The sequence below is a fragment of the Mesocricetus auratus genome, unplaced genomic scaffold, assembly GCF_017639785.1.
Source record: "Mesocricetus auratus isolate SY011 unplaced genomic scaffold, BCM_Maur_2.0 Super-Scaffold_6731, whole genome shotgun sequence".
In the NCBI taxonomy this organism is placed as follows: Eukaryota; Metazoa; Chordata; class Mammalia; order Rodentia; family Cricetidae; genus Mesocricetus; species Mesocricetus auratus.
Genome location: NW_024429185.1, coordinates 11,344,741 through 11,470,956, shown reverse-complemented (window position 1 = coordinate 11,470,956; position 126,216 = coordinate 11,344,741). Strand labels below are relative to the sequence as shown.

The following is a 126,216-nucleotide window of genomic DNA, read 5'->3' as shown; positions in this document are numbered from 1 at the left end:
GCTGAGTGGAGATTGGGTTGGGGATTGGGACTGTTGGACTGTTGGTGGGTGGCAGGGGAGGAGGAGAGAGAGAGAGGGAGCTGGGATTGACATGTGAAGAAAGCTTGTTTCTTTTGTGTGTGTGTGTGTGTTGAATCTTCTTTCTTTATTTATTTATATTTTAATTTTAAATAGCTTGCTTCACATGTCAATCCCAGTTTCCTCTCCCTCCCCTCCTCCCGCACCCCCCACCATCCCCCAGCCTCCCACCCTATTGCCAATTCCTTCCACATAGGGGATATCTAGAGTCTGACATTTCACTCAGGGTAGGGTCCAGGCACTCCCCCCTAAGAGTCCAGGCTGAGAGAGCAACCCTCTTTGTGTTATGGACACACGATGTCTGTTAGTATTTGAGGGATAAACACTGATCCACTGCTCAGGACCCCATAGGTAGCCCAGGCCTCCTCAGTGACTCTCACATTCAGGAGGTCTGGATCAGTCCCATGCTGGCCTCCCAGCTGTCGGTCTGGGGTCCAAGAGCTCTCCCCTGTTCGGATCAGCTGTCTCTGCTGGTTTTGCCAGCCCATTCTTTGCCAATTTGCTCTTCGCTCCTCTCTCTCTGTCACTGGGTTCCTTGGGTTCTGTTCAGTATTTAACTGTGGGTCAGGAGAGTGCCAGTCTGCACTTCCACTGACAGAGAGTCTGGGAAACAGGAAAGAACCTAAAAGATATGCATGGTACCCAAGAGAAGAGAAAAGAGGCAAGATCCTCTGAACAGATGGGGAACTCAGCGAGGGGTGGGGGGAGGGGGACCTGGAAATAGAGAGGGGGAGAAGTGGAAGAGAGAGTAGGATGTGGAGGGACAGGAAGGTCAACTGGGGGGGGGTAGGATAGGGGGAAGAGGGAATCATAGCTTAGAAGACAGATCAGGCACCATTGTGACCTCTAGTGATCTAAACAGATGACACCAATTGGCAAGCTAAGCAATAGTGTGGAGACCACCTCGAATGCCCATTCCTGATAGTGAACTTGATGTCTATAAGCATACTGGAGCCTTCATCCAGTGACTGATGGAAGCAGAGAAAGCTTGTTTCTAATTTAAATAAAAAGAAAGAAAAGCAAAATAAAAATAAAAAAAAAGCCTAAGTAGTTTACTTAAATCTACTTGTTCATCAGGATGCTTATTTTATTCTTTCTTTTCTTTCTTTTTTTTTTTTTTTTTTTGGTTTTTTGAGACAGGGTTTCTCTGTGTTGTTTTAGAGCCTGTCCTGGAACCCGCTCTGTAGACCAGGCTGGTCTCGAACTCACAGAGATCAGCCTGCCTTTGCCTTCTGAGGAGTGCTGCAATTAAAGGCGTGTGCCACCAATGCCCGGTGCTTATCTTATTCTTAAATAATTTTTGGTTTCATTTCTTACAGTATATCTGAGTTATACAATAAAGCTTTTAGTTCTGAAATTCTAAATACAAAATTACAAGACTTCTCTTGCTTACTTGGAGTTTTCCTTTCCTTTTTAATATTTTTGTTTTTAATTTATAAAAATATTATTAATTTTACATACCAACTGAAGTTACCCCTCCCTCTCCTCCTCCAGCCCCCCTCTTCACCTCTCCCTCACCCCACTCCCAATCACAACTCAGAAATGATAAGGCCTCCCATGGGGAGTCAACAAAACCTGGGACATTCAGTTGAGGCAGGAACCAACTACCCTTTGAGCAAGGCATCCAACCATATGAAATGGACACCAAAACGCCAGCTCTTGCACCAGGGATAGATCCTGGCCCGACGGTCAGGGGGCCCAGAAACAGACCATGCTACACAACTGTCACCCACATGCAGAGGGCCTTGTTGGATCCTATGCAGGTCCCTAACTGTGCCCAGCTGTGTTCATAACAGCCTTATTATTAATAGCCAGAACCCGGAAACAAACTAGATGCCCCTCAACTGAAGAATGGATGAAGAAAATGTGGTACATTGGCACAATGGAGTTTTCTTATAAGCTCTCAGAAAGCCTCACACAGTTTGATTCATGGACTGTGTCCAGCAATTACCAGATAAACTTATGGAGAGGATTATTTGCTATATAGTAAGAATCCAGTATCCCCTAATGCCCCAATTACACAGTGACTACATGGTGGTGGTTGGTGTTTTTTGTTGTTGTTGCTTTTATTTTTGTTTGCAGTTTTTCTGTATTTACTGCTCCATTATTCTCTGTAAAGCTGCTTTGCCTGATTTTATTCCAGTAAAGGACCCTATGAATCAGACTCAGGGCTGCTCTCTCTAACCAGACTTAAGAGGCACTGGCTGGCCAGGTCTCAGGTACAACCCAATAAGTTTGCTTCATGCTTGGCTCACATTGTGGTAGTAGTCTTATTCTTGCTCAGTGGGATAAACATGACCTATGTTTAGGTCCCCAGAACCCAGGTCAAAGCCAGACAAGGTAAGACATGTCTCTTCAGCACCCTTAAAGCAAGATGGGAAGTGGAGAGAGGATAATTCACTGGAAGCCTACAAGCCAACAAAAAGTTTTATTTGTATTTATGTTAATCCCATCTTCCAGAATAAGACCACAAACAAAATTTGAAGAAAGTTTGACTTTTATTGGGGTATACCCAAAAGCTGGCCAGAGACTGCCTCCTAAGTCAGGTTAAAGAGAACACTCCCAAATCCTGCTCTTGAGCCCCTTTTAAGGAATAAAATCTTTAGTTTTACAGAAGGGAGACAATGGGGAGATAAGGAAATAAAAAAAAGTCTTAAAAAGAAATCGTGTGTTGCCCCACCATGTGATTAGGGAGAGTTGGGGGGATCAGGGAGAGTAAGGGTAGTCTCAAAAACAATCAAGGTCATGGTTGGGGGAAGGTCAGGTTCCAGGAAAAAGAGACCAACTCAATTGGCAGCATAAATAGAAAGTTATTTTTAAAAATATAGCATAATGGCTCTTGCCTTCAAAATGGAGTCAGGCAGGCTCCTCATTTACACAATGCAGGTATAACTTAAAAACATCAGCATCATTTTTATGGCTGAAATTTTAACATTTAAAATCGGGTGAATATAGAGGTGTTGGATGTATTGAATGATATACTTTTTTTTCTTCAATGGAGGAGAAGAGTAAATCTACAAAGGCAACCGGATATTTTGAACAGGCTTTGGCACTTATTTGACTTAAAACAGAATTAACAGCTTCTTTTCTTTTTTAGTTAGCTTTTCACCCACCTCACGGATGGACTCGGTGAGGGAACTCCTAACTCTCTCTTAGTGTGGTCACTACCAGACAGCTGCAGAGAGCTGTGGGACCACTTCAGTGAAGGCTCCTACGGAAGTGGCTGGGAAGTATGTGGCTGCCACTCCCCAGGAGACCAGAAAGGAAGAGTGGAACAAAGGAGAGAATCAGCTGTTGGACCAAAAGAGGATTTAGACCCTGACCAAATGGCAGCCATTAGGGACAGTTGCTGAGCCTTGCAGCCAGAAGACTGCCCACCCTGCTGCTCCTTTTAGCACAGCAATTTGATAAAAAAAACTATTTTGGGAAGGAATTTACACAGAACTGAGGCATTTTCAGCTCCCAAGGTTTCCTCTGAATGACTGGTCAACAGGTGTCAAGAGAGCCAGTGACAGAGTGACAGAAATGTTCCAGACATTCTGTCATTGGTCTAATTTTACATGTGCCTTGGTGGCATAGTTTAAAAGCATTGCTTCTTAAGCAAGGAAGCATTTTATTTGTTACTGCAGAAAAAAAGAGGGTGGGGGACAAACAAAGTGTTGCACAATAGTGTAAGTTGAATATTGAAGTGATGATTACTCCATTCGATCCTACACATTTCTTATAGCATAGAGTCTCTCTGGATGAAAAGATGTTAGGATATCTTAATTTGAACCATGCATGGGACTGTCTTGGCTTTCTAATGATTTGGTATAGATGCAGAATTAAATAATACTAATTTTTTTTTATTTTAACAACAGGACATGAAAACTTAGCTCCTGAGATGGCAGTCAGTTTAGAATCAGAAAAAAGCAAATGCAATGCAGGTTATAAAGTATTCAGTGATTATAGACCTAACGAATTCATAGGTGGTTTTCCTCACAGTGTCTATATTTAATAATTTAATTTTCCATTCTCTGAAAGCTGAAGAGAATAATTGCTCTCCTCACTGAATTGCTACCACTTTGATACCATGGACCATGTTATGTCCTTATGCCTAATACTCAATATTCTTAAAATACTTGCTCTGTGTGATTAGATCGTTTGTCAGATGCTGGCATCATGAAACTGGACTACATGGCTTTCAAAACTACAAGAAACTTGCTACTATAGATTGGACTAACACATGATGCTCACTCCTTGCTTAACCATCTCTCTGTTTCAGTTATTTTATCTGTATAGGGAGCCAAGGAAACCATGATTAAATGTCTAAAGAGCAGAGGAGGTCATGAGTGAAGGTGTTGTGTTTACTTTGGCACAAACATATCAAAGACCACTGTCTCAGACCCTTGAGGGTGGCAAAGCACTCACTTGGTCAGACTCAGAGGGATGGCAAAGTCTTCCTCTGGGCTGAGTGTGAATGTTGGCAGCATGTGCAAGTAGTAGTTTAGACAAGCAACTGAGTAGTGAGTACAAAATTCACAACTGCGGTTTCCTCCTCCTCCTCATTGTTTATAGCTCGACACAGCTTACCTACAGAGATCTCCTACCAATCCATGAAGACAAAGTCCTGATAACCCGTGTAACGGACCTAATAAACACGCTGAGCTCTGGGTTGCTGCAGTGTTCTTCTTGCTGTATTGGACTGCACGTAACCCACCCAGCTGCAGCTTTTCTGCACCCGTTTCTGTGTGTCTGTCCTTCCTTTCACTTGCTATCCCTAGTCAGGTCTCCAGAAGCAATCATCGTGGGATGTACTACCTCTGAAGGGACAGAAAACACCTTTAACAGATGCTGGATGCTCAGGCAAAATTACTGTATCCACCCTTATCTAAAAGCACACATATGATATTGCACCAATGACCTCATCCTTTAACAACATTAATTGGAACCACCCATAGAGGCCACTTAAGCATCTACAAATACACTTACAAGAGGCCAATGTTTCACATATGACTTAATTCAGGTTTCTCTTGCTGTGATGAAATGGTATTACCAAAACAACAACTTTGAGAGAAAAGGGTTTATTTCGCTTTTTCTTCTTCTTCCTCCTCCTCCTCCTCCTCCTCCTCCTCCTCCTCCTCCTCCTCCTCCTCCTCCTCCAGCTCCTGGTTACTTTTAAAGACAAGGTTTCTCTGTGTAGCTTTGGAGGCTGTCCTGGAATGTGCTCTGTAGACCAGGCTGGCCTCAAACTCACAGAGATCTGCCTATCTCTGCCTCCTGAATGCTGGTATTAAAGGTATGTACTACCACTGCCTAGTCTATTTCACTTTTTCTTTTTTTATCATAAGAAAATATATTTTAAAACAATTCTTTGCTACACAGATAATCCTAGCATTGATTAGAGACAAAAGCAAATTTGTATACTAATGAGATGGATGTGCTTGTTACTTTTTCTTTTGAATTTTTTTATTTTATTTTCCAGTTTAAATTTAGATAAGAGACGAGGTTAATTCACAAGTCAGTTCCAGGTCCCTCTCCCATTCCCTCCCCTCCTCCCGTGCCCTCCCCCCAACCCCCCCGTTATCCCCTCATTCCCCCAGGGAGGGAGAGGCCCTCCATGGGGGTGTCCATAGTCTGTCATTTCATATAGGGCAGGGCCTAGACTCTTCCCCAAGAGTTCAGGGTGAGAGTGCACCTCACATTGTTCTATGGGAGTCCAAAGTCCGTGTGTATACTTGGGATGGGTACTGATCTGCTGCCCAAGGCTCAATAGATTCCCTAGGCCTCCTCACTGACACCCAGATTCAGGGGGTCTTGATCAGTCCCATGCTGGATTCCCAGGCTGATGCCTGGGATTCAAGAGTTAACCTTTGTCTGGTCAGCTGTTTCTGGGGGTTAAACCAGCCCAGCCTTAATCCCTTTGATCATCAGTCCTCCCTCTCTGTTACTGGCTTTCTTGAGTTCAGCTCAGTACTTAACCAAGGGAGTCTGCCTCTTCTTCGATCAGCCACTAAATGAAGTTTCTGTTTCCCAGACTCTCTGGCCATAGGATTGTAGGCTGGCACTCCCCAGATCTATGTCTAAAATCCATATATGAGAGAGAGCATGCCATGTTTCTCTTTTTGTGACTGGGTTACCTCACTCAGGATGGTTTCTTCTAGTGTTATCCATTTGCCTGCGAATCTCATGATTCCATTATTTTTTTCTGCTGAATAGTACTCCCTTGTGTAGATGTACCACATTTTCTCTATCCACTCTTCGGGTGAGGGACATCTAGGTTGCTTCCAAGTTCTGGCTATTACAAATAAAGCTGCTATGAACATAGTGGAACAGACATCTTTGTTGTATGAATGGGCATCTTTTGGGTATATGCCTAAGAGTGGAGTTGCTGGGTCTTGTGGTAGGTTTATTCCCATTTTTCTGAGGAATCTCCATACTGATTTCCAAAGTGGCTGAACCAGTTGGCACTCCCACCAGCAATGGGGGAGTGCCCCCCTTTCACCACATCCTCTCCAGCATAAATTGTCATTGGTGTTTTTGATTTTAGCCATTCTGACAGGGGTGAGATGGTATCTCAGAGTTGTTTTGATTTGCATTTCCCACATGGCTAAGGATGTTGAGCACTTTCTCAAGTGCCTCTCAGCCATTTTAGACTCCTCTATTGAAAACTCTCTATTTAGTTCTGCAGCCCACTTTTTAATAGGGTCCTTTGGTGTTTTGGAGACTTGCTTCTTGAGTTCTTTGTAAATTTTGGAGATCAACCCTCTGTCAGATGTGGGATTAGTGAATATTTTTTCCCATTCTGTGGGCTGCCTTTTTGTCTTGCTGACTGTGTCCTTTGCCTTACAGAAGCTTCTCAGTTTCAGTAGGTCCCATTTATTAATTGTTGATCTCACTGTCTGTGCTACTGGTGTTATGTTCAGGAAGCTGTCTCCTGTACCAATTCGTTCAAGGGTGCCACCCACTTTCTCTTCTAAGAGGTTAAGTGTGGCTGGATTTATGTTGAGGTCTTTGATCCATTTGGACTTAAGTTTTGTGCATGGCGATAAACATGGATGGATCCGCATTCTTCTACATGCCAGTCTCCAATTATGCCAGCAGCATTTGTTGAAGATGCTTTCTTTATTCCATTGTATATTTTTAGCTTCTTTGTCAAAGATCAGATGTTCATACGTGTGTGGATTAATACCCGGGTTTTCAATTCGATTCCATTGGTCTACCTGTTTATTTTTGTGCCAATACCAAGCTGTTTTCAGGACTATAGCTCTGTAATAGAGCTTGAGGTCAGGGATGGTGATGCCTCCGGACGTTGCCTTGTTGAACAGGGTTGTTTTGGCTATCCTGGGTCTTTTGTTTTTCCATACAAAATTGATTATTTTTCTTTCAAGGTCTGTGAAGAATTGTGCTGGGATTTTAATGGGGATTGCATTGAATCTGTAGATTGCTTTTGGCAGGATTGCCATTTTTACTACATTGATCCTACCTATCCAAGAGCATGGGAGATCTTTCCATTTTCTGAGGGCTTCTTTAATTTCTTTCTTTAAAGATTCAAAGTTCTTACGATACAGGTCTTTTACTTGTTTGGTTAGCGTTACCCCAAGGTATTTTATGTTGTTTGTGGCAATTGTAAAGGGTGATGTTTCTCTGATTTCTTTCTCAGCCCTTTTATCATCTGTATATAGTAGGCCTACTGATTTTCTTGAGTTGATCTTGTAGCCTGCCACTTTGCTGAAGGTGTTAATCAGCTGTAAGAGTTCCCTGGTAGAGTTCTTTGGGTCATTGATGTAAACTATCATATCGTCTGCAAACAGTGAAAGTTTGACCTCTTCCTTCCCAATTTGTATCCCCTTGATCCCCCTTTGTTGTCGTATGGCAATAGCTAGAACTTCAAGTACCATGTTGAAAAGGTATGGAGAGAGTGGACAGCCTTGTTTTGTTCCTGATTTTAGAGGAATTGCGTTGAGTTTCTGTCCATTTAGTTTGATGTTGGCTGTTGGTTTACTGTATATAGCTTTTATTATGTTTAAGTATGTCCCTGTTATCCCAGATCTCTCCAAGACCTTTATCATGAAGGGGTGTTGGATTTTGTCAAAGGCTTTTTCAGCATCTAGTGAGATGATCATGTGATTTTTGTTTTTCAGCTTGTTTATATGGTGCATTACGTTGATGGATTTTCGTATGTTGAACCATCCCTGCATCCCTGGGATGAAACCTACTTGATCGTGGTGAATGATTGTTTTGATGTGTTCTTGGATCCGATTTGCCAGTATTTTATTGAGTATTTTTGCATCAATGTTCATGAGGGATATTGGTCTGAAGTTCTCTTTCTTAGTTGTATCTTTGTGTGGCTTGTGGATCAAGGTTATTGAAGTCTCATAGAAAGAGTTTGGCAAAGACCCTTCTGCTTCTATTGTGTGGAAAACTTTGAGAAGAATTGGTATAAGCTGTTCTTTGAATTTCTGGTAGAATTCTGCACTGAGGCCATCTGGACCTGGCCTTTTTTTGGTTGGGAGACTTTTGATGACAGCTTCTATTTCCATAGGGGTTATAGGACTATTTAAATTGCTTATCTGTTCTTGATTTAGTTTTGGCAAATGATAGCTGTCCAGGAAGTCATCCATTTCCTTTAAATTTTCGAATTTTGTGGAGTACAGGTTTTCAAAGTATGACCTAATGATTCTCTGAATTTCCTCAGAGTCTGTTGTTATGTCCCCCTTTTCATTTCTGATTTTGTTAATTTGCGTGTTCACTCTCTGCTGTTTGGTAAGTTTGGACAAAGGTTTGTCTATCTTGTTGATTTTTTCAAAGAACGAACTCTTCGTTGCATTGATTCTTTGTATTGTTTTCCTGGTTTCTACTTTATTGATTTCAGCCCTCAATTTGATTATTTCCTGGCGTCTACTCCTCCTGGGGGAGTTTGCTTCTTTGTGTTCTAGAGCTTTCAGCTGTGATGTTAATTCTCTGGTATAACTGTTCTCCTGTTTCTTCATGTGAGCACTTAGTGCTATGAACTTCCCCCGTAGCACTGCTTTCAAAGTGTCCCATAGGTTTGGGTATGTTGTGTCTTCATTCTCATTGAATTCGAGGAAGTCTTTAATTTCTTTTTTTTATTTCCTCTTTGACCCAGGGATGGTGCAGTTGAGCATTATTCAAATTCCATGAGTTTGTAGGTTTTCTGCAATTTGTGTTGTTGTTGAATTCTAATTTTAATGCATGGTGGTCTGATAAGATGCATGGAGTTATTCCAATTTTTTTGTAGCTGCTGAGGTTTGATATGTTGCCAAGTATGTGGTCGATTTTTGAGAAGGTTCCATGTGGTGGTGAGAAGAAGGTATATTCTTTTTTATGTGGATGAAATGTTCTATAGATATCTGTTAATCCCAGTTGGGTCATTACTTCTATTAGACCCTTTGCTTCTTTGTTGAGTTTCTGTCTGGTATTCCTGTCTAGTGGTGAGAGTGGTGTGTTGAAATCTCCCACTATAACTGTGTGGGGCTTTAGATGAGATTTAAGTTCTAATAATGTTTCTTTAACGAATGTGGATGCCTTTGTATTTGGGGGATAGATGTTCAGGATAGACACTTCGTCTTGGTGGGTTTCACCTGTGATGAGTATGTAATGACCTCCTTCATCTCTTTTGATTGATTTTATTTTAAAGTCTAGTTTGTTAGATATTAGGATTGCTACCACTGCTTGTTTCTTGGGTCCATTTGATTGAAAAATTTTTTCCCAACCTTTAACTCTCAGGTAATATCTGTCTTTGAGGGTGAGGTTGTTTCTTGTATGCAGCAGAAGGAAGGGTTCTATCTTCGAATCCATTCTGCTAGTCTGTGTCTTTTTATGGGTGAGTTAAGGCCATTAATATTGAGGGATATTAATGACCATTGATTGCTCATCCTTCTTTGATTTGCGATGGTTGTTGTTGGTGGAATTATGTGTGGAATTTCACCCCTTTGTTCTTTTGGCTGTTGGTAGAGAGGGATTCTCTAATGCTTATGTTTTTCTGGTTGTAGTTAGCTTCCTTGGGTTGGAGTTTTCCTTCCAAAATTTTCTGTAGGGCTGGGTTAGTGGACACATATTGCTTGAATCTAGTTTTGTCATGGAATATCTTGTTTTCTCCGTCTATAGTGATTGAGAGCTTTGCCGGGTATAGTAGTCTGGGCTGGCATCCATGGTCTCTTAGTGTAGGTAGAATATCTATCCAGGACCTTCTGGCTTTCAGAGTTTCCATGGAGAAATCAGGTGTAATTCTGATAGGTCTGCCTTTATATGTTACTTGACCTTTTTCCGTAGCTGCTCTTAATATTCTTTCTTTATTCTGTATGTTTGGGGTCTTGATTATTATGTGGCGAGGGGATTTTTTTTGTGGTCCACTCTATTTGGTGTTCTGTAGGCTTCTTGTACCTTCATTGGCATGTCTTTCTTAAGGTTGGGAAAGTTTTCTTCTATGATTTTGTTGAATATGCCTTCTGCCCCTTTGAGCTGGATTTCTTCTCCTTCTTCTATACCTATTATTCTTAGGTTTGGTCTTTTCATGGTGTCCCATATTTCCTGGATGTTTTGTGTTAAGGATTTGTTGGATTTAAGGTTTTCTTTGGTTGATAAATCCATTTCTCCTAGTGTGTCTTCAACACTTGAGATTCTCTCTTCCATCTCTTCTATGCTTGTATTGGTAGTGCCTGACTGTTTGTCCAGCTTTTCTATTTTCTGCCTTTCTTCAGATTGTGTTTTTTTTAATGTCTCTATTTCAGTTTTCAACCCTTGCAGTGTTTGCATTGCTTCTTGCAATTTTCTGTTTATCTTTTCATCCGTTTGTTGCCTTTTATGAATTTTTTGGTTTGTTCTTTCTTCCATTTCTTGCATTTTTTGGTTTGCTTTTTGTTCCATTTCTGGCATTTTGTGCTTTGTTTCTTCTTCCATTTCCTGCCTTTTTTGGTTTGTTTCTTCTTCCAATTCTTGCATTTTTTGCTTTGTTTTCTCTTCCATTTCTTGCAATTTTTGCTTTGTTTCTTCTTCCATTTCCTGCCCTTTTTGGTATGTTTCTTCTTCCAATTCTTGCATTTTTTGCTTTGTTTTCTCTTCCATTTTTTGCATTTTTTTGCTTCATTTCTTCTTCCATTTCCTGCCTTTTTTGGTTTGTTTTTTCTTCCAATTCTCGCATTTTTTGGTTCGTTTTTTCTTCCATTTCTTGCATTTTTTGGTTTGTTTTTTCTTCCATTTCTTTGAGGGATTTTCCTATATACTCTTTTAGGGCCTCTATCATTTTCATGAAAGTGCTTTTAAGGTCGTTCTCTTCTGCTTTGTTCGCATTGGAATGTTGGGGTCTTGCTGGTGTGGAGTCTCTAGAATCTGGCGGTGTCATATTTGCTTTTCTGTTGCTGACTATGTTTTTGTATTGTCTCTTTCCCATCTCTTCTTCTAGTGGGTGCAGAAAGAGCCCCTTACTGGTGGGGACCAGAGTTCCCTTTTGGTGGGTGCTAGCATGTCCAATAATCTGGTGGTTCTTCTATTCCTTGTCCAAATGCTGGTCCCGTGGGTGGAGAAGTACAGGAATCTGGGGTGCTTAGCCTCCTACCTGGTCCCCTGGACCTTATGCTGGGTCCTGTGGTACCTGATCTGGAACAGCTACTCCCCTGGTCTCCCTGCCTCCTCTAGTTTCCTGGTCTCGTTGGTGGGAGAGAAGATCTGGAGTCTGGGGTGCTTGGCTCCTGCCGGGATTGGGAGCTCTGTGCTGTTCCCAGGCGATCTGCAGGCACTGGAATGCAGGCCGGGAAGCTGGCCTGTTTACCTGATGCTGCTGGAGGAAAAGCTGCTTCCCTGGACTCCCAGCCTCCTCTAGTTTCCTGGTCTCATTGGTGGGAGAGAAGATCTGGAATCTGGGGTGCTTGGCTCCTGCCGGGATTGGGAGCTCTGTGCAGTTCCCAGGCGATCTGCAGGCACTGGAACACAGGCCGGGAAGCCGGCCTGTTTACCTGATGCTGCCGCCACTTTTTCTTAAAACAATTTATCATCAAAGGCAGTCAGAGTAGGAACCTGGAGACTGGAACCGATGCAGAAGCCATGAGGGAGTTTTTGCTTACTGGCTTGCTCCTCATGCCTTGCTCAGCCTGCTCTCTTATAAAATCCAGGACTGCCAGCCCCGGGGTGGCACCGCCCACAATGGGATGGGCTGTCCTTCATCCATCATGAATGAAGAACATACCATACCCTGTACATTTGCCTAGAACCAGATCTTTTGGAGGCATTTTCTCATTTGAAGTTCCTTACTCTCAGATTGTGTCAAGTCGATATAAAACTAACAAACACAACATCTGGGTGCTGTCAAACTGGCTGAATTTCTGAGTTATTTACTGAAGAAAAGGCTGTTTCATTTCAGACCTTCTCAAGATCTAACTGCTGTCTGTCTTGGGAGCCACAATGTGAAAGTCAAGCATTGTCTAGTTGTTTGTGGCTTAGAGATATCATGCCCCACATTTCAAGCTTGCCTTATTTCACTGATATGAGTTGTGAATCAGCCTAATTTAATTAAGGGCCCTGTCTAAGCAATATTATGAATACCATCTAAACCGAAACCAGTGAGTGTCTTCAGAGAGTCTGTCACTGTAATGCCATTCACAGCTTCCTTGACGACTCACTGGAATTTACCGGAACTTGGTCATGTATTTCTGATACAAAAGAGGGCCTTCGATAGCCAAGTGGTACACATTCTTGAGGGACACTAATTGCTAACCTACTGGATGTCCCTAGAGAGAGGTTTTGCAGATCACGACTCTGGAACCTTTTGTACCCACTTGCATGTGATATCTATGAACAATTAATTTGATGGAACACAAATCCAGTCATTTTCCTCAATGGTAAGGCATTGAAAACTGACTTATTCAGAGTTTCAAACTGTAGGTAAGTATAGAGAAAAGACACAAGGCACAACCAGTTGAATATGTGATGTAGAGGAAGGTTGGAATGTTAGCTAAGGCAGTTCACCCTGACAAGACAAACACTCAAGAATTCAAAGAGGCTAAAGTACAGGGCATAAAGTAAAGTGGAAATGCAATGTGTGATTATCAACCCCCAGGAGAAAGTACAGGGTGTGGCATTGGAGCAGATAATGGAGGCAGGGAAAACAGAAACTCCAAAGCACCATAACGTAAAATGTAATTGTCAGCCTCTGATATGTTCCCACACTTTAGGGTATGATATGGTTTCAATGTATCACCCAGAATTATGTGCTATAAATACATTCATCAGTGCAATCAAGTGAGGCTGTAGGTCCTCAATGAGAGTGTTTGCTGATATTATAAAGGCACTGCCTTCACAAATGGATTAATAGCAACTAAAGGGTTGTGAGTCTCCTGTCCCCCCCATCATAGGTTCTCAACCATGGGTCAAACAAGTTTCTCACAGGGGTCCCATATCAGACATTCTGCATATCACATGTTTACATTATGATTCATAGAAGTAGCAACATTGCAGTTGTGAAGTAGCTAAGAAAATAATTTCATGATTGGGGGTCACCACAACATGAGGAGCTATATTAAAGGGTCTCAGCACTAGCAGGGTTGAGAACCCTTGCTCTAGATGTCACCCAGGAGGATTTTTTGCCAGATGCTGGCACACTGAAACTGAATTTCAACATTTACAAAAATATGATAAATACAATTTCTATCTTATAAATAACCCAGGGTATGGCATGCTATTATAGTAACACAAAGCAGACTAAGACCAGGAAATTGAGGAGGATGAATCAAAGTTCATTTGAAGTTTTTACCTGGCAAATCTGAAGTCACTAAAAGTCAAAACAACCATAGGTCACCACAATTCTTGCTTACCCCCAAAATACCCACAATAAAAACCTGAAATGATAACATCAGCATGCAAGTTTAATTAAAAAATAAAAATAAAATTACTGGTTTATTAGCTGGAAGAATTTCAGTTCTAGAATGAGAAGCATTTATCGGAGACCATGTGATTGATAATTCTGTAAGCAAACTTTTGATTTACATCAAGTTTTGAATCTTGGCACCATTTATTGCCTCTATATCACTTGAATACTTATTTATCTCATCTATAAAGCAGCACAGTATACCCATCTTTTAAAACTGTGGTAACAATACGATAATAAATTCAAGGTATTCTCATGTCACTGAGCTCATAGTAGCCTCCTGTGTTGAAATAGCATGGTAGTTTTGCTACTAGTAAGTATATCATGGTTTCTACTATATCAGTTTACAGTATTGTATTATGATTTTGTTTTGGCTCCTGTAATGAATTATCACACACTTAGTGGATTAGAGGAAGACAAATTTATTCTTTGACGGTTCTGAAGGTCAGTTTCACCGGGGTCAAATCAAGGTGCTATCAGGAGTGGTTTCCAGAATATCTAAGGAACATGTTTTCTGTAATACTATCCTGACAGACAAGATGTGCCCACTGGGCCAATAGTGAGATTATTGCTATGGAGGTAACCAACCACTTCCTAATTAGGATTTTAGGTGTATGTTACAGGAGGAATTCATGCCTGGTAAGGTAAACTTAGTCCATAGTCTATGACTAGGGAAGTTACAGGCTGTAAGAGGGAATCTACTCCTGTTGTTTTGTTATGTGGATATGATGTCAAACTTCCTCCTAAACATTTGTATATATATTCCTAGATTTATGCTGCTCCCAGATTTGATCAGGGAAGCTTTTGTTTGTAGTGGGTGATAGTTAATGCAAAGACTAGTGAATTAGCGACAGTCGAGTGCTTAGCCTGAAAGGAGACATCTGTATCTTTTCCTCCAAGGCTCAAGGAATATTATGGAAGAAGGTGTAGAAAGGGATATAAGAGCTCAAAATGGGAAAGAGAGCTGTGACATACTGTATTCTGGACCCAACATGGCTGTAATGCCTGTGAACTCACAGCAGCCACAGTGACTACCTGAATAAGGCAAGGCCCATCAATGTTCCATCATGGATGAGAGAGGGGTCCATGAGGTCTCTCTCTTCCTGAGGACCAGTCACATTCCTCACTGATAGCCACACATAATTCTCCCTTGTTCCAGTAAATATCCCCATCCATGCTCACTTCAGAAATCCTAATTAAATGCCATGAGTCAGGAACGACAACAACAAAAAGAAATAATGACAAGATGGGGACTTGCAAAAAAGAAGGCCTCAGTGGAAGGGGGAAGGATTTTAAGAGAAAAATATAATCAAACTAAGTTGCATATAATATTTAATGAGTTTGTGAAATAATAAAGTAAAAAATAATACTGAAAAAGAAAGAATTAAGTCTAGTTGTCTCACCAACTCAGGTTTGTATCTCCTATGTTCTGAACAAAGGGATTTTTGTCTTCCATAAGCCAATTAAAAGAGTCAAATAAACAATGAAAAGCAGAAAAATTAGATTTATACAATATGGCCACAATGGAAAGTTGACAAAAAGATCCAATGAGTGTCTAAGTCCATTTTCAGGGTCTTGATGCAACTTACAAAAATGTCCAGTGTGTGTCAAAGTCCAAGTCTACTTTCAGGGTCCTTATGTGAAGGTAAGATTTAAATAGAAGGCAAGAAAAAGATTCTTAATAAAACAGTTCAGCCACTGTAAGGTTCTCTGGCCCTTCTCATCATTCTCCTGCAAGCTGTCTCTGCTGTAAGACTTTATCTTATAGTGTATAAACTTTCTGAAATCCTGGGGCCAACTCTAATTTCTTAGGGGCTTTCATTACAATGGTCGAATCTCCTCATCTGGCATGAAAATTTTAATGGTTCATACTATCTTCTAAACAGAGGGATACTTCCTTCACTGCTTGGAGATTTAGACACATCCAAAAGGTGACTCCTTGTATGAAGTTTTAAAGATCTAGGGGTCCATTTTTCCCTGTGGTGGGAGGGTGCACTGTAAAATATACTCAGCCTGTGTCTGTAGCCTTTTGACTTAAAAAAATCCTACTCTGGCCAGTTTTCTCTACCAAGAGGTTTTCTGAGGTTTTAATTCATGGTCAGATGGCTAAGTAAAGGCCTCACGATTCGATGATCATAGTTGGCTTACTAAACAGGGTGATTTGTCACCTTCTCCAATAGATTTTTTTCAATTTGCTTCCTTGGTTTGTGATTTTTCCATCATTTCCACAGACTGTTGCTAAATGACTCCGTTTGTTGTCAAATTACCAGCCTGAATTATTGCCTCCATCATGGTAACACTTGGCTCACCTGGGATAACTCCTTTTCCTAATGATCCTTAGTCTGCACAGTGTCTGTTACCAGAGTTACCACAGTCCTAGGGAATTAGGACACTGACCTCTTTGGAAGAAGCAAGAAAGGGCAACATTCAGCTTGTCAGTATTATTGAAGAGTAGGAATCCAGGATCATTTTGAAAAGGTCAGATATTAATTCCAGGTCCCTTCATTTCCTTTCTCACTATTACCGCGAATGATATTCAGTGATTTCCAAATAAACAAACAGCATAAGCACATAATGCTCGATGAATCTAAACAATACCCCTTTCTTTACCATTTCTACCTTCTTATTGAAAGGTTGACTTTCATCTTTCCCTGGGGTACTAGGATTCCCTTTTAGGATTCTGTGTTGTGGGCTTATAGTGGTATTGATAAAGAAATCCTCAAAATACACTGAGAAGAAAGTTCAAGGAATATTTTGTTAGAATTTGAGAGAAAACCAACAACAACAACAACAAAAACAGGATGAGTGAGCTATAAATGCCAGCCACTGCTGGGAAGAGAGATGACAAAGAAAGGATATGCCAGTCTTCTGAGTGAGGATCTGAGTGTTCAACAGCTGCCTGGGCAAGAATCTTGTCACAGAAACTGTGAGAAAGTTCAGAGTTCGATAGCCAGTGCGTTTAGAGTTTTGGTTAGTGTCCAAGTAGATAGAAAGGCCTCTTGAATGAGAACTCAGAAAAACAGACACTTAGAAGCAAAGATCTGTGAACAACTGCAAGAGGATGGGGCTGTTTTCAGGTACAGTATCTTATGGATGGGATGATTATTCCTCCTGTCTCCCTAGAATGTCCTTAGATGAGTTGTCTTTATTGAGAGGTGGTCTTCTAGCCAGGTGGTCTACACACACAATTGCATTAACTCTTTACAAGGAGGCAGTAAAACATACTTTTCCCAATCTTTGGAGCATACCAGAACTTCATGTCTCCACCCAGGGTCAGAGGTAGAAGAACTCAGATCACATTTTCTCAACCAGGACAGAGGCTTCTGTGAGTGGGACTTGTGCCTCTGCCTTTTCATGTGGTATTTTTAATGTTAAGGAGGAACAGAGTTGATGCTCCCTTTTCTAATGCTACTCATGCAACGGGAGGAGGGTCAAAAGCTGACCAAGTGCCCATCCTTAATGGCCTTCAAAGTGGTGAATGTTCACCAAGCTAACAGAGCATGTTTGTGATTTGAAAATTTATTTTTTCACTGCATTTAGTTGCTCTTTGCTCCCCATGGAATAGAGTTCTGCTAGTTCCTTACTGAGCAGACAGCACAGTGGTCAAGATCACCCAAACCCAAGACTTCCCCACTTTCTAGAATTTGCATTTTTAAAATGTTCCTAAAGTTACAGGGGATACTAAGTAAGCAAAGGAGCTATCCAACCCAAATGCAGGAATCTACAGGTTTAAAGAGAGAGCAGGAGAAGAGGGGGAGGGAGGGAGAGGAGGGGGAGGGAGGGAGAGGAGGGGAGGGAGGAAGGATTAAGTAAAGAAAGGAGGGAAGGAAGAAATATAAGAAAAAATCATTAAGGCAGAAACAAAAATAAGTAGTCTCCATTTCAGTGTGTGTAATGTTGCTAATTGGCCAAGGAAAATCCTAAATAGGTTAACCACAGGCGTCAGTAGTAAACGCGTGTATAATCCAATTTCTCCCAACCCCCACTTTGATGTCTTTAGGGTACCTGTGGAAGCAAGGGGCACCACACCTGGTGTTGTGCTTCTATGACCTCTCCACTGTTGCCCTGCTTAGTCCTCAGACTTCTAGGTCACGATTCCCTCTGCGCTTACCTCAAGAATCCCAAAGCCTCCCTTTCCCCTATCTGACAGTTCTGACTTTATGGAAGGTTGCTAAAAGCTCCATTTCCCAAATCAGCTTCTGGGATTGGTGATGAATGAAAATCGAAACTTAACGCTTACGGAAGCAGAAAGGAAACCGAAACTATTCTTCAGCATAAAAGGCAGCCTGGGTGGCTTAGAAACCTCCACTCTGAGGAGGCAGCAGATCCCAAGTCTCCCAGGTGCTTGCCCTCTCCCAGGAGTTATTCTGGGCTCCGGGCTCCCACAGAGCAGTCCTGCCAGTCTCTCTCTCTGCAAACAGCAGGTCCGGGTCCCGGTTTCTGAAGCGCCAGCGTTGAAGGGGTGGGGTATGCTTCTGGGCGCCAGGGGCTTGGAGGGCGTGTCAAGGTCAGAGGTGTCCCAAAGGAGGGGCTGCGGTGGGGCTGACGGCTTGGGAATAGGAGGGGGGCTTCTGTGGGCTGTGGAGCACAGACCCGCCTACCCCAGAAGCCAGAGCTGGGGGAACACAAAAGGAAGGGATATAGATGGTGAGTTGGGAGGGAAGAAGAAGACATCAGGGTCAGGGTCTTGCACGCTCTCCGTTTAAATGGGGATATCGGATAAGCATCAATCAGTAGGGACTTCTGATGTGTGTACAGCCAAAAAAAGTCGGGCTTTGGTTTCAGCAGTCTTTTCCTGGGAGCAGAATCGGGTTCCTACTCTATCCCGGATGAGCTAAAAGCTGAATGTGAACAACAATCTTGATGAATTCTACACGCTCTTAAATTTCAGTGGCTAAAACAATATGTTTTACAGAAGTGGAGGCAGTCGCCCTGAGCAGCCTGCTACTTCCTATGGAGTCCAGGCTAGCCCCGAACTTGGAATAAGCCTCCTCTCCTGTCTCAGTCTCCCTGTTTTAGGTACCTAAGATTTAATGTATTCACGTTTAAGGAACAGGTATTAGTTTTTTGTGTCCGAATAACTCATTAGCACACGCTCTGTGGCTTTAAACAAAGTGAATGTATTATTTACAGCTCCTGTGCAGGTTCAGGCTGGGGTGCTGCACCTGCCTGAACTGAAGGTGTGTGCCAGGGATTCGTTCTTTTGCCAGGTCAGGACGAAGACTGGAGTTCTCTGTTTCCGTGCAAGTTGTTGGATGCGGGTTGCTCAGTGTCTAAAACTTTCCATTTTCACCCCTCACAGGTGGCAGCGCCTTCCAAGCATTATAGGGTAATTTTGCTTTATCTAGCATGATGGTAGCCTAATCTGTAGAGGGACTGTCCTATAAAATAAGGATGGAGGAAACGGAAGGAAGGAAGGAAGGAAGGAAGGAAGGAAGGAAGGAAGGAAGGAAGGAAGTTAACTAGGCTAATGTAAAGTGGCAGAGGCATGGTGACCATCTTAAAATTTGCGCATGGGGGTGAATCCCTTCTTCAGGCCCTTTTATATGAACTCAGTCCTATCAGCAGCGCCGACACTCTGTTCCAGTAGTCGTGCTTTTCTTTACTTTCCTAGATCCCCTCCCCTCCCTTCTCCTTCCCTCCTGTCCCTCCCCTCCTCCTCATCCCCCATTTTCTTTTTATTATTTTATTAAAGTTTTCTCCAGGCATAGTACAAATATAATAGCAATACTGAGTTTTGATCATATGCCTTTTGCGTTTCTTCTAACCCATTCTAAGTGATAGGACCCGAGTTACACGTGTAGTGCCCTATAGACATCTCCCGCTTCTTCTTGTGCCGTCAATATGCCTCTGTTCTCTTCATTTCCTATAATTTAGTCATTATTGCTAGAGTTTTGATCCAGTTCCGGTTTGACTTTTGGGGGAGAAAGGGTGGTTAGGTGGCTCCCATCAGTCTGGGTGCAGGTATTTGTCTCTGTATTTGTTCTGCTGTCGTCAAGATCTGTTCTTGCCCTGGGAATTGTAAAATGCTACTGATTCTTCCCTGTTTATCAGCTTCCAGGAAAGAGACCGTCCCTAAGAGTGCTTAGCAATTTATTCATGTAGTCCTTTTCAGAAAGGCAACTGAACAGCTTGGCTTTGGAAGCTCTTTTTAATACATTATCTTTAGATACTGCCTCTATTTTATAGGGGAGAAGGCACTTAGCCTTCCATCTTTTTCCTCTACTTATCCATTAAGGATCCTCTCAAATCAGTTGCTGTTACTCAAGATCTATCATGTTTTGCAGGATTTTGTGACCATTCTTAGGATTTGTTTCCATAATGAGTCAAAAGTGGGAAACCAGTATATAAATTTTAGATTTATTTTTAATTGTGTGTGTGCACGTGCTTGTGCATGCATGTGTGTGTGTGTGAATGTGTGTGTATGTGCATGTGAGTGTGTATATGTGTGTGCCTGTGTGCACGGGTGTGTGCATGTGCGTGTGAGTGTGTGGTATATATGTGTGCGTGTGAGTGTGTGTGGATGTGCATGTGTGTGCAAATGCACTAGAAGGCCAGAGACGCTGGATTCCCTGGAGCCAAAATTACCGCCAGTTGTGAGCCTCTGGACTGAGTTCTAGGAACAGAACTCGAGACCTGTAAGGCAGCAGTGCACATCATTAATTATCCTGTCACCTGTCATCTTTCCAGCCCCTATATACACATTTCTTAAAGGCACAGTGTGCTTGTGGGGAATCAGAGGACAACTTGCAGGACTCTGCCCTATATCATGTAGATCTCAAGGATTGAGCACAGATCATCAGGCTGGGTGGCATGCACCTTCACCCACTGAGCAGTTTTATTGGCCCAGTTATGGAAATGCTATTCATTGTAGATGCAGTCTTCTTGTTTGGTCCCTCTCTGTTTCCTCTCTCTTGCCCCCACATTCCAGCCTCCACTCCCTACACTCCATCCACCCATATCTAGCCATCATATTTCTCCTTCCAGGGAAGATCCAACTTTCATCCTAGTCCCTTACTCTCTACCTAAGCTCTGTAGTTATATGGATCAATGACTTAACAGCTAACATCCACATTTGAGTGAATACATGTCATATTTTCCTTTTTGGGTCTGAGTTACCTCACTCAGCATGATTTTTTTCCTAGTTCCATCCTATTACCTGTAAATTTCATTTTTTTAATGACTGAGTAATAATCCATTGTGTGAATGGGCCACATTTTTTTATCCATTCATCCACTGATGAACGTATATACTGTTTATTAATAGGTGGCTGTTATGAATAGAAAGCAACGAATGTGGCTGAGCAATTGTCTCTGTGGTAGTGTGAAACATCCTATGAATATATGGCTAAGAGTGGTACGGCTGGATCTTCAGGTAGATTAATTTCCATTTTTCTGGGGAACTGCCGCATTGATTTCCATAGTGGCCATACAAGTTTGCATTCCCACCAGCAGGGTGAGTGTTCCTGCTTCCACACCCTCACCAACATCAGTTGTCACATTTAAAATTGATCTTGAGCATCCTGATTGGTGTAAGATGAAGTCTTAGAAGTATTTTTTAATAAGCACTGCACTGAACATTTCTTTAAGTGCTTCTCAGCCATTTCAGTTTCCTATTTTGTGAATTTCAGTTTCTTATTTTGTGAATTCTGCTTAGATCTGTTCCCATTCTTCACTTTTACTATTTGTTTTCTTGATGGTTAGTTTGTGTGTGTGGTTTTTTTTTTGCCCTTATTTATATTGGATGTTAGCTCTCTAGTGGATGTAGTTGGTAAATACAATATTTTTCCATTCTCTAGGCTGCCACTTTGTTTTAATGGTGCTGTTCATTGCCATACAAAAACTTTTCAGTTTGGGGTTCCATTTATTAATTATTAATTAACTTCTTTGTTATCAGTATTTTTTTCAGAATGTCCTTCTGTGCCAATGAGTTTAAGATTATTCTCCATGTTCTCCTCTATCAGGTTCAACTTATCTGGCCTCATGTTGATGTCTTTGATCCATTTGGAGTTGAGTATCATGTGGGCTAATACCTATCTGCCTTCTTCTACATGCAGCCTTTCAATTTGACCAGCACCATTTGTGGAAGATAAGTGTAGACACGTGTTTACTTGTTTTTGTTTTGATTTCAGCCCTCAGTTTGATGCCATTCTGTGTCTTTTTATTGAGAAATTGAGACCATTTATTTTGAGAATAATCAACGAGTAGTGTTTGTTGATTCCAGTTACTTTTTTTTTGTAGTGGTATGGGTTTTATTTTAATTTTTTTCCTCCTTCTTTCAATCTGATGTCATTTATTCCTTGTATTTTCTTAAGTGCGGTTAGGATTTTCAGGTTTAATTTTTCTTTCTAGAACCTTTTGTAGGGCTGGATTTGTAGATACTACTAAAATTTGGTTTTATCCCAGAATGGTGTTTCTTTCTTTTTTTTTTTTTTTTTTTTTTTTTTTTTGGTTTTTACAAGACAGGGTTTCTCTGTATTGTTTTGGAGGCTATCGGTCCAGCCTGGCCTCGAACTCACAGAGATCCACATGCCTCTGCCTCCCGAATGCTGGGATTAAAGGTGTGCGCCACCAACACCTGGCTTTGGTGTTTCTTTCTTAATGTATTGTGAGTGAATGTTTTAGCTGGGTGACATCTAGGCTGCATCTGTTGGTCTCTTAGAATTTGTAGAATGTTTGTCTAGGCTCTTTTGACTTTGAGAGTCTCCACTGAGACATATTTATACATTATTTGTTTTTTTTCTTTCAGTTTTAATACTCTTTCTTTGTTTTGTATGGTTAGTGTTTTGATTATGTGACATGGGAAACTGCTTTTCTGGTTCAGTCTATTTGGTGTTCTGTATTCTTCCTATACCTTGATAAGGACATCATTCTTTAGGTTGGGGAAGTTTTCTTCTATAGTTTTGTTGAGACTATTTTCTGTAACTTTGACTTGGATTTCTGTTGTTAGACAGCCCTTTTTCTGTGTCACCCGGTCACACTGGATCAGTTTCTCTCCTGCCTGCTGGGACTGGGTCCCCACAACCTCTTATGGAATAACCACTCAGAGACTTAAGTTATATTCATAATTGTTTGACAAATGTCTCTGGCTTATTATTTGCTAGCTCTCTCTTTTATAAACCCATTTCTTACTAATCTGTAATCACCATGTGGCTGTGGCTTACTGGTGATGCCCTGGCATCTTGCTTCCCTGGCAGCTACATGGTGTCTCTTGTCTCTGCCTTCTCATTCTCTCTGTCTCTGTTTTGATTTCCTGTGTGGCTCTACTCTGTTTAGCCATTAGCTGAAACAGCATTATTCACCAATCAATAAAAGCAACACATATTTGCTGCAGACAGAGGACAACCCATATCATATTTCTTCTCCTTCTTGTATTCCTATTCATAGATTTTGACATCTCATAGTGTTCTCGACTCCTGGATGTTTTATGCCTACATTCTTCTAGACTTAGCATTTTCTTTGACCGAGTATCCATTTCTTCTGTCTTGTGTTAAATGATAGATTCTCTTTTCCATCTCTTGTATTATGTTGGTGAGGCTTGCCTCTAAGTTCCTGATTTTTTCTGGTCCAGTTTTTCTCACTTTTGGGTTTTCCTTGTTGTTTTACCTCCACTTGCATGTCTTGGACTATTTTCTCCATTTCCTTTCACTGCCTGTTTGTGTTTTCATAGGTTTCTTTAATCAAGCCATTCATTTCCTCTAACATACTCATAATGCCTATTTTTAAGTCCTTGACTTGTGCTTCAGCTATACTGCATTTCTTAGGACCTACTGTGGTAGGGTTGTTAGACATTAGTGGAGACATAATGTCCTGAATGTTACTGATTGTGCTTTTACACTGGCTTCTAGTCAAGTCTGGTATGATTTAAATTCTAGGTGCTGATATCTGGTCTTGTCTTTGTATTCTGTTGCCCTGTTTGGGTGGTGGCTGTGTTGTTGCCTGGTAAGAAATGCTTCTGAGATCCTGCCTGGTGTGGCCATTGGAGGTTCAAATCAGAGTGTGTTTCTTGGTACTGGGAGCTGACACATAGGCATGAAAATATGATAAGGAATGGGATAATAGGGTCCACAGGATGGAGGAAAGCAGGGTGTGTCATGAAGATCTACTACAAAGCTGAGGATGAGACTGGAGGATTGAATTTGGAGCAGAGGAGTGAGAATGTAGTTATGAAGATTTATTCATTGCTTTCCTGGCCAGCATAGTTATATATATAATATATATATATAATTTTTAATCAATATACTAATGCTTCAGGTCTAGTCTGCCATCACTAGACACAACAACAAGCTTCCTGCCCATCTTGTACTACTGGAAACACTTTTTCTTTGGGCCATAGAACAGTTTGTTGTTTCCTCCAGGTCTTCAGAGTAACAGATACCTTTTGTATCCCAAGCTGCAATTACAGGGCTAATATAAACTTATTTTTGGTTCTCGGTGTGTCTCTCCCACTTCTCCCTTCTTGCCTGTACAAGGTCATCAGTAGCTTTGTTGTCTCAGCTTGCTCTTGCTGGAGTGCAGCCTCGTGCAACTCTTGGACTCATGTGAGACCCAGAGTAATGAAATGTGGAAGAGTCTTAAACCCCAGGAAGCTCTTCACAGGAACAACAGCCTTGAAGTGCGACTGACTATGAGTAGATTGTTTTAATATGTTGCGTTATGTTGTAAGTGAAATGTAGATTCACTTCTACCTTAGTACATTTTATAAATTTGATTGTTATGTTGCTCTTTCTCATGAGGAAGTAAAATAAAAAGTTGTCAGTAAGCAGGAGAGAGAGGATGGAATGTGAGGAGGGTTCATTTTTCATTTAAAAAATAGGTCAAAATTAAGAGGATTTCTTAAAAAAGAAGGATTATGTCACAGAGTAAAATATGATTTTGTCCTGAGTTAAAGACTAGATTATTCCAAGATGGGAGAAGAGAGACTAGGGCAGTATCAGGAGGTTCTCTTGACTTCACAGGAGAACCAAATAAGTTACAAAGGCTTTGTGGAGAATGAATCACAGGATGCATGCGGTGATTATTGGAGGCGATTAATTAGCAGATTGTATTTATAAACTTATATACAGGTATGTGACAATTATAATTAAAGAATAAGTGGCCATGCATTTGAGAGGCAGCAGAAGGGACAGAGGAGGGATTGGAGGAAGGAGACGGAGAGGGAGGTGAAATCAATATAGTACTCATATATGAAATTCCTAAGGTTAAATTTCAGTTCATTCTTATAAAACTCTAATCCAGGCCTCTCTTAAAAATTACCTTAAGTTATTGATATTCTCTGCTAACAACTGGTTTAAAAAAATCAGAGTTTATGGTTAATTAAGATGATTTTTATGTTTTTGTTGTCGGGCATTTTAGGAAAGTGATTTTAAAGAAAAGTTTATTTAAGTATCTATTTTAAAATCTTTTAGATGGAGCCAATGAAATGGATCAGCAGATAAGGACAGTAGCTACCAAGTGTGAGAACTTGAGTTCCTCCTCAGGACTCACTTGGCGGGAGGTAATAGCTGACTCCAGACATTGTCTTCTGACCTCCACATTTATATGTAAACATAGGTGCCCATTCTCAAAGAAATAAAACTCAATAAAAACTTTAAAAAGTCTCTTAAATGCCACTTTTAAAACAACTGTTTGGAGCCGGGCGTTGGTGGTGCACACCTTTAATCCCAGCACTCGGGAGGCAGAGGTAGGTGGATCTCTGTGAGTTTGAGGCCAGCCTGGTCTACAGAGCAAGTTCCTGGACAGCCTCCAAAGCTACACAGGCAAACCTTGCCTCAAAAAACAAACAAACAAACAAACAAACAAACAAACAAACAAACTGTTTGGGTGTGACTCCAGCCAAAGATAACTATATTGCTTTGCTAGTTACTAAACTTCATACAAAACCCTAATGGCTGGTTTAAGTCTTTTGCCAATCACAGTTTTGGTCATTTCTACATATAAACAAATCAATAAGTAACAACTACATATAAGCAAATAAACAAAACTATATGTATAAACAAATAAATATAACTCTAATGAGTATTTCTGTAGGCATTCCAGGAGCCAAGGACTACCACAGTTTGTAGTAAACTTAGCAGCTTACAGCCTTGCCTCAGGGAAAGGCTTCCCAGGGTATAGGCTCTGCTCTGGCAGGACAGGGTCTTGCAGCTGGGGATGTTTACCCAGTGTAGCAGTTTTGCTAGGCAGGAGGTTTCTAGGGCCAAGTTGCTACAGTCCCTGATAGCTGATAGCTGATAGCTGAGAGCAGAGAGCTGAGAGCAGAGAGTGGGGAGCTGAGTGTAACAACTCTGCTCTGCCAAGGGAAGGTTTCCCCGGCTAGTGTTACAGCCCTGCTTGCTCTGCTCTGCTCTGCTCTGCCCAGGGTCGCCTCTGCTCCATTGCTGTTGCAAAGGAAGATCTTCACCCAAAGCTCATTGAAGGGGTTTATTGGGAGGGAAGGATCCAGGAGAGTGGGAACGTGAACAGTCACAAGCTGAACAGACACAGGGTTTATAAAGGGCTCCCAGAGTGGGAATTGGTCAGATTTTAGTGCTGAGCTCAGATTGGCTAGAGCTCTGCTCAGGGATTGGTTAGTTTTCTGCACAGGATTAGGGTCAGATTTGGCTTTGGTTTCAGAGCTAAAATGTGTTTCTTTCTCTGGTCCTTTTTAGCCTTTTGGCCCCAATTTTAGGGCCAGGGTGCATTTCTTTGGCTGACTCTGATTCCAGGGACAAAGGGTGTTCTTTTGGCACTGGTTTCATGGTCAGGGTACATTTCTTTAGCTCTGGTTGCAGGGTCAAAGTGTGTTTCTTTGGCTCTGCTCAGGGTGTGTTTCTTTGACTGGTCCCTTTTCCCTACAATTTCTTTTCCAAACTAGTTTTCACAAAATACTTGACTTTATTGGTTCATTTGTATTCTCCTTTTCAATCTTTGTAATCGCTGTCTGTTGACTTTTTACAGATGTTTGCCCTTATTAAGAGAACTTAGGCTACACTTGGAAGCCGCTAGGTCATCACCCATAGGACAGACAGAATTAAACTTGGGATACCCAGGTGGATAGTGGAAGAGCCATCCTCACCATTTAGCTGTTAAAACTTGGAAAAAGAAAAGGGGTTTCATTAGTACTGACTTCTCAGCATCCATCATCATCTTTCCCAGGCCCCAAAGTGGTATTAGGTCAACAAACCAGGACAGATGTCACTGCTGTATCAGGAACAGCAGGGATGAAATTACCAGATGGTTAATCAGCAATGTCGTCAGGGAAAAATTGTTCAGAGAGAAGGACAGGGACACAGGGATTATCAGAATTGGAATTTTAACAACCATGGCCTTGGTAGGAGAGGAGAAAAAACTTTCCACAGGATAGTCAAAATAGTTCATAATGTTTCTTCTGGTACAAAGAAAAGAGTCTTTTCAATTTCAGTCAGTCTTTCATCCCCTGGGTTCTAATTCTTAAAGCTCCCAGGGAAGCATTCCTGTTATCTGGGAAGCTTTCCTATTGTTATCATCTTTGGGTGTAACTGGATACAGGTGTCATTGCTTACAGTGGAGAATGAAAGGCATTTGTGGATGGATACAGGTGTCATTGCTCACAGTGGAGAAAAAATAAGGCATGCGTCGATGTATATAGGCACTTTCTTCTTCCTGGAGGTACCTTTTAACTCCATATTCCAGAAAGCAATCTATATACACATGTTATTACCAGCTTAGTACGTATGCACTGCTGTCTCTGTCTTGCTTGTCCTGAGTTGACTCCCTTGTTCAGGCAGTGTTTGGAAGAGTGCAGGACTGATACTGAACTCTGACATCCAGAGAACAGTGCAAGAGAAATGGTGTTAACTTGAGAGGCACACACGTCATATGCCTCAGAAGTGTGGTTGATGTCCTAGTCAGAGTGGCAGCTTGAGCTCTGGGATGATCATCTGCCCTAGCCCTTCCTATAAGGCCTGCTGGCTAGACATGAGATGGAAGGCAGGTTTCTTTTAGGATGATCTCCTCAGATCTTTCTCCTCACATCACCACCTCTCTTAACGGACCCTAACTTACATATGCAACTTTTTTGCTCAGTAGTGTTTGTGGTAACAGACAACCTGAGTGTGGTATCCAGATTAACAACTGGACATTAAAGCAGGCTCATTTTATTGCTTGGTATTTTCTACTTATGGTATCGAGGATTGAACCCAAGATATCACACATGGCAGGCAAGTGCTCTACCAATGAGCTACATCCTGAACCTTGAAAAAAACTTTAATGAGAACTATGGTCTTGCTGTTTTTCTTCAGATTGGTTGAGTAACTTTATTGAGAACTACAGTGTTGCTGTTTTTCTTCAGATTGGTTGAGTAATTGTGTGTGTGTGTGTGGGGGCGTGTATATGTGATGCATGCTTTTGCATTAGCAACACCGCACATTCCTTTGGAGGACCAAGGAGACTACTGAGGGTTTTCTACTGTTGCTCTTCTCTTTTATTGCCTTGAGAAAGGGTCTACCACTAAACTAGGGACTTGCTATTTTGTCTAGACTCACTAGTCAGTGGGCTCCTGGTGGCTACCAGGGCTGCCTGTCTCCATTCCCTAATGCTAGTTACGGAAATATGCAGCAGCCATGTCTGCGTTTTTACCTGGGTGCCGGAGATTTGAACTCGTTTTTTCCAGCATTCATAGCAAGCACTCTTACATATGTAATCTCTCTCATGCCTGAATTAGAATCTTCAGAGTCTCCTTTCACAGCTCACTCTTTTGCTCTTCTCTACTCATATTGAATTTGTTGCCAAAAGGTGTAATACGTACCTTTTAACATCCATCAAATAAACTTACGCATTTGCAGACTTACTGTGCAGAACTCCCATTAAACTGTGATTTCATCAAGCTGCCATCATTTCTTTGCTCAGCAACAGCTTTCTCTCTGTTTGCTGACAGAACTTTGCTCCCACCACTGTACTTTGCTAGAGTAATCTTTTCAAAATGCAAAGCCATCATGTCCTTAAAATCCTTAGCAGCTAACTATGACACATGCTATGCTTCTCAAACCCTCTACCGAACATCAGACACTTTCCCCCACTCTCTGCTCCAGCCTCCTGGCTTCCTTTGGGAACCTGGTTCCATCTTCCTTTCTACATGCCACAGGCCATTACTTGTTATATGCGATGATGTTCTGCTCTTCTCTGTCTGGACCCTTATATACTCTTTTAACTTTTGAATCCTTTAGACCTTTTCTTGGGCATTGCTTCTTTAGGGAATGGCTTATCTCTTTGACTTGGTCACATTTGTGATTTTCTGTTGTCTATAAAGTTATATGATTAATGGTTGTTTTCCTGATTTTTGTTTCTTGAGAACAGCCTACACATTGATTGTGCTCATTCTTGTATTGCTGCAACCAATGCTTTGTTGGAAAGATAGTCATTCAGGACATTTTTGCTGATAGGAAGGTTGATCAGTTTTTCTTTTTCTTTGCAGATTTGCCATCTCATTAATAATGATCATTTAGAGGAAACGGAGTGAAGGATACTTACATTTTTAATATTTCCCAATTCAGGATGGAGGCACAGATGGCATCGAGAACGGGTAATTTTCAATTCAAGATAATATTTATAACATTATAAAATATATGCTTCATACATTAAACAGTTAAAGCAACTGTATTACGGTTTCTTATTTCTCAAATAATAACCTTGAGCTCCCTTAAAAATACTAACTTAAAAAAAAACCTCTTCTTTCCTGTTTTAATAGAACATCACACAGTAGTTTTAGAGAAAATATCCAAATTAATCCTGGAAAACATGCCAAAGGCTGAGTAAGTATTTTTGTAGTAATTAAGAGTTTTGAAATCATGTGTAATATTCCCTTTTTCCTGTAGAGCTATTTGACCTTATTTGGGAATGTTGATCTGTACCTGCATCTGTCTCAGTGTGTGTGTGTGTGTGTGTGTGTGTGTGTGTGTGTGCATACAATACATACATGATATAAGTATATATAGTTATGAGCAACTATGTGTTCAGCATTTAGGTTATTAATGACAATGAAATATAACAACACTACTGTTTTTATGTCATCTATATGAGTTTTAATTATTTCTGTTTTTTTGTAGTTATTCCAGTTTATTCAATGATTTTGTTGAATCTGAGTTTTTCCTGATCGACGGAGACTCCTTGCTTGTCACATGTGTATGTGAGAAGTCACTTAAGCCAGGACAGAGTCTCCATTTCTTCTACTTGGTTGAGCGCTACCTGTTGGATGTTATTAGCAAAGGAGGGCAATTCGCCATAGTTTTCTTCAAGGTAACGCAGACCCGCCTGAGCTTTTCATTCTCTGAAGACTAAAACCAGAATTCATTTTAATAATTTGAGACAAGGACTCCTGTAGTTGAAACAGGACTTTGGATTCATGATTCTCTTGCTTCTGCCTTCCAAATGAAAGGATTTCAGGCGTGTGCTACCACACCTTGCTATAACTAAAGTTGTTTTTATAAAATTTTAGAAACATTTTCACCATTGATTGAAAAGCAAAATACATTTTTAAAAGTTCATAAGATGAGACTGAGGCTAAGGATGGAAGTTTGGAGCCCACCTGAGCCTCACACAGTGAGTTGATGAGTAGTCTGACCAACCTGGAAAGACCTCCTTAAAAGAAAAAAAATCTAGAAATGCAACTTGGTGGTAGAAGACTAGCCTAGTGAGTACAAGGCTGTGTGTTCAATCTTCAGTGCAGAAAATAAACAGAACAAAAAAGCATGAAACAATTGAAAAAGTCATAAAATTTGAAGGGAAGAAGAGAAAAAAACAAGTACCTAGCACTGCAGTGTTTAGGAATAAACACAATTAGATTATTTTGTGATGAGTAACCATGGGGAACTTTACTGGACAGAGTCACAAGAGTTGGTGCAAGTTTTAACAGTGGCTCCACTGATCTTAATTCTAGTCCTCCAACTCAGAAAACTCTGCCTTCAAAACTCAGCAGGCAACTTATTTGAGTCCATTGTTAGTGTGTCTGAGTCCACATGAACTCACTAATCCCAATTTGCTGTTGTGTGCTCTGTTATAAATACCAAAGAAAGAATATCATATTAGATATAATTAACAAAACTTTGGCAGTTTCAAATACTGGTGTATGCACCTGCTGCCATATCTTCCTGTTCTAATCTCAAGGCAGCTAATACTGTACTCAGGTACTCTGGAGTGGAATCTTCCAATCAGTTTGCAGCTCATGCTACTGTATGTTTCAGAGCATTACTGGCCAGCAGAATTTTGTTCAAGGAGCCATGGTTCTGCCTTATGTTTATAATTAGTTGCAAAGATTTTGGCCCACTGAGAAAAACTCATGCTGTTTATGAAATATTGCTACAGTCTGGAATTATTCTCTAGAATAGCCTGTTCCACTTTCAGCTCCCAATTCCAGAAAATTTCTAATTGAAAATTAGTATTTTCATAGTTTTTTTTCTGTTCCTTGTCTTCTTCAAGTGAGGTTGGACAGGAGAATGATTAGAAAACAGGAAGGCAAAGTGTAATGAACTCTGGGTACCATGGGCTTGCTTACTTTTAAGTCCAAAGTGTGATTAACTCTGAGTGCTATGGGCTTGCTTACTCTTAGGTCCAAAGTGTGATTTATAGTACACATTTGTGATACAGCAAACTTCCAGGGTCAATTTACTGAGTCTAGGACAGAAACAAACAAACAAACCCTGCTGTATCATATTCCTCAAGTGACCTTAATGATATGTGTTAACCCCCTGAACTAGTAAAATGCTAAATGATACTTTTCAAACAATGTACTTCATCTTCTGCTCTATAGGATGCTGAATATGCATACTTCAAAGTCCCTGAACTTCTTACACTGAGAACTGCTTTAATTCTACACCTTCAGAAGAATACCTCCATTGACGTTCGGACTGAATTTTCCGGATGCTTGTCCAAAGAGTGGAGCATTTTCTTGGATGAGAGTTGCCCCTATTTCTTGATTCTTGCCGATGAAGGCCTGAACAACCAGCAGACACACCTTTTCAACTTTGTAGTCATTCAGTCTTGGGCAGCGAAGGTCAACATCGTTCTCTTCTCGGGGCAAACATCTGACATCCTCCGTCTTTACGCATATTTTATGCAAAGCTCATATTCAGAGCAGATCTTTTTCAACCAGGTAATGCATATCTAAAGGACAATGTTCTAGAATTTTATAAACATTCCTAAATTAATTCAGGAGATAAGGCTCAGTAGTTAAGAGTGCTTACTACGCTTGTACCCATGTTGGGTAGTTCGTTACTGCCTGTAACTCCAGCTCCAAAGGAATTTGACAGCTTTGAACTCTGTGTATACTGCACTTACATGCACATACATACATACGTACATACATACATACATACATATATGTAGACAGACACACATACATACATACACAAAAAACTAAAAACGGAATAAATCTTTAAAAGAATCACTATCTTGATTCAATAGTGACTCTACCTGCTTTATAGAAACTATTATAGTTTTAATAGGATGATATATAGATTAATAATAATGATGATGAATTAATAGTGATAACATGGTAATTTGCTAAGCACATTTTATTGTATAAGAGTTCTTAACACTTACAAATTATTTATATTTAATATTCACAAAAGTCTCATGAGGCAGGCATAAGAACTGCCTATATTTGAAGATGGTGAAATAGATGATTGACTATGTAGCCTGTTTAAAAACAGTACTATAAATCAGGAGTATAATAGGATATAGAATTTATGAGAAGCAGTGTTACACTGTTCCCTATGTCCTCAAACACTGTGTGTCGTGTGAAATCAAAGTTAATGAAGGTTAGAAATACATGACCTCAGAGACAAAGGTATGTCTCTGTTGCTGAGATCCACTAGTGAAATGACAGATTAGGGGTTGCCTTTATGAGAACTCACCAGAGTAGGTTAAAAGAAGAAAAGAATGTGGTGGATCCATATCTTCATAAATAACCAGCCAATAAATCATTGACCTTTCAAAGAATAAGAATTCAAATTCCATGATGATATTATTTTATCTATATTTGAGAACTAATTTGTTGAGATTTCAGAGTAAAGCATGTGTACTAACTTTATAAACAGTGTGCCTATTTTTCACTAGTTAAGGTGAACTCTGTAAATGAATATCATTTTAGCTTATCAAAGTATATTTAGAACCAGTTAATGTGTACATCTCTGAGAATTGTATCATGCTCATCATTGCTCATTTGCATACACATAAGTAGTTGTTATGACATGACAGGGCAGTTTATTTTGCTTTCATTAGGATTCTTCTCATTAAAGTATTCCTAAATCTGACTTCCAACTGTGAGCAGAAACAGGCCTGGACTTTATTTTTATACCTAGGGCAAATATTAAATATTGTGTAGACCGGGTCTCACTGTGTAGTTCAGGCTGGCCTGGAACTCACAAAGCTACACTTTCCTCTGCACCTCTGGATGGTGGAATTAAAGGCATGTGCCACTATACCTAGTCTGAGTTTGTTGTATTCTGTTGATAGCAGTTTCTGGATCTGAGTTCTGAGAAATCTTGCAAACATTCTGCCTAGAATAAACTTTAATGGAGAATTTTATTTATAAAATAACTTATGTCCTAATTCATTAAAATTTACCTTAAAGAAGCTTTTTATTTTTACATTAACTGATGATCTGAGGACTACTTAGAATTTAAAATACAATGAAATACATCTTATGACTCCATTTGTAGACTAGTGGAAATGCCATTGAAACTGGTGGCAATGACTGTTTCTAGTACTGTAGATGCCCATGGGGAGGAGATTCTAGTCTCCTCTTTAGGGTGCTTGGTAAAAAAGTGTCATAGTGAAACATACTGAATTTGTATTATGTGTAACTTTGTGAAACTGCTAAAATATGGCACTGCGTTTCCAGATGAGATAAACGAGTATTGCCTGGAAGGGTTTCTAAACATTGCTGACCAACCTCAATTACATTAGTGGAGATTTTAGACTGAGAACTGCACTCTAATATGATTGTTTCTTAAATATCTGAGCTTTTTAGTTGGTAACTATTTTATTTGTAACAACTTATCACACTTTGTTTTTTAGAATATGAGGGAGATTGTGATTGCTTACAAAAGCCTGATTCGGCAGTTGGAAAAATATAGAGACGTGAATTTAACAACTCTGTTTGGAGATTTAAAGTTCAACACTATGATGGAAAAGGTAATAGAACTTGAAAAAACTACTTTTTAGTTGAACTATGTTTTTAAAAGTGTGTGTGTGTGTGTGTGTGTGTGTGTGTGTGTCTATAACCTTGTATGTCACTCCTAGTGTTTTACCTTGTTTGAGATCATCAAGCTTCTAGGATTTCTCTGGTTTAATGGATATACTAACAGAACTCTTGTAGCAGTGGTGAGTAGGAGAGATCCTAGACGTCTTTCCCCTTTTCCTGGTCTGAGCAGGCATGTCTCTATTTGCCCCTGTCAAGTAGGACTAAGATACAGATGTGTCTAGACTCTGATGTAAAGAAGATGACCCTGAATTTCTCCAATTGTTTATATCATGAACACAGTGGTGTAAATATACCTCAGTGCTATTGTTTTCCCCTCAGTTTCATTGTCATATAGCATTGACACATTTTCTGGTAAAAATATACTTCAGCATGATGTATTGTTTTGTTACTAAGGTCTTGGGTTCTGTTTGCTGTATATCCTGTTGAATTTCTGCGTTGGTTGGTATCTGTGATATATCAAACTTGGTAGAATTCTCTGGTTGAAGCTTTGTGTCTAAAGTCAGGATGGTGTCTTAGTCATTTTACCAGCATCATTGATACTGCTGTACTTATGCCTACTATACTAAAACAATCAATTATGCAATTTGTTCTGGGAAATTAGAAATTTGACTTTTTCAAGATTGTTTCCACAAAAGTTTCTTAAATAGACCTTTAAAAACCTTTGAAGTGGTTTTCTATCTCAGTGTCACACTCTTCTTTATTTTTAATGCATTTGTGACTTCTCTTATTAGGTTAATTATGTTTGTCCAATTTCAGCTTAATTAATTAGATATACAGAATTTTATTCTCTTAAGCTATGATTTCATCTTTTATTTTCTTGTTTCTTTTTATCTATTTTTTGATAAGAGCATTTAATCTACTTTCTCAATTTTGGTATTAAATGTTTAGTGTGATTCTTTTTTCTGAACATTGCTTTCATGGCATGAAATAGATTTTGATATAGAGACAGCTATTTTCAATTTAGTCCATAGATTATCATATGATTTTATTATGATTTTAAAAGTATATAACTTCAATCTGCATTTCTTTTTTCACATGAATGATTTAATAGGAAATTGAATGTTTTAGACAGGAATGATGGGATGGTCATTAAGAGCAGTAGCTGCTCTCACAGAGTCTGAACTTGAATCCCAGAGTCACAAGGTGGTCCATAACCATCCATAACTCCAATTGTAGGGAATCCCATGCCCTTTTTTGACATCTGTGGGCACCAAGCACATATGAGCTACAACTGTATGCGCAGGCAATAAACTCACACCTTAAAGTAAAATGAATAAATTGAAAAAAATAAAGAAAAATTCAGATTGAAAGATTACTTTTAAAAATGGCATTTGTATATCTCTGCAGATTAGGTATTTCTTATGATTGTTCTAATTGACTCTTTAATAATAGCAACTCATAAGGTTGTAGAATCTCTCTTTGGTCCCTACAAAGTCTTGAGGTGTCACGAGAATGATGGGAAACTTGACATATTCTTCAGAAGGGGTATGTCCTTTCTCCCTTGCACATTTCATCATTGTTATTTCCTGGTACTACTATTTTCTTTTTTAACTGATGTAGAAGAGGAGATTTTGTGCAAAATACCTACAAAAGCACCCAATTCATTTAGGAAATTGATTTCTATGATATATGTTGCTTCTAGATTATCCATACAATTATATGTGCATGTAATTTAAGAATATACAAGATAGGTGGCTGGAGAGTTGACTCAGTGACTAAGAATTCTTACTCTCATATGTATATGAATATATATGCATATATTCAGGCAAAACATTCATGACCATAAAATAATAAAAATTAAAGTCTAAAGAGCATAAAAATTCTTGTGAGTAATCTTGTGTCTTGGTCCACATGGGAATAAGTTTCATCAATAGAATATATGGTATTAAGATTCAAGAATGTGATGGTCTTATTATTCTAAATATGTTTCCTTATTGTTATATATGGCTTGCTTATAATACCAGCACTTAGAGGCAGGACTCACCCATTTTGAATACATTCTTTAAGTGACACCATGTATTTTACAGTATTGACGGTATGGTAGATTATATACCCTTTCATTACTTTTCTAAATTGTTATATACGTATTTGATAATTTTATTAAAATTCTTAAGAGTAATATTTTATAGACATATGCTATTTCTTGAATGCTGAACATTTAAATTGTTTGAGGATTTGCTTTTACAAATAAATATGTGATGAACATCTTGGTCCACTCATCTTTGAGCAGACTTCGGATTGTTCTTCTAGGTTAGATCTACAGAATTTGAATGAAAAGTATCAATATATTGAATGGTAGTTAAATGTATTGTCATATGCTTTGCCTGTTTATAACTTAATTATCAGAGTGTTAGGGGTGACATAATATGATTTCTGGTGCTGTCTGTTATTGAAGTAGTAAAAGACGAAAAAATTCCTTTTGATACCACGAAAATAAAACAGTGAAAATATTTATATTACCAAGTGGCATAAACATTTTTCTATTTTCACATTATTTAAGTTTCATTAGAGAATTAATATTTAAAGTGTCATGAATTTCTGTGTTGACTTACAGGGTTTTTTTGTGCGTATATTTGTGAACAGTTTCTTCAAATTTTTTTGAAATAATTTTACCACTAAAAATTTTGTTCAGAATTTTTTTAGTGGGAATAGGTACAGTTTCCATGTGGTCATACCCACCCTTTCATTACTATATAATCACTTAGGAATAAATACAGTTTCTAATTGTCATGACATGTTATAATTTTCTACTGTGACAGGCTTGTGAGACTATATCTCTGCTCACACAACTTTGGCCAGAAGGATCTGACATCCGACGAGTCCTTTGTGTCACTTCTTGCTCCCTCTCCTTGGAAATGTACCATTCTTTTTTAGAAAATGAAGAAGAGAAAGCATCCAAGCAGACATGTGAAGTCAAACAGGTGTGGTTGTTACACTGGGATGTACCCTGGCTTTTCTGTTTTATTATTTTCACCTACTATTTCCCCCTCGTGGCACAGATGTTTTCTCTTGTTTATGTGCACCTTGGAAGTAGGAAAAGTCCCTACAATTCATGTTATAAAGAAGTATGTGTGTCATGATTTAGTGTGTTTCTGACAGGTGTTTCACATAAGAATACTTAGCCCCCAAAACCCATAGGTAGGTAAAAGGAGAAACAACCTACTATTGTTATTGTGCTTTGGGCTTTTCTTGTGCACGGTGCATGGAATACTCAGGAAAGTCTTGCAAGACAGGCATTGTTATTTCTATTACACATATCATAGCACAGACTTTCAGCTTTGGAGAGTTAACAGTCCTCCAACCCAAGATGCTAAATAGCAATGTAGATTGAATTCAGGTTTATCTTGTGCAAATTTCTCAGTGTCTTTGAAAGGTACTCTCACACTGTGGTGTTTTGGTACCCTACTGGCTGGGGACAGACTACCGTTCTTAGGTTTCTTTATTGCAGAAGATGACAAGAATCTGGTGACCAGTTGAGATTTAGTTATGGCTAAACATTCATCTCTGGGTATATGTGCTCATGGATACAAAGCTATACACATGTACACTTACCATTTTATATGTAAACTGAGTACTATGGAATCTCAGCTAGTTAATCCTACTAACTTTTCCCATTTCAGAAATGGACATGGACAAGTTTTTAATATTTTGCTTTGCAGTGTCTCCTTAAATACAATTTTAAATGAAACCATTCTACATGATTAGACATCCAATTTTAAACCATCCCTAAATCATGATAGTAAGTTAACTTTTCTCCCTAGAACATCTAATCATTTAGACCCTCTTTGTCATCCTAGGAGTGTCCCAGTGAAGTCTTCTTGCTCCCCAATAAGCCAAAATAGCAATGATGTCCTTTACCTATGATGCTAAATATATATATATATATATTTATCTCTGTTGTCATTGTGCAGTTACACCTTTGCTACTGTGTTGTCCTCATGATAGTTCATATTGCCTTCACAGTTGATTGATTAGAAAGAAGAGAGTACTTAGCATGTAATCCCACCCACCCAAGATCGTGTGAAACCTCCCCTTCATAACCTAGTTTATTACCTTAAACCTGGAGTCCCTGAAAATACGCAATCAGGCTATACACCAGCTTCTGCAAAGCTAGAAATTTCCTTTTCCCCTTTACCTCAAACATGTTTAAGCACAGCCTAGTTTCTGGGTAAGTATTGTCTCAGAAATGGAGAATGTGAAAATGTGGGATTCCCACAGAGAGAGTGGCTACCAAGTCTGCCCTTCCACAAATTGAGTGTGTAGTCTCCCAGCCTGCTGCCCTCTGCTCACATTCTTCATTTTCTTCAGGAGAAAGGCAATTATTTAACCCTGAAGGACATGGAAGATTTCTGCAAGCTGCATTGCCTCAGTGTGGTTTTTCAACTCCATCTACCTCTGGCTCAGAGAGCACGATCAAGATTCATCACTTCTGGTTGGATTCAGGACCTCAAGACTGTCTTTAAAATGGTAAATGCACTCTCCATCCTCTTCTACTTTTGTTTTAACTACTTGATACATAAAAAACCACAGTAACCTTCAAAACAAATTTACACAGGGTAGTGTTAATAATTGGCATTTGCAAAGGTCGACTTGCTTACATCAGTCACCTGACTAGTCTTAACAACTATATTAAGTTGTAATAACAAACATCATGGCTTGTATCCAACCCAAGGAGGAGCCTCTCAAAATTTTCCTCCTTAAAATTCTTTTCAGCATTAGGATTGTATGTCGTTAATGAGGAAGTTCCCAGTAACCACCATATTCTGCATTGGAAAAGAACTGGGAAATGAATACAAGGCTTTATTACTTTTTTCCATTATAGATTATGCATAGAGAGACTTTGGAGACCTTAGGAAAACAGAAAGCAAATATTTCTTTACAGTCTTCCAAGCAAATCAGTGCTAGGATCTGTTCAGTTTATTCTCTTCATTCCAAATGAGCAGATTTTTCTGTTGTTTCTTGCATAGAAAGTATTCCTATTCATTTTTTTCTTTTCACGTTTTCCTATTTTCTTTCTAACATTGTGTGATGCCATTTTAATGGCTACTAGTTACATCTTTACATATAATATATGCATAAACATACATATGTATATATTAGCCACGTATACTTTCTATTAGGATTCTGAGGTTAATAATAAAAAATATGTCCTGTGCCCAATGGAATTAGAAATATGCTCTTCCAACCTGGAAACAGAGTGAGACAAACACTCCTTGTTGCCTTACCTGAACTCTTTTAGATGGCTACATTTTATAGAGAAGACACATATTGAATTTTAACAATTACTGTGAAGGAAGAGCTAGAGTACTTTAGATTATTATAATAAAAAGATCTAGTCAAGTTTGCCAGAGTTTCTCTAAGAAGTTACATGACCAAAGTCCTGAAGAATGGGTAAGAGTTAGATGGATGGAGAGAATGGAAACCAGATTCTGGAAGAAGAAGCATTATGTGTGATTTCCCTAAAGATAGCATGACTGAGGAACTAGGGTCCATCCAGTGTATGAAGGACAAAAAGACTATAGGGTTAGTGATGAAGCTGGTGTAGTAGGTGAGAGGCAAGTCATGTAGCATCCCTGTAGATCAGGGTAGATAAATTCATCATAAGTTCATTGGGTGCCTGCTAAACAGTTTTAAGTAGGCTATTGGAACTTCTATATTTTAAAAAGTGTTTTTAATTGCAATGTAGATGACACACTGTAGATAAAAAACTGGATTTGGGGGCATTAGGGGACTATTTATCCATATACCTGTTGATGGTGTTAGAGACTAAAGAAGTAACTTCTCTGCACTCTACACATAAGGGTCTTAGTATGCTTCTGTAGCATTCTGACGAGTGACCTAAACATAACTGGCAGCAGCTCAGCTGCATGGAGAGTGTCTCTTCCTTACTCAATGAGAAATAGCACTTGCATAAATGTTAATGTCCAGCTTGAGAGATGCGGAGCCAATTCATGAGTGTATTAATTTGACTGTGACTAAAGTGGTGAGGAAGTTACATTGATTTCACTTGATAGTGCTTGCATTGCATTTACTACATCAGCACAACATGATCTGGGGTTGGAAGCTTAAGGTCAGGTACAAGACACAAGAGTGATGATTCAATTGGTAAAATACATGCCTTGGAAGCCTGAGAGTGTAACTTTGATCTACAATGTAGAACCGTGTACCAAATCAGGTGCAATGATACTCACGTTAATCTCAAGACTAGGTAGATGGAAAGATCTCTTGTTGGCCATCTAGCCTACTTGGTCAAGTTCCAGGCCATACATAAAGTGGAATATACGAGGAGAATGACTCCCGAGGTCAATTTGTGGCCCCCACATACCTGCACACACCCATGGCACATCCATGTTCATACAAAAGAGTATCAGGGTGCATTGATTTTCTGCATTAGTGAACATAGCTGTTGTAATGGAATTTTTAAAGAGTTCTGTGCTGTAGTAAATATGAGGCATGGTGAAGATGTCTCTAAGTAGGTTCTACTGATTCTTGAGAGAAAATTCTGTATCCTAAACCCCATGTGTGGGCATTCCTCCAGTTGCTCTGTTAGTCCTTCAGGGGTAGCAGACTCTGAGTCATTAATGAAAGGCAGGAAGACTTCTGGATGGGTCATTTCAGGCTAAAATATCAAACCTGCTCACGTCTGCAATTAAAATAAACATGTGGCACCAGTAATGTGCTTTGGCTTTTGTTATGATTTTTTTCTCAGTTGTATTAAATTACTTTGTCACCTTTATGTAGTTCAAGTCTGGAGCACAAATGGGAGCTGGTGTGAATGCAGTAGGTGTGATACAGACTTGAATGGATGCCTTCTATGTACAACTGTTATTAGTGAAAACTTTTTGACATTATGTTAAAAGACATTATTTAAAAAATCTTTAAGCATTTGACAACGTTCTAAGATGGACAGGCAGGAAGTACCTGAAAACGTTATCTGATCAAGAACAGTAGCTTCATTTTCCTCCTTTCCTTGGGAAGCATTAAGTTTTAATACTAAGGGAGAGTGGATGAGGAAATCTTACTCGGGAGATTCTCACTTTAACTCTAAACCATACTGTTGTTTGCTCAAGCGTTGTCAGCGGTGAGAAAGAGACCACAGAACTCAACAGAAGCCACTTGGAATTTATTAGGGAGGAGCAGCGAGGGGAGGGGTTGGCATCAGCAAACAGGAGTGAACGTGAAGGGAGCCTTGGTTAGAATGGAAAGCTTGCGCATGCGTACAGAGTCCTAAAGCAGCCATCGCATGCCGGCCCTTTGAACTGTCCAGGTATCTGCCTCAGTGCCAGTGTGAGTGTACCCTACCAGTTAACAGGGGGCAGGGTGTGCATAAAGCCAGGATAAAAGCTGGCGTGCTGGTAACCAGTTGTTTCATTGCTGTCCGAGCTCCGTGGAACTTCTCTGTGATGTCCTGGTATTTTGCTGACCCTGCCCCCTATGAGGTCAGCATAATGTCAGGATATCAACACATACCACTGAAGAAGACTCATGACTGCTGTGGCCAGAATTAAGTACTGTTTGTAAAGACATTCTGCCAGTGTTTCCCTAGAACATCACTGAGCAACCTTAAGTGAGCATAGGAGGTTGGAAAGCATTTTGTTCTTTCTAGAAGCCTTAACAGCCCAACATTTGACAACCCAAAAGTAAACAAGGAAACCTCAGCAAAGAACAGAGGCACATTAAAAAGCTGAAGAAATACGTAGCTTTTGAGATTTTGGATCACAATGGGAGGAAACAGTCAATAGTAATTACATATATTTCTTAACTCATGATAAAAACAAGGTCCCACTGTGTAGCCCAGGTTGGTCTGAGATGGACTGTGTGACACAGACTGACCTCACACTTGCAGCCATCCTCCTGCCTTAGCCTCCCAAGTTCTAGTATTACATTCAGTTTAAATTCGTTTTTGAGCCAGTTTTTGTTTTATGTGATGCTTCAAGTTTTGAGGGACAACATATTCCTTATTCAGCCTAGATAGCTTTATATGCTAATGCATATTGGGGCAGTCATGCCATTTGCCATTCATTTAGATTACAGATGTGTATGGGGTCATTCTACATGTTACTGTGGACATGAAAGCTGTCAATAACTTCTTTTTTGATTTTCAGAAAAAGTGGTGCGAGTATTTCATCTTAAGTAATGTGCACACATTTGAATTGTGGAGTCTGAATTCACTTCACCTTTCTGATTTAAGTGATGAGCCTTTGCTGAAGAATATTGCATTTTACTATGAACATGAAAACCCAGAAGGTATCAACTTACTGTATAAGACAATCACCTTCCTTTAGAGAGAAATATCGTGAAAAATTTCAAGTTTCAAAATCATTTCTTAAATGTCCATTGCATAACTAGTAATTATTTTTCAGTTTCAGTCTTTTTTATACTTTATATTTGCGCCAATCAGAATGAATATAGCAATCCAAAATATTTTTCAAGTTAATATTAATCTGTGAGTATTTGTTTAAAAGCATGTGTTTGTGTTTGACATTTAGCATGTAATGTTTATTTATAAAATTGCTCTTATGAGTATAAATATTTCACTATTATTAGTGATTTAAGAATTTAAAGTTTTTCCAAGAGGGCATCTCTATAATTTCTTTGTGGAATTTTGGTTTTTGTTACAATAATTTTTCTTGTGTTTTTATAGTCAAAGAAAAAGTAAACACATTTTGAGAGAATAGTACTTGAGTGAGTAGCACTGAAATGTCTTTGAAATCAAGATGTGGTCCCTTCATATTGTAGGCATCGGACTAACTTAGCTACTTATAAAATAATCACTCTCTGCTCATTTTTATATTGACTTTATTCAATTTTATTGGTTTCAAAGCTATATGTGGTATAATATTTTATTACCATAAAATAATTGAATTTCAACTGTTATAATTAGTTAAGACATTAATTTTTAATATTGAGATGTCAAACAGGAAAGCAAGATCATTTTAAGATGTGTCACAGTGTTGTCTGCAGCCATAATAGTTTTCTCTTAGATTCAGTGAGAAGCCCACTGAAAATTACCATTTGCCCTGTATTTCAGAGCCTGGTGGCTTTAGTGAAGTTGCATGCTTTTATGCATGCATCAGTGCTCCTTAATACAGTGTATTTTTAATTGTGATCCAGGCCTGGATTTGAATGTAGGAGATATCATCATGAAGGAGTATGTACATCTCTGGGACACTGTGTCAAAGTTGGTCAGAAAGTTTGATGTAGGAAAACCATTTCCTGTGCGAACAACAAAATGTCATTTTCTTAAAAAGACCCCATCACCAATCAAAGGTAACTTATTCCTAACTTAAATTAAGAAAAAATACCTCTTGAAAACTCAAAGTAAAAATCATTTTCTAGCATTTGTGTGTTTAAAAAATTGCTATGTCCATGTGCTTTGACTCATATTGCAAATTTATTTACTTGTAATGTTACCACTTAAAAAAAATCAAAACCAAATGCGAGTGAATTCTATTTCTACCAGTGTGACCTCTGTCAATTAAAAATTTCAATACTGTATTACATTATGATGGCTCCTCTCCAAATACTTGAATTGGGGAAGACCTCAAGGTAACTGGGGGAGCTGAAACCCTGCTAAGCCAGAGTAGAGACTGTTGTGGTACTGCATTCAGCAGCTGTGTTGTATAGTAACACAACGAACAATAGCCATGTGCTAGGAAGAGTATGAGATGCAAAAAAAAAAAAATAAGGATCCAGCATCCTCCTTAGGAAGTCCTTGCCCAAATCACTGCATTTGCCTTCTCCATGCTACTGAGGTATGTCTTTCGTGACATACATAGGAGATGAGGCCAGATCCAGAAGGTGGTAGAACAGACAGTCTTTAGAAAGCCCAGTTCCATGGGACCAACCTACAAAGGATAGCATCCCCTAGACCTGCCTTCCAAGGAATAGAAGCAACAAAGAGTCACACTGGGTGTGAAGCATAATGAATTACTATTGTGATTTTTGAACTTAAACTGTGAGGCCGCAAGACCACACTAATCCAGTAAATGAAAGTAACTGGAGAGATCTGGCAAATTATTATGAGGAACAAATCATAAACATTTGTTTCATAGGATTATGTGTCAACAATTTATGCTGACAGAATTTATGAAAGAGCTGAGGAATAAATAAGAACCCAACTGTGGACTTAGAAATAATAATAACTATTATATGCTATCTGAGTATAATTTGAAAACATTTAAGAGAGATTAAATATAAAATTAGAAGTGAGAAAAATAATAAAACTCTTAAGTAATATTCATTTCCATAACAAACAAGTAGAAATCAAAATACTGGGTGGGTTTAAAAGTTGATGGGATATTAATAACGGGAGAGTTTGGACACCATAAATAAATAAAGAGTCACACTTAAGGTTGGAGACATCCTTCACTGGTAGTGTATCCTAGAATGTATGAGGCCATAGGCTCAGTGTAAAATGGAATCTCAAAGTTGTGATTTGCATTTCCCTGATGAATAAGAATGGTGAACATTTCCTTAAGTGCCTTTCAGTCATTTGAGAATGTTCTGTTGAGAATTCTCTGTTTAGATCTGTACCCCATTTTTTAATTGGATTTTTTGGTAGTTGGATGTCTAGTTTATTGAGTTCTTTGTATGTTTTGGAGATCAACCTCTGTCAGATGTGTGGTTGGTGAAGATCTTTTCCCATTCTGTAGGGAATCATTTTGCCTTGACAGTGTTCTTTGCTCAGTTTCAGGAGGTCCCATTTATTAATTGTTGCTCTCAGTGTCCATGCTGCTGGTGTTCTATTTAGGAAGTGGTTTCCTGTGCCTATATGTTCAAGTGTACTTCCCACTTTCTCTTCTATGAGGTTAAGTGTGGATTGGATTTATATAGAGGTCTTTGATCCATTTCAATTTGAGTTTTGTACATGGCTATAGATATGGATCTATTGGCATTACTCTACAGGTTGACAAACAGATATACCAGCACTATTTGTTGAATACACTTTCTTTTTTCCAGTTTAAACTTTTAGCTTCTTTGTCAAAAATTAGGTATTCCTAGGTGTGTAGGTTGATATCAGGCTTTTGATTTGATTCCATTGGTCCACCTTTCTGTTTTTATGGTAATACCAAGCTGTTTTCATTACTACAGTTCCAGGTACCTCCTTAGCACAGTAGACAGTGTGTCTGTCTCATTACTACAGTTCTATAGTAGAGCTTGAAATCAGGGATGGTGATGCTTCCAGATGATCCCTTATTTTACAGGAATGTTTGGCTATCCTGGGTTTCTTGTCTTTCCATGTAAAGTTGTATATTGTTCTTTCAAGGTCTGTGAAGAATTGTGCTTGGATTTTGATGGGTGATTGAATTGAATCTGTAGATTACTTTTGGTAAGATTGCCATTTTTACTATATTGATCCTGTCTATCCAAGAATGTGGGAGATCTTTTCACTTTTCGATATTTTTAGTTCCTTTCTTTAAAGATTTGAAGTTATTGTCATACAGGCCTTTCACTCGTTTACTTAAAATTACCCCAAGATATTTTATGGTATTTGTGGCAATTGTGAAGGGTGATGTTTCTCTGATTTCTTTCTTAGACTGTTTAACATCTGTATATAGAAAAGCTACTGCTTTTTTTGTTTATCTTGTATCCTGATATATTCCTGAAAGTATTTATCAGTTGTAGGAGTTCTCTGGTAGAATTTTTGGGGTCATTTATGTAAACTGTCACATCATCAGCAAATAGTGAGAGTTTGACTTCTTCTTTTCCAAATTGTATCCCCTTGATCTCCTTTTGTTGCCTTTTTTCTCTAGCTAGAACTTCAAGTACAATATTGAGTAGGTATGGAGACAGTGGACAGCCTTTTCTTGTTCCTGATTTCAGTGGGATTGCTTTGAATTTCTCTCCATTTAGTTTGATGTTGACTGTTGGGTTACTGCATATTGCTTTATTATGTTTATGTATGTTCTTTGTACTTCTATTCTCCCCAAGATCTTTATGAGGAAAGGGTGTTGGATTTTGTCAAAGACTTTTTCATCATCTAATGAAATGATCATGTGATTTTTTTCTTTCAGTTTGTTTATATGGTGGGTAACATTGACATATTTTCATATATTGAACCATCCCTGTATCTATGGATTTGGTTTGCCAGTATTTTATTGAGTATTTTTGCATCAATGTTCATGAGGAAAATTGGTCTATATTCTCTTTTTTAGTTGTATCGTTGTATGACTTGGGCATCGGGGTAACTGTAGCCAAAAAAGGGTTTGGCAATGTTCCTTATGTTTCTATTGTGTGGAATAATTTGAGGAGTATTAGTACTATTTCTTCTTTGAACATCTGCTAGAGTTTGTGCTGAAACCATCTGAGCCTGGGCTTTTTTTTTGGGTTGGGAGACTATTGGTATCTGTTTCCTTAGGGTTTATAGGTGTATTTAAGTTGATTTAATTTTGGTATGTGGCATTTATTTAGAAAATTGTCCATCTCCTTAAAGTTTTCCAATTTTGTGGATTAGATTTCCTCAGTGTCTGCTATGTCCCCATTTTAATTTCTGATTTTGTTAATTTTGATAATCTCTCTCTGCCTTTTGGTTAGTTTGGATAAAGGGTTGTCTATTTTTTGAACTTCTCAAAGGACCTACTCTGTCTCATTGATTATTTGTATTGTTATCTTTGTTTCTATTTTATTGATTTCAGTCCTCCATTTGACTATTTCTTGCCCTCTACTCTTTCTGGGTGAGTTTGCTTCTTTTTGTTCTAGTGCTTTCAGTTGTTGTGTTCATTTACTAGAGAGGGCCTTTTCCAGGTTCTTTATGTAGGCATTTAGTGCTTTGAACTTTCTTCTTAGCACTGCTTTCATTGTGTCATGTAAGTTTGGGTATGCTGTGTGTTCATTTCATTAAATTTTAGGAAATCTTTAATTTCTTTATTTCTTTCTGGTGGTTTAGTTGATCATTGTTTAATTTTATGTGTTTGTGAGCTTTTGGAAATTAATGTTGCTATTGAATTCTAACCTTAAGCTGTGGTGATTTGATAGGGTACAGGGGTTTATTCCGATTTTTTGTGTGTCTTTGGAGGTTTACTTTGTTAGTGAATATGTGGTCTGTTTTTTAGAAGGTTCCATGAGGTGCTGGAAAGAAAGTATTTTCTTTTGTGTTTAGATAGACTGTTCTATAGATGTCTGTTAAGTTCATTGTTCACCCAGATTTTCCATTTTCAGAATTACCTTGATTTGTGTTTTCTTTATTGCCTCTATTTCAGATTTCAAGTCTTGACACATTTCCTTCACTTGGTTAATTGCCTTTTCTTGGTTTTCTTTAAGGGATTTGTTAGTATCTTCCAATTTTTTTTGTCTTTTCCTCTATTTCTTTAAGTGAATTTTTCATTTCCTTTTTAAGGGCCTCAATCATCCTTATAAAGTTATTTTTCAGGTAATGTGATGCTCAGGACTTGGTGTTGTAGCACCACTAGTTTCTAGTAGTGCCATATTGGTCTTTATACTGTTGAATGTGTTCTTACTCTTGTTGTCTACACATCTCTTCCTGTAATAGGTATAGGTGGAGCTTCTGCTTCAGCAGGTCTCTCTCTCCCATTGGTATAGTTGGGGGCGTGGCTCCATTGACTGCTCCTTCCTGCACAAACAGAGCAGAGCCTCTGGTGAATGCTTCTCCTGGTAGAAGAAGCTGGGCTTTTGAGTGAAGCTGCTCCAGACCAGAGGTTCAATCCTCTCTCTGCCACTGCTTCCAGGCTGGGGTTCAGGCCTCACACTTGCAGGAGCATAGTAAACCAGACGAAAACATTCCTTAGACACACAAAGTGAAATTGTAACATGAAAAATACAGACCCTCTCATAGGATTCAGAATTAACTCTAAAGGAAGAGTTAACTCTGACTCTTAAGAATTAGTCAAGTGGCAGATTTTTCAATACTGATAAAATGGAATTCACAGTGTAGCAGGATTATATGTAATTATTAAATTATCTAAGTGTTGAGGGTAGTGTGCATATTTACAGAAATCCAAAAATTGGTTTAGTCATAATAGCTTCCTCAATATTATAATGAATTTCAGGAAATATCATTTAGAGAGTGCATCAAAAGGAATGGTTACTAGGAACTTAGGATACATATATACATACATACGTACGTACATACATACATACATACATACATACGTGTGTGTGTGTGTGTGTGTGTGTGTGTGTGAGAGAGAGAGAGAGAGAGAGAGAGAGTATGTATTCTTGTCTCCTATGGCAATAAATTCCACTAGATAAAAGATCCCTGGTGCAAGGAGCTTACTGTTGAAATTTGATTAGGGCAGAAATGGAAAACACTATCCAGAACCTGTTTCTTAGCAGGTTTCTACTTAGGGAGACATGAGGTAAACTGGGAACCTTGGGATGGGGTTCACAATATCTTGGAAACGTATCTTGTGATGCATAAGATAGCTGGGTTATTTATTCTCCAGTTCCTGTTTTGATGTTGACTGAGATTTATTCTCAGTGCTTCTGACTTGATCCCTGTGGCTATAGGGAGAATAATAATAATACTTAAATTGTTACAGCAGGTATCCTGGGCAAACACAGGAATAAAGAGCATCAGGAGAACTATGAACAATATATTAAATAAAAAGTGTTCTTTAGCCAATTATCACAGTTATAAGATATATCTGATCTATTTACCCTCTATCATCTATCTATTTTCTATCATCTATTAACCATCTATATTATATTAACCTATTTACTAACCATCTATCTATCATCTGTGTATCTGTCAGTTATATCATCTATATCTACCTGCGTTTACATAGCTTTTATATAAAGCAAAAGGAAGTTCAAAGGGGGTATTGTAGTAATATCAATATCATCATCTTTGCTTTTTGTTATTTTTAATTTCATTTTGACACAATGTATATGATCTCTCAGATTGCTGTCTTTATAATCTTGATCACTTATTAGACAAAAATAAAAGGCTTACACATTCGAACATAAGCACCATAGGAATTATGATCTATCGCTTATTATTTATCTCTCTACCATCTATCAATAATCTGTAATCTTCACCATCAAAATGCATCTGTCTTGCCATGTATCTATCAATTCATCTACCTACCCACCAAACCACCTACTTATTTATCTATATACCTATTTTCTTAGTTATTATTTATTTATTTTATACTATGTTCCAAAAGGCAATGTGGGAAATAACTTTATGAGAAGGATTAGAATTAAAATGTAAATGAAGTGAATATAAAATGTTTTTAAATGTGAAATTTTGGAAAGCAATGTTTTATCTTCCTTTCTGAAAAATGTCACTTGATCATAAACTTTTGTTGTTTATAGAAAGTTCCCAGGAGAAGATACCAAATTTGGGTTTTATTCCTATGTCATGTAGTTTGGTTGATGAATTTACTGGAGACATTTTGAAAGACTTGCCTTTCCTAAAGAGGTAAGTCCTCCATACGTTTTAATAACTACTTGTTTGAAATGGGTAGCAGTTATTTATTAAATATTCTTTGAGAAAGCCTTGTCTGAATAAAACACTTAAGATAGTAAATTACATGCAATGCATATTTGCAACATATTGCCCATTAACCATCTTTATGACAGCTGTATGATTTCAATTGTAAAACAAAGTACTCCACCACTATTTTTAAATTAATGGAAAAAGGGATGTTTGAGAGTGTCAGAGCCATGGAGTGGTCCTGGTTTCTGAAGCTTCTAATAAAATGCCCTTTGCATTCTACCACACATGTTGTATCCCAGAGAGATGAGAAGGACTGCAGTTTTAAAAGTAACAACATGTGTTGGATTTGGAGGCATGGAATTTGAAATATGCTTGCATTTTTTTTGTCTCACAGTGATGATCCCATTGTTACCTCACTGGCTAAGCACAAGGAATTTGATGAGCTTGTGCACTGGCATTCCCACAGACCCCTCAGTGATGATTATGACAGGACCAAGACCAATTTTGATGGTGAGCTTGCTGATTCTGCTCAAATAATTCAAATCTACTTCACTTTTTTTTTTATGAAAGACACATCATGAAAACAAATCAAAAGTTCTGAGGAAGAACAGACAACACAACATTGAGATGGATAGCAGCAAGGATGATAACAGAGAATTCTCCCTTTGTTTCCTGGTGGTTGCTCATTGGCAGGTTGTAGGTGTCTTAGGCAGAGGCAACATTAGGCGACATTAGGGAAAGATGGTTTGTGATTTAAGAGATCTGTAAGGAAATAGGGGGGAGAATTGGGGTAGGTGCATTACATCTATTGTCAAAGGACACATTTTTAGTATCTGCTTCTGGAAACAGGCAGTGAAAACTTGTTTTAAAAGGATATGAGATGCTGGGAGTTGGTGGCCAGTGGTAGAACCCTTGACCTGAATGCGTGAAATCCTATGTTTAACCCTACAGGCAACATATGTATCTATGTACACACAGACACACACACACATAATTGAAAAATTGCCACTTTTGTAGATATGTTAAAAGTTATACTATGGATGAGATAGCTCAGTTTAAGATACCTCCTTTTGCCAAACTGATCAAACAAAATTGCTATTCTCTACTAGAAAGAATCGTGCCTGTATATGGGATGGTGTGAAAAGTTAGAGATGCTGTTGAGAAATATTAATCATTTTACATTTTAAGTTTTTTCTTTTTCAGAGCATTCAAGAGACCCCCGTCAACTTAGGAGTTTGCAGAAATACCATGTTTTTCAACGATTTTATGGGAGCTCGTTAGAATCAGTCTCCTCCAAGATCATCACAACTCAAGATACTAAGACGAAGAAGGATTGTAGTAAGTCCAGGAGCACAAAGACGCATGTAAGTTTCTGTAAATTCTATCATCATAAACAGCTCTTGCTGCAGGGGATCAGTGTTTATCACTAGTGCATGGACTTTGGGAGCCCATTCCCTATGGAGGGATACTTTCTCAGCCCAGATACACGGGGGGAGGGCCTAGGCCCAGCCCCAAATTATGTGACAGGCTGTTATTATCTCCAATGAGGGGGGCCTCATCCTCCCTGTGGAGTGGACAGGGAAGGAGGTGGGATGGGGGGTTGGTGGGGAGTATGGGAGGGCAGGAAGGAGAAGGAACTGAGATTGGTATGTAAAATAAGATTGTTTTTAATTTAAATATAAAGCAATTCTTGCTGCAATTCTTTATTGAATTTGTGTTTGCTCATCCCATTGGTGGCTTCTTTCCATGAGATACCTTCCTTTTTCGTACAGGTGTAGGGAATGAAATAACAGTCTTAGGTGTTTGAATGTGTGGCTCCCAGCTCGCTGCACTGTGTGGACAGGCTTGGGAGGTGGGCCTTGTTGGAGAAAGTATGTCACTGACATCTAACTGTGAGAGTTTAAAGCCTTGCCATTTTGAGTCTACTCTCTGTTTCCTGGTTGCAGTGTAAGATACAAACTTTCAGGGAAAGCTCCAGGTGCCATGCTTCTGCACTGCCATCATGGACTCTTACCCATCTGGAATCTTAAGCTTAGATAAGCTCTTTCTTGTATAAATTGTCTTGATCATGGTGTTTTATTACAGCACAGAAAAGTAACAAACATAAAAAAACAACCACATTTGTTATGATACCTGATAAGAAAGTCTAACACGCATATAAATTGTTACCTATGATCCTCTCTGTGCAATAGCATATACCTATTTAGAGAAGCAAATACAGCACTAAGTGACTAAAGGCTTGACTCCAAATTTTGCAATAATATGAAAATGTATGTTATTAGCTAATAACAATCAGAATGTTTTTCCTAAATGAAACAAAAATAAACATAAAACACATGGGTTTCTTTGCTTGATTTATACAGATTTTCTACACTTTTCTCAAAGTATTGAAATAATTAATGCATTCACTGTTTTTATTTTCAGATACAAAGTTAAAGCTATTCATTTCCTTTTTTCTGCCCAAATTACTTCCCCTTAATTTTACTATTTATCCCACTGATATTATTTTTTATTACTTCCCATCCAAAGGCCATAATTAATGATAAAATACAGGAGATGAAGAGTAAAGTATTACTATCACTATGTGAGAATTGCATGTTTCTATTTCTGATATTACCCTGTAAATATAGATTATATTTTAAAACTGGACTTATTAATTTTACAAAGGTGAAGGTCATACTTTGAACATTTGGCAATTCATGAGCATTTATGGGCTCCAGAGCTAAGGATCTGAAGAAGGCTCTTATTTCTTGCGAATGTATATATGTTTCTCTTATTGGTGATGAATAAAACACTGTGGCCAATAGAAGCAGGGACATAGGTGGGACAAGGAGACCAGGAGAATTTTGGGAAAAGTAGGCAGATAAGGCCTGACAGAAAGAGACGACTGAAGGAGTAAAAGGTCTAGACCCTTCTCCGGTAAGATAAGACCACGTGGAAATACTTAGATTAATAGAAATGAGTTAATAATTAAGACAGAGCTAACCGATAAGAAGCCCTAGCCATTGGCCAACAGTCTTATAACTAGTATACTGTCTGTGTGCTTATTTGGAGCAAGGCGGTTTTGGGGCCAGACAGAACAAAAAAACTGACAGCAACAGTTTAGCACACCCAACTGACAGGGATTATGATAGGTTGGCATTGTCAAATAGAGTTAGCATGACAAAATCTATGAATATCTCACGCATACAAAACACAGCAAGATTTTTTTTTGAGACAAGGTTTCTCTGTGTAACTTTGGAGACTATCCTGGCACTCACTCTGTAGCTCACAGAGATCTTCTTGCCTCTGCCTCTCAAGTGATGGGATTAAAAGTGTGCTCTACCAATGTCCAGCCACAATAAGATTCTTAAACTCTCTTTTCTGGATACTGATGTTTAGGAAATGTTTAGCAAGACTAAAAAAAATAAAACTAAGTGCTATTTCTTTGCCAGGTATCTAACTAATTAATAAACAGTTCTCTCATATAATGGTTAAGATAGCACAAAACTTCACAGAGTACCTGATGTTCATGCTAGTGTGAGTTTTCCCCCCTTGACCTTTCTCACAGGTTTGCTGAGGAATGGTGACTAGCTCTGCTTTTGCTTGACTCATCAAGAGAGAGCTCCTAAGCTCCTGCTTGCCATCATTGTCCCTTTCTTAGGCAGTCAGTACCTTTTCAATTTTACACCCAAATTGATGAAACTTTTCCTGTTCATTTAGGAACATCAAGAGGAGGAGGAAGAGGGGGAGGAGAAAGAGGAAGAGGAGAAGAATAAGGAGTAAAAGAGGAGGAGTCCCTTTCTGCCTCCTCTTCCTCTTCCTTCCCCTCCTCCTCCTATTCCTCCCTCTGGCTGTCTCTGCTACAAAATAACAAACTGGAAAAATTTCTCAACACAAGTAGATGGAAAGAAGTATAAGCTTCAACATTTCCAGTCTTCAAAATTAAAACTACTCGTTAAAGAAATTCAACACTATTACTATTTGATAAATGTACTCTATGACCAACAGTGTAATAAGTCTTCACATTTGAGACAAAGGGAGCAGTGCACTTGATAGAAGTCTCAGGCTCCCTATTGTCCTGTAGAAAAGAACTATGGCAAATGGACCAATAGGGAACACCTACTTGAAAGTTTAAATGATCACAAACCTCAAATGTTACTGATTGGCATTAGTTTGAGAATGTGACCTTTAAGGTTAACTTTTAGATATGAATTCCACAACTAACCTGAAAAATGGCATTTTTGTCAGAATTCTTTTGCTAATGTAATTCTTTAATTTGTCCATTTAAAATTATTTATTGTTTCTGTGTGTTTGTATGATGAGTATATGTGGCAAGTGTCATGGTGTGTATGGGGAGGTAAGTGTGTGCGTGGGGTAAGCAATGGCATGTATGTGGATGTCAGTGCGGGGATGTCATAGTATGTATGTGAAGATCAATGCAGGGAAACATAGTATGTTTGTGAAGGTCAATGAGGGATGTCACAGCATGTATGTTGAGGTCAGTGGGGGATGTCATAGAATGTATGTTGAAGTCAATGGGGTTGGTATAGCATGTATGTTAAGGTCAATGCAGAGTGCCATAGTATATATGTGGAGGTGAATGGGAGTGTCACATATGTATGTGAAGGTCAATGGATGTGTTACATATGTATGTGACGGTCAATGGGTGTGTTACATATGTATGTGGAGGTCAATGGGCATGTCATAATATGTATGTGAGGGTCAGAAGAAAGCTTTGTGGAATCTTCTCCTTGTATTTTTACATGACTTCTCAGGATTGAACTCGAGCATCAGTTATTAGCTATATAATTTGATCATGTAAAACCACAGTAAAAGTGGGCCTGTATTATATTTAAATCATTTCAAAACATTTCCTTAGGAAAGGCAAATCATTTGTATATATGATGATTCCTATCCACTCCTTGCTTTCAGACCCTTTTTCTTATTTACTCATTAAACATGGTGAATTAAATGTCTTTAGTTTGGAGAATCCTGGCAACTTAAGTGCAAATTTATCTCAAGTCTCTCAATCTAGGGAGGAAGAATGGTGCTTATCGGTACAGCATGAGTACCAGGACAGGTGCTTGCCTGAGGAATTAGACATTATAATTAGGCATGAGATTCAGAGAGGGATTGTGATAGAAACATCATGATCACCTAAGAAGTAGGATGGTGGCTTGGTTGGAAAGGTAGCAGAAATGCAGTTCCAGACAGAGTAGTAGGTACCACTGCATGGAGACAAGAAAGAATCTTTGCAAACTCTCTTTTATTTTAGTTACTCTTACCTTTTCAATTTAACACTACATTGAAATTTAGGAAATCATCTACAGAAAATCTTTACATTCACTGAGTTGAATTATTATGTTTTCAATCAACAGAGTTTTAATTAGAAAAAAAAACATATTTTTATAACTACTCATTATGGGATGGAATGATGGTCAAAATCATTAGTGCCTACTTAAAATAGCATTTCACTCATGAAATGTCAATCTGGAGTAGTTCTATCTTGTCATAAGTTGTGTTTCTCTCCATTTGGGCAGGAGACCAAGGCTGACATAATTGCTAGAGAGAATAAGAAGAGGTTAATTGCCAAGGAAGAACAAAAAGAAGAGCAAAAATGGAATGCCCTGTCATCTTCTATTGAGAAGGAGATGAAAAGGAATTTGAACTCTGGAATGAAGAATCTGGAAGAGTTTTTGAAATCTTGTAAAAGTAACTCAGTAAAAGTTCAGGCTGAAAAAGTAGGGTTAACGGCTTGCTTGACAGCATGGAGGGAGCACTGCCAAGCTGAAGGTGCGTGGCTTGTAATTTTGTTGGCTTCCCTTGATGAAATGGACAGTTCAAAGTGATGTAATGACAGTGGCTTGTTACCTGCTAGAAATTTGTATAGAAAGACTCATGAAGGATTTTTTCTATGTTTCTATCAATGAGCAATGACATCCCAGAGAGGTGCCCAATGGCAAAAATGTATCACATTCATAAACACAATTAAAGATAGATTTTGAACTAACTGCTGAGAAGGCAAAGAGCATTGTTAGTGTTAGTAGAACCAATAGCATGCAGAGCAGGGATGTGTCATTCACTTTTGAGTACTGAAATACAACATTGTCCTTCTGGATAATTTCTGTTCATGCTTGCCTGTTAACTTAGTTTTCCCCTTGGTTGCTGTAATAAAAAAACAAACAAACAAAAACCTTTGAAAAAAGCAACTTAACAGAGAAAGGGTTTATGCTGTCCAGCAGCTCAAGGGTACAGTTCATTGTTGGGGAGCACAGAACATATATCAAAGTATCAGGAGTTTGAAACAGCTGGTCACATCATATTCACAAATAGGAAGGCACAGAGTGATGGATGGATGAAGGCATGCTTAGATCAGTGTGTCTTTTATGTAAACCAACATTTCTGTAGAGGACTTGGTTCCACTCACAATTAAGATGGACTTTCTTGCATCGATTAGCCTAATAAAGATAATCCTTTACAAGCATGTTCAGAGGCCTGTCCTCCAGGTGATTCTAGATCCTGTAACATTTACACTCAACACCAACCACACAGACTTCAACACTGGTCCCCCCCTAACATACAAACTTCTTCCAAAGTCAGTGAGGTAATTCCACGTACCCTCCTTTACATTTCTATGGAGGGAAACAGGATGAAACATGGAAAGAGGATGGTAAGAATGAAGTAGGTCTGAATAGGTAGAGATATGTAAACTGGTTAGAGATGTATGATTTACCTTAGCATACATTAATTGTTCTTTCCAGCAACAACACTGAATCAGAATTTGCAGCTGGATGCTACTGACAGAGATCAGAATTTAGATTGGCTTAAAAAATATAGTGCTTTATTTCATTTAGAGATTGCTTGTAGGCACTGTAGACTGTCTGCAGAGTCCTTGCTGGGATTTCCAGGTTCTTCTGTCCAGCGACAAGAAATTGGACAGGTTCCATTTTTTAGTGGTAGAAGTGGAGACAGACTCTTAAGAAACAAAATACTTCTAGGAAAGTTCAGAAGTTCAATGTCGTTGTGCCTATGACTAGAGTTGTGACCTTTTATAAGTCATTCACATGGATCTGGCTTAAACCCTATTTGTCATTTGTACATTGAAGTGTTTTCAGATTTATGTGTGTGTGTGTGTGTGTGTGTGTGTGTGTGCGTGTGCGTGCATGTCTGTGTGTGGTGTCCACAGATACAGAAGAAGGCATCATATTACCTGAAGTTGAAGTTTCAGGTGGTTGTGAGACATCTGACATTGTTGCTGGAATCTACCTCTATAAGAGTGGTGACTACTCTCACCACTGAGCCATCCTCAGACATCCTTAGAACTTAGTCACAGGCGATTTCCCACGAAGAGGACCAGGAAATGCATACTTTTACCTAAGTATGTGGAATTCCCAATACCACAGAGACATAAATAAGGAATCTTTGTAACTACATGGTGGATAGAAAAATTAAGAATAGTAACTGCCACAGATTCCCTTGTCCTAAATTTTCACACAACCAGATTTTATTTGTCCTCTTTATCCATGTGGAGGATGGATATATTCTTCATATATTCCTACATGAAATATCCTTCCATAGAATCTTGCTTAGGTATTAGACTCACACAAAGCCTGTGGTTTCTAATGCTCAGTGTGGACCAATCGTGTATCATATACAGAATACTCCGAAGTGAAAGGCCTCTGTTTTGTTTACTTAGTATCCTTTCGTATAACAGCTTTCAGTATGGAATTGGCAGTACCTGTCTAATAGGTGAGAAAGGGCACCAACTAAAACCAAAACAGATGTGAGAATGAGTAGGCTAGCAGAGGGGGGAAATAAACAGTGGGACAGTACTAGAGAAGTGGAGAGGTTGTGGGAGTCTGGATCTGATAGCTGGAAGAGATGGATCGCACTGCATGAACAGACTCACGAGGGCTTACATCCAGTATTTCTCCATGGACAATAGAGCTAACGGATGTTGCTAAGGTTATAGTCTTATGTTTAAAATCATGCAATTATTTTCTTTTAACAGAGGAGACATTGCAATAAGAGATAGAGAAAAGCTTTATAATTCACCATACAATTCTACAGACTTCAATTTTAATAATATTTTAATGGTGAACTGTCAGATTTTTATCTAGTCCTTTCTATTCTCAAACATCCATTACAGGCGAGTAAGATAGTGAGTTTTACTAAGCATAGTGAAGATTGACAGGCTAGATGATTGATCTTTGTAATAAAAATTTGTTATTTTGATGGCTTTTATAGCAATTTCATTATTTATATTTTGTACCAAGGTGAAACCACAAAGGACTTGAACATAGCCATTGATATGATGAAGAGAATTCACTCCTTGTTGGACAAACACTCTGAACTTCTGCAAGAAGCAGACCGGAAACTCATAGCTAGATGTCTTACATATTTAGGGTTTGATGAGCTAGCAAATTCTTTGTATCCAACTCAGGTAACATATTGTGTTAGCTTCATTGTAACTCAGCTTCTATTTGTTATACATAAAGTGTCCTTCATATACTGTTATCTTTTTATGTTTATTTTTAATAAAATGTCAACTTAATTAATCCAACTGCCAAAAGTTGAATTAATCAAGAATAATAATTTTCTACACAGCTTAACTATAACATTAAATTTCAGATGATTTCTATAGACTTTCAAAACTAAGCCAATACTAAATTCTAACAAAACAGCTCAAATCTACAGTAGTGTTGGCTTATTTTAATATGTCATCCACTGATTTATTTGTATTTCACAAAAGTGAAAATGTCTTCATGATGTTTAAAGGGTGATTAAATTTGTTTTTATATAGAAGAGATTCAATCGTAAACATTTCAATTATTTATATGCTGATATAACTTCAATTGTTTTCAAAACAATCTTTTAAAACAATACAGGAAGCAGCAGATGACATAAAAAAGACAAAAAAGAACAAATATTCTGTTGGAATTGGGCCAGCTCGGTTTCAACTAGAATATATGGGACACCATTTGATACGAGAAGAAAGAAAAGACCCAGACCCTAGGGTCCAAGATTTTATTCCTGATACATGGCAGGTAAAAATAGGAATAGAAATAGTTCACATATTTTGTAGTCATGTATGCATCATGGAGTTTCTTACTATTAAAGCTCTCTTTCTATGTATATATGTTTATATTCATATTTGTATTTGTCATGGACTTCAAAATATTGAGATATTTCATTTAAAAGTCATTTCACTTAAAATTCATCATTATTTAACATGTCTCATTTGGACTAAGTTTTTCCATTCCAATTAAAATTTTCATTTACTATGTAGGCCATTTCCTCCATGAGGTATTGAATGAATTTGCAAACATAGATTCAAATGATAAAGTTGTCTGTGCTATATAGCTATTATCATTCTGTATCCAGCTTCAAGTTTTCTCTCTGTCAATAGAATTTTCTATGTAAACAATATAAGTACTCATGAAGAAATTCAGGTAGTTTAAACAGTGGGAAAGTTGTTTATGTATTTACAGTCTGTACACGCTGCCATTCTAGCTATATTTCTGTAAACACATATAAGGTAAATGTTGATGGCTACAGAATTTGGAAATAATCACTTCTGCACACATTGAAATATATGTACACACACACACACACACCTATCACAAGTTGAACAATTTTGTAGGTTCAGTCTGACTGGCTGTCCCACTCAGCCACTTGTCAGTAATGTAATGAAAAACTTGAGGCAGCTTAGCTTTAATGTAAAGATGCTTATTTGCCTTCCATTTCTGCAGTTTCAACACCAGAGATCGGATGGCTCCATTGGTGTGGCTTCCAGTGCCAGCTTGACAATAGAATAGCTTCACGTTGTGGTGGGGCAGCTTGTGTAAGAAAGAATAACACTGAATGCAGGAATCAGGGAAAACTAGTTGGGCCTAGGACTTGCATAGCAAATGTTTTACTTAGCAAGGCTGTGACTCATCGTGACCTATAGAACTCTGAGTATACTCCACTTATTAAACTTTTCAATTCCTGCAAGTATCTTCAACTCGGAGACAAGATTCTAGGATTCCCAGGGGACATGAAGCCATATGCAAACTGGAGCATGGAACTTTCCTTATGCTGTTAATGGTGGGGTTCCTTTACAAAATGCTGATTTTCCATGAGCAAAGGACAAGTTACTTATTTCAATGTTGGTTACAGGGCAGTCAAGTCTACTCCTACTTTCCATACACCTCCTAATTCTTTCATGCCCTTTTCATTCTGGAGTGTGGCATGTAGGGAGGACTAGATTCACTGGGTGTGCAGGTTGGGATTTTAGCGAACTTTCTGTTTTCTGTACTTCACATAGGTTTCCATTCTTTTGACTACAAATTATGTTGGTGAATAAAATCATAGGATGCAAAGATGATGCTCCCAAATAGTGGCCCATCGAGGGTAAGCGGCAAAATGGAGAATCTTTGCTTCAACCACTGGCTTACTGCCATAAAAATATGGGTTGGCTGGCTCCAGTTCCGACAATTGGATTTCTCAAAGATACTCTGTACTCCTATTAAAAACAACCTTCATAATAGCATAGTAACACAATTTTGAGTCATTTTTCTTTTTATTATTATATATATATATATTCATTGCACAAAATAACATGTTGCTTTGTGGTCTTTTCCTCCACATATGTTGTGTGTTGGGATCACAGTTCCATCAATATGCGCCCTCCTCATTGGCTCCTTCTTTTTCCTGAATAGTGTCCCTTTTCTGTGCAGTTCAACTTAGTCTTTTGGCTCCATTGTCATGTGTACGATTCATCTCGCAGCCGCTCATAAGCAAACATCACATCATTTGCGGGAATGAGTCGTCTATCGGGGTTTCCTTTTTCATTTTTCTGTGAGTCTGCGGCTTTCCATCACTGAGGTTCAGAAAAATCATAACCGAGAAAGACTGATCTGTTTGGGTAGCATGTGGCTGGTTTGATTGACACAAATCATGATCTGACTCCTGCAGCGAGAGCTCCTTGATGTGGTGGATAACTATGAGTCTGCAGTGATTGTTGCCCCCACATCCTCTGGCAAAACCTATGCTTCCTACTACTGCATGGAGAAGGTGCTCAAGGAGAGTAATGAAGGCGTGGTTGTGTATGTTGCACCAACAAAGGTAGGGAATCCAGTGAATGTTGTAGTTTTCTTCATTCCAGAACTTACTCAGAAATATTAGACATGGTTGTGTGGTAGATCTAGTTCCCTTTATTTTTGTTTTCACCTGTAAAAATTAACAGATAAAGTAACGGGCTTCGTAATAGAACTTTGTAGATAGCTTTTGGGGTTTTTTGACCTTTCTTCACCATTTCCCTCCCCTATGATGTAATACCCCTACACTGCTCCACTTTATTTTCATATAACTCCCATTCCACGTTCAAGTCACATATATTCTATTATCTTATTTCCTTCCCCCCTTATTTTCCCTCCCATGATTCCCCTTCTAGTTTCATGACCTTTATATACCCACTCTCACCCACATTATACATATAACTAAAAACTAAATTTTATGATCCGTATATAAGAGAAAATGTGATATTTGTCTTTCTGAGTTTGTGATATTTTTGCTTAATATAACATTTCCGAGCTCCATCAATTTCACTGTGAACAACATTGTTTTGTTTATTTATATTTGTATACTTTCTTTTTCTATTAATTTGTTGATGGACATCAAGGCTGCATCTATTTCCTAGCTACTGGAATAGAGGAAATAGAAACTTGGATGTGCATATATCTCTGTAGTAAGATAGAAGACCTTGGGTATATACACAGGAAGGGGTGATATAGCTAGGCCATGCGGTAGTTTTATTTTTAGTGCTTTTGCTTTGGGAAAGCTCAAGAATGATTTTTATTTTGGGTATACCAGTTTAAACTCTTAGCTTTCCACTATTCCCTCCCCAACTGTTAGCATTTTTCTTCTTGATTTGCCCATTCTAATTGCTGTGAGATGGAACCCCAAATCTTTCTTGAGATTCCTTTTGTTATTGAGTGAGCTTTTGCTACAATCAGAGGTAGAAGTTTTAGATGTGCATTTTTATATTTGCATATTAGATGTACATTTCTTTTACTAGTGATTTGGGTGATATTATTATGCATGACATCTGGTCCTTGGTACTTCTTTATTCACGATGCATTTGAGGATACATTTGCCTACTTTTTTATAATGGAGGAGTTGGTCTTTTTGCTAATTCATCAACTTTTGTGTAATACATGATACATCTTTTTTTTGAACCACAGTGAAATACATGTTCATGGATCAGGCTATTACCTTAGCTTATTTCAGTTATTCATTCCAATGACGGTATTAAAATCTTCGTGTAATCAAAACTATCTGCATTTTCATTTGAGGCTGTCTTCATTAATGTTCCTATTGCTGTGATAAATAACCATGACCAAAGAAACTTGGGAGGAAAAGGTTTATTTCAGCTTATGCTTTCACAGTATGGTCCATTACTGAGAGAATCAGGGTATGAGCCCAAACTTCGTAGGAACTTGGATGCAGGAATTGATGCAGAGGCCATCGAGGTGTGCTGGGTTGTATCTCCCTCATGGTCTGTGCATCCTGCTTCGTTATAGCAGCCAGGACCACTAGCTTAGAGTGACACTGTCCACAGTGTACTGGGCCCTCCCACATCAATTATTAATCAAAAAAGTTAGCCACTGGCCAATCTGGTGGGATCAGATCTTTCCTAGTCCCAAGTGACTAAAGTTTGGGTCAAGTTGAGATAAAACCAGCCAGCACAAAGGGGTTGTGTGTTCAGATACATTAAAATAACTGGAGTATCAGCACTTCACCTAATTGGCATGTACTTTTGGGAGTATCAAGCATTTAACGGGTGTTTGAAGTTTTATAGATTCCACTGGCCATGCTACCTGCCTTATCCTGAGTGAGACTATGCAGATTCCTGTTTGAAGTCAAGCTTCTGACATCTGGGGGAGGTTCTGAAATAGGAAATAGAAATCTGTTTGAGCTTCTACCTGTGATAGACTCAGATTATAAGTGGTGGTTATTCAATTGTTGTGCTATATGTGTCATTTTTCTGCTATAAAGGATATACTTGCCATTTCACACAAATGCTTTCTTTTTCTGTTTTACTGTACATTGTTGTTAATCAAAGAAGTTCAGACTTTTAGTCCAACTGCTCAAAGGGAGAACTTTTTAGTGTAGACTGGATAGAGGAAAGGGTTTGTTATGTTTTTCTGCATTCATAGCAGATCATGTTTTGGATATCTCTGTCATTCTATTAAGTTTTGCTGATCTATGCTTTATTATGTAACTAATACATCTGTTTTCCTGTCAACCAGGCACTTGTTAATCAAGTGGCAGCAACTGTTCAAAATCGTTACACCAAAATTCTGCCCGCTGGTGGAGCTCTGTGTGGTGTTTTTACTAGGGACTATCGTCATGATGCCTTGAACTGCCAGGTTTGACACACTATTTAATAAATGTGATATCAGATTATACCACAATGTTACATCTTTTCAACTAGGAATCTAACATCTTCACAAGGCTTGTGAAAATAATATCCTTGAATTTGTGAAGGTCAAAACTGCTTCAGAGAAAATATAAATTGGCTACATTCCAAAAAATGTGAAAAATAGAACTCATTTCTCTAAAGATGCTTTTGCTTGATTTAAACTTTTAGTTTATAGGTCATTTATCATGTTGCTTTACAGTGGGATTCAAAATGATCCAAAGATCTTTACAAGCTATGAAAACATTGGACAGCAATGTATTATCATAATTACTTTCTCTTGTTAAAGATACTTATTTTAGCCAAAAAATGTTGTGTTATAGTTAATGATGTGTTGTTAATGAAGTTATAGTTTTCTTTCTTACTGTCAGTAATTATGATAAACTGAAAAACTAGACATGCTTGTGGAGCATTATGTAGTATACTTAGCAGTATGCTGCCTGGATTGCCTTTCAAAGAAATGTCATCCAACACAAATTCCCTGTTAGTGTTAGATTTGAAAGCACCTACCCCATTTTTCCCATCCCTTTACGCCCTGCAACCCCTCTCTGTGGGGGTGTGGCCTTGTGAGCCGCTTCCTCATCCTCCCTTGATCAGTTTGATTGGCTTGATTTTTTTCTGCAGGTCTTGAACTACTGCGAGTTCATGAGTGGAACTGTCACAAGATGGCAGCTCGCAATACTCTGCCTGTTCCCCTGGCTCTCTCATTCTTTCCATCTCCTTCACTGATCCTTGGGTTGGGAAAGAGGTCAATGCGGTGTCCCACGTAGGGCTGGACACAGTTTAGAGCTCATAAACAAGAATCAGCACTCAGATTAGATATTTTACTATTTTGTCCCAGGAAAATTGAGTTTTCATGTGGGTCAAAGTAATATCACAAGTGTAACTTAGAAGTTGCATCAGATCCTAATTATGAGAAGACACATTCAGGACTCACAAGCTTTGCTTCTTGTAGTTTGATGCCTGTGCACATGTGTTTCTTCACACAATGCTGTGTTTTTAGGTGCTTGTTACAGTGCCTGCCTGCTTTGAAATCCTGCTACTGGCTCCTCATCGCCAGAGCTGGGTGAAGAGGATCAGATACGTTATATTTGATGAGGTAGGTTTGATTTCACTTCTCTGGCTCTCTTCCCAGTGTTCATAACTACTGCAAGTCTTTGATGCTTTGAGGCATGTGCCCCTTGGATGGGGCTCAGGTTTGGAGGTGATTTTCTTCTGACCATTTTTCCCAGCTGAATTACCCTTCTGGCTCAATTCTGTTGTGACTCAATGGTGTAGAGTGGTGAGAGAGTTCTGCATGTGTGAGGAACTGGTCTTCATTGGGGATGCTGTTGTGGAGGGAACAGAATTAAAGCGATGACACAAGTGTACATTGATAGAAATTCAAAATCCAGTCTGGTCTCCAAAGCAGAGGTTTCCACACACCAGCAATTGATGCCAAAGACCCAAACAATTCTGTCCATCATGACTCTGAAGGAAAATTAACAGCCTATTCAAAATACTATTTTTTCTTTTTCTTTTTAAATTTAAATTTAAATTAGAAACAAGGTTGTTTCACATGCCAATCCCAGGTCCCTCTCCCTTTCTCTCCCCTCCTCCCACAACCTCCCACCAACCCCCCAAACTCCCTCCTTTCCCCAGGAAGGGTGAGGCCATCTATGGGGGTGTCCATAGTCTGTCATTTCATCCATGGCAGGGTCTAGGCCCTTCCCCAAGAATCTAGGGTGAGAGAGCATCTCTTATTGTGGCATGGGCACCCAAAGTCCATTTGTGTACCAGGGATAAATACTGCTCTACTACCCAAGGCCCCATAGATTGCCTAGGCCTCCTCACTGGCACCCATAATCAGGGGGTCTTGATTAGTCCCATGCTAGATTCCCAGCCATCAGTCTGGGATTCAAGAGCTACCCCTTGTTCAGATCAGCTGTTTCTAGGGATTAAACCAGCCTAGTCTTGACCCTTATGCTTATCATTCCTCCCTCTCTGTCCCTGGTTCCTTGAGTTCAGCTCAGTGTTTAGTTGTGGGTGATCGCCTCTGCTTCCATCAGTCATTGGTTGAAGGTTCTGTTTCCCAGACTCTCTGGCATTGGGATTGTAGGCTGGCACTCACCTGATCCATGTCTAAAATCCATATGAGTGAACACATACCATGTTTCTCTTTTTGTAACTGGGTTACCTCACTCAGGATGGTTTCTTCTAGTGCCTCCAAATTTCAAGATTCCATTGCTTTTTTTTCTGCTGAGTAGTACTTCATTGTGTAAATGTACCACATTTTCTGTATCCACTCTTCAGTTGAGGGGCATCTAGGTTGCTTCTATTACAAATAATGCTGCTATGAACATAGTGGAACAAATGTCCTTGTTGTATGAATGTGCATCTTTTGGATATATGCCTAAGAGTGGAATTTCTGGGTCTTGTGGTAGGCTGATTCCCATTTTTCTGAGGAATCTCCATAGTGATTTCCAAAGTGGCTGTAGGAGTTGTCACTCCCACCAGCAGTGGAGGAGTGTTCCCCTTTCTCCACATCCCCTCCAGCATAAACTGTCATTGGTGTTTTTTATTTTAGCCATTCTGAAAGGAGCAAAATGGTATCTCAGAGTTGTTTTGATTTGCATTTCCCTGATGGCTAGGGACTAAGACACTTCTTAAGTGTCTCTCAGCCATTTTAGACACTTATTGAGAATTCTCTATTTAGTTCTGTTGCTCACTTGCTTGTTGAGTTCTTTAAAATTTTAGATATCAGCCCTCTGTCAGATGTGGGGTTAGCTAATATCTTTTCCCATTCTGTGGGCTGCCTTTTTGTCTTTCTGACTGTGTCCTCTGCCTTACAGAAGCTTCTTAGTTTCAGGAGGTCCCATATATTAATTGTTGACCTCAGTGTCTGTGCTACTGGTGTTATATTCAGGAAGCAGCCTGGTCTCCTGTACCAATTCGTTCAAGGGTACCACCCACTTTCTCTTCTAAGAGGTTCAGTGTGGCTGGATTTATGTTGAGGTCTTTGATCCATTTGGACTTAAGTTTTGTGCATGGCTATAGACATGAATCTATCCGCATTCTTCTGCATGCAAGCACCATTTGTTGAAGATGCTTTCTTTATTCCATTGTATATTTTTAGCTTCTTTGTCGAAGATCAGATGTTCACACATGTATGGGTTAATATCAAGGTGTTCAGTTCTATTCCATCAAAATATGGTTTTAGTAGTCTGTTTTTAAAAAGAGATTTGTGAATAAATCCTGAGTGAACTTGCTGTTAGACCAAAAGGGACAAGGGAAGGAAGTATTTGCTTTTGGTTCCAAAGGAGATTTTGATGGAATGGGCTATGTTTCAAGCAGTGTACCTTAGCTGAGGAGCACAGAAGCTTCAGGAAACCTGGGAGAGGACCAACAGAACGCAGACCTCAGCTTGCTCCCTCATCTTCTCAGACCTCAGCTTGCTCCCTCATCTTCTCAGACCTCAGCTTGCTCCCTCATCTTCTCAGACCTCAGCTTGCTCCCTCATCTTCTGACCTGTATCTCAAAGCTAGAGACCCAGAGGACACGGGAGGCCCTCTGAAGTTTGAAAGCAAAATAAAATAAAATAAAAAGGAATTATGGGTGGATTGGTTAAAAATATTAAGAAAAATTCAAATGCCAAGATGTCCTATATATTTATTTTTCTAATAATTCTTTAAACTTGGCAGAGTTCATTAAAGGTGGTGGGAAATACCTTCAATCAACTTAAGATTTCATATATTATTTAATTTGCCATTCTTAAAACTATCCTGTCAATTGAAAACATTCTTTTCTTTTATAGGTTCATTGTCTTGGTGGAGAAATTGGAGCAGAAATCTGGGAGCATCTCCTTGTCATGATTCGATGTCCCTTTTTGGCACTTTCAGCTACCATAAGCAACCCGAAGCATCTTACTGAGTATGGATTAGAGTCCATTTTGGACAGAATATTTATCTGTTCTGAAAGTTTGGATTTCATAGTCCTTTATGGACTTTAGAGTAACCTCAATTTCTGGTTAACTCATAGCACTCTATTAATTTTCAAGCTATTGTCTATTTAGTTCTTTCTGACAAGTCTTGGCTACTCTTTACAAAGAAATATCCAGCACCCTTAGAGTTATATTTGCAGTTGAATAGTAAGTAATATGTCAAAGCTCAAAAATAAAATGATAGCTGTATATTCCTCCTCTTTTTCCAACCCCTCTTTACTAGGAAGCAAAAATCAAGGTGATAGAATGATATATTTAGCTATAGATTCCGAGATCATCCATTTTGTAGATGTATTGTCTAGAAAGGAAGCAAAGCTTTTTATTAGTTGAAAGCCACACATTTTGTCATTGGTCTTGAATATTAACTACTGATAACAACATATCCTATAGCATCTCCCATGTGTCCTATTCCTTCCTAAGTACTTTATATACAGAAATTTCTTAAATATCAATGTTTGATGTGCTACTATTTCCATTATTGTTAGATAATAGTATTTTTCTATTCTATTGATTTTTAAACATGAAAGGCAAGCACAGAAATGGTTCATGCAGGATTCAGAGTTAATAGTAAGGAAGCTAGAATTTTATTTCAGTTTATATGGCTCTATATCTAATTCCCTTCTGTGACAATTTTAAGACACATGAAGATTTTTGTATTTATTTAATTCCATTTAATTTATTTTTCTGCTCAAATAATACATGAGTTACATTTGTGTTGATGTGACCAAAAATACCTTCTGAGAGTTAAGTTATAGCTTTATTTAGACTCATGGTTTTAGAAACTAGTCAGCCCATCACAGTAGGAAAGGCAAGGAGGGAGGCTTCATCCATGGAAGTGGGAGCGTGAGGTAGCAGCTTGTTCACATGGCAACAGACAGGAAGCAGAGAGAACTAGATAAGAACCAGTGGCTAGCATAACCTTTGTGGCAGCCAGTGTTGATTGTCAATTACTCTTCCAAGTCTCACTGCTGGTTACCGAGTTCTGTTATGCTATTTCCACCTTCTAGTGGCTCCATAGATTTCAAAATAATACCAAAGACTGGGAACCAAGCATTTGAAACATGAACGACTGAGCACATTACTGACTGAAATTTTAAGTAATATGTCTATTTTTTAAAGGTGGCTCCAGTCAGTAAAGAGGTACTGGAAACAAGTAGACAGTGAAATGGGAAAAACAACTGTTACCAAGAGAAATACTGGCTCCCGTGGCAGCCATCCAGTGCAACCCAGACAGTCATACAAAGTTAGACTGGGTATGTATGCTCTTGTTTTCATTTGCTTTGGCTATTTTGCCTTAAAATTATTCCACTGATCACATTTTTGATCAAATGGAAAATATCTCTTTGCCCTTTCAGTGCTGTATGGAGAGAGATACAATGATCTGGAGAAGCATTTATGTTCTGTGAGACAGGGTGACGTTTGCTTTGATCATTTCCACCCGTGTGCTGCACTAACCACAGATCATGTGAGTAACAACCTTTGCCACAGCTGTTCCATGTAATAGCACTACCTGGGTTCGAACTGAAAATATAATACTTTGCAGAATACAGTGTAAATACTACGACTTTGATTTATAAATGAACAGCAGTGTTCTACTTTCCAAAGTTTGTAATGCAAAAAATAAAAGACACAGAGACAGATACAGTGGTTCAAGCTTTCGATCTGAAGATCCGAGAAGCAAAGCAGTCAAGCCAGTAGATCTTACCTCTACCAAGATGCAAATGCAATCCTGTCCCCACGAATCCTCAGAGGCAAAAAGCTCTGAGTTTCTGTCTCTTATTCTTATATTCTTTTCTCTGCCCAGCCATAACCTCCTGTCTCTACCTTCCCAGTGTGGTATGACAGCTGTGTGATCCAAGTGTTGGAATCAAAGGTGTGAGCTATGCTGCTCTTTATTCTTATGTAGGCTGTGGTGGCCCTGAACTCAAGTAGATCCGTCTGCCTGTCTCCCGAGTCCTGGGTTTGGGTGTATGCCACCATTGCCTGGCTATATGGCTTGCTAGTGTGACTTCTGGGATTAAAGGTGTGTATTACCATTGTCTGACCTCTATGCCTTGTGGCTAGCTTCTGTACCCTCAGGAAGTGTTAATAAATCATAAACAAACCAGGTGTTGGTGGTGCACGCCTTTAGTCCCAGCACTCGGGAGACAGAGGCAGGCAGATCTCTGTGAGTTCGAGGCCAGCCTGGTCTACAAAGTGAGTTACAGGATAGACTCCAAAACAATACAGAGAAACCCTGTCTTGAAAAAAAATCATAAACAATATATCACCAATAGTTTCTCAATATTCTGATGCTATTGGGATCCTCAAAGTTCAAAAACTACTACACACTTTAGCTCGATGGTTTTGTTAGTTTGGGGAAATTATTTCTGCTTGTCTCTCTTCACTAACTCATACTACTCACTTAGGAAATGTCGAGGATAGGGCTTAACCTCTCCTCTCAGTGCATCTATAGCCTTGTGCAGGCAAAGCCTCACACATGCAAGCATCACAGTTGTGTATGATCTGAATCCAGGATCACATGCTTCCCATTGCCCTAGCGATCAAGTTGTGACTCTTTGTTAATGAGTCAGCAAAGCAAAGACCTTGAAACAATGCCAGTGGGCTATTGAACGGTTAGTAGGGGATAGATAGTTCCTTAAATATTTCCTGCATATACCTGTTTTCCTTTCTCCTTCCTCTTCCTTGGAAGGATCATTTAAACTTGCATTAGCCCTTAAAATGATAGTCATACCTTCACTTTCCTCCCGAGACCTGGAAAATGAAGTATATTTTACATTCTGATACTATATTATGGCTCCATAATTATAATTCTATTCTTTAAACAGCTTTTCTGGACTTCTTCAGAAAGGGCTAAGCACACATCCCTTGACAGCTAATGTCTTTCAGGGGCTCTTCCTACTCTTCATTTATGGAATATCTTTTTGCTTCGAGGCCTTCATGCTATACCCTGTTCATCCCAAATGCCAAATGCTAGTGTCTGGATCTTGATTTTTATTTTGAAGCTCTTAAAATGTGGAGTCTTCTTAAGAACCTTGCGGTGGCTTCCTCAGCTGGCTGGTAAACTCCACAACACTTTGTGTTTATGCGCTAGCCAAGTCAGATGACCACTGAACATTCACCACTTGTCTTTTAGTGTTCTGAAATAACTGCTACAGGATGAATTTCATGTATGTCCAGTGACTAACACATTGTTGTGTGAACCCTGGCTGGTTTTAAAGGGTAGCTGATTGACATTATGCTTTTCAAATATTCACACATTTCGCCTGCTTTAACCATTACAATTGTATGATGGAGTTCCTACTACAGTTTTTATTTTACAAATAATAGAAGTAAGACCTAGACATCTATGTCACTACTATAGCACTAAAATATGGTACAGACCACCTATAATCTAAGACCCATTGATTAACTCCAAATTTATATGAAAGCTTTGTCTATCATATATAGTAATGCACCATATATATTATATATACATGCTCAAGTATATAATATGCTCACGTATATCATATATTCATAAATATACTCATGTATATTATATGCTCATGAATGTTATATGCTCATGTATATGCTCATGTATATCATATGAGCACCACTCTAGGAACAACACACTGTATTGTGTGTTCCTGCTGGACTGGTTTCCCTACCAGTCGTCAGTCTCCAAAGTCACTTACAAAATAATGACTCAGAGGCTAATATTAAACGTAATTGCTTGGCTGATGGCTCAGGTTTATTAATAGCTAGCTCTCTCTTATAAATTAACCCATTTCTACTAATGTGTATTGTCGCGTGGCCATGGAGATACCTCTGTTCTGGCATGTTTCTCCTTAGGCTGTTGCTGACAACTCATATTTCTCTTGACCCTGCCTTCTTCTCCTGTATATCTGTTTTGGATTTACTGTCTAGCTATATTATGCCTTGCCATAGGCCCTAACCCTAAACCCAACAGAAGGAAGGGATCACCGGTGAGGAATGGCCCTCAGCCATACGTGTCTAGTTTCTGGCAAACTGAGCCTTGTTTGACCTTTTCCATCAGTTGCCATGCCATCCACGCACAGCTGCTGCTGCCTGGAGAGCTGTCGGTCCCAGGAATCACTTGAAAGGACTGCCGTCTCTTGCTCAGTATGGACTGAATGTTAAGATTACCCAGGCACTAGGAACACTTGCATGTACAAACTAGTCAAAGGACCACTGTTTAGTGATTTAATGTCACTTCTCTTTGTTCTCTGCCTAAATTGGTTCAGGTTTTGCCTCTTCTCCAGTTTGCCAGTTTGTAGTGGGAAACAACTAGATTGAATTCTAGCTTGGAACATAGAATTGCTAAATTCCTTAAAACTTAGGAAGTACGAACTTATGCATTAATAAAACAGTGGTGGATGATGCAGCAACTGTGTGTCAGATATATCTATTACCTAGTTTATTTTTAATTTATTCCTAAAATGAATTTTAATTAACATGGTAAAACAAATGATGGATTAATACATGAAAACATCTGACTTTCTGAAGCCTGTCAAAAATATTTGAAGTTTTTCTTCAGTTTTCTTCAGATATATTTAATAATCTCTATGGTTTCAACCTGTTCATTTAAAGTATCTAAAATGAACAAGGAAATTCACATACACATTATGATTGCCTTTCACTATAGAAGGTAGAAACAGAAGCAATTTGAATTTTCCTATACTACTTTTCATTTGAAAATAATAGGGATGTAAATATGATGACATTTTTTGAATTTTTAAAATAATTTATATAGTCTTTTAAATTTCATTTTACATTCCAACCACAGTTCTCCCTCCCACCCTTCATCCCACCCCTCCTCACCTCTCCCCCAAGGTCACCCCCAGTTCACTCCTCCTCTTGAGGAGTCAACAAAGCCTGGCACAAGAGCTTGGGGCAGGACCAAGACCCTCTCCCATGCATCAAGGCTGAGCATGACATTCCAACACAGGGCATGGGCTCATGTAGTTAGCTCATGTACCAGGTTTGTATCATGGTTCAACTACCCAGGGCCCTTCAAACAGTCCAAGCTTCACAACTGCCTCCCACATGTGGAGGGCCTAGTTTGGCACCCTGGAGTCTCCACAGCGGTCAGTTTAGAGGTCATGAGTTTTCACGAGCTTAGTTCTGCTGTCCCTGTAGATTTCTCCATTTTGATCTTAACCTCCCTTACTTATGTATTCTCTCCTCCCTCTCTTCATCTAGATTCTCAGAGCTCAGTCTGGTGCTTGGTTGTGAATCTCTGTATTTGGTTTTATCAGTTACTGGATGAGAGCTCTATGATGATAGCTAGGGTACTCACCGATAAGATTACAGGGCAAGGCCAGTTCAGGCATCCTCTCCACTATCGCTAGGAGTATTAGCTGGGGTCATCTTTGTGGATTCTTGGGAATTTCCTTACACCAGTTTTCTCCATAACCACATAGTGGCTCTCTCTATTAAGACACCCCTTTCACTGCTCTTCCAATATTTCCATCCCATTCCCTCATGTTCTCATCCCTCCTCCTCTCCACCTTTCACCCCCATTTGGCCAGTAGATCTGATCTAATTTCCTTTCCAAGGGTGTTTCTCTGTTAGAGTCTTCCTTGTTACCTAGCTTCTTTGGTTGTCCATTGCTTTACATCTAATATCCACTTATGAGTGAACAGAAACCTTATTTTGTGTTTCTGAGTCTGAGTTACTTCACCCAGCATATATATTTTTTCTAGTTCAATTCATTTGTCTGAAAATTTCATGAGGTCATCATGTTTTTTACAGGTGAGTAGTCCTCCATTGTGTAAATATACCACATTTTTCTTATCCATTCTTTGGTTGAATGACATCTATGTTGTTTCCAGTTTCTGGCTATTGTGAATAATGCAGCTATGAACATTGTTAAGTAAACAGAGTGGTATGATTGAGTGTCCTTTTGGTACAAGCCCAAGAGTGGTATCACTGTGTCTTAAGGTAGATTGATTCCCAATTTTCTTAGAAGCTGCCATACTGATTTCCCAAGTGGTTGTACAAGTTTGCAGTCCCTCCAGCAGTGGAGGGGTGTTCACCTGACTCTACATTCTCTCCAACATAATCTGTCCTCCGTATTTTTGATCTTAGCTATTCTGACAGGTATAAGATGTCACTTTGATTTGTATTTCCCTGATGATGAAGGATGTTGATCAATTCCTTGAATGTTTTTTGGCCATTTGCATTTCTTCTGGTCAGATTATGTTTAGCTTTGTACCCCATTTTTCAACTGGGTTTTACGTTTTGATACCTACTTTCTTGAATTCTGTATATATTTTGGAAATCAGCCCTTTGTCCGATGTGTGGTTGGTGAAGATTTTTCCCATTCTGTAGGCTGTCATTTTGTCTTATTGACACTACCTTATAGAAGATTTTCAGTTTCATGAGGTCCCATTTATTGATTGTTGCTCTCAGCATCTGTGCTACTGGTGTTATATAATTAAGAAATGGTCTCCTGTGCCAAGGCATTCAAGGCTACTTCCCACTTTCTCTCCTATCAGGTTCAATATAGCTGGATTTATGTTGAGATCTTTGATCCACTTGGCTTTGAATTTTGTGCATGGGGATAGATATGGATCTATTTCCAATTTTCTACATGTTGACACCCAGTTATTCCAGCACCACTTGTTAAATATGTTTCCTTTTTTCCGTTGTACCATTTTGGCTTCTTTGTCAAAATCGAATGTGTGTGGATTAATGGCAGAGTCTTCAGTTTGATTCTGTTGCTTCACCTGCCTGTTCTTATGCTAACACCAAGCTATTTTTATTACTATAGCTCTATAGTAGACTTTGAAGTCAGAGATGGTGACTCATCCAGAATTTCCTTTACTGTATAGCTATTCTGGGTTTTTTGTTTTTCCATATGAACTTGAGTGTTGTTCTTTCAATGTCTGTGAAGATTTGTGTTGGGATTTTGAAGAAAATTGCACTAAATTTGTAGATTGCTTTGGTAAGATTGCCATTTTTATTATATTGATCCTTCCTATCCAAGAGCATGGGAGAACTTTCCATTTTCTGATATACTCTTCAGTTTCTTTCTCTAAGACTTTGACGTTCTTGTCATACAGATATTGCTCTTGTTTGGTAGAGTTACCCCAAGATATTTTATATTTGTGCCTATTATGAAGAGTGATGTTTCTCTGAATTCTTTCTCAGTCCATTTATCATCTTTATATTGCAGGGCTCCTTGTTTTTTGTTGTTTATTTATTTGTTTTGTTTTTGACTTAGTCTTGTATTCTGACACATTACTGAAGGTGCTCATCAGCTGTAGAAGTTCCCAGATAGAGTTTTTTTGGTCACTTATGTATGCTCTCATATTATCTGTAAATAGTGATAGTTTTTCTTCTTTTCCAGTTTGTATTACCTTGATCTCCAGTTGTTGCCTTTTTGCTCTAGCTAGAAATTCATATAGATATGGAGATAGTGGACAGCCTTTTCTTGATATTGATTTTAGTGTAATTATTTTGAGTTTCTGTTTAATCTCATGTTTTCTGTTGGCTTGCTGTAAATTACTTTTGTTATATTCAGATATGCTCCCTGTATCTGTGGTATCTTTAAGACCTTTATAATGAAGAGGTGTTGTATTTTGTTGAAGGCCTTTTCAGCATCTAATGAAATGATCATGTTTTTTTCTTTAAGTTTGTTTATATGGTGCATATGTTGATCCAACCCTGCATCTATGGGATGAAACCTATTTTGTCATGTTGAATGCTTTTTTTTCTGATACATTCTTGGATTTTGTTTGCCAATATTTTATTGAGTATTTTTGCATCAATGTTCATGAGGGACATTAGTCTGTAATTCTCTTTCTTAGTTGTGGCTTTGTGTGGTTTGGGTATCAGTGCTTCTGTAGCCTTATAAAACGAGTGTGGCAATGTTCCTTCTGTTTCTATTTTGTGGAACAATTTGAGGAATATTGGAGTTTGCTCTTCTTAAAATGTTGGTAGAATTCCGCACTGAGGCTATCTGGTTCTGGGCTTTTGTTGGTTAGACAGCTTCTAATGATTGCTTCTATTTCCTTAGGGGTCTTTTCCCAACACTTTACTTGGAGGTAATGTCTGTCTTTGAAGTTGTGGGTTTCCTTTATGCAGCAGAAGGATGGATCCTGTTTTCATAGCCATTCTGTTAGCCTGTGTCTTTTTATAGGCTAGTTGAGTTCAATGATATTAAGGGCTATCAATGACCAGTTACTGTTGATTCCTGTTATTTTTTTGGTGATGGTGGTGTGTATGTTTTCCTCTTTTAGGATTTACTGGTATGGGATTATCTATTGCCTATGCTTTCCTGGGTACCTCAAAACTCCTTGGGTTTTCCTTCTAGTGCTTTCTGCAGGGCTGGATTTGTGAATAGGCAAAATATGGTTTTGTCATGGACTATCTTGTTTTCTCCATCTATGGTGATTGCAAGTTTTGCTGGGCATAGTAGTATGGGTTGACATTCATGGTGTCTTTTTTTTTTTTTTTTTTTTTGGTTTTACAAGACAGGGTTTCTCTGTATTGTTTTGGAGGCTGTTGGTCCAGCCTGGCCTCGAACTCACAGAAATCTGCCTGCCTCTGCCTCCCGAGTGCTGGGATTAAAGGCATGCGCCAACACTGCCATGCTGACATTCATGGTGTCTTAGAGTCTGCATAATGTCTATCCAAGACCTGGCTTTGAGAGTCTACATTGAGAAGTCTGGTGTTATTCTGATGTTACTTAATCTTTTTTCTTTGCAGCTCTTTCTTTCTTTCCTTTTTTTCTTCCTTCCTTCCTTCCTTCCTTCCTTCCTTTCTTTCTTTCTTTCTTTCTTTCTGGTCTAGTCTATTTGGTCTTCTTGTGTCTTCATAGGCATTTCCTTCTTTAGGTTAGGTTGGGAAAGTCTTCTTCTATGATTTTGTTGAATATATTTCTGTGGCTTTTAGCTGGTATTCTCCTCCGATTTCTACCCCTATTATTCTTAGGTTTGATCTTTTCATGGTATCCCAGAATTCCTGGACATTTTTTTGTTATAACTGCATTTGCTTTAATATTTTCTTTGACCAATGATTCTACTACCTTTATCACATCCTCAACACCTGAGATTCTTTCCTCCATCTCTTGTATTCTGTTGGTTATGCTCGCATCTGTAATTCTTGTTTGTTTACCCAGATTTTTCATTTCCAAAATTCCCTCATTTTGTTGCCTCTTTTTCAATTTTCAAATCTTAGACTTGTTTGCTTGTTTTTTCTTAGTTTCCCTGGATTTCTTTAGGAAGTTTACTGGTGTCTTCCAATTTTTGTTGGTGTTTTCCTGTGTTTGTTTAAGGTAATTTCTTTTATTTCCTCTTGAAGGATCTCTATCATCTTTGCAAAGTTACTTTTAAGGTTGTTTTCTTCTGGCTCTTCTGCACTGGGGTGTTCAGGTCTTCCTCTAGTAGGACCACTAGGTTCTGGTGTTAACCTATTGCTCTTTAGGTTCCTGAATGCTTCTTCCATTGGCCTGTACCCATCTCTTTCTCTAGTCAGATGTAGTCAGTGTTTTTGCCTCTTGATCTAATCCTTGCAGACAGTGTCTTTCAGGGATCCACAGTTGGACTGATCGCTGTGGTCATTTTCTGTGTCTCAGGGAGCCACCCTTGGTCAGCTTTCTTAGTCCTCTCTGAAACAGTGATTGTCTGTATATCAGAGAAACACTGAGGTCATGGGGGACGGGTAGGTTTGGAGGCAGAGTGGGACTTGTAGGTTACAGGGTCCAGTGTGGGGGGATGTTGGTGTAACCTGCCCGCAGGAACTTTTCCTGCTGACTTGCAAATGCAGCTGAGATGGGGGGGTAAGAGGCCCGGGGTTTTGCCCCATACTTAGGGACTAGAGGCTGTGTGGTCCAGATGGGAGGCTGGTCACTTACATGTTTGTGCTTTTATTACCTAGTTTATTTCTCACAACAAATTGGTGACACAGACAGAACTAATGTTTTATTTTAGAAACAAGAATTAAAGCCTATGTGAAATGGTAAGAAACTGAGAAACCTCAAGCCCACTATCCAACCAAAGATTTGTATTTCAAATTTATGAGGATTCTTACATTTATTCTTGTTTCATTTTAGTTTGACTGAAAAAGTAACCACTCTCTAGTGATAATTAAAAAGAGAACACAAGGCTAACCTTGGGGAGGGGTCGGATGAATATCTCTGCAGTTAAGAGGCCCCTGCAAAAGACCTGAGTTCTGGGTGATTCAAGGCAGCCTATGACCATAACTCCAGGGGATCTGTCACCCTCTTATGGCCTGGGGGAAGGGGGCAAAACATCCTCCACATACACATAATTATTAAAAATTATTTTGTAAAGGCAAGAGTCTCAATACTCATAGCAAACCTTCCTTGTAAATGTTCACATCTTGTGGGTAAAATAAAATATTAATAAGTTTGATTTTTTTAAATCATAGATTGAAAAGTATGGATTCCCTTCTGACCTTGCTTTTTCACCTCGAGAAAGCATCCAGCTATATGACACTATGCTTCAGGTCTGGAAGAGCTGGCCCCAGGCCCAGGTAAAGAGTCTTCATGGAATACATGCTACTGTGGTAGAGCCCACCATTGCTGTTCAGAAGCACACAACCACTGTTTCTGATACTTGCATTCGGTGATTTAAAATGATTAGCAGACCTTTCCCCAGAGGAACTGGCACCCTCATCCTTCTCAGTTAAATGGGATAGTAATGGTGTTTTCTGTCAGTTTCTGAAAATGTACCTCCTTTTTCTTCCCAGACACTGTGGTATCTGGGTCTCCTTTCCCACTCTGGGTTTCTAGTCTTCAGATACTTTCCATCCCACATTGTTCTCTGTGTCCTGAGTGCTGTTTGCTTTCTCTGGAGACCTGTTTACTCTGTGTTCTTGCCTTTGAAGAGTTCATACGTAGTTCTGTGTACTAGAAGGTACAGGGAGGTAAGAGAATTCCAATTGCTTCAGATCCAAGAGATTGTAAAACTGTAAATGAAAAATATAACTGAGAAACATCTTTATGTTTTCTGGCATTGTTTTCATGGAATTTTATGGTCTTCTTTTCCTAGAACCTGTGTCCAGAGAACTTCACTCATTTTAAGAACAAAATAGTCATTAAAAAGTCGGATGCTAGAGAATATGAGGCGAGTTTAAAGGAAGAATTCACAAGTTGGATTAAAAATGGGAACGAGGAACAGGTGATTTCAACGTTTTGGGCAAAGCACTCCATTTTGTTTTCTTGTATCTTTCAACCAATAACATCATTTCCTCCTTTGTAGTTTTCAATTTGTATTTTAAATTTTAAGTTTGACTTGATGTGTAGTGATCTCAAGATAGAGATAAAAGAGAAAGGAAGTTGTTTTATCTCTTCTCCAGTGTCCCCTCAAACTTGACAAGAGACCATAGTTTCCTCATGCATTTGATGGCATACAAGACAGAGCACAGGTTTTTGCTTGGAATAACTGATGCTTTCAGCAGCACAGAAGTGGGACTCAAGTAGCTGTAACACATTTTTACTTTTCTTCCTTTTGCAATTTTGGTGTTTTATTCTCTTTAAACATTATTGAGAATTTCTTGTATATGTGTATAATGTTTTCAAGTCGATTCCCAATCGTCTCATATCCCTCCTGTCTGTTCCCCTTTCAACCTCATGTTTTCTTTTTAAAACGCACTGAGTCCACTCAGTGCTGCCAGTCTGTGCATGGGTGTGGGGCCACCCTTTTTCAGTAGCTCTTCAGCTAGAGGTGAGACTCTGTGAGCCCCCTCCTCATTCCTGTGGAAATTGTTTCCATTTGATCAGATGAGCTCCTTTGCAGGTGTCAACAGCTGCCATGAAATATGTTCATATGTTCAATGTCCCTGTCATATACGTAGACACTGGTTTGCAGCTGTCCTTTGGGTTTTATTCTTCATGAATTTTATTTTAAATTGTAACAACTATTTAAGAACTAAAGCCTTATGTCTTACCCTGGAACTATATGCTTACTAATTTATTTTGGTTAAGTTTATAGTCTTATTTTATCATCAAAAATTGATATTTCTGATATTTTTTTAGGAAGAGCATTCATGATATATTTTTTTCATGTGATCCTCTCCCCACCCCTACTGCCAGATTTGTGTTCTCTCGAACAATTGCAGGTGTGTGTGTCCAGTACACCAGAGGCTTGTTATTAAGTCTGTGGTTTGCATGTGTCCTTGCTATGGCTTACCACAGTCCTGTGGTATAGTCTTACAGGATAATTTTGAAGAACAACAAAAGCAAAGATATAACAACCATGGAAAGAGTTTAGTCAGAATGGCCATTCATTTCTTTCCTATGCAGATTTCCCTTTTTTAATTTTTAACAGAAAAAAGCTTGTTTTACATGTCAATCCCAGTTCTCTCTTCCTCCTCTGCTCCCCTGCACCCCACTAACCACCTATTCCATTCCCTTTCTGCTCCCCAGGGAGGGTGAGGCCTTCCATGGGTGATCTTCAAAGTCTGTCATATCATTTGGAGCAAGGCCTAGACCCTCCCCTGTGTGTCTAGGCGGAGAGAGTATGTGGAGTGGGCTCCCAAAATCCATTCGTACACTAGGGATAAATATTGATTCAGTACCAGAGGCCCCAGAGGCCTCCTAACTGACATCCATGTTTAGTGGGTCTGGGTTGGTCCTATGCTGGTTTCCCAACTATCAGTCTGGGTTCCATGAGTTCCCCCTTGTTCAAATCAGCTGTTTCTGTGGGCTTCTCCAGCCTGGTCTTGACCCCCTTTGCTCATCACTCCTCCCTCTCTGAAACTGGATTCCAGGAGTTTGACTCAGTGTTTAGCTGTGAGTGTCTGCTTCTGCTCCCATCAATCACTGGATGAAGGCTCTAGGATGGCATATAATATAGTAGTCAATCTTATTATCAGGGAAGGGGATTTAAGGTAGCCTCTGCACTAGTACTTAAATTGTTAGTTAAGTCTACCAGAAGATCCAGCAATTCTACCCTTAGGCATATATCTATGCACATTTTCATAGAAGCGCTTTCCATTCACTCTTACAGGCCAGAATGGTGCTGGAGAAATTCCGTCCTAATTTCTGTGACTACTCAGGCCAGATGCTGAAATTCTTTCCAAATCTTGTTGAGAAGCTCAGGGAAATGGAAAAGTTGCCTGCACTGTTCTTTTTGTAAGTTATTTAATATTATGAAATAATTTGTATTAGTCCCCTTCCTTTAAGGTACAGGAAATTATATCCACATTACCACTATGGTCTAGTATTTATTATTACTTTGGGTGTTTATTTGTCAAAATAATATGACTTACTTAAAGTCATAAAATTGTGTAGTTCCACATTTTTTTTTTGTTCTGGTTCTGTTTGTACGTTTGAGACAGGGTCTTGATATGTTATCTGATGTAGCAATGAGAATTGACTATCGACTGTCATTTCTTAATCCTTACTTTATCAGTGTAGCTCCCTCCATCTCTGTGGATTTTTTTCTTTTTAATTTACCTTTGTGACACTGACTGGAAACAGATCCCAGGGCCTCTCACACTAGAAAACCATTCTGCCACTGAGCAATACCCTCAGGCATTTTTTTCTTTTTCTTTTCTAAGATGTCACCAAGGTACTCATGCTGGTTTTAGACCCATTCTGTATATTAGGCTGACCTTCATTTTATGATCCTCCTGTCTCAGCCTTCTTACTAACTAGGATTATAGACAGTACTGTGACAACAGGCCCAGTTCCACAAATTTTAAAATACTTGTTTTTTTTAATTTTTATTTTTAAATTTAAATTAGAAACAAGGTTGCTTCACATATCAATTCCAGGTCCCTCTCCCTATCCCTCCCCTTCTCCCATGTTCTCCCACCAACCCATCCAATATCCCCTCATTTCCCAGGGAAGGTGAAGACCTCCATGGGGATGTTGATAGTCTGTCATTTCATCCAGGGCAGGGCCTAGACCCTCCCCCAAGAGTCCAGGGTGAGAGTGCATCTTTCATTGTTGGAGGGGCGCCCAAAGCCCATTTGTATACATGGGATAAATACTGATCTACTTCCAAATGCCCAATAGATTACCTAGGCCTCCTCACTGACACCCATGATCAGGGAGTCTTGATCAGTCCCATGATGGAATCTCAGCCATCAGTTGGGGAATCAAGAAATAACCCTTGTCAGGTCAGTTGTTTCTGGGGGTTTAACCAGCCCAGTCTTAACCCCTTTGCTCATCAGTCCTCCCTCTCTGTCACTGAATTCATTGAGTTCAGCTCAGTGTTTAGCTGTGGGAGTCTGCCTCTGCTTTCATCAGCCATTGAATGAAGGTTCTGTTTCCCAGACTCTCTGGCCATGGGATTGTAGGCTGGCACTCCCCAGATCTATGTCTAAAATCCACATATGAGAGAGTACATGTCATATTTCTCTTTTTGTGACTGGGTTACCTCACTCAGGATGGTTTCTTCTAGTGCCATCCATTTGCCTGCAAATTTCAGGATTCCATTGTTTTTTTCTGCTGAATAGAATTCCATTGTGTAAATGTACCACATTTTCTCTATCCACTCTTCGGTTGAGGGGCATCTAGTTTGCTTCTATTTTCTGGCTATTAAAAATAATGCTGCTATGAACATAGTGGAACAGATGTCCTTGTTGTATGAATGAAAATCTTTTGGCTATATGCTTAAGAGTGGAGTTTCTGGGTCTTGTGATAGGCTGATTCCCATTTTTCTGAGGAATCTCCACCCTGATTTCCAAAGTGGCTGTACTAGTTGGCACACCCACCAGCAGTGGAGGAGTGTTCCCCTTTCACCACAACCTCTCCAGCATAAATTGTCATTGGTGTTTTTGATTTTACCCGTTCTGACAGGAGTAAGATGGTATCTCAGAGTTGTTTTGATTTGCATTTCCTTAATGGCTAAGGATGTTGAACACTTTCTCAAGTGTGTCTCAGCCATTTTAGACTCCTCTATTGAGAATTCCATATTTAGTTCTGTAAACCACTTTTTAATTGAATCCTTTGGTTTTTTGGAGATTTGCTTCTTGAGTTCTTTGTAAATTTTAGAGATCAGCTCTCTGTCAGATGTGGGGTTAGTGAATATCTTTTCCCATTCTGTGGGCTGCCTTTTTGTCTTGTTGATTGTGTCCTTTGCCTTCAGAAGCTTCTCAGTTTGAGGAGGTCCCATTTATTAATTGATGACCTTACTGTCTGTGCTACTGGTGTTATGTTAAAGAAGCTGTCTCCCATAACAATTCATTCATGGGTACCACCCACATTCTCTTCTAAGAGATTCAGTGTGGCTGGATTTATGTTGAGGTCTTTGATCCATTTGGATTTAAGTTTTTTTACATGGTGATAGACATGGATCTATCCACATTCTTCTACATGCAAGCATCCAGTTATGCCAGCACCATTTGCTAAAGATGCTTTCTTTTTTCCATTGTATAATTTTAGCTTCTTTGTCGAAGATCAGATGTTCATACATGTATGGGTTATATCAGGGTGTTCAATTCGATTCCATTGGTCTACCTGTCTATTTTTGTGCCAATACCAAGCTGTTTTCAAGAATATAGCTCTATAATAGAGTTTGAGGTCAGGGATGGTGATGCCTCCAGATGTTGTTGAGTAAGGTTGTTTTTCTATACAGAGTGGATTATTGTTCTTTCAAGGTCTGTGAAGAAGTGTGCTGGGATTTTAATGGGGATTGCATTGAATCTGTAGATTGCTTTTGGCAGGATTGGCATTTTTACTATATTGATCCTACCTATCCAAGAACATGGAAGATCTTTCCATTTTCTGAGGGCTTCTTTAAATTCTTTCTTTGAAGACTCAAAGTTCTTGTGATACAGGTCTTTCACTTGTTTGGTTAGCATTACCCCAAGGTGTTTTATGTTGTTTGTGGCAATTGTAAAGGGTGATGTTTCTCTGATTTCTTTCTCAGCCCTTTTATCAACTGTATATAGTAAGGCTACTGATTTTCTTGAGTTGATCTTATAGCCTACCACTTTGCTGAAGGTGTTAATCACCTGTAAGAATTCCCTGGAAGAGTTCTTTGGGTCATTTATGTAAACTATCATATCATCTGCAAATAGTGAAAGTTTGACATCTTCCTTTCCAATTTGTATCCCCTTTATCTCCTTTTGTTGTTGTATGGCTCTAGCTAAAACTTCAAGTATAATATTGAATAGGTATGGAGAGAATTGACAGCCTTGTATTGTTCCTGATTTTAGCGGAATCATGTTGAGTTTCTGTCCATTTAGTTTGATGCTGGCTGTTGGTTGCTGTATATAGCTTTTATTATGTTTTGGTATGTTCCTGTTATCCCAGATCACTCCAAGACCTTTATCATGAAGGGGTGTTGAATTTTGTCAAAGGCTTTTTCAGCATCTAGCGAGATGATCATGTGATTTTTGATTTTCAGCTTGTTTATATGGTCGATTACATTGATGGGTTTTCGTATGTTGAACCATCCCTGCATCCCTGGGATGAAACCTACTTGGTCGTGGTGAATGATTGTTTTGATGTGTTTTTGGATCCAATTTGCTAGTATTTTATTGAGTATTTTTGCATCAATGTTCATAAGGGATATTGGTCAGAAGTTCTCTTTCTTAGTTGTGTCTTTGTGTGGCTTGGGAATCAAGGTTATTGAAACCTCGTAGAAAGAGTTTTGCAAAGACCCTTCTGCTTCTATTGCATGGAATACTTTGAGAAGAATTGGTATAAGCTGTTCTTTGAATTTCTGGTAGAATTTTGCACTGAGGCCATCTGGACCTGGGCTTTTTTTGGTTGGGAGACTTTTGATGACTGCTTCTATTTCCATAGGGGTTATAGGTCTATTTAAATTGCTTATCTGTTCTTATTTTAATTTTGGCAAGAGATACCTATCCAGAAAATTGTCCATTTCCTTTAAATTTTTGAAATTTGTGGAGTACAGGTTTTCAAAGTTTGACCTGGTGATTCTCTGAATTTTCTCCGAGTCCGTTGTTATGTCCCCCTTTTCGTTTCTGATTTTGTTAATTTGTATGTTCACACTCTGCTGTTAGGTGAGTTTGGACAAAGGTTTGTCTATCTTGTTGGTTTTCTCAAAGAACCAACTGTTCGTTGCATTGATTCTTTGTATTGTTTTTCTAGTTTCTACTTTATTGATTTCAGCCCTCAATTTGATTATTTCCTGGCATCTACTCCTCCTGGGGGAGTTTGCTTCTTTTTGTTCTAGAGCTTTCAGCTGTGCTGTTAATTCTCTAGTATAACTATTCTCCAGTTTCTTCATGTGGGCCCTTAGTGCTATGAACTTCCCCCATAGCACTGCTTTCAAAGTGTCCCATAGGTTTTGGTATGTTGTGTCTTCATTCTCATCGAATTCTATGAAGTCTCTAATTTCTTTTTTTATTTCTTCTTTGATCCAGGAATGGTGCAGTTGTGCATTTTTCAATTTCCATGAGTTTGTAGGTTTTCTGCAGTTTGTGTTGTTGTTGAATTCTAATTTTAAAGCATGGTGGTCTGATAAGATGCATGGAGTTATTCCAATTTTTTTGTAGCTGCTGAGGTTTGATATGTTGCCAAGTATGTGGTCGATTTCTGAGAAGGTTCTATGTGGTGGTGAGAAGAAGGTATATTCTTTTTATGTGGATGAAATATTCTATAGATGTCTGTTAATCCCAGTTGGGTCATTACTTCTATTAGACCCTTTGCTTCTTTGTTGAGTTTCTGTCTGGTATTCCTGTCTAGTGTTGAGATTGGTGTGTTGAAATCTCCCACTACAAGTGTATGGGGCTTTATATGTGATTTAAGTTTTAGTAATGTTTCTTTTACTAATGTAGATGCCTTTGTATTTGGGGCATAGATGTTCAGGATAGACACTTCATCTTGGTGGATTTCACCTGTGATGGGTATGTAATGACCCCCTTTATCTCTTTTGATTGATTTTATTTTAAAGTCTAATTTGTTAGATATTAGGATTGCTACTCCTGCTTGTTTCTTGGGTCCATTTGATTGGAAAATTATTTCCCGACCTTTAACTCTCAGGTAATATCTGTCTTTGAGGCTGAGGTGTGTTTCTTGTATGCATCAGATGGATGGGTTCTGTCTTCGAATCCATTCTGCTAGCCTGTGCCTTTTTATGGGTGAGTTAAGGTCATTAATGTTGAACGATATTAATGACCATTGATTGCTCATTCTTCTTTGATTTGGAATGGTTGTTGGTGGTGGAATTATGTGTGGAATTTCACCCCTTTGTTCTTTTGGCTGTTGATAGACAGGGATTCTATAATGCCTATGTTTTTGTGGTTGTAGTTAACTTCCTTGGGTTGGAGTTTTCCTTCCAAAACTTTCTGTAGGGCTGGGTTAGTGGATACGTATTGCTTAAATCTAGTTTTGTCACGGAATATCTTGTTTTCTCCATCTATAGTGATTGAGAGCTTTGCCGGGTATAGTAGTCTGGGCTGGCATCCATGGTCTCTTAGTGTTGGTAGAATATCTATCCAGGACCTTCTGGCTTTCAGAGTTTCCATGGAGAAGTCAGGTGTAATTCTGATAGGTTTGCCTTTATATGTTACTTGACCTTTTTCCTTAGCTTCTCTTAATATTCTTTCTTTATTCTGTATATTTAGGGTCGATTATTATGTGGCAATGGGACTTTTTTTGTGATCCACTCTATTTGGTGTTCTGTAAGCTTTTTGTACCTGCATTGGCATGTCTTTCTTTAGGTTGGGAAAGTTTTCTTCTATGATTTTGTTGAATATGTTTTCTGCCCCTTTGAGGTGGTTTTCTTCACCTTCTTCTATACCTATTATTATTAAGTTTGGTTTTTTCATGGTGTCCCATAATTCCTGGATGGTTTGTTTTAGGGATTTGTTGGACTTAAGATTTTCTTTGGTTGATGAATCAATTTCTCCTAGTGTATCTTCAAAACCTGAGATTCTCTCTTCCATCTCTTTTATTCTGTTGGTTATGCTTACATCTGTAGTACCTGACCATTTGCCCAGCTTTTCTATTTCTAGCCTTACTTCTGATTGTGTTTTTTTCTCTATTTCCATTTTCAATCCTTGCACTGTTTGAATTGTTTCTTGCAATTTTTGCTTTTTCTTTTTGTCCATTTGTTAAATTTTATGAATTTTTTTGTTTGTTTTTTCTTCCATTTCTTGCATTTTGTTGGTTTGCTTTTTCTTCCATTTTTTGCATTTTTTGGTTTACTTTTTCTTCCATTTCTTGCATTTTTTGGTTTGCTTTTTCTTCCATTTCTTCCATTTTTTGGTTTACTTTTTCTTCCATTTCTTGCATTTTTTGGTTTGCTTTTTCTTCTGTTTCTTTGAGGAATTTTCCTATATCCTCTTTTAGGGCCTCTATCATTTTCATGAAGTTGTTTTTAAGGTCATTCTCTTCTGCTTCATTTGCATTGGAATGTTGGAGTCTTGCTGGTGTGGAGTCTCTAGAATCTGGTGGTGTCATATTTGTTTTTCTGTTACTGAGTGTGCTTTTGTTTTGTCCCTTTCCCAATTCTTCTTCTAGTGGGTGCAGAAAGAGCCCCCTACTGGTCTGGTGATTAGAGGACCAGAGTTCCCTTGCGGTGGGTCCAAGCAAGTTTAATACTCTGGTAGTTCTTCTATTCCTGGTCCTAGTCCTGGTCCTATGGGTGGAGAAGAAGCTCAGGAATCTGGGGTGTGTAGTGTCCTACCTGGTCCCCTGGTCCCGTTGGTGGAGTAGAAGACCTGGGATCTGGGGTGCCTGGCTCTTGCCAGAATGGGGAAGCACTGTAATACTTGGTTTGTGATGTCTCACATTTTTAAGAAAAAATTTTTCCTCACACTTTAAGCTTAAACTTTATTATGCAGTTCAGACTTGTTATTTGCCCAGTGGCTACTACAATTCTGGCATGTGGCTCCTAGGCATAGTGGTTAAATGAAAATGAAATGTTTCTCTCCCACCCCCAGCCTGCTTTTTATCAGAAAGTCTACATTCCAAACATTGTGAAATTCATGTGATGCAAATGAGGTTGCTTGCTTTTAATTTTTTTGGAAAGAGAATTCAACTAGCACTATTTATTGCTCAAATCTGAGAAGTCTAAATCTAGATCTAGACTAGGTTCACAGGGTAAATTCCATGGTCCCAAGAAGTCTGAACCTTTATAATCCTAGGCATTTACATTTTCAAGGGTATAAATGCCATGTCCAGGAGACCTTCTGAATTGTAAAAGCTATGATCTCCAGGACATCCTACCTTCTAGGAAGAAGTGATCATAAGTGAGAAATTATGCCTCTTTCTACCTTGCAAAAACATTATGTTTTTGGTTGACTAAAAGCCTTTGTTGTCTTTCAGTAGGCTATTTTGAATGTGGGGGTGATTTTCTCTTTTTTTTCTGATAACAAATCACTGCTTTGCTCTTGCCTGGGCATGTCTGTCCTATGGAGAGTTTCCATGACCTCATTCTGCAGTGTCACAGGAATATGGTATTGGGAAAACTTAACTTTCATTTCTCAGTTCCTATTTAGGAGTATGTGTACCTAGAGCACCCAGAATTCAAAGTAAAATTCATAAAGACCAGCTTCAAAATTCTAGTGGGTATATGATAATCTCATGGTTTGCATGTGAAGTGCTTTCCATTGGTGTGTGTTTGGATAGCTAGTGCTGTTTTGGAAGGTTATAGAAAGGTAGGAGATGCTACCTTACCAATGAACGTTGTCTGGGATGTCATCCTTTATACTTGTCAGATCAATCAGAGCTACAAATTAAACAACAGGATGATGTAACGTGCATTCTTCCCACCAGCCTGGGTCCTGTTGCCACTTTAACCCCCAAATAACACATGAGAAACTATATTAATTATGAAGCTGTTGGTCTTTTGCTATGGTTTCTCATTGGCTAGCTCTGATTTAATTATTGACCCATAATTACTAATATGTATTTTTATAAGGACTTATATTTCTGAGGACGCCCTCCTGACCGTGTCCTTTCCTCCAGGGTGATCACATGGTGACTCTGTTTACAAGATTTCCCAGAATCCCCCTAGACTCCTAGTCCCACCCATCTTGCTTCCCTATTGACCAACAGTACTTTATTTATGCCAATCAGACAAACAAATACACGGAAGGGCTTCCCTCATCATCTCCTCTTTTCAGTCTAAATAAAAAGAAAGGTTATATATAAAAGAACAGTTATCAAGCAAGAACTATAGTTACAATATTTTGTTCATTAACATTTATTAAGATTTAAAGAAAATATTTTATTATCTATCCTATCTAGGTGAGTCTAAAGTCTTATATGTAGCTTATCTTTTATCATAACTAAGGAAAACTATAATTGTAACTATCTGTCTTCAACTCCATCAAAGACCACAGAAGTACATATATATATATATATATATATATATACATACATACATACATGCATACATACATACATACATACATACATATATAAAACAATAGAATTGAAAGAGACATTTCGTTGTGTTACATATGGCACCCACCCAGATTTGGGGCATGAGCTCCCACTTAAGAACCTAACAAAAACTTAAAAATGGGATTTTAGAAACAAAAGAACAGAGACAAGCACGGCTTCTTGGTAGCAGCATTTTCTCAGATGGGGGTCTGTTTTGCTAGAGCCAAGCAAAGACTTGCGCAGCCAGTGTTGGCGGTAAACTTATGCCCGCCATTTTGGAAAAACAGCAGTTAAAACAGTCGAACAGTCGCAGTTTTGATTTTAGCAATGTTGTTTAGCAAATAACAGACACATGGCCAGAAAAGCATAAAGATTTACAGTAAAGTCAGATTCAGATGAAGTAAACCTCTAGAAGGTTTACAGTGTGTTTAAAAATATATGTATGTGAGAGAAAAAGAAACCAAATAAAGTGACTTAAAAAATAGAGTGGATGGGCAGTGGTGGCACACATGCCTTTAATCCCAGCACTCCAGAGGCAGAGGCAGAGGCAGGAAGATTTCCACAGAGAAACCCTGTCTCAGAGAATAAATAAATAAATAAAAGTAAAAGATATACAGTAATATAAGCCATGTAAAATTGTAAAATACACAGAAGGACGTCCCCCATCAGGATGCAGATTAAAATTGTGCAAATGTATAAGCCTCCCTGGGTACCTTAATTACGTTTCTGTTGCTGTGAAGAGAAACGATGGCCAAAACAACTTGTAGAAGAAAGAATTTACTGGGACTCACAGTTCTAGAGAGTTATAGACCATGACCATTATGGCAGGTGGATGAGACAACAGGCAGGTAGGCATGGTGTTGGAGAAGTAGCTGAAAGAGTATATAATTATCAGAAAGTAGTGTTCAGAGAGAGAGAGATAACTGGAAATGGAATGGACTTTTGATACTCCAAAGCCTGATCCCAGTCGTACACCTCTTCCAATGCTCTGCCTTCTAATCCTTCCCAGTTTCATGAATTACAGACTTGGTATTAAAATACATGAGCCTATAGTGACCTGATGGGGGATGTCTTTCTGTATGCTGTGAATATATGCTTCTCTTATTGTTTGATAATTAAATGATGATGGTACAGTGGCCAGGCAGGAAGGATAGGTGGGGCTACCAGACTAGAAATACTCTGGGAAGAGGAATACAGAGGGAGAGTCAAGTGGTAGATTCTATGTAGCCACCAAAGGATTTGCATGTGGCAACATTACAGGTAAGCCACAACTTTGTGGCAATACTTAGTTTAGTAGAAATGGTTTAATAATTAAGAGAGATAGCCAGTAAGAAGCCTAAGTCATCAGTCAAACAGTTTATAAGTAATATAAGCCTCAGTGTGTTTATTTGGGATTAAATGACTGCAGGATCAGGTGGGACAGAAACTTCATCTTCAGTGACCATTCTCAGTCAAACCACTCTACTGAGCCACAGAGGTCAATCATTGAAGTCTTACAGACAGCCCTACTTTCTGCTTGTGCTCTGCTTCATGACTATAGACACAATGTGACTAACCATCTCTAACTTTTGTTGCCATGCTTACCCTGATCCCAGTAGAAGGAGCTGTGTTCTTTCAAACTGTAAAATAGCTCATATCCTTCCATAATTGCTTATGTCATCCATTTGCTCATGCGCATGAGAAATGTAACACACAACCAGAAAGGATGGAGTGACAAGAGATTATGATAATATAGTATTTTAAATACACATTCTTTTGCTTCCAGATTTAGATTAGGTTCTGTAGAAGAATGTGCTGAGGCTGCTTGCCAATTCCTGGAGGAGAAACAAGAGGAGAAAAGACCTCCTAATGCTGATAGAGAAGCTCATGTCATGGCTAACAAACTTCGAAAAGTTAAGAAGTCTTTGGAGAAATCACAAAACATAAGGTATGTATTTCACTAAGCAAATTGTCCACATAAGGGTTTGTTGAACCCAAATGTCAGACTAGGAAGCATGCATTGAGAATGCTCTATAATGAAGTTCTAATTACTGCTTGGACTGTTTTTGTTCTTAAGCTTCAGAGAAGGGCTGTCCATGTGTGTAAATGCCTTAGTGAATGGGTGGGTATATAAGGAAATCATTAGAATAATAGGAGGAAAGCAAAGTTAATAGGATGTGGCTTCTGCTAGAATACAGTCTGGACATGACACCTGCTTGCTGTGTCCACCACAAGGAGAATATTCTGAATTGGCAAGCAGAGAGAGGAGAAGACATACCTCCAACCTGAGTGTGTGAAAGACTGAAAGAGACTAAATGAGCATTATATTGGCAAGATAAGGCAAGGTCACCCAGGTTGATAAGTATGACTTATACTTTGGGCTTTCTGTAGAGATAAGATGTAAATACCAATTTCTTGAAACTTTATTCTTTAAAGAGATGAAAAAACCCAGAAGCTTTCCAGAAGATTGGACCAGATCATCATGAATGAAGCTGAACACAATTGCCTCCTGGAGAGTCTCAAGAAGAATCTAGAGATTCCTGAGGACTGCACGTATGCTGATCAGAAAGCAATAGATGATCAGGTCAGCATCTAGAAGGGAGCAGTACTCCCAGAGAAAATCCTCTTTCATGCAGTGTTGGCCTTACCATATGTAATTGCTACCATAAGGGAAGTCATTCTGATCTAGAGATGTAGGAGACAGAAACTTTTCCTGCACACAACATTCAACAACCTTGTAATCCGCATTTAGGATAGGTTTAAAATTTGCACACTGGTGCTTTTCTTGCTGACAAATTATCCTAGTGCCTGTTCTTGAATTGTATCTTCTATAAAAGTCTATATATTATAGTCAGAATTTGGACCCCTACAAACTAATATATTTAGATACTGATAGCATTTCTTAAAATTAGAGTCTTTCTATATTGCAGCTAAAAAATTTCGCCAAAGAGTCATTGGAGTATCTAAAATTGGTTTAGTCCATAATCTTCAAACTTTTTGTCCTTCAAACTATTCCTGTTTTTAGTCAACATACTTAACAATACAAGTTTCAATAAAAGTAACGTCATCACACACACACACACACACACACTCTCTCTCTCTCTCACATAAACATTTCTGTGTTTTCATTGTGTCATAAGTCTTCTTTTCTCAGCTTCATGATATGTCTAGTTTTCATGACCATTTATGTATATCATTGTCTTAATTGACCCTTCACACTCTGTCTTATACAAAGCTATACAATTAAAGTAACTATGAACTATCCTTTTATGTTTGGAGACTTAAACTTTCTCCAAGTGTTGATCTTTTTTTTATTATAACAGTGGACATAACAGATTTCCTTCTTAGGACATGGATATTCTTGAGGCTGTTAGTATGTCACTTACAGTGGGAAGTAGGTATTTCTTGACCTCATGGTATAAAGGGTTTGCCTTACTTTCTAGGGAGAACTTTAGAATAGATCTCACAGTCACTTATTCGATGATCTTGTTCAGGTGGGAGTGGGCCACAGTCTTTTATTTCCTTTGGGCTATCTACTAGGCAGGCAAAGTTTTCTACCTCAGAACTGAGATGAGATTCCCAAGGACTGAGAAGGCTTTTCCTGAGGTGACTGTTGTTTCCAATAAAATGTTCTTTTGTTGTTGTTGATTACAATGTGTAGATCAAAGGCCAAACAGTGACATTGTTTGTCCAAATTATCATGTAATATGTATATTATTTTCATTGAACACTTGATTTTGATTGAGAATGAGATAAGCAATACCCTAAATCTCTTGTTTTTTAGTCATTGCAGATGGTGTTTGATCGAGTGAAATTCAGTAGAAAAGGCAACACACTGAAGAAATTGGCAAGAAGAGGCATTGGCTATCATCACAGCTCCATGAGTAACAAAGAAAAGCAGTTAGTCGAAATTCTTTTTAGGAAAGGATTTATTAGGGTGGGTTGATTTTTCATTGTAAAATTTGAAAATGTGACTATGAATATATGAAGCAGAATGTTCACGAAATGAGGAAACATAATCACCCCTTCAATTTTTTCTGTCACGTAGCTATTCCTCTTGGGCTGTAGACTTCGTTTACTGACTATGCCATCTTTGCATATGCTCCATGTCATATAATTTGGGAAGAAAATTTGACTGCTGTCACTTACTTCATACCTTTACGCAAGAAATGAAGTATCTCTATTCTGACCTCAGTACTGCTACACTTGTTATTATATGCAGGTTTTGTTGATGTGGTTTTGCTACAAATATTTTCTCTAAGATTTAGATGGTACTTATATTTGAGTTTGGGGCAGATCATAGCTGAAATCGGAGCACAAATATCTGCCTCAGCTTATCTCAGCAAAGCTTGTAGATATGTTGGTTATGAATGTTATTTCTCCTGTTACTGATGAGGTACAGGAGAAATATTGCCATAAATATCTTTCAGGTAACATCCTTATCATGTTTTCTTTAGTACATCCTGGGAAGGCCCATGGCAGCAATCCAGACAAGCATACAGAGGGCCCTTAGATTATTACCAAGCAAATATGAATCTTGAATAATATATAAAAAATTGATCCAGATTACTAAAAATTATCAACCTTACATTTTGTTTGGCATGGGCTAAAAGGAATAGAGGGTGGAAGGAAGACAGAGAAAAAAGTGAAATAGATGTTGTTAAAACACTATCTGACAGTAATTTCTTAGTCACTAATACAGTGATGAATGACTGGGCTGATACAGACCAGCAACTAGGGAAATAGTGACAGCTTCATCAGAAAATACATCTTATGAAGGTAATTGATCTATTCATTTTCTAAACATAAAGCTCCTACTCTTTTAATGTTTGTGCATGCTAAGGCGATTTGGATGAAAAGCACTTCATAAGCAGCAAGTTTCATCTTGACAGAGGCATAAGCTTCGAACACAGAACAACTAGAAAACATTGCTTCACCTTAAACATCATCACAAAACAGAGCACCAACAGCCACCAATCTAAAGAGTCAGTGTAGATGGACTTTTCTTCAGCCTGCCAGGTCACAAAAAATGACACAGGAGACTTGCTATTAATTATGGAAGCTTGACCTATATATTAGGCTTGCCTCAATTAGCTCTTATAACTTAAATTAATCCATTTAAATATTTTTATTTTTCTGACCCATTTATATTAATCTGTATTCTGCCACGAGGTGTCACCTTTCTTTCATCTTACACCTCCTGTTTCCTCTCCATGCCTAGCTAGCAACTCCTACTTTTTTTCCCCCAGAGTCCTCTCTGTCATGGAAATTCCCACCTAAGTTCTTCCTGTCTAGCTATTGATCATTCAGCTCTTTATTAAACCAATCAGAAGGTGTCTTGTTAGAGACACATCTTCATGGTGTACAAAGAGGTGATTCTACATCAACACAGGACAAGTAAACATATATGAACTACATCAAGAAAATGAACAAGATGGTGGCTCACGCCTTTAATCCCAGCACTCGGGAGGCAGAGGCAGGCAGATCTCTGTGAGGTCCAGGCCAGTCTGGTTTACAGAGAGAGTTCCAGGACAGCCTCCAAAACAATACAGAGAAACTCTGTCTCAAAAAATCAGAAAAAAAAAAAAGAAAACGAACAAGAAGTTAGAGTGTATGAATAAACTCTTCAGTCTTTTCTGATTCTGATTAGTGATCATGCAAATTCATGACAGAAAAAATACACTTTATTCTTATATCATTTCTCATTGACATTTAGTAGATCAGATAATTACCAGGAAGTAGTCTTGTAAAATATTTATTGCCCTGTCACAGAGAAATTCCTCTTCTAATATTTTACTTTAATATTTACTGTAACACTTATCCCATGCCAGATTCTACCTGACTCTGGAGTTAGACAAGATTGAATGCTGCTTGGACTTCGGTATTTGAAGAGTAAACAAAATTACAATGACATTAAAGGGCATTAAGGGAATAATGCGAGGAGCAGAGAGGTAGATGGTGATGAGAGAAGATAATTATTTTAGATGTGGCCCTCAAGTTCCTCTGTGACATTTGTACAGCACAATTAATGTTAAAGTATATAATCTTTGCAAAGCAACCAGTATTATAACAGATTCCTTTAGAGAATGTGTGTCCATGTTTGCAAAACAAGAAGAAACTTTATGTGTCTTATCTCCTTAGTTTGCCCATTGCAATTTTATTGGGATTTTAATTACATGGAAATACTTGTATTTTACCAAAATGTCAGTGTGTGGAATCATTGTTTTGTTCCTTTTTAGGTGGTGACAGCTACTGGAACACTAGCTTTAGGAATCAACATGCCCTGTAAATCCGTGGTTTTTGTTCAAAACTCAGTCTATCTGGATGCTTTAAATTTCAGACAGGTATTAAAATAAACATTAACTTTATTAATATTATGTAGCCATGAAATAGTAAAAAAATAGTTTAACTACTAATTTACTAACATGTTCCAGTTCATGACAGATCGCTGTAGGTGACTGGTACTGACTAAGAAACAGGACTAAGAGATTATATGAGCACTGCCAATGATGCATATGATCTTAGATAAGACATTAGTCTCCTCTCCTATTTGCAGAATCTAGGTGACCATTCCTACCTCATGACTTTCACATAAACTAAAGTGATTTGCAAAAAGGTCTATGATATAATATTGTGTTATAATATATATCATATATAATATTATATATCATAGATAGAATACTTTATCACATGAGTAACTGCCAGGAAGTTACAATTATATATCACACAACAGTGCTATATTCATAATATTAGATACATGATTTTATAAATTAGGTATAGTTCTGTACAGCATTATACAAATACTTAGTATGATTAATGATGCACGAGAATGACAGATATATTATTATAAATAATATGCTTCAAATACGATGAATGCTTTAGATTTTAAATAGAAGGCTATTCATTTTAGTTAACTCCAAGCACAGCATACTTGCTCAAAAAAGCAATGGTAAAAGCTTAGTTCTTTGCATCCTCTTAGGAAGAACACCCAGGCAATTCTCACAGCATGATTCTCCTCTGTTTCCAGATGTCTGGTCGAGCTGGAAGACGAGGACAAGACCTGCTGGGTGATGTCTACTTCTTTAATATTCCACTGCCCAAAATAGAAAAACTCATAAAATCCAAAGTTCCTGAGCTGAGAGGACAGTTTCCTCTCAGAATCTCACTCATTCTAAGACTCCTGCTGCTGGCCTCCAAGGCAGATGACCCAGAGGATGGCAAAGCAAAGGTACTGTGTGTCTCTGCTGGGGCCTCTGCCTGAAATGCTGGCCTGGCTGACATCAGCCCCATTGTGCTTATATCAGGCTTCAATGCTTCTCAGTGTTCTCTAGACTGGCTGGAGGAAGCTGGGGAAGGAATTATAACTTTTGTCTGTTTTTGTTGTTGGACAGAATTTGTGACTGGGTGGGCACTAAGGTGTTCCCACGATCACTGTCTCCTGGTAAAATAGACAGCATTGTCTTTTACTAAATGTGCCACCTATCATCTGTTTCTGCCATTCAGAAGCAAAAAGAATATTTTTTTTACCACTGTAAAGTAACAGTTTAGTTTTCATAAGACAAAATCCAAGTTCATTAAAAATGATTAGAAAATTTAGAAAATTGGAAAACAAGCCAAAAAAAGGACATATGCCTAGTTCTACCAAGACAATTATATTACTATTTTTTGTTTTTCAGACTTTTTTCCCCAATGTATGATTACACACTTTGGAGAGGTGTAAGTAAGCAAGCATCAAAACATAATCTGAGCATTGTCTCGATGCTTTAGCATCTGATAAAACTGAGTCTGAGACCATGGATTTGAAACTCACAATTAGACGATCTAGTTTCCATTCTTGTGACAATACACTGTTGAAAGGACTGATGTTTACTTTCTGTTGGCTGTAACGTAATACCACGGGTGGAGTGAAGTATAAGAAAAGTGGTTCGTTTTGGCTCATGATTCTGGAGGCTTAATGCTGAAGGGTGGCATCTAGTGAAAGACTTTCTTTTTTTTTGGTTTTTACGAGACAGGGTTTCTCTGTATTGTTTTGGAGGCTGTCGGTCCAGCCCGGCCTCGAACTCACAGAGATCTGTCTGCCTCTGCCTCCCGAGTGCTGGGATTAAAGGCGTGTACCACCATTGCCCGGCATGAAAGACTTTCTTGAAGTGTCCCAAGTCACAGAAAATCACATGGTAAACATGAAGCCTGCCTGCCTGTCTGGCCTTTCCCTTTTGTTCCTCTTGTAAAATCAATGAGGATGCCAACATGGGAGCCTTCTTTTCTTAGGACTTTCTGTGGTTCTTATCATTTTCCTAAGTCCCAGCTCTCAATCAGGTAGCCTGCATAGAGATTAGATCTTAGCATGATTTATGGACTGCATTCAGAACACAATAGGACCTATTCTTCCCTAATTCTGTGTATTAATTTTTATAGTCGGTTAGTTCAGATGCTGCTTACCAATACACAAATTCCGAGATTTTTCCTAATGGGGTTTCTGGCTTTACAAAGCATTGTTTCAGAGCAAAGTTTCTATATTTTTGAGTTCTTTTAAAAGTTCCCTCCCTCCCTCCCTCCCTCCCTCCCTCCCTCCCTCCCTCCCTCCCTCCATTCTTGCATTTCTTTATTCCTCTGATTTCAGCACACAGAGGAAAATAGGGTGTAGTAAGGCCCATTTTAGTTCCCTCCATAACCCACTGTAAAGGAGATGGTGCATTCACCTCTTTTATTTTCCCTTCTGTCCCACTGTTAAGTATATTGGACTTAAATACAGTAGTAGCTGGAGAGGTGACTCAGGTATTAAGAGCATGTAAGTTTGTTGCAGAGAACCTGAGTTCAGTTCCCAGTACCCATGCTGGGTGTCTCACCTTCCTATAACTCCAGGAGGTCTGATGCTCTCTTCCAGATTCCATGAATACATGCTTGTACTGCCTCTCCTGGTCCCCGCCATCATGAATACTCACAATGAAAGACAAAATAATTCTTTCTGGTTTTGTTATTTTTTAAAGGACAGTGGAGCTTTTTTTTTCCTGCACTCTGTAAACTCCCTAACTTAAAGTCAAAGAGGTTGATGTCCACTGCTAAGTTTGCTTTTATTGTGAGTTCATAGATATTTTAGAGAGAAGTTGAGTTCTCCACATACAACAGTACTTTTGACTCTGAAAATTAAGAATTTTCACTTCTTTGGTTTCGGCTAACCTCCTAATCTTTTAACAATATTATCATAAATATAGAGTAGTATATGTGTTGCAAGCTCTGAAATTGATAAAGTCTTCTTATGCTCAGACTATTTGGAGGCAATTTTGTTCCTTCCAATTTGCCTTTCTGTGCTTATCTTAGTCACTTTTTTATTAACGTGACAAGACCATGACCAAGGTGCTTACTCAAGGAAGGGTCTGCTGACCATCATGACAGGAGCAGGGCAGCTGGGAAGCAGTCAAGGCAGTGGAGTAGGGGCTGAGGCTGTGCATCTTGAGGCAGTACCACAAAGTAGGGATGGAGAGCTAACTGGGAATGGCATGGGCTTGCAGTCCTTACCAAACAATTCCATAAACCGGGCAGCGAGCATCCAAACACATGAGCCTATAAGGAGATTCTCATTCAAACTGCCACAGTGCTCTTTTGTGTATTAAAGGACACGCATGATATGTTAGGTGACGTGCTAGATGATGGAAGAAATTGTATTGTATTAAATATAATTGAATTTTGTCCGATGATGCTGTGCTTTTTAGTATTATTCATACTCTAAACAGTGGGTAGCTGAGGGCACTCAAAGGAGCCCTTAAGAGCATCCCCTTTTCTTTGTGTGCTGTAGTCAGGGGAGAAAGTGTTTGGAAAAGCATAAAGTAATAAAAAGGGGAACCCACAACGGTTCACTGCACTTTAGAGGTACAAGTATTGTAATTATATATTGTAAGATATGTGATACATATGTGTATGTGTGTGTTATATGTAATTTAGCCTGTGTACTTCCATCAAAGACATTTCATTCACTTAATGTTGCTGAATCAAATGCTTTCCTTTGTAGGCACTGTCAGTGCTGAAGCACTCTCTGTTATCCTTCAAACATCCCCGAGCCACAGACATGTTGAAGCTTTACTTCTTATATTCTTTGCAGCTCCTGGTGAAAGAGGTACGCACAAACTCCACCTCCCCCCCCATCTCTGTGTGTGTGTGTCTCTCTCTTTCTGCTGACTCTCTCTGTGGTGTGTGTGTGTGTGTGTGTGTGTGTAATAGATTTGCAGCTGTCTAGAATTTTTAAAGTAACAGACTTGATTGTTTTAATTAAAACTATTATCTGCATATGTGTGATGTGTGTGTAGCTGTCGTGTGTGTAGGTGCCTGTGGAGACAAGAAGAGGGCATGAGAGGCCTGGAAGTGGAGTTGTAGCCACTGTGAGGCACTCAGTGTGGATTCTGGGAAACAGCCTAGGACCTCTGGAAGAGCAGCAAGTGCTCCCGACAGAGCCATCTCTCCAGCCCTAGGTTTTTGTTTTTAAGCACACTGCAATCATTAGAAAACAATAACCAATAGTTACTGCTACTTGTAATTCATGTAATTGTTAAACTTGGGCCAGGTAACAGTTACCATCTTATTGGCATGCAATATTTTAAACTGATAATGAATAATCTACTTGTTGCTAAATATGTGAGTGGAGCCAAACTAACAAATTACTTCTGTTCTTTAGGGACATATAGATCAGGAAGGTAATCCCACAGGGTTTGCTGGCCTTGTAACACATTTACATTACCATGAACCATCTAATCTTGTTTTTGTGAATTTTCTTGTAAGAGGACTTTTCCATAATCTTTGTCAGCCAACTCACAAAGGTAAGTTTGAGAGCTGTGTTGTCTGTGTATTATCAAAATAATACTGTCATATCATACAGTATATAAATAATATGTCATTATTAGTATGTGGGTACATATCAAATAATATATGATATGTGATAAATATTATATCTAAAGTCATATGTGTAACTGTAAAATCTTCCCATGGTGGGAAAAAAACTGATAGACTTATAGGAAACTAGAACTTCAGGGATACATTTGCTCAATAATCACTTGAGAGAGCATCAGTTAATTGTATAAAAATCTTATTATTGTTCATTTTAACAAAAAGGTTAATAAAAAATAGAGATTGAAAATTATATAGCCAAATTATAAGTTTCTAAATAAGATACAGTTAAACAAGTACTAATAGAGATTCCATTTTGTAGCAACAATTTTAAAATATTCAATACTGAAAGTTGGAACTTGAAAAGTGTGTTGCCACTATGATTCTGAACATACTGAGTTATACAATATTCATCAAACATTTCCTTGTAATTAAATATATGGTGAATTTTGAACAACCACACAGGAAAGCATTGTTAAAATATGAAATCTAAAATTCTACCCACGGATATAATCAACATTAATATCTGTGAATATTATCTGCAACACTATTTTCTTTGAATGTTACTATCCATAAGTAACTGATATTGCATTTACTATGTGTCTGCGGTCAATTATACATATTAAATTTTGCCCATGGTTATTGGGCAAAGTCTTTAAAATAAATCCCATATAGCTTTTATGGGAGAAATAAAAAACCTTTGTGTTCTCCATTTCAAAGCAAATTCTTTGCACAATGTCTCTGCAGTAAGCAGTGCTGTCTCATGGCATCTGTGCTTATTGTTGTGGTACTTCCCTGTGCACGGTGGCCTCCATGCCTCATGCTTTGTCCTCTGTCGCCATCTTTGCTTTGCGCAACACCTGCCGTCTTTACGCTTTAAAAAATGTTTCAGTTTGTGGCTACTCAGAAAGTGTTCTTCCTCCAGTGAAAATCATTTCATGCAAGAGGAAGTGTGGCTGTATTTATTGTTCTTGACAGAGGTGGCCAAAATTGATAACTTTATAAAGGATACATAGAGAAGTTAAATAAACTGACGTGCACCTAACCTTTTAAGAAGTCAGAGCTGGTACTCAAACATAACTAGCCTGATGCTAGACCCCAAGTTATTAATTATCATAACTTTTTCAGTATTTCTACCATTTATGTGCTATTGGAAGGCAGTGATTCAGATGGACTGTGTCTCTGTCTGAGGTGAGGAAGGCTATCTGTATGTTCAGTTTTGGATATTTTGTTGTTAGGCATGGCGATGTCATAAGAGATTGTTGACTTGGTGAGAGACAGTAGCATGGTTTGCATGAGCATGATTTCCATAGGGTTAATACTTGGTCCCCAGGGAGGGGCTCTACTTGAAAGGATAAGGAGATGTAGTGTTGAAGGCAATCTAGACTTTCTTTTCTACTGCCAGTGCCAAATAATGACACAGAGACTTGTGGTTAATTATGAAAGTTTGACCTTAGCTTAGGCCTATCCCTCTAGTTCTTATAACGTAAAGTAACCCATTTATATTAATCTGTGACCTGGAATGTGGTGTTGCCTCTCTTTCATCTTACCCCTCCTGTATCATTTCCGTGTGTGACTGGTGACTGGTGACTCCACATTTCTCTCTCCCAGGGTCCTCTCTGTCCACAGAAATCCTGCTTATAAATCCTGCCTAGCTTGACCATTCAGCTTTTATTACACCAATCACAGTAGATATATCTTCACACAGTGCACAAATAACCCAAAACAAAACTGTGTCACTTGGGGGGGTGGGTTTTGAGGTTTCAAAAGCCACCCAAGTCCAGAGTCTCTCTCTCTTCCTGGTGCCTGCAGATCCAGATGTAGAACTCTCAGACACTTCTTCAGAATGACATCTGCCTGTGTGCCCCTCATAATGGTAATAGGCTAAACCTCTGAAACTGTAAGCAAGCCCCAATCAAATGCTTCCTTTTACAGCAGTTGTCATGGTCATGCTGTCTCTTCACAGCAGTACAACACTAACCAAGACAGAAGTTGGTATCAAAAGTTTCGTATTGCTGTGGCAGGTCTGACTGCGCTGCTGTGGGCAGAAGGTGGAAATTGGGACTTTGGATTAGGAAAGCAGTTAAACATTTTAAGAGGGGCTTAATGAAGCATACCAGTATGAAGAGGGAAGACAGTGATGGTGAGAACAGTGCAGATTATGATGGCTCAGCTCAAGAGATTGCAGAGGAGAAAAAAATCAGTAAGTGGCCTAGAGACTCTCCTTGTGATATGCTGGTGGAGAGTTTTCGGCTTTTATCCAAAAATTATGCCAGAGGCTAAATTGAAGACTTCTGAATTAATGACCCTGGCATTCTTACTCAGATCTGTAATGAAAAGGAGCAAGTTGGACTAAGAAATTCAAACTGTATAGTTTTAGGAGAAAAGGAGCACCAAGCACTCTAATGGAGCTAAGTCCTGCACTTCAAGAGAGTACAAGTTTAAAGAAACGCTTGATGTAATATGGGATAAAGGGAGTGGTGACCTTAGAGCAAGACTCCACCCATCTAAGCTTTCAACTTGTGAAAAGGAATTAAGCTTAAGCAGTGAAGGAACGCATCAATAGCAGAAACCTGATGCAGATGTAATTTAAAGAGAAGGACAAAGCCTAAGCAAGCAGTAGAACATCGAGGCTTCAGTCACATAATTCTGGCTTGAGAGTCCAGAAGACAAGGAAAGCGTTATGGAGTCTCCCTCTGTGCCTAACAACTGTACTGAGGCCAGCTGTGTGTCATTGGTGTCCCTGTGTGGAGACTCAGAGAGGCCACTGTACAAATCTGTGCAAGTGAAGCCTGGAGTATGGTAGAGACTCCAAGAGCTGTGGGTTAGCAGCCAAGGAGAGCTGCAGACCATGTGTGGAACAAGCCCAAGAGAGAAAAGGGTTTTGCAGTGAACAAAGATGAAAGAAGTTGGAGGTCTGAAGATTGACATCAGACATGGAGATGCAGAATGTGGAGCTTGCCCAAAAGGTTTTCAGTCTTGCTTTGGTCCAGTTTTTCCTCATTATGCTCCCCTTGCTCCCTTTGGAATGGTAGTGTATATTCTGTGCCATTATATATTGGAAACATGTAACCTGCTTTTTAAAAAAAATTTAAAAATTTAGTTTTTTATTTTGTATTTAAATTAGAAACATGCATGCTTCAAATGTCAATCCCAGCTCCCCGACCATGTTCCTCCACCAGCCCTGCCCCCTCACCCCCAGCACAATCCCCACATCATTCCCCAGGGAGAGTGAGGCCTTCCTTGGGGGGATCTCCAGAGTCTGTCATTTCACCCAGGGCAGGACTTAGGACCTTCCCCATGTGTCCAGGCTGAGAGAGCATCCCTCAATGTGGAATAGGCTCCCAAAGTTCATTCGTATGCCATGGCAACACTGATCTACTACTCAAGGCCCCAGAGATTTCTGAGGCTTCCTCACTGACACTACACCCATGGAGTATGGATCAGTTCCCTGTTGGCCTCTTAGCCATCATCAGTCTGGGATTCAAGAGCTCCCCTTTGTCCCATCAGCTGTCTTTGTGGGTTTCACCAGCACGGTCTTGATCCCTTTGCTCATCACTCCTCCATCTCTGTTACTGGGTTCCAGGAAGTCAGTTCAGTGTTTAGCTGTGAGTGTCTGTCTCTGCTTCCATCAGTCACTGGATGAAGGTTCTAGAATGTCATATAAGGTAGTCATCAACCTTATCATCAGGTAGGGGCCATCAATGTAGTCTCTCCACTATTACTTAGTTTTCCAGTTGGTGTTATCCTTGTAGATCTCTAGAAATCTCACTAGTGTTAGCTCTCTCCTCAAAGCTATAATGACTCCAACTATTATGGTAGCTCACATCCTGATCTCCTCTATTCTTACCCTGACTCAACCATCCTGATCCCCCATGTCTTCTTCTACCCTTCTCTTATCCCCCTCTCTTTTTCCTGGTTCCCTCTCCCCTCTCCCCATGTTCCCAATCTGCTCAGGAGATCTTGCCTCTTTCCACTTCTCTGGGGTATAATGCATATATCCCTGCTTCCCAGACTCACTGACCCTGCGATTGTAGGCTGACACTGCCCTGATTCATGTCTAAAATCCATATATGAGTGAGTCCATACCATGTTTGTCTTTTTGTGACTGAGTTACCTCACTCAGGATGGTTTCTTCTAATTGCGTCCATTTGCCTGCAAATTTCAAGATTCCATTTTTTTTCTGCTGAGTAGTACTCCATTGTATAAATGTAGCACATTTTCTGTATCCACTCTTCAATTGTGGTGCATCTAGGTTGCTTCCAGGATCTAGCTATTACAAATAATGATGCTATGAACATAGTGGAACAGATGTCCTTGTTGTAAGAATGTGCATCTTTGGGGTATATGCCTAAGAATGGGATTGCTGGGTCTTGTGGTAGAGTGAGTCCCATTTTCCTGAGGAATCTCCATACTGATATCCAAAGTGGCTGTACAAATTTACACTCCCACCAGCAATGGACAAGTGTTCCCCTTTCTCCACATCCTCTCCAGCATAATCTGTCATTGGTGTTTTTGATTTTAGCTATTCTAACAGGAGTAAGATGATATCTCAGGGTTGTATTGATTTGCATTTCCCTAATGGCTAAGGATGTTGAGCACTTTCTTGAGTATCTCTTAGCCATTTTAAACTCCTCTGTTGAGAATTCTCTATTTAGTTCAGTCCCCCACTTTTTAATTGAGTCCTGTGGTGTTCTGGAGAGTAGCTTCTTGAGTTCTTTGTAAATTTTGGAGATCAGCCCTCTGTCAGATGTGAGATTAGTGAATATCTTTTCACAATCTGTGGGTTGCCTTTTTGTCTTGCTGACTGTGTCCTTTGCCTTACAGAAGTTACTCAGTTTCAGGAGGTCCTATTTATTAATTGTCGATCTCAGTGTTTGTGCTACTGGTATTATGTTCAGGATGCAGTCTCCTGTACCAATTTGTTCAAGGATACCTCCCTCTTTCTCTTCTAGCAGGCTCAGTGTGGCTGGATTTATGTTGAGGCCTTTGATCCATTTGTACTTAAGTTTTGTGCATGGCGATAGACATGGGTCTATCTGCAGTCTTCTACATGCCAATATCCAGTTATGCCAGCACTATTTGTTGAAGATGATATCTTTTTTCCATTGTATAGTTTTAGGTTCTTTGTCGAAAATCAGCTGTTCATAGATGTGTGGATTAATCTCAGAGTGTTCAATTCGATTCCATTGGTCTACCTCTCTATTTTTGTGCTAATACAAAGGTTTTTCAGGACTATAGTTCTATAATAGAGCTTGAAGTTGAGGATGGTGATGCCTCCAGATGTTAGTTTTTTGAGCAGGGTTGTCTTGGCTATTCTGGGTATTTTGTTTTTCCATATAAAGTTGAGAATTGTTCTTTCAAGGTCTGTGAAGAATTGTGCTGGAATTTTGATGGGGATTGTATCGAGTCTATAGATTGCTTTTTGGCAGGATTGCCATTTTTACTACATTGGTCCTACCTATCCAAGAGCATGGGATATATTTCCATTTTCTGGTGTCTTCTTTAATTTCATTCTTTAAAGACTCAAAGTTCTTGTGATAGAGGTCTTTCACTTATTTGGTTAGCATTACCCCAAGGCATTTTATGTTGTGTGTAGCAACTGCAAAGGGTGATATTTCTCTGATTTATTTCTAAGCCCTCTTATTGTCTGTATATAGTAGGGCTACTGATTTTCTTGAGTTGATCTTATAGCCTGACACTTTGCTGAAGGTGTTTATCAGCTGTAGAAGTTCCCTGGAAGAGTTCTTTGGGTCATTTATGTAAACTATCATATCATCTGAAAATAGTGAATGTTTGACCTCTTCCTTTCCAATTTGTAGCTCCTTGATATCCTTTTGTTGTCTTATTGCTCTAGCTAGAACTTTGAGTACACTATTGAAGAGGTATGGAGAGAGGGGGCAGCCTTGCCTTGTTCCTGATTTTAGCGGAATTGCCTTGTCTATTTAGTTTGATGTTGGCTGTTGGTTTGCTGTATAAAGCTTTTATTATGTTTTGGTATGTTCCTGTTATCCCAGATCTCTCCAAGACCTGTATCATAAAGGTGTGTTGGATTTTGTCAAAGGCTTTTTCAGCATCTAGTGAGATGATCATGTGATTTTTGTTTCTCCGCTTGTTTATATGGTGAATTACATTGATGGATTTTCATATGTTGAACCATCCCTGCATCCCTGGAATGAAGCCTACTTGATCATGGTGGATAAGTTTTCTGATGTGTTTTTGGATCAGATTTGCCAGTATTTAATGAGTATTTTTGCATCAATGTTCATGAGGGAAATTGGTCTGAAGTTCTTTTTCTTAGTTGTGTCTTTGTGAGGCTTGAGTATCAATGTTATTGAAGCCTCGTAAAAAGAGTTTGGCAAAGACCCTTCTGCGTCTATTGCATGGAATACTTTGAGGAGAATTGGTATAAGCTGTTCTTTGAATTTCTGGTAGAATTCTGCACGGAAGCCATCTATTCCTGGGCTTTCTTTGGTTTGGAGACTTTTGATGACTGATTCTATTTCCATAGGGGTTATAGGTCTATTTAAATTGCTTATATGTTCTTGATTTAATTTTGGCAGTTGATATCTATCCAGGAAGTTGGCCATTTCCTTTTCAAAGTATGACCTGATGATTCTCTGGATTTCCTCAATGTCCGTTGTTATGTATCCCTTTTCATATCTGATTTTGTTAATTTGCATGTTCACATTCTGCTGTTTGGTGAGTTTGGATAAAGATTTGTCTATCTTGTTGATTTTCTAAAAGAACAAACACTTTGTTACATTGATTCTTTGTATTGCTTTCCTAGTTTCTACTTTATTGATTTCAGCACTCAATTTGATTATTTCCTGGCTCTACTCCTCCTGGGGGAGTTTGCTTCTTTGTGTTCTAGAGCTTTCAGCTGTGCTGTTAGTTCTCTGGTGTAACTATTCTCCAGTTTCTTTGTGTGGGCACTTAGTGCTATGAACGTTCCTCTTAGCACAGTTTTCAAAGTGTCCCATAAGTTTGGATATGTTGTGTCTTCATTCTCATTGAATTCTAGGAAGTCTTTAATTTCTTTTTTATTTCTTCTTTGATCCAGGAGTGGTACAATTGCACATTATTCAATTTCCATGAGTTTGTAGGGTTTCTGCAATTTTTGGTGTTGTTGAACTCTAAAGCATGGTGGTCTGATAAGATACATGGAGTTATTACAATTTTTTGTACGTGTTGTGGTTTGCTATGTTGCCAAGAATGTGGTCAAATTTTGAGCAGGTTTCATGTGGTGCTGAGAAGAAGATATATTCTTTTGTGTTTGGATGGAATGTTCTATAGATGTCTTTGAAACCCAATTGAGTCATAACTTCTATTAGTTCCTTTGCTTCTTTGTTTAGTTTCTGTCTGGCATTCCTGTCTAGTGTTGACAGTGGGGTGTTGAAGTCTCCCCCTATAAGTGTATGGGGCTTTATGTGTGGTTTGAGTTTTAGTAATGTTTCTTTTACAAATATGGATACCTTTGTTTTTGGGGCATAGATGTTCAGAACAGAGATTTCATCTTGGTGGATTTTTCCTCTGATGAATATGAAATGACCTCCTTCATCTCTTTTGATTGCTTTCAGTTTAAAGTCTAGCTTGTTAGATATTAGGATTGCTACTCCTTTTTGTTTCTTGGGACAATTTGATTGGAAAATCTTTTCCCAACCCTTAACTCTGAGGTAATGTCTGTCTTTGAGGCTGAGGTGTGTTTCTTGTATGCAACAGAAGGATGGGTTCTGTCTTCGAATCTATTCTGTTAGCCTGTGCCTTTTTATGGGCAAGTTAAGACCTTAATATTGAGGGATATTAGTGACCTTTGATTGTTTGTTCTCATTTGTTTTGGAATGGCTGTTCTTGGTGGAATTGTGTGTGGATTTCCACACCTTTTCTCTTTTGGGTGTTGGTAAAGTGGGATTATCTATTTCATAAGTTTTTCTCATTGCAGTTAACTTCCTTGGATTGGAGTTTTCCTTCCAGGACTTTCTGTAGGGCTGGGTTAGTGGATATATATAAATCTGGTTTTGTCATGGATATCTTGTTTTCTCCATCTATAGTGATTGAAAGCTTTGCTGCGTATAGTAGTCTGGACTGGCATGCGTGGTCTCTTATTGTTGGTAGAATATCTGTCCAGGACCTTCTGGCTTTCAGGGTTTCCATGGAGAAGTTTGCCTTCATATGTTATTTGACCTATTCTTTCTTTATTCAGTATGCTTGGGGTCTTGATTATTATGTGGCAATGAGACTTTTTTTGGTGGTCCACTCTTTTTGGTATTCTGTAAGCTTCTTGTACATTCATTGGCATGTCTTTTTTTAGGTTGGGAAAGTTTTTTCTATGATTTTGTTGAATATGTTTTCTGTCCCTCTGAGTTGAGTTTCTTCTCCTTCTTCTATACCTATTTTTCTTAGGTTTGGTCTTTTCACAGTGTCCCATATTTCCTGGATATTTTGACTTAGGGACTTGTTGGACTTAAGATTTTCTTTGATTGATGAATCTATTTCTCCTAGCGTGTCTTCAACCTGAGACTCTCTTTTCCATCTCTTGTTTCCTGTTGGTTATGCTTGCATCTGTAGTACCTGACCACTTCCCCAGTTTTTCTATTCCCAGCATTCCTTCAGACTGTGTTTTTTTATTGTCTCTATTTCAGCTTTCAACCCTTGCACTGTTTGAATTGTTTCCTGTAATTTTTGCTTTGCGTTTTTCTCCCTTTCTTGTATTTGTTGGGATTTTTGGTTTGTTTTTTCTTTTATTTCTTGCATTTTGGGTTTGTTTTTTTTCTTCCATTTCTTTAAGGGATTTTCTCACATCCTCTTTGAGGGCCTCTATCATTTTCATGAAGGTGTTTTTAATGTCATTCCCTTCTGCTTCAGCTGCATTGGGGGGTTCAGTTCTTACTGGTGTAGAATCTCTAGACTCTGGCGGTGTCCTATTTGTTTTTCTGTTGCTGAGTGTGTTTTTATATTGCCTTTTCCCCATCACTTCTTCCAGTGTCTGTAGAAAGAGTCTCTTCCTCTCCTGGTGGGTAAGGGACCAGGGTTCCCTTTCAGTGGATGCAAGCAAATGCAATACTCTCTGGCCTCTGCTCTGTTTCCTCTGCCCTCTGCCCTGAGTGTGGGTGGAAGTGGACCAGCTCTCTCTCAGGCTCCTGGTCGCTTGGCTGTCCTTGGGGGGGATCCGACCTGGTTGCAGTCCCTAATCCAGGGGATTTGAGAGAGGGCAAGCTGGAGGAATTTGTGTCTAAGATGGGGACCCAGTGGGTGCTCACCTCTGCCCTCTGCCATGGGTGTCATGACCAGATTTTTTATTTTAATTTTATAGGGAGTTACAGCTTAGAGATTCCCTTGAGTTTCATACGAGACACTGACATTTGAAATTTTAAACAGTGTTGAGACTGTGATAAACTACAGGGGCCTTTGAACTTGGACTGAATGCATTTAACATTATGATATGGCTACAAATCTGTTATAGGCAGTGAGAAGTGGAATGTGGTAGTCTGAATGAATACAGACCCCATAGACTCATAGATTTGAATACTTGGTCAGAAGGGAGTGGCACTGTTTGAAAGGGTTAGGAAAGGCCGTCTTTTTAGAGGAAGTATGTCACTACTTTCAAAAGCCCCTGCCAAGTCCAGAAAATCACTAATAAATTGAATCTTAAGAAATGTATAGGCATCAGGGAATAAGAAAAAAGAAAGGGGAATATTATAAAACAAGTGGGTAAGAGGAATTACGTAGTTCTTCATTTCCATAGTTCCAACTCAGCTTCCTTTGTGTATCAACCTGATTATCAACAAAGGAATTTTAAATTACTTGGGATGGTTGAGTATATAATAGGGATATGATCCTATTGACCTTTTTACCTTTTTTTCTTTTTACATCAATGCTTGACTTAAATCCAATAGGAAAGCAGGTTTATTTATATCATAAAATAAATGAAAAAAATGTGACACTATTGAAAAAAGTTAAAAACATTCATATTAGAGAATTTATTTCAAAATGATTTCCAAAAGTTCAAAAATTATTTAAAACATTGTGTATTTTGATTAAATTTAGAATAACTTTGGAAGTTAATGTGAAGTTCTCTTTACTGGAACAGTGGTAAGGATTTTAAATTATTACTAAAGAATTGTAGGAATTTAACCCACCTATATCTACAGGTGTATGGGGAAAGCCATTTCAGTGATGAGCAGGTAGTAATGCTGCTTATGGATCCAATGTAGCTCCTCATAAACTTGGCAACTTGTAGCAATCTCAGGCTACAACACTTCTCAAGGATTCTGGCAAGGGGCTGGGGATTAAAATGAAGAAAAAAGACAGCATGTCTTATTCTTTCAAGGAGAATGACATTTATTGTAACAAGAGGGGAGCATTATATACTAGTCAGCAGGCACGGTGGAAAACTACCAAGGTCAGAAGCTCACATTCCCAGTACCCTCCGGCAATAAGGATGGGCAGATAACAGGAATTTTAATTCAGACAATAAGGATGGGCAGAAAACAGGAACTTGCATACAGGCCTAATTGGAAGGAGGGGAACAGGATTATCTTGCTCCTAGGCGCAAGCTGGACAGCAGTCCCTATAGGGGAAGGGTCCAACAGCAACTAGCAGTTACAGTTGCAGGATCTCGGTGGTGGTTTGAGTAGTAATGGCCCCCACAGGATCATATGTTTGAATGCATGGTCTTTTGGGAATGGCACTATTTGAGAGGGATAAGGAGATATGGCCTTGTTGGAGTAAGTGTGGCCTTGTTGGACAAAATATGTCATTGTGGGTGAGCTTCGGGGTTTTGAATGCTTAAGCCAGGACCAGTGGCTCTTGCTGTCTTCTCATTCCTGGTGATGTAGCCATAGACCTCTCAACTCCTTCTCCAACACCATGTTGGCCTGTGCGTTACCATGTTCTTTGCCGTGACGACACTGCACAAAACCTTTGAAACTGTAAGGAAGCCCAACTCCATGCTTTCTTTGGTAAGAGTTGCCATGGTCATTGTGTCTCTTTACAACCACAGAACACTGGCAAAGACAAGGAGCATTGTCATAAATTTAGTCATCCACTGGGAGACAGGTTGAAGCAAGGAAACTGTGGATGAGAACGTAGGATGATTTGTATTAGGAAACATAAAGATGTTAATTGAGGTAAAAGCAGGAATAAAAAGGCTCATGCGAGAAGTGTCTGCAGCTGAAGATGTCCTACAGCTGCTATGAAATAAACATTACAATTGTTTTAAAGACGAAAAATATCAGCCGGGCGGTGGTGGCGCACGCCTTTAATCCCAGCACTCGGGAGGCAGAGGCAGGCAGATCTCTACGAGTTTGAGGCCGGGCTGGTCTGACAGCCTCCAAAACAATACAGGGAAACCCTGTCTCGTAAAACCAAAAAAAAAAAAAAAAGAAAAAAAAAAGAAATCCATGTAACCATTATCACATATACAACATGGAACTTTTGTTTTATGCAGGCTCAAAACGTTTTTCTGAAGATGTAATGGAAAAGCTGGTTTTAGTATTGGCAAATCTGTTTGGAAGAACACATATTCCGGCAAAGTTCCAAGATGCTAACATAAAGTTTTATCAATCAAAGGTAAAAATCTTCTGATAAAATTAATTAATAATAGCATACAGATTATGTCAGAAATGACTCAGCAGAAATAGGATTTTATGAATATGGGATAATTAATGTATTTTACATACTAGTGTTTTCCTTTTGCAAATAGTGTGACGTTTATCTGTAACTCAGAGTTGCTCTGTTCAAAGATTATCTGCCTTGAGGAGAAATAGGATGAAAGTATATTCTTGTTTTTAATTGATTACATCTAAATATAGCATTAATGAAAAGGTGTACAGGGCCTGGGAAGATGACTTGATACAGTGCTTGCCGTGCAAGCAAAAGGATTGGAGTGTGGATTCCCAGGCCCATATGAAAAGATGTACATGGTAACACTCCTTGTACTCCCAGTGCTAAAAAGGCAGAGAAATGTAAAACCCTGGGGTTGGCTGGTGCAGCCTAGCCTAATTGCAGAACTCTAGATATGGTGAGATACCTTGTTTCAAAAAGTAAAGTGGAGAGCATCCACACACATATTCATGAGCATATACATGGAAAATGCATGTGATTATACATTTAAGTCCCAAAGCCATTCTCATTGTTGAATGTGTGTCTTGGGATATGTCATAGTATCATCTCTGAGAAAGTATTGCAAAATTATCTGGGAAATTGTCCTTTAACTCCTAGAGTCAAAATCTTAGAAACAGTTTTCCAATTTGAATATTTTTATCTTGCTTGAACATTTTTGAAAAGGTGCATCTGTCCATTTAGTTAAAACAGTTGTATTTATTTCCATGAGATAACTTGTGGCATCCTTTCTGCTCCTTATGGTGCGTTGAGTTGATTCTCTCAGGAATATTCATGTAACTTCCTTGTGCAGCTCTAATGGTATGAATGACAAAGGCAGAATTCTTTTCTTCACAGTTCTTCAGGTCAGAAGTTGTAAATGAAGATGTTTTGTGTGGGCATTCTTTCTACGTTGTAGTTTGCTATCACAAAACTACAAAAAAAAAAAAAGAAAATTCGAAACACAGCACTTTCATGCATACAAGTTGAAAAATAATTAACAGTGTTAGCACAGTGAGAGTTTCAAAACCTTTCAACCAGGTGCAGCTGATTCCAGGCCTGAAAATATGGTTTATCTTCCTTGCTTTATGGTTTATCATCCTTGCTCTAGAAACGTGTCCCTAGATCCTCTGAAATTATTCCATGGGTCTGGTGGCAGGTGAGGACATGCTTCTACTTTTACAAAAGTTATTTTGATCAAGTAGCATCAGAGTAAATGTTATGAGTATTTTTTTTTACAAGTCCAAGTAAGAACAAAAAGTATTAACCTCAGTTCAACCAAAAAAGGGAGAAAATGTGGCTTTACTGAAAACAATAGAATTATCCATGTAGTCTTTTACCTTCATTGCTCCAAATACTCAGCTTTTACAGAAGGTATTCTCCTCTCTTTGGCTTTTAGGTGTTCCTTGATGACCTCCCAGAGGACTTCAGTGAGGCCCTGCTTGAATACAACATGCAAGTGACCAAGGACTTTGCTGCTTTTCTGCTAATTGTGTCTCGATTGGCTGATATGAAGCAGGAATATCAACTCCCCTTGTCAAAAATTGGTAAGGGTGTTTTAGTTCCACTGTGGAGCAGTTGAGTAATATTGTTGCCCAAGATAGGTGATATGGGTGTTAGGGATGCATGTCAGTGGTGGAGCTCCAGCTCTACCATTTTTATTTCTGAAGGTTGCCAATCTAGAAAGTCAGCTTGCCTTAGAAATATTGGGTTATTTCAGCTTAAAAAAAAGGAAGTTGGTTGGTGATTGACAGTTAAAAGGGCAGTGGAGAATGAAACTAAAACCAAGTAGAATCATCTATAAACTGTTTTGATTGAGGGCTGACTTTGGGTCAATCCTAGAAAGAGGAGCAGGGATTTCTCTGAGCTAAGAGAAAGAAGATGAATTCTGTGAGGACTTCTGAGGAGAGGCTTGATGGTGACCATCATCTGCTAATTCTTACTGCTGAAATTCAGGCAAGTGATGCCAAATAATGTCCTTGCTTTTTCAATGGACACTTGAAATAGAGAATGGTATTTTTTAGTATTATTGAGATTCAAATGACTATTTTTAAATGATTAGGGCATATAAATACCTTGAAGTAGGGCTTAGTATATGGGGAAATTGTTCTATTTTGTTGTTCTTGTTTATAACCAATAGACAGAAGTCTTCTAAGAGACCATAAATAGTAAAGGGTGACAGAGATACAAAACTTTGACTGGGGAAAAATATTGGAGGTTCACTATAGCTTAACATCTCCAGTTGGGGAAATCAATGAAGTAGAGTGTGTACCCTCTTAGACTATAAATGTAGGGGCATCATGAACAAGAACAGATATCAATAAGCATGCCCAATCTTGTCAGATCTGGAAAGCTAAGAAAAATTAGGCATGTTTGTACCCAGAGAGAACACTGTCTGAAAAAGTTCGAAGGCCACGTCTGAATTCAGTGGGGGAAAGTTTCTAAAGGTAAGAGTTTAGTTAGAAAACTTTCTAGTTTAATTCACTTTTGACTGATCAAAAGTGTAGTATGTATTTTTTTCAATAGTGATGTCAACTCTAAAGGCTAACATTAAATGGAAATATCCCCTCTCAAAATGGCTTGGGCATTCAGTATGTGTTATAGCAATTTTTCTTCATTGTGATATGGTCTCTGTTAGGTCCAATGGCTTCCTTTCGTAGCTTGGTTTAGCTCCCATGCAAGGAAATTATGGTGTTGCCGACCTTTAAATTCAGGACTCAGAGGCAAGGGGATCTCTGGAGGACAGGGAGATGTCAATGATCAGTCTGGCTTACACAGAGAGTTCTAGGCCAGCTGAAGATACATAATAATAAGACCTTGTCTCAAACAAGCAAGCAAGCAAACAAACAAACAAAAACAAAAAGAACAGCAGCAACAAGGAACAACAAGGAATCATTTCAACTTACTCTGATCAGAATTCACAGGTCAAGAATGTGAAGATTCGCCACTCGTATCTCACTTGATGAACTGCAGGGAAGGAAGGGTGGCAGTTTCCCCATTTGTTTGTCTGTCTGGAAACTTTGATGTGGATTTGCTTCACCCAGGAGTTTCAAATAATGTAAGTCAAGAGTAACGTTTATTAGTTAGTCTCTGTGGGGCTTTTGTTCCAGTCTGAATGGTATATTGTAACAGACTGCTGTCGAAGCTGTGGAACACTAACACATAGGCTTTACAAAAATATACTTTCCATTGTAAGAAAAAGATTTCTATTAATTATCTAATTTTCCCAGCTGGATCACAGAACCTAGGTTCATCTCCCTCCCTCCCTTTTTCCCTCCCTCCCTCCCTCCCTCCTCTCCTCTCCTTCCAGTCCCTCCTCCAATCTCCCCCTTTACCCACCGGTCACCCACTCCTTCACCTTTGTTTTCAGAAAAATGCAGGCCTCCCATGTAAATCAGCCAACCATGGCACATCAAGAAAAACATTCCAATAAATTTTAGGAGCTTTGATATCTTTATTTTGTATGGATAACTATAAAGCTCTAGTTGGATAGGTAAGAGATTCACAGTTAAGTATATTGACAAAAGCAATAATAATTTTTAACTATTATAATTTTCTTTCCCAAGATGGATGTAATGGCTCATGCCCATAATTCCAACACGGGAAATGCTGAGACAGGAGGACTGCTACAAATTTGACCGTTACATAATGAGTTTCAGACAGTGGTTAGAAGGCGTTCCTGTTTCAAGATGAGAAGGGGATGGAGGAAGAAGAGGAGGGAGAGGAGGATGGCAAAATAATTCCCCTTTCCACTTATTATGTAATTAACTCGATTTATGAAATGCAACCATCACTTTTACTTTCTTTTTAGATGAGTTTCCGTGGCAATTCAGGGCAGTACTGATACAATGAGAATAAACTAGAAAGTCTGTGTCTCATTGCTGTAATAATATCAGCATCAATCAGAAGGCACATAGGTGTATGCATGAACTCATTCTCACTTACCCTTGCTGCCCATGGAGTTCCAGAAAATAGTGTCTGCTTTTCTTTCTTTCATGTGACATAGGTATTTAGACTCATGTTACTTGATCATAGCTTGCTATTTTGATTGACCCAAATCACTTCATATAGATTTATTTTATTAGGGACTATGGTAATCTCTTGAAATTTCACTTACTTGTGTTGCTGGGTCCTAACATCTCCTTGGAGCAGGGGGTGAGAAGGTATAGGGTCAACAGCACAGACACTAGGAGTCAGGTAAAAGCCAAGCAACAGACCCCTTTACTTAGTAATGGGGAGAACCTTATATACCCTCCCAGCACCCAGGCATTCCTATCCTTTGACATCTCATGCCTGCCGCTCATTGGCTAGACACAATCAGGATTTCTGACAGCACTGGGCAAACTCCAGGTTGGCTCACCCTCTCAGCCTGGTAGGCCTTAAGTTTCTGCGTACCCACCCATTTTTATTTTTTACATGGGCACTCCTCCCAGTCAGAGTTCTCTGCTCAGGCCTGGTTGACCCCAAATCGGGAGGGCTCAGTGTCTGTGCCTGTCTTGGCTTTGCCTGCCCAACAAGCTCTTACCTGCCATTGACTACCAGCCTTTGAAGTGCATTCATTTTCAGAGAGCTGCCTGGGTGGGGGTGGTGGGCTAGGTGGTAGCCTTTTGAGGTTCAAATAAACAGGCAAGCATAACCTCCTGCAGAGGACTTGAAGAGGGATACCTAAGAGCCATTAACACCTGAAGAGTTGCCTTAGTGCTGCCCACTGCTGTTGAATATGCTGCAGGAGACATTTAAAGAGAATAAGCATTAGCAATACCACTGGCCAATTAGCCAATTAAGGCATGTGTAAGCATCTGGGAGGGATCAAATAGCCTTTTTATATTATGCCAAACTTAAAAAAAAAAGATGAAGAGTAAAAGGCCATAACCTCTGGCCTTAATAAATCAATCTTTGGGGGGCAGGAGGGGGGGTCAATGAAAGCAAGAAAGAGAAGTATATACATTACTCATCCTGGGTTATTTCCTCCTTGGTGGAAGCAGGTTGATCCCAGGCTGGCACACATCTCTTACCTGGACCCATACTGGCAGTCAGAGGAAAAACACAAGCGCACCCTCACCCACGGGTTAGCAGGGGTGCTGGCGGCTGCCACTGGAGGGAGATAGGATCTCTCCATCTCACTAGGGTCAGGGGTGTGTTCCTTAGTAGAGATGCCCAATGCTTGTAGGCCAGGCTGAGCCTCTTGTCCTCTTACTGGTGGAGCTAAGGAGCACCACGCCTGGAGTTTAAAGGGGCAGGTGCTTTGGCAGGCCAGATCTACAATCCTTTGATCAATGAAATCTCTTGTTCCATCTGGAATATGGGGACCTAGGTTTTCCCCCGGGGGCAGTCACACCCCAGATGGCCTGTTTTGCCACATCTCTAGAAGGACCTATCTATTTGGGGGCCCTTGGGTGTATCATTGGCTCTCTGCCTGTCATCAAGGAGCATCCCAGGAAGCAGTGAGGGCAACAATGGGTCTGTTACTGGGTAAAGATCTCTTGCGGCCAGTATGGACTTGTGAACGTTTCCATTGCAGACTGCCGTGACCGCATTGCATGTTGGGCATTAAACACTTCCCAAACCAATTGTTTTATTAACATTTCCCTAGTGGGTCTTGGTTCTACTCTCTGCTCCACTACCTCATTGACATGTGTGAGAAAATAAATAAAAGTTCCCCTGGCTATTGAATAAGATTTCAGAAGTAAGCTGAAGGGTCCCCAGGGGTGCATGCCTTAGGAGCCTTGAAGGCCAGTTCAGAAACCTATTTATAATAGGCTTGATGGTTAATCTGTGTCTGATAGACAGGATGGAAATGTTACCTCATCCCGTGAGCGCATCAAGGGTTAAAAGCATTTTGTCATAGGTTGAACAGAAAGATTTCTGCCAGCCTTTGAGGCCTGAGGTGGGAGACTACAGTGCCTGGGAGCCATACCACAGTGAAAGGGGATTTCTGCCTTCAGGGACTGGTGGACACTGTGACACTTTACTCCCAGGGTATTGCAGCAGAAGTGTAGTCTCAAGTGGCTGGGGTGCCTCTCCTTTATTTCATTTCCTCTGCTTCCAAATTCTTCTAAAAAGATTTCCTTTTAAAAACGACTATTATTTTATACTAATGTTTATTTTTAAAAAGTGAAGGGATGGTTAATTGTATTCTCCTGAGAGTATCTTTTCCTGCGTTAATTTTGTGTCTGTAAGATTCATACATGTTTTGACATGAAGCTCTGATCTATTTTCCACACACCATAATACTTCATAATATAACACTTTGCATTACTCTGCCTTCTGTCGATGTTTGGTCTGTTTTTAGTTCTCCGTTGCTGCAAATAGGGTTGGTATTAATGTCTGATGAATGTGTTCAACTCTCTCTTGGGCATAAATTTTCTGGGTCGTATGATAATACAAATATTAAAATGTGAATGTATACTACCCATAACTCCCAAACACACTGTAGTGCTGTGTAGTATTGTTAAAGATGTGTTACATTTGTTTATGTGGTAGAACGTTTGCTTAATGATGCAAAGATGTATTACATTCTTTTATGCTGCATGTGTTTAACTCTGTGAAGCTATGTTATTTTGCCTGTCTAAAACACCTGATTGGACTAATAAAGAGCTGAATGACCAATAGTGAGTCAGGAGAAAGGATAGGAGGGGCTGGCAGGCAGAGAGAATAATTAGGAGGATAAATCTGATGAGAGCAATCGAGGATCAGAATAAGGAGGAAGACTCCAGGGGACAGCAACCCAGCTACACAGCAAGCCATGGAGTAAGAAGTAAAGAAAGGTATACAGAAACAGAGAAAGGTAAACTCCCAGAGGTAAAAAATTAGATAGGATAATTGAAGTTAAGGAAAGCTGGCTAGAAATGGGTCAAGCTAAGACTGGACATTCATAACTAAGAATAAGCCTCTGTGTATTTATTTGGGAGCTGGGTGGCAGGCCCCTAAAGAGCAAAGAGTAAAGAGTAAATGTATTCTCTGGATTGTTAAGGAGACTTTAAAATCCTTCAATTAGCTTTACTTTCCTAGTCAGTCTTGCTCTATCCCTGCAAGACTGGTAGGTTTTCCATCCCCATGCAATTGGGGCAGTCCTCTTCACAGGTAAAGTTAAGCCATAGCCTTGGATGCACCATCTCGGTGTGTGCAGCAGCACCCACTCTTCTACAGACAGAGTGTTCTTGAGAAGCATTGCTGAGGATAAAATGACTGCACATTCTAAGCCACAGGCCTTCTGTCCATGTGAGCAACCATTCAAAAATTCTATTTTTTAGGTCATTCTGCACACAATTGGTATCAACCACACTCAAGCTCCAGTGCTGTGGCCACACAGATTGGATAATACAGGAAGAAAAATGCCGCTTAATGCATATGCCCTTGACTTCTACAAGCATGGGTCCCTTGTGGGATTAGAACAGGACAATGGGTATGTTCTCTCCTGATAATTCCAAGAAATCATTAGCCCTGCCAAGCGTCTTAGCTTTTCACTTTCAGACTGATGGAAAAGATGATGACATATTCTATAGTATTTTTATTTCTAGTTTGTTAGCAAAAATTTGGCATTTAGGCCAATTCACTTGACCTAAGTATATGCTCTAAATGAATCTTTGTGAATATTTGGATATATCTTTATATTACAGTTCTAATTAGGTATTACTCGGTATTTTAATGACTAATATCAACCTGACATTGCTTAATGTCTGAGAGAATATAATGTATCTAATTTACATATCTGATTCTGAGACAATTATTTTAGTTTGTTGCCAGGGAAGCCATTTCTATAAGTATAAGCAGGACCAAGAATTGTTTAGGCCACTCTGCATACAATTGCTGTAGACACAGTGGTTTGGCCCCAAAAGTTGGACAGCCATTGAACAAAACTGCCACTTAAAACATATGCACTGGACTTCTGTAAGGATGAATCCCTTGTGAGGTTTGACTATGTCAACTGGTATCTTCTCCCTTGATAATTTCAAGAAACAATTAGTCATGCCAAGCATATCAGATAGTCACATGCAGGGAAATATTCAGGAAAATATATCTGAGTGGGAAAATATTGTGCTAAATACATACATATAGAGGCAAATACACTAAAGAAATAACATACAGTTGACATAAAAATTGAGCAATCCTGATTACGTTAAGGAATGAAAGGTTTTGATAGTCTTCAGAAACCTGGAACACTCTTGTCTATTAAACCTGATTTACTATTGAGAATAAAATATCCGTTGCATTAGCAGATTATATTTTTGTTTTTCAAGCTTATCCATTGACAATTCATATCTGTATAGAGACCATTATGACTACAACCCCCTCCCCCACATTTTTGTATATCTTCTCAATGGTATCCCTTAAACCCAGCAAATCAGCCTCCCATTTTTGAGTCTTCGAATTTTGTTTTGTTTTTTGTTGTGGGACACACTGAGTTTTACCAGGGCTGCCTGCATGGGTGTGGAGCACGGGGACACACCTGTGACTACAGTAATAAAGATAAACGATTTTCCCTTCTTCAGCTCATAGAGTCCTGTGCCTCCTTTGGGAAACTAGTTATCCATGAACCTATCTCTCATCCATGAGTGAAAGTTAATGGTCCCAATCTTTTGCAGGCAACCTTAGCTGCTGTGAGTTCATAAATAATGCCATGCCCAGAAGACTCCATTTCACGGCATTCCCCTTACATCCATCTCTTAGTTCCTTTTGTGTTCTCTTCTGTGATGTCCTGCCTTGGTGGGGTGACATAGATGTTCCAAATATGTATTAATGCTCATAGTCACTTATTCTCACGACTTTGACCAATTACAATGAGCCAACCATTGTAAAAAAACAAAACAAAACAAAAGCAAACAAGCTCCCCAAAACAAACAATCAACCGTGATTATGGCTAAGACAGATGTAATTTATTGGTGTAAGCAATAATAGTAAATAACTTTGTGTAATTAATTTCAGTTTTTTTTGTTGTTTAGGATACATCAAGGGGCAGCTTACCAGATGTTGAAAGATTTTTTCCTTACCATTAAATCTATCAGGTATGTTATGCGCTTAAATATTACTTTCCTATTTTTTCAGAAATTTAATTATAATTTGAACATGTTGGGATTTTTTTCATGATCCAGGTATGTAAAAGTGTCATTGAGCCTGTTACATACCACATATTTCAATTTCCCAGAGGATTTGTAGAGTTCTCCATCTCCACAAACTCATGACTATGTTCTGTATTATAATTAATTTCATACTATTTTATAGATTAAGGGCCATGCAAATAGAGTCTCACACTCAGGAACTACACACGAACAGAAAACTATTCCAGGAAATCACTGATCCCAGAACCTAATATTATCAATGAGCCCCATTGTAAACTCATGTTAAATATGTGAGGTTTCTGAGATGCTGTCAGGCCTCTAGGGTATAGCATGTGCTTGCTCTTGAATGTCTTGCTGTACCCTGTATTTTTCTTCAGGATTTCCCTGACTGCCAGTGCATAGTCACTTCCTGTTTTGATCTGCAACAAAGCCCAGTAAATCACAAGCAATATCAAGCTTTACGTGAGCACTCCATCCTTAGGCTCCAGGGGCCATATAATGTTACCTAGTTAACAGACCATCATCCTAACCCCTCAAATCTAACTTCATTTCAACACTTTAACAGGGGTTCTTTATTTTATCACAGTAACCATAAATCTCATCACTATACTTCCTTAATAAGCATTTCTTTGTTTTATTTCCTTTATCAGAGCTGAATTAGGCCTATACGGATTTTTTTTTATATGCAGAGTGGATTTGGCACATACAAGAGCAGAAGGGAGTATCTTTGTCCATCTATAACAGTGATTTTCAACCTTCCTAATGTTGCAACCCTTTAATCAAGTTTCTCCTGATATGGTGACTCCCCAACTACAAAAATATCTTATTGTTACTTCATAACTAAAAATTTGCTGTTGCTTTGAATCACAATGTAAATATATGATATGCAAGATATCTAATACATGACCTCCAAATGGGTCAAGACGCATAGGTTGAGAACCACTGATAGCATCTCTATGCAAGGTGGCTTCTAGTTACCCATGTTATAACCATAAGAACAGTACAGAAGCCTCCAGAAATACTAGAGCTGTGTCCAAATTCAGGCTGAAAAAAATAAACATTCATCCATTAACCTAACCAGTGTGGGTGTTATTGTTTTGAGACACTTTCAAACATTTGAGGTACAAGGATTGTTAAATCTATTGCTAGCCTTTTGGGAAAAGACAAACCTTACAGTCCTTGTATTAGCTACGATTATGTGACTGTGATAAAATGCCATGAACAAGGCAACTTATAGGAAAAAGCACTTATTTTGGCTTATGGCTCCAGAGAAACTCGAGTCTGTTTCAGGAAGATAATTCAATGTTAGATTTTAGAATTTTGGCTACATATTTTGAGCATCATGGAGACAGGGCAATAAGAGTGAGTGTGGCATATATCTACAGATTGTAAATATGGTAGAGATGTGTCAGATTGTCTCAGTCTGTAACAGTAAGGGTGGTCAGAAATGAATGATGGTCGGAATTAAGGAAATATGACACAGAATATTAACTTGACAAATATTTATAATTGAAACATTAATACTGAAGTTCATAAAGTGGGTCATGATGACCAAGGCTTAAATTATTGTTAATCTCTCTCTCCCTCTCCCTCCCTCTCTCTCTCTCTCTCTCTCTCTCTCTCTCTCTCTCTCTCTCTCTCTCTCTCTCTCTTTCTCTTTCTCTCACTCACTCACACACACTCTACAGTGTTAAAATGACATTTGTGGGGAAGTAAAAAAAAGCAGTGAGTTAGAATTTATATTTGTTGTGGACATCTTCCAGAGGACATAATCACAATGACTAGTCTGTAATTAGGGGGAACTTAATGCTGCAGATGGATATTTCATTTTTGGTGGTATACCAATAAAGACCTGGGGAAGATGGATCTCTAGTTGGAACAAAACATGAAACAATGAACGGTAACTAAGATGCCAGATTGTGCTTGAATTCAACCAAGGCTCCTCACTAGGAATTGTTCAGTTCTGCTATTCTTCTTTCCCCTCATGCCTGTACATGAGTTTCTTAATGCTGATGTAACAAATTATCACAGAATGGCATAAACCTGTACACATGTATCATCTTACCATTCTGGAGCTCAAAAAGCCGAAAGTGTGTTCCACTGGGTAAAATTAGGCATCTGGATACTCTAGGGGAAAGCCTTAGCTATTTCCCAACTTTTAGAGGTCACCTGCATCATAGGCTAACCATTTCCTTCTGATTTGAGACCAAGGATGTTCAGTAGAGAGAACTACAATTGCATATCAAATGTCCACAGTTCACTCCCATGACATTAGTCTCTCCTTCCCCACACCCAGGAGCACTTTCGAGAATTCCATTCTACCTAGAGAATCTAGCATAACCACCTGAGTTCTAAATGAACTATCATCTGTGGCTTCATCTGTGATGTTAATTGCCCTTTGCCATGGGGCCTAACATGTGTATAGGTTTCTGAGGACTTGGGTGAGGGCATCTGAATTAGATGAGGACCATTATTCTACTGACCACATCCCACATTCATTTTTTCCTCACCTACCTAGAAAAGGGAGGCTTTCCTTCTCCATAGTAGATTACAGTATATTCTGTACACAGATGCAGAAAAAACACAAGTATGTCCATGAGATATGCAGAAAAAAATAAAAGAAATTTGTGGTATGCTACCTAAGGGAGCAAGGATCAAATGATATAGAATTTGGTAGCCTTTTAATCACTCTTTGTTAATAGAGACACTGCATGGAACACCTTGTCATGTTTTCCCATTTCTTTTTCTTTTCTGTATATACATAATTTGGTTACTAAACTTGTTTCTTATTAATATTTCTTATAATTTGATAATACTATTTCATCTTTACAGGACAGTCTTTTTTAATAATACTCCACCTTAGTTGACTAATAAATATATGTAATCTTCTATTTGTAGTGTCTCCTTGCGTGAACTGTGCGAAAATGAGGAAGACAATGTGGTTTTAGCGTTCGAACAATTGTCCGAGTCCTTTCAGGAAAAGTTTGAAAAAGTGTGAAAAGAAAAGCCTTGCAAACCGCTGGAAATGTCTCCATAGAAGCTTTGCAAGTTATATATTTGTTATTCTTGTGTCTTGATCAGAAAATCACACATAATGAAGTGGAATGAGCAGTCAGTTTGGAGTTAAAGAGTTGGCATCGAACTTGCTGTGATTGACTCTGAGCACCCTTGGCCATGCTACTTGGTGTGGCTAAGTCTTGGTTTCTTTAAATGATCAGCTAAAACTGCTTATGTCTCCAAATTATTGAGGACTAAATGAGAAAATGCAGGATTTTGCATATACATGTTTGAAGACTTTTTACATTCTGTGAGACCCAAACAAATATTGCATTTAAATATTTTCATTGTTAATATATGTAAAAATTTATTTAAATTAGGAAATAAATGATTGTAGCATCCTGAAAATGTAATATATTGTTCCCAGTCAACATAAAGAGATTGTACTGCTTAGGTAGTTAGCTATTGAAATAGTACATCTTAAAAAATAAGCTACTTGTAAAAAAAATGAATGTTTTTGTTTAATTTGTGTGATGCTTTAACAAGGAAACATGTAGCTACTGTTCTGCTTTATTTTAATTGTATATACATGACTGTTGAAATAATGACTTCCTTGGTTTCATTTCTGTGAAATATTTTCATCTATTCACTTGCACATCACCATCCACTCTGTATAATTATTTACATAGAATCATTCTGTAATCGATGCCTTAGCCTCAATTCTCAACTCCAGCATCTATTTGAAATGCTCAACTTGAATGACAGCATTGAATCCTCAAGACAAAGATGAGTCTTTTCTGCCACACGGTTGTCTCACTGAACAATGCTCTTTCTGATGTCACAAAAGCAAATGTTAGTGGCTTTTAAAAAACTGCTATGGTTCATTTATTTCTGAAGCAGAAAAATTCTAATTATTAGAAATGATATGCTATTTCATGAGTGTAGTTAGAAATCTCTTCCTTGATGGTGGTGGTAGTGGGGGCATGCCATTTAAACTGTTTTCATTATTTAAATGCTGTAACAGTGCAGTAAAGCAAGGCACTTAAAAAAAAGAAAACAGGGTCCTGCCTAGCACCTCCTAATTGCCACCCAGTAGAATGTTACACAATGTGACATTTATTGTCATGTTAATTTTAACTTAACACTTGTACTTAAGAATCCAGATCAGAAGTGAAGTTTTCTTGCTCCCCTATATGTATAAACTAATTTGGCTTCAAAATTTTTAGAAGAGTGAGGTCATTTTTGCTGTTGGGAATCTTCTTGAAAGTGCAGAATTATATGTAACATCTTTGAGGTGAATCCTCTGGGAATTGGAGAGGCCTGCTTCTTTAGTCTTTAGCTAAATCTAAGAGTAAGCAGGAACAAGTTCTCAAGAGTGGGTTTTACATCAGCAAAAGGTGGAGATCAGAAAATGTACAAAAACTATGAAGTGGTAAGGTATTTTTCTAGAATACTTTAGAACCAGGCAGAGGTTATGATGATTCACTGGGCCTCAGAGAAGAGAAAAACAGAAAATAAGAGAAATGGTATGTTGGACCATGATGCTCTTCACTCCAAGTTGACAGGTTTCATACATGGAAAAGTGTCCCAGGCTTAAGCAGGTTCTACATTGGAGAAAGTGAGTTCAAGGTAGACAAGTTTTACCCTGTCTCCTAGGTCTCTATGCATGGAGTTAACTCCCATGACTGTCTACAGAAGAACACAGGTCAGTATTGTTTTAGGCAAATAAAGTTCAAAACATGACTCTAATATTAACAAGTTGACAAGATTATATCAAGCTTTAAATTTCTGCATAGCACACCACCAACAGAACCAGAGAAAACACCTGTAAACTATTTATCTGAAAAGGGTGTCAAACAAAGAATACAAAAGGAGCTAGAAAAACCTCAAACATAAAATACCCCAGTCACAGAAAGTGAACAAATGACATCAATAAACATTTATCAAATATGCATAGATACATGAAAGACTACTTAAATCCTGTAATAACTAAGGAAATGCAAATTAGAACTACATTCAAATATGTAAGTTCAGTTGGCTATGTCAAAAATGGCAGAAATAAGATGAAATTCTGTGGACATTTCAGAGAAAAAGGAACTGTTGCATTTTTTTGTTTGTTTTGGATGGGAATGTAATTTAGTACAACTATTTTGAAAAACAATGTGGATGTTCCTCAAATATATATATATATATATATATATGTATATATGTACCCACACACACATATATACATATATATATACATACACACACACATATATATTATATAACACACACATATAAAGGTTTATATAAAGGGACTTATTATGTCATCTCCAGACTCCACTGCTAGAAAGCCGTATATTTGTATCAGTAGGCTGCTAGTAGCATTCTTCACAATAAGCCAGATGTAGAGTATAGTTAAGTGTTGGATAAATTAGTGGTTATGGAAAAATATATATGTATGTGTATATATGTATAAGAGAATGCTATTTGGCCACCAAATTGTGAAGTTACGTCAACAGCAAAAATATAACTATAACTGGAGGATAGTGTGCTAAATGAAAGAAGCCATGCATGGAAAGACAATGCACATGGAAGTTGAGAGAGTTATGGAAGCAAAGTAAAATGGTGGTTATTAGAGGCTGGCAAGGGTCTGGAAAATAGAGAAAAGATGGGACAAATATACAGGAGCAGCTGTTTGGAGAAATACCTTCTAATTCTCTATAGCACAGTAGGAGTCAATTACATGCTTCAAAATAGCAAATAGGGTGTTAATTTCCCACCACAAAGAAATTATAAATATTTGATGATGGACATAGCAATTGCCCCAATCTGATTGTGATACATCGCCCCAATCTGATTGTGATACATTGAAGTGAAATGTCACATTGTATTCCTTATATAACTTCATGTTTGTAGGAGGAAACAGTGCTCCACCATCAGCCGTGTGACTTATTAGAGGTGCATACAGATGAGGTAATAAAAGGGTGGTTTACCGCACCGCTAACCACACCCACTTTAGGCATGACTAAAGACGTATACGGATGTTGGCCAATAAGGCAGGAAGATAGGTGGGACTAGGAGAGAGGAGGATTCTGGGAGAGAGAGAGGCAGAGAAAGTCAGGCAGCAGAGTTGCCATGCTGCCCAATGAGTAGCAACATGCTAGGGCATTACCAGGTAAGCCACAGCCTCATGGCAATACGTAGATTGATAGAAATGGATTAATAATAGAAAGCTAGCCAATAAGAAGCCCTAGACACTGGCCAACAATTATGTAATTTAAAGTTAATATAGCATCTGTGTGTTTGTGTTTATTTGGGGCTCTCAAGGGTGGTAGGGGACAGGGCAGGGATGGAGGACCACTTGTTACAGGTATCAATGAAAGTATATTATGAGCTGTGTCTATGTATCTATGAAGATGCTGTGATGAAGCCCTTCACTTTGTATC

General features: G+C 38.8%; 1 protein-coding gene across 6 annotated transcripts; it reads left to right on the top strand.

Annotated features, from left to right (window-relative positions):
- Window positions 1–18,210: 18,210 nt before the first annotated feature.
- On the top strand, window positions 18,211–123,407 carry Ddx60 (DExD/H-box helicase 60). 6 transcript variants are annotated; one of them, XM_021230177.2, is made up of 38 exons: window positions 18,211–18,280; window positions 29,372–29,479; window positions 29,645–29,708; window positions 30,003–30,192; window positions 31,703–32,044; window positions 33,973–34,089; window positions 36,919–37,080; window positions 38,468–38,626; window positions 42,265–42,406; window positions 43,274–43,429; window positions 49,439–49,544; window positions 49,957–50,072; window positions 50,766–50,926; window positions 55,085–55,337; window positions 57,821–57,987; window positions 58,433–58,591; window positions 60,504–60,653; window positions 62,840–62,959; window positions 64,013–64,108; window positions 66,803–66,918; window positions 68,108–68,241; window positions 68,344–68,453; window positions 77,387–77,491; window positions 78,010–78,138; window positions 79,969–80,093; window positions 90,040–90,201; window positions 90,690–90,837; window positions 92,038–92,190; window positions 94,493–94,597; window positions 95,281–95,481; window positions 98,260–98,364; window positions 98,920–99,061; window positions 110,578–110,699; window positions 112,129–112,276; window positions 113,645–113,787; window positions 117,983–118,134; window positions 119,672–119,734; window positions 122,687–123,407. In XM_021230177.2, the coding sequence occupies exons 2-38, from the start codon at window positions 29,452–29,454 to the stop codon at window positions 122,784–122,786; spliced, it is 5,151 nt and encodes a 1,716-aa protein (XP_021085836.1). In that variant the 5' UTR covers window positions 18,211–18,280; window positions 29,372–29,451; the 3' UTR covers window positions 122,787–123,407. The 6 variants fall into 6 exon arrangements, with proteins under 6 accessions (XP_021085836.1, XP_012972619.2, XP_040598173.1 ...); XM_013117165.2 differs by having other exon boundaries at window positions 18,235–18,363; XM_021230175.2 differs by having other exon boundaries at window positions 18,261–18,406.
- Window positions 123,408–126,216: the final 2,809 nt, after the last annotated feature.

Coding starts and splice junctions, on each gene's coding strand:
- Ddx60 (XM_021230177.2), top strand. CDS start 29,452: ATGGAGGCACAGATGGCATCGAGAACGG. Junction 43,430..49,438: donor GACCCCATCACCAATCAAAG/GTAACTTATTCC, acceptor TGTTGTTTATAG/AAAGTTCCCAGGAGAAGATA. Junction 50,927..55,084: donor CCAGGAGCACAAAGACGCAT/GTAAGTTTCTGT, acceptor CCATTTGGGCAG/GAGACCAAGGCTGACATAAT.